This window comes from Rhinolophus hipposideros (assembly GCF_964194185.1).
Source record: "Rhinolophus hipposideros genome assembly, chromosome: 19".
NCBI lineage: Eukaryota > Metazoa > Chordata > Mammalia > Chiroptera > Rhinolophidae > Rhinolophus > Rhinolophus hipposideros.
In genome coordinates, this window is record NC_138065.1 from 13,811,081 (window position 1) to 13,926,739 (window position 115,659).

Sequence of the window (115,659 nt, forward strand, 5' to 3'; positions counted from 1 at the left end):
GCTCTGAGGGTTGTAGGCAAATCCAATCAGAGCAGATGACACGCACTCCTGCAGAAATCATCCTAACACTAAGAGGGGTTAAGATGGAGAGCTGGAACAGCGGGGCCCTCAATCAGGATCTGCTGAACGTGAAAGATGTGGCCCACAGACCTGAAGGAAGAATGTGGTAACTGGAGAATGGGGGTGGAGAGGGGGTCTAGGGCAGCACAGTCAAAGGGCCAGAACGTCCGTGTCTCCAGCCTTGCCCAGGAGAAAGGGTGTGCACATCAGCTGGCCCCTGGGCAGCTCTCCTCCTGGGGGGGTCCTGGCTTAGCCTAAGCCATAGATCTCACTGTGGGGATTCATATGTGAGCCCCCCTGTCTGGTGGGCTGGTGGGGTGCTTGAGGTAATGGGCACGGAATCCTGGAGAGGGTGCGTCAGCCCAGCCGGTAGCCAGGAGCTGCCCCAGAAACCAAAGCCGTTCTCACAAGGGTCTCAGTACCACCACCCTATGGAAAAGTTGGGAACTGCAAAGGGCTACCTGTCAAGGGGCAAGTGGAAGCAGAAATCCAACCTACACAAAGGAACTCGCCCTGGCATGGCTGCAGCCACCTAGAAGGAAGGACACTCTTTTCTCTATCCGAAGATGTCATCGGTCCCATGAGCTATCGGGACTTGTGTGCTCAGAGGGCCCACCTTTTCCTCACTCACACAAAGGCGGCATGCGGGTGAACATCAGCCCTGGGTCTGTGCATGACCCAGGCATCCAAGCAGCTGGGCAAGGTGTTTGGTGCACAGGGACGGAGTGTGACAGAGAGGGAGGGAGAGCATTCAGACGCCTGGAGGCTTCACAGTGAGGGCTCCACGCCCAAGGCAGACCGTCTCTGGGATCCCTGGGCAGGAACACGTGCACCCCCACAACAGCATTGAGGCACTCAGGCAGCTCTGTGGGCACCGAGCCTGTTCAGCTACAGGACAGGATTGGAGTGGAGCAGGGGTGACTATGGTTTCCTCTGATTTATACGCTCCTGTAAGACGCTGCTGGGAGCTCCCAGATGCAGGAGGCAGGGGCATTGGTGATACTGCGGCTGCTCCTGTACCCTCCAGCTGCGGTGCCCAGGGACCCCAGGGCCAGGCTGCCACCTACATCGAGCAGAGTATGCACTCACAAGAGCCCCTGAGTGACCAGCGACTAAAAGCCAGCCTGCGCTCTGCCCACCAACCTGTGCTCCCCGGCATGAGGCCGTGTCTACCTAAGGGGCCTTTTTCTAAACACACAAGGCGCTCAATGAGCTCGTAGGGCTATGCCCGGGGCACACGGGGGCAGAGGAGAAGGAGGCCCAGGGCCAACACCGGCTGTTCAAAACCCTGCTTCCAATTCATTGCTCACCAAGCCACTGCTGGGGGACTTTTGAAAAACTCCTCTCCCTGGAGTTCTGATTCCCTGATGTAAACTGGTATATATGGAGCTTCCCAGGGCAGGGCGACCACACATCTCCTCTGAGCTGGGTCAGAGCGAGTCAGTTCCTGTGCACTGGACATCTCTGGGCGCCCGGCAGATCGAGGCTATGGCCTGCAGTCACCTCCTTCCCTCGGCAGCCTCTTGAACACCGTCTTCAGCATGACGTCTGCCCCTATGTTTACGCACTGAAGCTCTCCATGAGTACTGCAAAGGAGCCTCCCTTCCCCCCAGCACAGGTCTCTCTCCCAATAAATCTTTCCTGACTCTGATGTGAGGACACAGCAGCATTGGGAATCCATGGTCGGTTGGGGAGAAAGAGGTCGGGGCGGGAGAAGAGATGGAGACAGCAAAGAAGTAACAGGGCCAAGGAGAGCAGGGTCATCCACACCAAGAGGCAAGACATTTTCTCCAAAAAGGAGCAGCAGTTGATCGGCCCCAATGTCTCGCAAATAACAAGGAGACCAATGTGGAGAACTGGCCTTGGAGGGGGACACCAGTGGGGACAGTCTAGGAGAAGTGGCAGGAGCCTAAGGGTGGGTGGGCGCAGGGGGACAAGCTGATAAGGAAGAGGAGGATAGGATGGTGTAGGCTACTTTATTAAAAAGTTGTTCAGATTTACCCCTCACTGGGCGGGTATCGCTACACATAGGTTGGCACTGCCCTCCTAACAGGAAAAAAAAAAGCGGGCTCTGGTCAAGACAGGCCACGCAAAGAAGAGATTACACAGGCTGACTGTTGTTGGTATTGTCTGAGGTGCTCCACTTCCCTTTGACGAGACTGAAGGCCTGGCATCTCAGCGGTATGCTGGCTAGAGGGCACCACGTCTCGGATTTGGAATTCAGTTGCTACAGGTCTTTCAAGATTCTGGTTTGCCAGTCCTCCAGAAACGTACACCTGTGCTTCTCCTTGGACTTTGGAGTCAAATAGACTTGAATTTGAATCCTGGCCCTACACGAAGGCTGGGAATGGATTGGTACTCTCTCCCTTTTGCACAGCAGCCCCAAACCTGGGAAGTCAGCGAGGAGGGGGGACTTGCCCAGCTAATAAATGGAACACTCAGGTTTCACATCTGGGTCAGCTTCTTATCTGCATAATAGAACCAGAAACTCCCGCCACACATGGTCATTGCCCAGATCTAGAGAAGACACCTGTGGCAGGAGTAGGTGCTCTGAATCTGTCCAGCCTCGTTAGGGAGGCAGGCGAGTAAAAGGGCCCAGGCGAGGCCAGAGGCTGAGCTGGTCCCCTGGCCTGGTCTGGAGCCATTCACAGCCCTTTGATGCTGCCTCTGATTCTTGGAGGCCCCACCCTCCTTTTAACAAAAGTTAAAATGCACCCACTCTCCCTCATTAAATATAACACTTCTTGGCTTTCAATGTCAAACGACTTTTATAAATCTGCTTTTGAAATAACTTGATGAGTAACTCATTTAATTTACTATTGGCTATAATTTCTCTTCCATCATCTTGCATAGTCTGGAACGCTTGCCAAAAATCCAATTTACAAATTGTTTTCAAATATAATGACATTTCTGTGGATACCAAACTTAACAAATATTAAAGTTGACATGATGCTTTCGGAAAGCGTTTACACAGTTATCAATTCTGACCTCGTCAGTCTCATACTTTGCAACCCCAAAGTTTTTCTTTTGAGTCTTCACCATATTCCAGGGTTTTGACAGCTGGCCCAGCCCCCTGGATAGAAGGGGTTTGCTCCTAAAGCAGGGCGCTTGGACCTTCCCCACCTAGAGACAAGCCAGCCACCTTCCTGCAGGTACAGCTGCAGGAACGCCCACCCCACACTGTCCAAGCATCCTAATTTGGGCAACTTGATTTTCATTTCGAACACAAAACGCTTTGCCAAACGTGGGGTTCGATGTGCTTTAATGCTTAAGCCTTTATTGGAGTTTCATGTAAATAAATGTATAAATGAGGGAATACTTTGATGGGGCAAATGTGCCGATGCAGGGTTTGGAACTCAGGATCACTGTCATCTCCTAACCAAGCCCTACTACCCGCCTGTGGTCCTGGGGCGCCGCTCTCCCTCTGCTCCTCTCAACGCCCCCAGGAGGGGGCGCCAGCGAGGTGAACCAGGGCAAGGTAGCGTGCGCTGTGGTTGGCCCAGCTCTCCACACCACTCAGCCCCGTGTTTCCTGACAGTCCGCCCGTGGAGACGTCACTCAGAGCCAACCCTACAGGGCGGACTGAACCAGGTGGGTGGTCTTGTTTGCTTGTTTTCTTGCCCTCTGTTTGGGGCCTTTTAAAACAAACCAGTTTTTTTTAATTTCCTCTGCCTCCCACCATCATTCCCTTCCCTTCGCCACTGAAATGCTGAGGCACGGACTCCTTCACAAAGGTGTCACACAACCTCGCAGACAGGTCAGGAGAGGCATGACACGAAGGCAGGAAGTGGAAGGTAGAGAGCAAGGAAAGGACTTCATCCTGTTTACACACTTTGATTCATTTCTATCAAGAAGCAGTAAAAGAAATTCATTATCTTGGACCTGGTCATTTCATTCACGGGCATCTAGACTAGGGGAATAGTCTGTAAAGACTTATATGCAAAGATAGTAATACCTAATAGGTAGTCATTGACCCCTTATACTTAGTGCTTTTTATCCAGAGACTGGATTGACTGAATGAATCCAGAATCAACCCATGAGGAAAGTGCTATTACTACCCCCATGAAGTGGGTGAGGCCCTGGAGCACCGAGAGGGGAAGTAACTTGCCCAAGGTCACACAGCCAATATTCAACCCGTGGTGGTCTGGCTCCAGAGCAAACACTGTCAGCCATGACATTAGGCCATAGTTATTCTTAACCTAGAAGAGCTGTGATGGTAAATTATGGTGAGGCTCACCATTGGGCAGTGAACAGTAATTAAAATTTGTGTTGATATAGTATTTGAATGCAATGTGGGAAGACTGGTTAAAATACTTTAAAACCACAAAATTACACATATACGATCTCAACGCAAAAATGCCTTTTAAGAACTGAAATATGTAAATATATATTTAAAATATATTATCTCAGGCATGCAGATTATTAGCAAAGATTTGTTGCCATTGGTAGATGATGAGCGGGCTTTTTTTCTTCCCAATTTTTCCCTATCTTCCAAATTTCTCTAATGAAACTTATTTTCTTTTCAGACAGAAAAAAGTATGAAGGCCTTCACTTTAAAATGATTTTCTCTCAATAAATGTGTGAAAGAGAAATTTCTGGAAAACAAAAACAAAAACCCAGAAGCAATTTGTTTAAAAAGACAGTGGGAAGGTTGCTAAGAAACTCTTTAAACTGGTAGTATTCTTAGAGCGGGGTCTCAGCGCACACTGAGAAGAATGTACGAGGCATGGAATGAAGGAGGCTAGCACATGACAAATTCAAGGAGTAAATATGGAGTTCTTGCCCTCAAGGAACCTTCTAGAGAAGACACAGCACAGTTTTATTATTAAATGTATATAACTCCTTGAAAATTGCGTTCCTTTCACCCTGGAAAAAGTGTTCCTTGGGCAGACGAGGCCCGGGGGGTTTGGGGGGTCCCTGGATGCTGAGGCCCCCTGGCTTCCCATCCGGGATCTGCCACAGGCCGTTTGCACCTCCTAAGCCTGTTTCCCCAACCAGAAATGAGCCAGAGTTGTACAATTCATCCAGCTCTAACATTCAGTTCTGTGACATGTAAATGGATAGAACCAACAGGCAAGAGAGGCTTTAGAGAGACTGAAGGACCCTGGGTCTTGGCCAGGAGCAAGCCTGGCTAGTGAGCCACAGGACGCAGGGCATCAGGAGAGCTTCTGCTCTGGGGCACTGGGCAAGTGTCACGCAACGCGGGGAGTGAGCTGGTGCAGACGCAGCAGGCGGGGGCTGAGCAGGCTGACAGGAGAGCAGGAGGAAGCCAGCCTCCTGCCCCCTCACCGCACCCTCAATTACACAGGCTCACGCTGTTTTAGGGCTAATTGCTTCTGAAGCAGCCAGCCTGTCATTCTCCCCACAGCAGCAAGAAGCTTCTCTGTCGCCAACCCAGGACCCTGCACAGCACAGGGTACATTCCACTTTCCTTCTTGGAGGTGCTCCAGAAATTGTATATTAAACATGGGACAAAGCCTGGATATTAAATTCCTGAGCCATACCTTCCACCCAGTGAATCAGAATCTGAGGGTAGGACCTGGAAATGGCATTTTAAACAAGCTCCCCAGAAGATCTTGAGGTCCCCAAGGTTTCAGAACCACAGGCCTAGGCCTGCTTGTAAGTACATACCCCCTAATGTTCCAGGCTGTCCCAAGAGGCTGGAAGGGGAGAGGAACTAGAAGGAGAAAAGTATGACGACGGCCTGGGGGCGGCAGATGTGCCCCCGTGGGCCCCTCCTTTCTCCCACATCTTCCTTCGTCAGTTCCCAAGTGCACAAACACACGTCACCAAGCCCAGTCACTCCCCTCAGAATTTGCTTTCCCTCCATCCAAAATGTCCCTGGATCCTCGGCCATCCCCACCTCAGCTCTCCCTCTCCCAATAGAGACCCCACCTGCCTCATTACTTAAATAATCTTTATTTCTCATGCACTAGGAAAGATGGGATTGTATGAAACACTGCATTTCACAGCAAAGGCCTCGGTCCGGAGAACAACATAGGGGACCAGCCAGGATCCAAGTCTGGTCAAAACTCTGGGGACCATACTGGGGATTACCACCCCCAGGGCTGGTGGCAGATCTAGGACCTTCCAGCTGCAGTGGCCCCAGACATGGCACAGGGTGGCTGCCCCCTCCCACAGAGGCACAGGAAGCTGACACCAGAGGAGTATGTGGAGCGGAGGAAGGACGGAGACGGCTGCGAGGCAGCGACGTGGCAGAGGTGGCGGTCTGGCGCCTCCAAGGCCTGAGTCCAGAATGGCAGGGCTACAGTGAGCTCTCAGCTGAGCTCTCGCCGTCGCAGAGCTGCTGGAGCCCCACAAAGCCACCAGCAGCCCTGTGCTCACAGATGTGTTCAGATCCCACCCGACTATCCCTCAGCCATGTAAACAAGACGGGGGGGCCTACACTTAAGCCTTGGCCAAAGCGCAGATCTGCCCAGGCCGGACTCCGAAGGCTAGAGGGGCCAGCCCTCCACAACCATCCCTAGCCCCAGTGGAGAACCAGGCTTCGGGGGATCCTGGGATGGGGCCACCAGCAGGGCAGCCCTCAAACCTGGGCCATTGGGGTGCCACCTGAGCCAAGACAGGTGGAGCAGATCCTGGCACTGCTCTAACTGGGGTGGCACAGAGACAGATACAGGTCAGAAACATGCCGGACAAAGAAGAACGTACGCATGCAGAGACCACAACAGGGTGGGAGGGGTCCGAGGACAAAACATGGTCCAAGTTCTGAGCCGCGGAGGCACCATGTGGGCCAGGCTCACTGAGGCCCCGGACTCATGGTGACACCTGGCTCCTCAGGGATGGTCTCCAGCATCTCACTTTGGACAGCCTGCGTGATGAGCGCCAGCTCCTGGCACAGGGTCTCGTGGCGGTAGCTCACGCGGATGTCCGGCACGTTTGTGCGGCGGATGTCATTGCCCTCAGGACCCTCCTTGGTGTAGTTGGGTCCCAGCCAGTGGCTCTTCACCTGCAGGGTGAGGGAGTAACGGGCAGGGCTGCAGCCTGCGCTGAGGGGCCATGTCCCAGGACCCCTGGGACCTTCCCCAATGCAGAGGAGGGGCGGGAGAGGGGATGCCCAGGTCCAGGCTAGCGGGCGTGGTACCTTGTGGGAGAAGCCACTCATGAGCACACTGTTGCGCGCCAGCTCACACATGTCGCAGGAACTGAGCTTCCACACCTGGGTGGCGATGCTGTACTCTTCCATCAGCGGCTCCTGCACGGGCCAGGTTCCCTTAAGACACGTGCGCCAGGCCGGGTCACCCAGTCCCTCCCCGGGGCACTTGCCAGGCAGCATGCGGCACTCCACCAGCAGGGGGCAGCACCAGCCCTGAGACCCCGGTGTGGGCGGTGTCCTCGTCCCAGAACACCCGCCGGCCTGCTGCCCACCGGGTTCCCACCTTGGTGAAGTGGAATTGCAGAGGGTCATCAGTGGACAGCGAGACCATGAGGCCTCGGGACAGGTACTCAGGCAGCGGGTTCCGGTGGTAGCTGAGGAAGAGGCTGTTGTTGCTGAGCGGCGACATGGCGATGCCGATCTGGGCCAGGTAGTACAGGTACTGCAGGACCGGGGCCTGGGCAGGAGACAGGCAGGGAGGGCCGGTCAGGTGGCCCGGGGGCTGCAGAGCACGCCTGGTTCTGGGGGTGACAGGCCACAGTCGTGGAGGGAGGAGTCCAGGCTGGGCCTGATCTGTGGAGGCTCATGTACGGTCGGAATCCGTGTTGGCCTTTAGCGTGGAGGCCGCGGTTAGAGGGGGCCAGACTGGGGGCTGCGTGAGGAAGGGGATCAGCTGCCACAGGGGCCCAGGTGGGAGGGAGGCTGGGGGTGCAGCCCTGACCTTGCGCAAAAGCAGCCCGTGCGAGATGTTCTCAGCCAGCATGAAGGCCGACACCAGGTGGTGGATGGGCCCAGCCTCCCCGCAGTGCGGCCGCAGCACAAACGTGTGGAAGCCCCTTTGCCTGGGGGACATGGAGACAGCGTCAGCTCTCAGGTCTGGCGCCCTGCCCCAAGACTGTGTGGGCCTGGCACGGGGCAGGGCTAGATTCTTGGCTTCAAGGCGTGAGCCATGCAGCCCCAAGGGCCGAGAACCAACCCATTAGGACCGTGCCCGGGGCAAGAAGTAGGTCAGGGCTCTGGTGGGCCCAGCGCAGGGCAGGCCCAGGGCCAGGCCTGTTGGGCAAGGTGAGAAACAGCAGGGCGAGAGGAGGTGCAGTGTTGGCAGCGTCCACACCTGCGCAGGTGGTTCAGCATGGCCATGTTGGCGAAGGTGTAGTACAGGTAGTAGGCGTAGGGTGGATTGTCCTCTTCCACCCAAGCCTCGGGCAGGGGGCTCTCCAGGTTGAAGACGTGGTTCTCGGGCTTGGACTCATCATCCACGCTGTCAAAGCCATCCACCTGGCACAGGACCTTGGGGTTAGGCCCAGAGCTGCCACCAGGCAGTCCGTCCTCCCCGTGCCCATCCCCAGCCCTGTGCCACCTGCTCACATGCTGCAAGAAGAGGTGCAGCTCCGGGTGGCTGGCGGGGTGCACAGTGGCCTCGAACAGAGGCAGGAAGATGTTCTCCAGCATCTCCTGAAAGTTGGCTAGCTGGCCCTTGGTACGGTACACATCACTGCAGGCAAAACGTAGGCACCCAGGTGCGTGCAGGTCAGGGCCGGTGTGTGAGGACACCAGCAGGCCAGGAAGGGTCAGACCCCAGCCCAACGTCACTTTAACTAACACCTTTGAACCACACTGGGCGGGCCGGGCTAGACAGACCATGGGTGGGGCCAGGAGGGCCCGCCTTTCACTCAGGGGACTCGGTCAGCCAGGCCAGGAGGACAGGAGGCAGCCTCTGGGCCCTTGACCTCTGCCCCCTCGTGTTCCCCCCCACTCCCAGGGACACTCACAAGAGGCGGGGCACCTGCACGAGCCAGCGCACGTTGGGGGAATGCACGCGGTGCATCACGGCCCAGTGTGCCAGCTTGTCCCACTCGTCCCTCGAGCGCCCATAGATGGAGAGCCTCAGCTCCGCATTCTGGTATTTGCTCTCCTCCAGATCGGACATCACCTCCTAGGGACATGCACGAGGCAACTGTCACGCTCAGGCTTCCCAGCAGTCCTCGTCTTTGCACCCACTGCCACGTGTCCTCAGGCAGCCTCCTGCCTCCGACTCACCGTGCTCACCCACCCATGGGCGCCCCTCGTATATCCAGGTTTCCACTCAGGCCAGGGAGCACTGCCCAAGGCCCACGCTGCCCCCGTGCCAGGGTCTTGGCAGCCACGCCTCCTTACCTTGATGATGTGGGCAAAGTACTTCCCAGAAACCTTGTTGTCTGTCTTGATGAAGATCTCTCGGAGGACAGATTCCCCAATAGGGTTGTACTTGGCATTGAACTTGTCAAAGCGATGGAAGGTGTTCCTGTCCTGGGGTAGACAGGCAGGCCCAGGTCACCCCTGACCCCCCAGCCCACGTACGGACCCAGAGTCCCTCAGCCCCCGATGCTGGGACAGACCGCATGCACGTCCAGCGTGTCCACACTCAGGTCATAGGCCGTGAGATTCATGCTCTCGAAGACCTCGCGCAGCGTCTGCTCCCGGCCCTGCTCCACGTGCACGATCTCCTCCAGGTGGCGCTTCATCGCCCGCTTGATGAAGCGCAGTAGGTGCTTCTGGTTCATGCAGGAGGAGGCGTGGATGTGCGTATCCACCTGGGATGGAATGGGGGCTGCTGGGTCCACCAAGGCCAGGGGGAGGGGGGCACGTCGAGGACCTGGGCAGTGGGATGGGAGACGCCTCTCCAATGTGGGTGCTGCGTGGGGGCCCAGGTCTCCTGGGGGAGGCTGGGCAGAGGTGCAGGGCTGGCCAGGTGCGGACCCACCTTGCGGATGTTGTAGAAATCTCGGTGTGGCACCTTCTTCTGGGCGGCCAACTCTTTCATCTCATTGAGCAGCACGTGCATCTGGAACTTGGAGCTCAGGTATTGCAGCCGACGGTAGCAGAACGACTTTCTGGCAGGAGGAGAACAGGTGGGGGCTCAGGGTCTGTGGGGAAGCCCCTGAGGAGCAGAGCAGAGGAGGGGGCGGGAGGGTGCAGGACTGAAGCTGCCCAGGGGGCAGCAGGCTACTAGGACTCGGTGACTGAAGCAGTGAGAGACTGGTGACAGGTGTCTGCAGCAGGGCTGGGGCTGGAGAGTCCGGGCTCGGGGGGAGCTGAGTGTCTGCGACCAGTGGGGACTCACATGGGGCCATTGATAATCAGTGCCATGAGCACGTTGACGTCAGCCACAAACTCCTGCAGGTCCGGGTATGGCAGCTCCACCTCAGAGCAACTGGCACATGGGGGTGAAGGGGGAGCTTGGGTAAGGAGAGCAGGCAGGTCCTGCAGCCCCCAACTTCCCCCCAGCATATCCCATCCCTCTTACTGCAAATCGGGCTCCCTGTGGGTGTAGACGTGCACCACGCCCTGTACCATGCGCAGACCCAGGCCCAGGTCCCCAGGCATGGTGCTGGGCTCCCAGTGCTCATAGGGGTGCTGCTCCAGCGCCGGGGGGTGCACCGGGGCGTCTGCAGGGTGGGGAGGGTGGGGTCAGGGCCAGGGCCATCTGCCCAGCCCAGAGGCCCCGCAGACAGAGAAGGAGCGACGTCAGGCGCCCGCCCCCCGCCTCCATCCCGGAGCCAGGGTGCATGTGGGAAGGGGCAGGCAGTGAGGTTCCTGGGCCCCAAGCTCAGGGAGCCTGGGATGTGAGGGCACTTGCATCAGGGCAGGGACGGGAATCCCACCTGCAGACACAGGGGTGTCGGGGCCCTGCTCATAGGTCCGTGTCTCGAGAGGCTTCTCAGCCAGCTGCTGCAGATACCGGCGGGTGGTGGTGCAGAAGCCCTGCAGTGACAACGCCATGTACTTCTCCCGGATGAAGAGGGCCCGCACCACACTCTTGGCTGCGTCCAGCAGATCTGTGAATGGCACCTGGAGACAAGGACGTGTGGTCACTCTCTTTGGTCTTAGGCCCAGGCCAGGCTCACTCTCAGCTCTTCCTTCAGGCCTTGACCCCAGAAACACTCAGACCATGCACTTCCCAGCACATCAACCAGCTCCCAGACAGACCCTCTGCCCCTCCAGCTTCCAGAAAGAGAAACGCCCTCTCTAGCCCCACCCCCAGTTCCCCAGGCTGGGGGAGCCCACCGGGACCCAGGGCCCTGCCCGCACTCACCCCACACTTCTCATCCCCGGCGATGGTGACCCGCTGAAATTCCCGCTCCAGCACCACGTCACGCTCCCGCAGACCCCGGTCGCCTTGCCCCTCACCCTGCTCCTTGTAGAGCCTACGGGACGCAGGGCACAGGAAAGGGGGTTGGAGCCTATAGTGCGACAGGCCCCAGCCCCGCAGCCCCACGTCCCCTCAGCCCTCTGCCCTCCTCACTGGAAGTCCAAGTCACTGTCCGTCTTCAGGAAATCCTGCTTGGCCCGAAGCAGGATGTCAGGCTCCAGCCTAGAGATGAGGGGGTGAGAGGTCAGGCAGACAACGAGGGACGGCCCTGGCCCCAGACCACTGCCCTGCGGGTGCTGCTCTTGCCCCACTTTGGAGATGAGAAAGCACCTCCAGAAGTTAAGCCTGTGCCCAGGCTACACCGACAGCGCCAGCACCCAGCAGCTTGACACCAAGGCCTGTACTTCACACTACTGCTCCCCCCAAAGGAGGGAACCGATGGGAGAGGGACAGAGACGGGGCTCTGAAGCACCCCATGGAGACAAAGGGACCCTGTGCGCCTCCCCACAACCCCACACTGCCTGTGTCCCACCCCACCCCGCGGCTGCCTGGCTGTGCCCCCCACCTCGCGGATTCCTGGCTGTGCCCCCCACCCCGCGGCTGCCTGGCTGTGCCCCCCACCCCACCCTGCAGCTACCTGGCTGTGCCCCCCACCCCGCGGCTGCCTGGCTGTGCCCCCCACCCCGCGGCTACCTGGCTGTGCCCCCACCCCACCCCGCGGATTCCTGGCTGTGCCCCCCACCCCACCCCGCGGCTGCCTGGCTGTGCCCCCCACCCCACCCCGCGGCTGCCTGGCTGTGCCCCCCACCCCACCCCGCGGCTGCCTGGCTGTGCCCCCCACCCCGCGGCTGCCTGGCTGTGCCCCCCACCCCGCGGCTACCTGGCTGTGCCCCCCACCCCACCCCGCGGCTGCCTGGCTATGCCCCCCACCCCGCGGCTGCCTGGCTGTGCCCCCCACCCCGCGGCTGCCTGGCTGTGCCCCCCACCCCGCGGCTACCTGGCTGTGCCCCCACCCCACCCCGCGGATTCCTGGCTGTGCCCCCACCCCGCGGCTGCCTGGCTGTGCCCCCCACCCCGCGGCTGCTTGGCTGTGCCCCCCACCCCACGGCTGCCTGGCTGTGCCCCCCACCCCACCCCGCGGCTGCCTGGCTGTGCTTCCACCATACACAGCTGTCTGTGCCCCTCACACACAACTGCCTGGCTGCATCCCCGCCGCAACTTGTATGGCTGTACACCACCGACTCCGAGGCTACCTGGCTGTGTCCCCTACCCCCCAACCTACAGCTGCCTGGCTGTGTCCCCCAACACCGGGGCTGCCTGCCGGGTTCTGGGGCCGGGGGCTCACTTGACATCCTGGCTGATCTGCCGCTCCAGGCGCTGCCTCCGCTCCTCCAGCTGCTCGATGGGGCTCTCCTCGGGGAACTCGTAGGGGGCACTGCGGAGCTCACTCTCAGCCAGGGAGCGGCTGAACAGCTCCTGGTGGAGGGAAGGAAGGGTCAGTGTGGCTTAGCCCTCAGCCCCCGGGCCCTCCCGTGCAGAGTCTGGGGAGGGGGGGAGGGCAGCAGGAGCTGGGGGTACCTGGGAGAGGCTAGGGATCAGGGCACAGCCAAGCATGAAGTCAGGGGACAGGGAGCAGAGTCAGGGCATGGGGACAGCATGGAGGGATACAAGGCAAGGTGCCCGGCGATACCTCCGCGATCTCCTTGCATTTGCCATCCATAGACGTGCGTAGGTCAAGCGGGAAGTGCTTGTGGCAGGGGGCAGGGCCTGGCAGGGATCGGGCAGACTGCAGCGGAGGGGCCCCCAGCCCACCCCGGGCCTCTGTGGAGACAGTGATGCCAGGGTCAAAGGGTGGAGGGCAGGATCTGGGTGCAGTGGAAGCCCTGGGCCCCCGCCCGCCCCGGGCCAGCTCCGGGGAGAGGCCAGGGCTTGGAGAGCAGGCCGTCCTTTCTCAGAGGCTGAGGAGGAGGCTGTGTGTGACTCCCAAAGGACCTCACCCTCACAGCTACCACAGGGACCCCTCGCGTATTCCAGGTGTGAGGGTGGGGGTGCTAAGTCTGCCCCTGGAACAAGTGGATTCATTCACTCCAGGAATCAGAATCTGAATCTTGGACTAGGGGCCGCTCCCTCAGGCCTCCCAAACCTCCATGTGAGAACCTCCCACATGCGGCACACGCTCTAGGAAGGCGCCAACAAGGACCTGCGGCCACATCAGCGGTCCCCAGCCCACAGCTTCCAGAGCAGGCAGTCCAGGCTCAGACCTGCCTCTGGACTAGCAGGTCCTCCTCTCAGAGGGCCAGGGCCCTATGTCCTGATGTCCTACAGCTACAGAGCACGGGGAGGCCACGGCTGCCACCCAGCTCTGACCTGGGGACCAGCCCTCAAGGGAAGAGGAAGAGAGAATGTGGAGGACCTCACTGGCAGCGGGAACCCGACTGCCTCCCCAGAGGCCTGCCCTCTCCCCCAGGACCCCAGGGCTGCCAAGCTGTGCCTTGGTCCCAGCCTGTCCCTCCCACTGCTGGCTGCCCCTCCAAAGGGAGCTGCCACAAACAGTCTGCGCCACTCAGAGGCCCCAGAATCTGGGCCGGAGGCCCCAGGGAGGGAAATATCAGAGGCCAGGGTCTCAGCGCGTGGAGGGCAGAACTCAGCAGCACCAGTAGGAGGCTGGCACTAAAAGCCTTGAGGCTGCTAGTCTGGAGGGGGTGCCGTGTTCCCAGCCCACCCTGAAGGACCCTCCTGGGCTCAGCCGCCCCACCCTCCCCAGCAGGAAGCCCTCCACTCCCAAATGGGCTCGCCCAACCAGCTTGGGGGTCCTCCCTTCCAGCACCCTCCTTTCCCCTCTCCACCAGGACTGAGGGACAGACTGGAGGCTGTGCCCAGGTAGAGTGTCTTCCAGTCCCTAGGCCCACTCCCCGGCGCCCCTGAGTCTGATCCCGAGGCTGGACAAAAGGAAGAGGAGGTGCCTGCCCCAGACCCAGGACCCAGCACCCACTTGTCCTCATGCCTGCCTGGGTCCTACCTGCAGAGTTCAGGAAGCGCCAGCCGGCAGCCCAGTGCCCCTTGCCTGCCTGTTTGCTGAGTGGCCGGCAGCCCTGTGCCCCTTGCCTGCCTGTTTGCTGAGTGGAGCTGCAACCAGTCCCCCAGGACAGCTCAGGGGCCGGCACGGGCTGTACCAAGTGCAGCTGCATACAGGGGAGACCCTGGGATGACGGCAAGTAGGGGGCTGGGGGAGCTCAGGAGAGCCCAGAAATCAAGGGAAGGAGCATCAAAGTTCGGAGATGTGAGGAAGCCCAGAACTGAACAGGGCCTTAACCTCTACAGTGCCAGGGCCCAACCCAAAGTGGGGCCCCCAAGGGGCGGGAGCAGGGTAGGCTGATATGGGCAGGTCACGCTAAGCTGGCAGGGAGGGGCCAAGGCTCCTTAAAATGTACTGCCCCAGTGTATAGTGAGTAGGTAGAACCTGGCTGGCCAAGGGATGGGGGAAGAGGAGTACAAAGAAAGAGGGCAAGCAGCCCTGTCTCTATACCCAGCAGCCCCAGACCATCCTCCTCTGCCCAGTGGCCTTGTTTTGCCTGTCCTCTGGGGCCCTGCCTATGGGGTCCCTCGGGAGACACAGGGCCTCTGCCTGGGAGAGGAGCTGGCTGGCAGCCCTGGAAGTGGCTCAGTCCAGGCAGGGACCATGACACCCAGCGACTGGTTCATGGTCCCCTAGACCTCCACCCCCGTTTCAGTTGTGATGGACACACTGCCCAGGAAGAGAGGTTTGGGAGAAGAGGGACTAGAATTTGGGGGACTTGAATCTGACTTTGTTCCCATTTATTAGCAAGTCTCTACCTCCTGGATGATTCAAACCCTGTCTATAAGCGGGTGATAAGTGGGTCCTGTCCTGCCTCGCCACAACTGCCATAAGGCTTACACAGATCTGGCTCCGAGTATCCAGTCAAACACGATAATATGTGATTATGAACTCTTGGGACCCTCCCAACACGTCCCACCCACCGGGGAGGGTGGGAGGTTCTTAGGCCCAGGGCAGGCCAAGGCAACCGAGCAGAGAAAGGCAGCAAAGAGAACAGAACCTAGCAGGGGTGGAGATGGGGGGCGGTGATACTATCTCTTACTTGTAAGAGGGCAGCGAAGGAAGAGGAAGGAAAGATGAGCACCTACTCCACCCCTCAGGATGTAAGACACAGCCTGAGGTCCTTGCTTGCCCAAGAACTCTGATTCTACACAACTCTTCCCCACTCCGAAACCCCTCCGGGGGACGCTGACCACAGACCTCCAAGGGTGGTCTGGAAGGGGTCAGCAGGAGCTGAGACAAAGGCCCTCATCTCAACCCCCTCTCCTATCAGGATGGCCCAGGGCCTCCATAGAAATGCTGGAGTGACCAATACAGGTTCCAGCAGCCAGAGCCATCCCCCCAGCATGCCAGGCCTTTGCACGAGGCTGCTGGGGTTCACTGGAGGTGACAGACAGGCAGTAACCTCCACACTCCCTGAAGCCGGGCCTAGAAAACCCAGCTGCTGCCTGCTGGTCCCTTCTCCCAGGGTCTGTGTCACAGCACCACACACACACACACACACACACACACACACACACACACACACAATCACACGGGGGAGCAAGGGTATAGGTGACCAAAAGCTAGCCACTCCCGCCAACTCCAAGATTCTTGCCATCCCATCTACTCTCTTAACCAGGACTCACTGCCAGGGCTGCCTCAGTAGGCAGCGAGGTGCCCCAGGCTTTGACCCACAAGTATGATGCTCCCACCATGTGACCACCCAAAGGTACAGAACTGGCCCTGGCTGACACACCCTCTGGATGGCACAGACCTGGGCACAGAGAACACAGACCCTCAGGACAGCACGGATCACGCCAGCATCTTCAATGGCATAAGAAAACATAGGAGGTGGGTGGTCAGGCTACAGGCACAGACAGCTGCTGAGGAGGAGACTGGCTTGACCTAGTCACCAAGGAGGGGAGGTGGTGTTTCTTCAGCCACAAGACCTGGGGACAGCAGATGGCAGGGAGATATCCCTTAGAAAGCACAGACGCAGGCAGCCAAGCCCTTAGGGTACTGGTTGTTCCTTAGGGAACAACCGTACCAGGCTGCCTGCTCCAAATGGTGCAGAGATGCCTACTAGAGTGGGAGCCGGAACCAAAGTGTACTGAAGCACTCGCGGGTGGGCAGCAGGCCCAGCCTGAGCCCTGCATGGTCGGGCCCAAGGACACCAATACTCTTGGGGACGCTCACGAGACAGACCAGGAATGAGCACACAGCAAATGATCACAGTTGCGCCCCCGGCCCTGGGATGCCTGGAGTCAATGAGTGTGCCCTAACATCAGAGCCCCGGTGAGGGGTCAGAGATCTGGGGTCCTAAAAAAAGGAACTAGCCATATGAGGACAGCCTGAGCCTGCCTGGAAAGGCACAGTTGCCAGCACTGTGGCCACTCTGCAAACCAGTCAGTCCCACTTGGGCCCCACTCCATTCATACACTCTCCATGCAAACAGCCTTAGCACATCCACACGCTGACACGTGTGCAAACACACCCCTTGCTGTACCCACACCCATGCCCACTCCCCGTTACAAGGACAGCATCCCTGACAAAGAAACCTCCACCCCAGCTCTCTCCCCACACCACCTCCCCAGCCAGCTGTCCCTGGGACCGAGGACCAGGCGCACCACAGCGGTGAGGGTGCAGAACCCCCCACACACACCCCTGCCCTGAGGGGACCAGTGGCTAGGGCCAGAAGTGGTGGAGCAGAGCCAGTGCCTGGGTCAGGACGGACACACTCACCTGCTACTGCAGAGGAGGGCTGCTGGCTGGCACGCTTCTTAAAGGGATATTTGGCCTTGGGTTTGCCCGGGCCGGATGGATAGGATGCCATGGCTCTGGTCGTGGAGATGGCGGGGGAGTCTGAGCCGCACCAGCTGGGCCTGCCTCTGCCACATCCAACCCCTTCCTCCGCCCCGCCCCCAGCGGGAGTGAGGGATGCAGGAAGCAGAGGCCCCGCCAGCGGAAGAGGCCCTGGCCACGATTTCTGTTGTCTAGGCAACCTCCGGGAGGGGCCTCCATCCCCGCCCCTTATCCCTCCCTCGCCCTCCCTCATCCCGGGAGTGACGTGGGCCTGGGGAGGGATGGAGGTGCGAACGAGATAGGAGTCAGCACCCGGCACGCACTAACCCTCGCTGGAGCCCTGGAACCCGCCTCCCTTGCCATGACTCTGGGGCGGGGACTCAAAGTCCAGGCTAGCTGGACTAGCTAGCGTGAGAGAAAAATATGACAATAATCAAGGATCCGGCGTGAGCTCCCCCAGACTCAGAACACGCTCGGCTCAGGGCAGGCGCAGTCCGTGAACACCCCGTCCCTCCGGGGCAGAATCCCCTTTTTCCCTCTCTATCTGAACCCCGGCCCCAGAGCAGCGCAGCCCTGGGAGGATGGAGTAGGACGGAGACTCCCAGCCCGGCAGGGAGTAGCCCGTCTTGGGGAAATTCCACTGTCCAGCAGAGCTACCTTCTAGGAAGGCAGGGAGGCCAGGAGGCAGGGGCTTCTCTGAGGCTCCGGGGGAGACCCGGCGTCTCCCGCCTCCTCCCTGTTCTCCCACACTCGGGCTCTGCTCTCCCGGGCCCTCCTCCGGAGGAGCTGGCCGCCTTCGCTACGTCTGCCGGCTGTGCTCAGTCCGCTACCCTCGTCACCCAGGACGCTGCGCGTCTCGGTCCCGGAGACCCTGCCCCCAACACAGGCACACACACTCACCTGAGGCCATGCTGCCCGGGCCCTTAAAGGGACCGGGGAGGCTGCCCGCCAGGGTCTGCACAGCCGGGAAGCCCGGGTCTCGAGGAAGGGGATGAGGGCTGGGGCCCAGACCCGCGCCGAGTCGCTCCAAGAGCCCCTGCCCCCGCACGGAGACGCGGGAAGCGAGGCAGTCGTTTAAAATTGCCGGATGTCAGGAGGCGGGCCCCCGCCGACCTTGGCCGCAGCGCTGGCCTGCAAGACCCCCCAGCTCCCGCACTCCAGAGGCGAGCAGGCCACGTGCTCCCGGGAGAGCGGGACCCGGAACTCGCCTGGGCTTCTCTCCACTCTCTGGATATTCGGGGTCGGCCTCCTGTAGCTGGACTGTGGGGGAGTCACGCAACAGGTGCGACCCCACCGAAATCCGACCAGTGCGGCCGCGCGTCTCCGGGGGCCCAGGCCCCGCCCCGACCGGACCGCCCGGCCCCGCCCCCGCCATTTTTTTTCCTCATCCCGGCGCCACGTGGTCTTCAGCCACTACGCAGTCGGCACCGTCGGATCGGTGCAAGTTCTGTGCGTCAGCTCCTCAGTAAATGGGATGGGGTAATCGCACTACCTCACTCAAAGGAGTTACTGTGAGGACAAATGTTCACCACCTTTGCGCGGTGCCTGGCACAAAATCAGTGCCCAATGAAAGGTAGCTATTATCATTGCCCCAGGATTCACTTTTAGCAGAAGTCCTACACCAGCATTCTCACTGTGGGTGTCTGTTTCCTCCTGGCAGGCATACACAGGCAGGGTGTGCCTTGCATTCTGGCTCCCCTTCCCACATTTATTTCTATATTTGTTGATTAAGAGCTTAGGCTCTGTAGCCAGAATGCCTGGGTTCAATTCCAGACTCCTCCACCTACTTCCTGACTGACTCTGGGAAAGTTACTTCTTAGCTGAATTTCTATTTCATCTATAAAATGAGTGTAAGAAACCCTGCTTTGTGGTGGTTTTTCGATAAATGAGCTAATATAACTGCTCACAACAGTGCCTGACCTTTTACTATCCAATTAATATTTGTGTATTATTGCTTTGGCCTTGGCTTTGGTTCCCTATTAAAACTCCCAGAGGTGTATTCACCTTATAGCCTATAAAGAAGTGGAGTTGGTCTGTTGTGGGGACTGCAGATACACGGCCCAACCATTATCTCCACTCTCAAGTGGCTGAAAATCATACCTAAAGGGAACTTACAAGGGAAAGTCCCGAAGACTTCTCTGAACATAATTAAGTGTATGAGCAGCAATTAATCTTTTTCCTATTTCTCCATCTTGTGGGAGCCCTTTACCCCCCCACACCCAGTTGCACAAACGCTGCTGATCCAGCCCCTCCTGGTTCTCACCACCCCCATAGCCAAATTCCTTCCCAAACTTTGCCTCTCCCAACTCTCCCCAGGCTGGACCCTGAACCTTATTCTCACCTCCATTGATCCCTGCCTACTGGTCCTAATGCTGGGCAACTCAAAAAACCATAGTCTTCATAAACATGGGGGAGGAAAAGTTCACCTTACAAAGAATCAATAAAATTGAAAAGAGAACAAGGAAATGCCATGTTTACCCATCAAATTAGCAAAGATTAAGGGGGGGAAAAAAGTTCTGGGCAGCCCGGTGGCTGGGGTGGTTGGAGCACCGTGCTCCTAACGCTGACGTCGCTGGGTGGATTCCCACAAGGGCCAGTGAGCTTCGCCCTCTACAGCTAAGACTGTGAACAACAGCTCTCCCTGGAGCTGGGCTGCCGCGAGCAGCTGGAGGTTGGCATAAGCTGCCTGTGGGTTGCTGTGTGCTACCATGGGCTACTGTTTGCCGCCATGAGCGGCCACGGCCAGCATGAGTGGCCAGCAACCATCGTGAGCTGCTGTGGGCTGCTGTGTGCTACTGTGTGCTGCCACCAGCAGCCAGTGGCCATCGTGAGTGGCCGGCAACCAGCCAGAGCTGCCATGAGCTGCTGTGAGAGGCTGACGGACAACCATCAACTGACGACCAGCGACCAGCGACCCACTGCCTCAGCTGGGGGGAGCGCAAGGCTCATAACACCAGCATGGGCCAGGGAGCTGTGTCCTATACGACTAGACTGAGAAACAACGGCTTGAACAGGAGTGGAGAGGGGGAGGTGGAAAAAGGGGGTGGGGAAAGTCCTAATGCAGATAAGGGTGTAGTTAGTGAGCTGGAACATTGGCACAATCTTTCTGAAAGCCATTTAGTAATATATGATCAAGAATCTTTTAAAATTTCATATTATTTGACCCAGTAATTCCACTTCCAGGAAATTAATTCTTCTAAAAAGAGCTGCCAGAGCAACATGCCCAAAGTTTCATCACTACAATGATTATCACACAAAAAGGTTGGCAACTTTAAAGGCCCAATAGGGAAACATTTAAATTATGTCTTATACATACAGTGAAATACAGCTGTTCTTGGAGCATTTCTTACTGAGTAGGAAATGTTTACAATGTAATGCTAGGTGAAACATAAATGGATGTAAAAATCTGTACATACAGTATGGCCCTAATTATGTGACATATATGCATAGAAAATAAACACACCAAGACGTTTACAAATGATTACCTGTGAGAGGCAGAATTGTGGGTTATTATTTATTTTCTTCTTTATACTTATTTGCATTTAAAAATTGTCTACAATGAACATCCATTACTTTTATAATCAAGGGACTGGAAAACAACAAAAGTCGGTAAAAATCTGTAATAGCCTCCACCCCATCCCCAGTAGACCCTCCTGGGTCTTAACCCCAGACTAAATTAATCTTGGGACCCTTAGGAATGTTGAGGCTCCCAACAATGAGTAATAAAATAAATCTGGAAATTAAAAATCCAGCACCAGGTAACCAAGTAGAATGTTAACTATGTTCTAAAAAAATTGCAAATTTTGACAGTTTTAAGCAGTGGTTTCTTGCATCGCGCCAGGTTTCTTCAGGATTCCCCCTTAATCCAGACCTACCTATTTACCTGCCTAACCAGCCCACAGATGGCAAGCCCTGCCCAGGCAAACCGGTTCATTAGTCCCTTCATGCTTCTCCCTAGCCCCACGTGCATCACACCCTTCACCCTGTAACCCTCCCACATTTCCAGGCCACGTGGTATACTGTCCCTGCTGGGAAATCTGCCCTGATTACACCCAGCAGCAATTTCCCCACCTACATAACACCAGCAAGATCTCAGTGGGATTCCATTGTCTGTGTAGAAGAGAGTTTGGGAAATGAAGGAGTGAGTCATTCCCTACAACCTCACGTAGGGGCCTTAATGATGTCTTTGAGCCTCTGGGATCTAAACACAGCTTCTTCCCCTCCTAGTCTATTCATCAGATGGTTCCTTAAATGGCCCTCCCTGAATCACAGGTCCCCACTGACAATGCACTCCTTACTTCTTGCAAGAACTGCTTCTCTTAGCTCTGGCCTGCAGCTCACTTACGATGTCAGCCTCCTACCTACGCCAGACCACTCTCCGCAAATATTAGACTTGGGAGAAAACACCTGCAGCCTTAAAAAGATTCTTGGCCAGAAAAATTTCACAAACTATACCCTATGCCTAGATCCTTCCAGAACCAAGCTGTTCAGCTCGTTTCTCAGGTTGTCCCAGCAGCCAGCACCCCACCCCCAACCCTAGTCACCCAGCAATGTTTATAGCACCATGCAGCTGTATCCATCTGTACTTATTTATAAGTCTTCCATAGGTTTTAGCCAAATCCTTTGTCGTTCAAGGCCCTTCACTGGCTAGCCCCAATTTCCTTTTCCTGTCTTCATCTCCCAGCCCTCCTCTCCATGCAGTGTTCCTTCACTTCCACTCCAGTCCAGTCACATCAAACTTCCCGGTCTTCTCTGAGCACACTTTGTACCTCCTGCCACCATGCCTTTTCTTATGCTCTTTCTGCTCATCAAAATGCGTATCCTCCATTTCTATTGTGTTCTGCTTCTTTGTTGAAAGTCTGTTCATTTTACAATTGTTCCCTCCTTTCTTCCACTATAGAACTTATCAATTTGAGTGTCAGATGTGTGACTCATTCTTGCTGCCCTGGGGTGGAGGCTAGGTTTTAAACAGCTCTGAATTCTCCCAACACTAACTAGCACTGTGTTCCTTTAATTAAATGGTTTCTCTCTGAATTTACCCCACCTCTTGCTTTGGACTGGAAAGTTTGGAAGGCAGCTCCTCATTCTTCATGTCCTCCCACAAGTCCCCACCACTGGGTGTGAGACAGATCCTGAGACCTCCCCGTAACTCAGGAAACAGGACCAAATTTGTTGAAAAATAGTGATTCTTTTTTTCACTCAAAATGATTTGGTTATAAGGGCTGTGAACTAGGACACCTGAGCTCCAGCAGATTCTGATGCTAATTTGTTTATTAATATGAGGATCATCTTTCTGTGCTTCAGATCACTCACGCACCTACCGGCTTAGCCTATTCCACCAGGACACTGAACCCAAATGTGATCATAAAGTAGAAATGCCAGCGGAAAGGCACAGGAGATGGAGACGGGGGCGGGGGGGGGGGGAGATGGGGGGAGCAAGAGATCACTGGCATCAGGATGGTGCATGCGGAGCAGTGGGTCTGTGCAATCAGAGGCCAGGTGAGGGCCAGGAGTTCTCTTACTCAGCCGAGTTTTGGGAACAGGAGCCAGCAAGCTAGGAAACAAGCAGAAGCAGCACAGAAGTTTGCAGAGGTGGTAGTTGAAAAAGGAACAAGCTCAAGCATTTTCCTCCACATGTGAAACAAGTCAGTCGTTCCTTTAACAAAGCTCAAGTGCTGCTGTTACTAAGCTCATGCATTTGCCTGTCTTTTTTGCCCTAGTTGTTCTTTCACTGGCTGCTTATGTGGAGGTAGTAGAAAGAAAGATCAGCTGGTGTGTCTGTGTACTAAGCTCTAAGACCTTGAACGAGTTACTTAACCCTCAAGCCTCAGTTATCCAGGCTGTAAATTGGGGACCAAGCACTTACCCTGAAATCCGTGTGAGAATTAACTGCTATGAGCCACATAAATTGACTAGCATGGTTCCTGGAGGTCCCTTGCTGTGAACAGTGCAGGCTTCAGCACAGCTCTGGCCTAGGTGTAAGTTACCAATATTGCAGGAAGGCTAGGGCAGGTATCATTACTGAAACCTTATAGCCAAGATTCCAAGACACAATTTCAAAGACAAGCTCTAGTTTTCCCTTAAGCCCACAAGCACCTGCCAATTTCTGATTGGGAAAACATGATCACCACGGAAGGCACCTTGGTGGCTGCCTATTTCTCCATCAGCCCTGAGAAGCTGGGCTCCAGGCCCAGTGCTTCGCATACAGATCCCCAGATATGCAGCTGAAAGGAGGGCGATGGTGGGTGGCAGCTCAGGGTTCCTGTAGGTGGGAACCTAGGTTCTACCTCCCCCTTTCTTAGTCCAACGGCCACCAGTGCACTATCCCAACTCTAAAAGGAAAGAGAAAGTTACAGCCTCTGCGTTCAGTGGTTCTCCACCTTGGCTGCACGTTAGAATCACTCGAGGACACTAAAAAATCTCATGCGTGGATGGCACTCCAGACCAATTAGCTCAGGATTTTTTTTTTTTTTTTTTTTTTGTTGAGAGCCCACTGGCCCATGTGGGAATCGAACCGGCAGCCTTCGGAGTTAAGAGCATGGAGCTCTAACCGCCTGAGCCACCAGGCCGGCCCAGCTCAGGATTTTTTAAAAAAGCTCTGTAAGTGAATTCCAATGTACAGCACAAGTTGAGAACCGCTGTTCTCAAGGGTTTTTTAAACTTGGCGGATGATGATAACCACCTATATTAGTTTAAAATTTTCTCAGGCTCTGGAATTGGCACTATTACTGCAACTTACTGATTCTAAGATACAGCCTTTTAATAATGTGCATATTTGAACATCTTTGAAATCAGAGTGATCTAGCATCTAAGTTTTGATGAAATACAAGCAGCCCAGGTGATTCTTATGATTAGGCAAGTTTGAGGAAAAACCAGTTCCCTAGTACTCCCGAGACACTGCTTCCCAACCTTCAACGTACTTGAAGTCGCTTATGATCCTGTTAAAAAAGCAGGTTCTGAATGAGAAAGTCTGGGTGAAGGCCTGAGATTCTGCATTTCTAACAAGCTCCCAGGTGACCCGTGCTGGGCCTTGCACCACGTTTGGGTAGCAAAATTCTAAAGTATCTCCTTCTGAGGAGACTCCCCCAGCAGCACATTTAAGTAAACTGAAAGAATCGGCACAGAGATATATGACCAATGGAGAGTCTTTGATACACGTCTGTGAGGTAGGTGATTGCTAGACTGCATTCCAGCAATTATGAGGCAACACAAACCCCCACACTAAAAATCAGCATAGTTCACTCAGCAAGTGACATTGGGCCTCGGGTGGCTTTAGTGGATAGAGGGGAAGGAGCGCCATTCTCTTTACCATATACTCTTCCTCCCTCCCTCCCTCCCTCCCTCCCTCCCTCCCTCCCTCCCTCCCCAACTTTTATTGAGTTTATGTCCAGTAGTAAACCACAGGTCTGAAGGATTCGAAGATAAGTCCAATTTGGCCCCTGATCTCCAGGGGGAGGGAACTCAGTCTAGGGGAAACCCATTTGTGAAACAAAGGACAATGTGGTAAGTGCTAATGACAGAGGTATGCACAAAGAGATCAGCCAGCATAAAGGAACAATGCTAATAGCTTCCGGGTGCAGCAGTCACTGCAGGAGCTGAAAAAAACATGTCTAATCTTTTCAAGGAAGGGCACCGCCCCAAACCAAAATTCCTTGCCAGGACCGGCCTGCTGTGATGGAGGAGTGTGTATTGATTCCTTGAAGCCTTTGAAACCAAGACCTTAGAATCTGGACTGAGTGGAGCTTGCGATGTTTGGTGCCTCTAATCTCGAGCTCTGAGATGCAAGGGAATTGGAGGAACAGACTTTTAGGGGATCAGCCTTTCAAAAGGATGGGACGGCCATTATCTGATTCCAGAACTCCAGTACCCACATCCTATCTTCCCGTGTCAGAATCCAGCAGATCATTTTCCTAGTCACAGAAACACTTGAGTCTCTGCCCTTTGTCATACTGAGCTCTTAATTGGCTTGGCCCATCACACTGCTAGATATAAAAGCCTCAATCCCCAGACTAAGTAGGTCTCCAGCTGGGGTAGGAGTCTCGGCCAAGACAGGCAGGGACAAGAAGCTGCAGCCTGCTCCCTCACCCAGCCCCTACAGGCCAGCTTTTTAGGAGGCCTGGGAACCTGATACTGGATCCCAATTTACTTTTTCCTTATCTTCCATCTCATTGACAGGAAATCCTAGAAGAGAAGCTTAAGGGCCTGCGAAAGCAGCCCAGGAGGAGACAGCAGAAAGATGGGGAGTGGAATCAGTGCTGAGGACAAAGAACTGGCCAAGAGGTCCAAGGAGCTAGAAAAGAAGTTGCAGGAGGATGCTGAGAAGGAAGCCAAGACCGTCAAGCTGCTTCTGCTGGGTGAGCGAAGGGAAGATGAGCCAGAGAAGGAGAAGGCCCTGCTCCTTTCTGCTTATCCTGGATGGAGGTGGGTTTCAGCCCATCCCACGGGGAGGAGGGAGGGCAGGTCCCTTTTCTCGCCCCATCCAGTCTCAGGCTAGGGGGTCAGGAGCTCCAGGGCAGAGCACGGCCACCCCAGGGAGATGCACAATGCTCATCCTTAAATCAGGATCAGTGCAAGGCCCAGGACTGACCCTCCCGTCTCCAAATCTAACCAAACCTAACACCTCACGGCTTGGCAAATACCAGGAACCCTGGGCTTGCAGACACTGATCCAATCTGCAGGCAGAGACCTGAGTCAAGGACTCAGAAAAGGGCAGTGCATTCCGAAGTCCGACCATACCGTCAGTGTCAGGTAGTCTTAGGGAGAGACCCAACTGCCCAGGATACTGCTCCGTCTCCTTGCTCTCAGTAAAAATTTTAGAAGTAGGAAAGCCCTGAGAAGGGAGGAACGGAGTCTTTGGCTACAGCAGTGCTTTCCTGGCTTTCTATTCAGTAGCTGCCTCTAAAGCCCGTGCCAGATGGGAGCTCATCCACTGGATGAGCTCCTAAGCAGATCAGAGGTCTGGACTGAAAACAGAAAAGCACCTCAGTGGTTGGTCAGAGAAATTGATCATGGCTGTAAATAAAACCAAAACAACAGAATTTGGAACACACGGCTTAGGGGAGAAAACCACCCACCCAATGGTAGTACAGAGGGAGGCAGCTGCTGCAGCAGGCTGGGCGGGCTTTCCAAGCCCCTGAGCTGCCTGGGAACTGGAACCTCCTCCAGAGGCACCTCCTCCCCTCCGCCCCACCCACTGCTGATCGGTGGCACGACCCTAAGGACACACGGAATTGCGTATCTCTGTAAGCTGGACCCAGACTTCAAATTGCCCAGGAGGCTACAGAAGGGGGAAGACATAGCAAGGCCACTGAGAGATCTTTTAAGACTAAGCAGCTTTCTTCTCCATTCAAGACTAAGAGGCTTACAGGAAACACGCAAAGGCTAAGTAGGAAGGGGTTAAAGCATCACGGGTAGTACAGACTGGGGGGAGAGAGCTGAAGGGGTATGTGGGTTTTCATGGAGGAAGAGCAGTGGGAATGAGGATATCAGGGCGTTTTTGTCAATAAAGGGAACAGCATGGTGATGAAAAAAACAAACACAAAACAAACAGTATTTTAGTGAGGTGATCCAGCTCTCCCCAAGTCTGCCCTAAAATCATTCTCCTGAGTAAAAATGGTCAGAGGAGAAACGTGTTCAAGGAATTCTTCTGACTCTATCAGTGATTCTCAATGAGATTTTGCCCGCTCCCCACCACACCAGCCCGACCCCTACTACCATGGAGACATTTTGAGTTGTCACAATGGAAGAGTGGCGTGCTACTGACTTCTAGTGGGTAGAGGCCAGGAATGCTGCTAAACACTCTACAATGCACAGGACAGACCCCCACACAACTGCCATCCAGCCCAAAATGTCAATAGTGCAGAGGCTGGGAAACTCTGCTCTAAATCCAGGTTGAATGGCAGAAATTGAGGGCAGCAAGCATCCCTACACGCTGTCCCCTAACAGCTCCCAGGCAAGCACAGGCCATCTCACTGGAGGGCTGGGGAGAACTGGTGGAAATCTGAAGCACAAGCATTTCTCCCTGCAGGTGCTGGGGAGTCGGGAAAAAGCACTATCGTCAAACAGATGAAGTGAGTAGGAACAAAGCCCTGAAGGATTGAGGGAGGGTGAGGAAGTCAGAGCCAGTGGAGGAATGGAGGAGGGGCTCTTCGGCCTTAAGGAACCCAGATATAAAGGGTATAAAAGACCCAGTGCCCCTCATCTGCACGCCCTTTGCCCCTCCCTCTCCACTTTGGGACAGCAGTAGGAATAGAGCGATTGGGTTCTTATCACCCTATAAGTCCTCCCAGATTCCCAATCCCTTAGGTCTGGTTACTCAGGTCCAGCTAAGGGCAAGATGTGTGCTGCTTGCAGAATCATTCATCAGGATGGCTATTCGCCAGAAGAATGCCTGGAGTACAAGTCCATCATCTACGGGAACGTGCTGCAGTCCATCCTGGCTATCATCCGGGCCATGTCCACACTGGGCATTGACTATGCTGAGCCAAGCTGTGCGGTAGGTGGTTAAGGGTGGATGGAAGGGCTAATGAGAATAGACCAGTGGCCAACAAGCTATGAGGAAACAGGTCAGAAAAGTTTGGTGTAACTAAAATCCCACCTGCTGAGCTCAAATCTTACTTCAGTCCTGAGAAGTATGCAATTCCTAACTTTATGATGAATGTTTGCAAAAATCTGCTCAGCTTCCTTTGCTTTTTTGTCTTATCATTTAAATTGCTCCCCTTGGGCTCTTGGCCCTGGCCATGGAACTTTTATAAGGTCAACGCCTAGTTCCAGCATTGGCCTTTTCCTAAATTCAAGAAAAGTGGTGGGTTCCTGTCTGCCATCTCCTCTATTTCATGGTCAATCTGTTTTTTAACCTTCCAGTCTCCCTGCAACAGAGGACCTATTTTTTGTTGGCGACAGACTTTTGGACTAAGGATGGGAGACGGAAACACCACCGAGGAAGCCCCTGGGACAGACCGCTATCTGCTAGCCACCACAGGACTGGATAGATTTCCACCCTCTGTATCTCAGAAGCCCACTCAAAAATCAATCAGTATGTTTCTTTCAGTAGACTCTTCACTGGACACTGTCTCCACTTCAGGCTTTGGGAGCAATGCAAAATGCTTTCCTTCCAGCAGTATTCCCAGAAGCCTCCTGGAAAGCCCTGACTCCTATGTCGTTCTCAACCAAATTTCTACCTTACAGGAGGATGGACGACAGCTCAACCACCTGGCTGACTCCACTGAGGAGGGCACCATGCCGCCTGAGCTGGTGCAGGTCATCAGGAAGTTGTGGCAGGATGGAGGGGTGCAAGCCTGCTTCGACAGAGCTGCCGAGTACCAGCTCAATGACTCGGCATCTTAGTAAGACTGATTGGGGACGGGGAGGGATGAAGAGCACGCCACATCCTAGGAGAACGTGTACCCAGCCTAAAATCCCAGGCGCTGAAAGCTGCAGGCCCCAGGACTGAATGCAGCCTGTGTACCCGTTTTGTTAGGCTGCAGCAGTGTTTTACTGTGCGTTGAATTTAATGCCTGTAGGAAGGGACAACCGCTAGTTCCCACTCCTCTGTACTGCTTTACAACCAGCTCAGTGAAGCCTACAAAGCTGAAGACCCAAAATTCAACAGAGGTGCCCTGTTTAGCAGCCCTCTTAATTCATACATGCAGCCTCTCCTTTCAGAACCATTAACACTAGGAGTAAACTGCACTTCTGCTACACTCTCTCCCAGGAGGCATGTGATTCATGATGGTCCTCTTAGGGCTCAATTTTCTAACCCAGGCTCAGGCCAATAACCAACAATGGAAGTCTCCTTCACCCACAGCATCTTATGTCAGGGTGCTCGGACATGGGACACAGAAATTGCCAGAGCAAACCGAAGGAAGTTGGTCAGAGAGTAGCGAGAACCATCTTTGCAAAGCTGGTTCCAAAAATGTAAGATACACAGAGTTTATCAATCCTACCTCAAACAGCAAAGTATCACAAATGGGCATAAGCCTCCAACAGACCCAGACTTAGCCCTGGTTCTGTCACCTAACCTTGTAATAAGGTTATTATCTTTGACTGTCCCCAGAGCACTCTCACTCACTCACTGAGGCCCAGGCACTGACACGTCTATCAGGCACACCATCTCGGTGCATTTTAGCAATAAGCCTTCCAGGTAGATAGCACTCTTTATTAGTCCCATTTATGGATGAAAAGCTGAGGTTCAGAGAAGTTAACTAACTTGCCCAGCCATATAGATAAATGGCAGAGGCTGGATTTAAATCCAGGTCTATTTGTCCACAAAGTTGAATGTTGTTTCTTGTTTGTTTGTTTTTACAACATACTGCAATCTTGACAAGTTACTTAACTCTTCTGAATGTTTCCTTCATCCGTAAAATGTGATCTGGTGCTCAGTCTTAGGAGGTTAAATGAGAATTTCAATGTGAAAATGCCTGGCATACCATAGGCACTTATTTTCCTTCTCTTTTTCTCTCAGTCACCTCACTTCACATCTGTCTTCCTCTTGCCTCCACCTTTTTTAAACATTTTTATGGTAACTCAAACTTATACAAAAGTAGAATAATACAAAGAGTCACCTGGCTTCAACTGTTATCAACTCATGACCAGTTTTTATTTCTTCTGCATCTCCCACTGGATTATTTTGAAGTAAATCCCAGATATCCTATCATTGTCCTAAAAATTTCATTATATACCTCTAAAACGAAGGACTCGTAGAAAAGGAACCACAACATAATCATTACACCTAAATACTTAATAATCCCTTAATGTCATCAGATATCCAAGTCAGTGTTCATTCAAGTTTCCCTAATTATCTCAAATGTTTTCCCAACTTGATTCAGGATATAAACAAGGCCCAGGCATTGCAGTGATTCACGTCTTAATGTCTCTCTAGTCTCTTTAATCTACTGCCTCTTCATGGAATTTTTGGCACCCATTTTAGCCACCGAATCTCATTCAAGGGTCTAGAAAACTTTGTAGCCAGGCGAAATGCAAGGAAAAGTTATCTGACTTACGAGTGGAATCCTTGTCTCAATTGGGTTTGGCCCTTGGACCGTCCCACACTTCCTTTTGGAAGGACATATGAGGATTTGAAGGAAAGACTCCTAGATTTAACAATGTGGATTCCAGCCCTGGTTCTACCACTAAGTTAACTGTATGATTTCGGGTAAGACTTTGCCTTTCTTGGCCTGGAGAAAATGGAATGTCATCAGTGCCAATCCCTTTCCTCTAGCTACCTGAACCAATTAGAGCGCATTACAGCCTCAGACTACCTCCCTAATGAGCAAGACGTGCTTCGATCCAGAGTCAAAACCACAGGCATCATTGAAACCAAGTTTTCCATCAAAGACTTGAATTTCAGGTGGGTACATGGTCCTCTGAAGGCACCACGAATACTATATGGTTCCCTGGGGGCACCTATCAAAAAAGGGCATGGGCATGCTTGTTGCCCTTCACTAAAGCCCAATCTGAATTAGTGTCCTACTTCCCCCCTTTTCCCCCCATTTCGCATCTTGCTAACTGGCCCCAAAGTGGCCACCTGTCCAGGGGCAAACACCGAGTGTGTGTGGGCCATAAGCTGGGCATACCTATGACACAGCTATTTCTTCCCTCAGGATGTTTGATGTGGGAGGGCAGAGATCAGAGAGGAAGAAGTGGATCCACTGCTTTGAGGGAGTCACCTGCATCATCTTCTGTGCAGCCCTCAGTGCCTATGACATGGTGCTCGTGGAAGATGACGAAGTGGTGAGTGGCCTTTGCACCAAGCAGCCTTGATACAGTTCCCCCATGACCCTCCTCTGAGCTGTGTGTCACTTCAGTTGGGTGATTTCAGTCAACACTGACCGCCTAGTAGACCAATCCATACCTCAGACGAATGATTCTACAAAAACTTCTTCTGTCGGTCCTAGGTTAGTACTTCAGAGCTCCAGACTGCTGAAGGAGCTTGGTCTCAGATTAGACATCCAAGTATCACATGGACAGCAAAGCTCATAAAATAAACTGATTATTAAAGGAATATGGGATTATCAACTAGGGAAAGCACAGGAGTTACACTTAGTAACCTCCCAGGCTGCCTGTGGAAGTGAAGGATAGGTGAAAATGATAGAGCAGAAAAACCACTGTGTGATGTGTATCTTTACGTAACATGACAGAGGCGCTGAACTGGTAACCTTTCTTGGCAGCCGAACTATCCACTGAGTGACTAAGGAGAGATGGCAAACCAGGTTTCTCACATGCCACTTAAATCGGCAGCTGGAGGATTTCCTGAGGGTGATTCTCTTGAGCCTTGCAGTTTTACAAGACAGGAGCTCTGCAGGACAAGCGTCAGCCCAGCCAGTTACCTTCCGAGTTTGAAACAAGATGTCAAAGGCGTGGATAATGTTAATTTTCCATAAGCACCTGCTCTATAAACGGAGGCCCACAGCTTACTGATAGAAGACAAAGCTTCTATCCTCCTACCCCTTGTTCCAGTTTTTCCCTTCTCCTTAGCCGTTCAAGTTCACATTAGAGCACACAAAGTATTTTCTTAAATGTCTTGCAGAGCCATTCATTTCCCAAAATTTCTTCCATCTTTAACCCAAAAAGTCTAAGAGGTCTTAAAGTGTTTTGCAGGAGTATTAGCAATGAGAAAAGGCTCCATATTAGATTTGTTTTCTTTATTAGTTGAAAAGATTGAGCCCAAGTCAGCTAATAGCATACTTCAAGACCCTAAATGCCTAAAAGCATTGGGCAACCTCTGGACTCTGCAGATAAGTAGCACCATTTCTTACTCTTTCAAAGTGGCAATCAGGAAGGAAATAAGGCCGAAGTGCTTATGGTGCAGCACTAGAAAATTCTCTAGCCCTCACCATTAGGCACCAGGGCCAAAGAATCCCTATGACATTCCTGCCCAAACTGAGATCCGGGACTCTAACAGAAGCCTATCCAAATCATGCTGGAGACACAAATGCTAACTCAGGCGCAGTTTCAACCCTGGATGAGCAGCACACATGAATGTCAAAGTCCTTAGGTGTGCCCTGGCTGCCAAAGATCTGCATAGTATTTACTGTACACCTTGATGCCTCCACGATCACGGCCACTCGACATACCTGACCTCACTTAGCTTTCGTAAGAACACTATGAGGTAGGGAAACTGAGACTCAGAAAAGCTCGGTAATTTTTCCCAAGTCACACAACTATGACAGAGAGAGGATTAGAAGGAAACCAGATTTCTCTGGCTGTACTACTCCAGCACACTAAAAAGAGATAAGCTCCTCCCTATCTTTCCTTCTACATTTGGAGCACTAGTTGCTCCAAGAACAGGAGGTAGACACATATCTTCATAAACCCAATCTGATATCTCTGATGGTATTTCCTCTTAATAGAATCGTATGCATGAGTCGTTGCACCTGTTCAACAGCATATGTAACCACAAGTTCTTTGCGGCTACTTCCATTGTTCTCTTTCTCAACAAGAAGGACCTCTTTGAGGAAAAAATCAAGAAAGTCCATCTCAGCATTTGTTTCCCAGAGTATGACGGTAAGTGTCAAGGGCTTGAGACAATGATAATGCTTTCTTAGTAATAACTGGTGATTGCTTCATTTCTGATACCAAGGAGACAAAAAGGAACTTGTCTCTAAGGAACTAGTGTAACCCCCGTGTTTTGCAGAGGTGATGATCCCTTTTCCCTTTAATACTCATTCCTCTTAGGAGCTTTGTGATGTCCAAGTGATACTCGGATGTCTAATCTGAGAAACTTGGCCATTCAGTTATAGGCTTAAATTCAGATGTCTCTGGAATAGAGCAGACATCAAATGCAGGAGAGCCACTGACTATTAAAATGGTACCTACCAGAAACCAAGGGTGGAGACCTACGAGCAGATACCTCTCTCCTCAATTTCTTTGCTTAAGTGAGAAACACTGAGTGCAACAGAGCTGTCTAACACAGCATTGTGAGAATCAAGTCAGTCACCTAAAAAGTGAGCAACTCAGAAGGGTTAATTTACCCCACTTCTTCACTATTTTTCTGGAAAACCAGGGAACAACTCTTATGAGGATGCAGGGAATTATATCAAGAGTCAGTTCCTTGACCTCAACATGCGAAAAGACGTCAAAGAAATCTACAGTCACATGACCTGTGCTACAGACACCCAAAATGTCAAATTTGTATTTGATGCCGTTACAGACATTATCATCAAAGAAAACCTCAAGGACTGCGGGCTCTTCTAACCCTCATCATTCCTCAAGTATACTGTCTATAAACAGGCTTGGAATCTGGGTAATTGCAAGCAGAAAATTACAGGTCGATATACCATGGCATGGAGAATGCACTCTCCCTTGGAGATGGGAGTATGCATGATTGCACTGTGTCTCACACATTTCTTTCAAAGTGGGATAGCTAGTGCAGTTTAAAGAGCACAAGGCCAGGAGTCAGAGAACCCGGGTTCCAGTACTGGTTCCGCAACTTACTACAAACTGTAAATACTTCATTTCTTGGAGTCTTGAGTCCTCCATTTCTAAAATGAAGATAATTTCTCTACTACTTTACAGGGTTATTCTGATGATCACAAACAAAACTGAAGGGAAGGCACGAAAAGGTCACAGAAAGAAAGCCTATCTAAAAGCTGCCATTTATGAAATCCAACACCAGGTTTTTAGATGAACTATTCCAAGCAAAACAGCAAAACAAACAAACCCAAAGAAAAACAAAACCTCAGTAACCTACCACCCGTTTTACTAACAGATTTCTATATGCCTTAGCTCAGAGATGTGGATCACCAAATAGACGTGAGTTTCTTAGTTTCTAAGGCCCACATCTAAAAACAATCATTTTTATTAAGAATAGATTATTCCTGTGCCCCTAAGCTACCCAAAAGCCTGAGTTTCCTTTATTTCTGTAAGTACCTGTTCCTCAGCTGTACAAGACACTTTCTGATAAACTTGGAGGACATCAACAAACCCCCACTTACCGTACTGAGTTTATTGCTGCCCCTTCTCTATCACAGAATTTAGTGTAAGTGAGCAATCCTACAATTCTCACTTCAACTGCTTCATGTTTCAGGAGAACAAATAAGGTATCTGATCTGGCTTTGGGCAAAAAAAAATCTTTGCAGTTGGGTCCATGTGACGCCTGGCTGTAAACATCTCTTCTAACAGACCAACAAGAAAATTATTCCTTTGAACACCTCTGAGTGGAAATGAAGCTTGTGTTTATCTTGACAGGAGGTGGTGAAGTCAAGTATAGATTTAGCATTTGCAACTACTAGGGAGGAAGGCTCTTGGCATCAAGTTTTCGTATATAACAGTCAATTAAAATGAAAATATGCTCCTCGCCAGAAACACACATTCACACTTAGGCTGCTACTAGCAATATTGATACTAGAAAGCCATATGAGCTTGAAATACACTGAAGAATAAATTTGCAGCTGTTAAAATTGGCTTCATTTAATAGTCTTTCTGATTCCTTGAAAAGAAACCAAGTTGGGAGAATTACTGGAAAAATGAGGGAAACTACTATGCCCACTGCCAATTAAAAAACTTAAGCCAAAGAAAAAACCCCGGGCAATAGTTCTTGCATCCAAGAGCTTTTCAGAGATGATTCTAAACAGCGTGCTCCAACTATCACTAACCTGTTTGCTTTAACTCAACAGACACAGGTTCTGAGTCTATTTTTTGGTATCATGAATCCCTCTGGCAGTCTGGTGAAATCTATGGGCCTCGTCTCAGAGTATTTAAAAACATATAAAATTCAGAGAATTACAAAGAAAACCAACATACTGAATACAGTTCTATCTTTGCTGATCTGAAGCAGCAGGTTAAAAATCCTCACTATACCATGGCCTTGTCTATACAGGCCCTAAATGTAATTTATCCCATTTATTCCATCTTCAAATGGGGTAGCCCCACTTCCCCAAAATCATACCAGATTATTTCTAATTTTCCAATTATGTTTATTTTCAGAGTTGCCTGGCATACCATACGTTCCACTCACTAATTCTTGTGTTGTTTTTTTTTAAATTTACTGAACTAGGTGGAGATATTGTGTTAAACAGAACAAAATGTTTCTACCCTTCACGAGGCCTTTTCTAACATCCTCACTTTGTTCTCTGTTGGACCAAATGGGTTCTTATGCTGTTCCTATATACCTCCATCAGCGTACTCATCACCAGTTGTTTAGTTCCTCAATTAATTAGGCACTCCCCGAAGCCCGTGACCATATTTTGTTATCTTAATGTCCTAATTGTTTATTAACTTTTCCTTGATCTTTGACTCTAGGCAGAAACTGGTTGTGGGCCAAACTATAAAGGCCTAACGCGGGCTCCTTGGTTACCGATGTTCATAGAGAACCCACCCTATAGTACTAGCATGAAAACAGAGCCAGTGGGGTAGGTCTTTTGATAGAACAATCTCTAGCAGAATACACAGGGGTATACTTTAGTTCTCTTTTTCTCTGGTAAACATCCCAATTTTTAACTGGTTTATAAACTTACACATGCCACCTTGTATGAACACTTTGTAAAAAGTGTAGTTTGGAGGCTGGATGGGGAAGAAGCAGTGCCTAAAGCAACCGTGTTCTATAGTTGCTTTACTGAGGTTAGGATCTGGTTATTCATCTTATAATGTTTTCAAGCCAGAACTCTTCTGGCGAGTCTACATGGGATAAAACGTTGGGGCCCTGTCATGTATTCACCTGTACCTAAGAACAGTCAAAATCATTTTCTGAAATTCTTGGCCAACATCAGGCTGTCCTGTGAGTAAAGGAAGAGAATGTCACCTCAAATGCGCTGCACAGGCTTCCAAAAGAGGCATAACTCCTCACCCCAGTGTTTGGCAGGCCCAGGGATGGTTCCCAAACCTTACACTGTTAGAGCTCGAGACAAAGTGCACTGGTTCTTCTACGCAATTGGCTTATTTTTCTTTCATGGACTTTTTGATTAATGTGTGTGAATAGTTCTCTTTGCATAAAATGGCAAGTTAGAAAGCTTAAAACCAAAACTAAGCAATGTACTTACTCTGCTGTTTTTATCTTCTTTTGCTTTATTTTAAATTTACACTAACTATACTGTTGAATTTTATGTACTTTTATAAAAGTCATTAGAAATTCTTTTTTGTAATAAGGTAGGTCAGAAACAAATATTCAACCCTATTTTCATGAACTGCAATCTTAATTCTTAGAATGCTAGAGCTAGGAGAAATTTAAAAACACTCCAGGCCCATCGCTAGCAATTTATAGATAAGAAACTGAGGCCCAATGTGGTGAAGTATCTTTATCAAGATCACACCGCTAGAGAGTTGTAGAACAAGAACTCCAAAACCGGTCTTCTGAATCAAAAGCCATTGGTCTTTGTATATGCACCATGCTACCAACAGTCCACCATACACGATATATAAAGTGAAAGCCAATTTTCTCATTCTCTTAAGCTTCCCCCATTCCCAATCAAATTCCTGGTTATTTTTTAATCATGCCATCTCTAAACCATAATATTTAACAAGATCATCTCCAAACTAAATACAAGTCAGTCTCAAAAATGGCATGTGAAATTAGCATAATAGAACAAAAATAGAAACAGCTTTAAGATATAATTTCCTGTTCACGTACCTTGGTGCACTGCCCTTGCACAGCATGATTAGACACTGATGACAGTAAAACAAATGTAAATTAGGTTTCACCTCATATGTAAATCTGATGAGATTTACTTTTTTCCCCCAACAAAAATATAATATGATTGACACAAAAGGACACATACTGTGTGATTCCACTTATATGAGGTACCTAAAGTAGTCAACTTTATAAAGACAGAAAGTAGAGTGATGGTTACCAGAGGCTGGGAGGAAGAGTTAGTGTTGAATGGGTAGAGTTTCAGTTTGGGAAGATGAAAACAGTTCTGGAGATGGATGGTGGTGATGGTTGTGCCACTGTGTGAATGTAGTTAATACCACTATATACTTTAAAATGATTACAATGATAAATTTTATGCTGTGTATATTTTACCACAATAAAAAAAAATGGAAAAAACAGTATAATTGGAAATGTGCTTTTATGTTTCTGTGGATAAAAGGATCGATGAAAGCAGCACAAAAATTCAGTCTTAAAAGCAATGTAAAAGGACTTGTAACAGTTCCTACTCTGATAAAAAATTTCATTTACACGTACCCCAAAAAGTCCAAATCAGGGTAACCCATCCCCAAGCATTCAAAACCCACTCTATACTCGGAGATGTGCCGTTGACCAAAGTGTGCCGGCCATGCTGGGTGGAGAAGGTGGTGAAGGGTGAAGCGCTCTTACCTCCCACGGCCCTCTCTACCCGGCACAGCCTCTGGAGCACAGATTCCAGCAGGACTTCAGTGTTGGGCCGGGGACCGCAAGTGTGCCAGAGCCTCTGGTGGTCCTGCTAGGTCAAAGTGTGAAGACATTTCTGTGATGCCAGACAGACAGACTGCAAATTGCAAAAGGGAAATATCTGCCCTTTGGCCATGAAAAGGTAAGTACTAGTCTAAATAGAAAATAAAGAACTAGAGTTAAATGCGAAACAAAGACCCTTTCATCCTGCTTCACCAATTTTAGAGCAATTTATAGCTGAACTTCATTTCAGGTCTTCAAAATGAATATGGGAAGTGATGCTGAGAAAAAGACAACCAGCTACAATGAATACATTTGTTGGTATTGATTTAGGAGATTGCTTTTTTTGTAGTGAAGTATGATCTTGAGTATCATAAATATTTACAAAATATTTTTAAATGTCACTCCTATTGGATGAGAACCATAGAATATTATAGCTAGAATAATAATAAAGTCCGTCTTTACTTAATTAATACATGACGGGTTTAGGATTGAAAGATTTCATAGCTAGTTGGAAACAGGAAAAAGACCACAACCCAGCATGCCAAACAACTCTCCAACTTCCTAAGATTCTGAGAGGTCTCGGCCTTTATCCTACATGAGCATATGAATGGTTAGAAAGAACAGGTAATTTCTTGCAATTTGTTATGTCTACTGGGAATCTCTTGTACACATCATAAGCCTCTCGGTCAAAATGTTTGGATAACCCAAAGGAATATGGGCGCAGGCGGGAGGATAGTAGAGGATAGAAGATAGATAAATCAGGTTATACAGATTTTTTATTTTATTTTTGTAATTAAGGAGGAGGGCGCAGCTCACAGTGGCCCATGTGGGGAACAAACTGGCAACCTGGTGTTATCAGCACCATGCTCTAACCAACTGAACTAACCAGTAACCCCCTGGTTATACAGAATTTAATATTCCAACTATCAGAGATCTTAAAGCTTTGAATGCTGAGACACTGAGACTGTGTAACCCAGCAATGTATTTACTAAGATTTGATTATTTCTGCTACCTTGTTGATTCCCACTCAATTTCAGGCAGAGAACACTGGGCACAAAAGCCTTTAATATTTGACTTTTCAATCATTCCCTTTACCTATCCGTCCAAGGCCCTCTCAAAAAGACTTTCATCCCATGGTCTGGACTATCTAGCTTTGCTCTTTCCCCACCAACTGAATGAACAGTCACGTTATCACATATATAGTTACCTCTGTCACAGGACTTTATCTTTACTTCGGTGTACCTTTCAATTTTCACGGCAACAATAAATGCAGTGAAATAAATTAATGTTTGGAAACCCCAAGTTTCTTGTTTTAATTTTATATAAAAACTAAATACTCTGTATCTAAATGTAGGAATGTTCTTTAACCAAACAGTCTTCATACTAATTTTTTTGGAGAAAGGCACTTTAAGTCATGTACAAAAGGTGCTTCTTATTGGCAAATAAAAAACAACTTAGTTTGTTACTAGTGATTTTGAAGTTATCTGTCTACTATTTGTGTTGATCTTTAATATTAGGTCCTATTCAAACGTTCCCTCAAATATCGGCTCAGGTTAGCTGCATTAGAACCACTTGAAGAATTTATTTAAAAACACACACTCCCAGGACCTGCCTTAGACATCTAGACATGTAGTAGTTTAGCCAAGGAATCTCTGTATCTCAATCTTCCATCTCAGGTATCTACTCCTCTATACTTACTATCTTTTATTCCTGAGAAGACTGGAGTCAGGCCACATCTAGGCTCGACACAATATCAGAAATCAACTGTCCTGCCCTGACTTGTTCTGAAGTATGGTCTCCCCAGCAAAAGTAACTCATAAAAGGTTGAGACAACTGGGGGTGGGAGGGTCGTTTAAACCTAAACAAAGGTAAAGAAGCAAAGCTCTCCACCATCCTGGAAGTCAGTCAGTTCTCCAGTGCCTCACTTAATCTTTTACTTCCTGTGAGTTAATAACAAGATCAACTCTCAATTTCAAGTCTCAAAGCAGCCTGGTTTTCTCTTCTGCTTGGATGGCCACGAAGCTATGTGTAGAGCCGTGGCTGGTCCAAAGACGGATCTCTCTGTACTATGAAGCCTGAAGTAGAACACAAAAATCACCTGGCAGTACTGGGGCTTGAGATAACTTTGTTCTTCAAGTCAGTATCACACATGAAAGATTTCACAAGTAGTAAGAGTGAAGGGAATTAGTGTTGTTTTAGGTTTTCATAAATGAGTAAAAGACTGGTTTTGTTTTTAACATCTGGAAGCGAAAAAAAAATCAAAGGCAGGGTTTAACCGGAATGAGACTAACTTTACCTTATATGTAACTGCCAGTACAACAAGGAGCTCTGCAACAGCCAACTCCAAGAACTATGCTACGCTAAATATATGCTAAATATATAAAACTAAATGTATAAAACAATGCTAAATATTTGAAGTAATTAGTTAGGTCAAGCAAGAAATATGCAAAGAAAATCAGAGCTACAAATCGGAGAACAGTGTCCAGGATAGAAGAATATACAGTGGGCAAATGAACCAGCAGTTATTTTTAAATACTCCAAATTGTGCATATAATAAAACACAAATAGAATATATAAGATAAAAAAAATAAAGAGCACAGTTTTTTAAAATTTGATCCATTCTTATAATGCAGCACCTTGTGAAAAATAATCCATCAGTGAAAGTAATAAAATGATACACTGAACCAGATTTAGAAATCAAACTGTCCAAGATGAAAATGTCATCTCAAAATCCACTTACGAATAACAGTAAAAGTTTTTGGAATTTTAATGGCAAGAAGTGAAATCTGTTGTAAGGCTGAATTTTATAAGGTTAGGGAAGACTGGCCATTAGGGAGCAAAATACTTCCTCTTTACATAAAGCCTAACAGATGGCAATTCTACAGCCCAAGGTTTTAATCAGGTGGAGAAGATATGACTGTCAACAAAATAAAGCTATTATTGCAATCCTTCCTGCTAGGGTCTATTTTTTATTTATTAAAATTTAATTTTCTTCCATGTGCTGATTTCTTAGATGGTCCAAAGCCTGGCCACCTGAATTCTGAAACAAGATCCATCACAAATCTCCAGTATTCTCCACAGGCATGACACATGGCAACTTTTGAGTTTCCTTGTTTACAAATATCATTCCTTTTTCTTCAGGCTAGTAGATATGGTGTTTCATCCCCACAATCTGGCTCTGCTATAAGGAAAAAAATCTTTTATTTCAAAATATGATAGTGATATTTGCGAGGCTGATGATCAGAATAACCTTTTTAAAATTATAAACTGCCAGCCCACTGGCCAAAAATCAATCTCTGAGATGGAGCCAGGTGATTTTGACTTGAGGAATATTTGAAAAATCACAGACTTAAATTGTGTCCCTGTATCCTCAAGGAATGTGCATTTAAGTAAGTTATTATTAATATTTGGGATGGTGTGGCAGGAGGTAATCTTCATGTAAATACGGAAAAAGTGTAAATGGTATACAGGCAGAAAAGTGGAGAACTATTTCTCATTAAAAGAAAAGCTAAAAACTGAACAGATCAGACACATGTATTTAAATGAAAATACAAAATGCATTTCAAAATAAAATTCACTTTTTTTGGTAATCTGTTGTTTTGGATTATCAACACCACCATCCCATTAGCCCAGACTACAGAAAGACTACAGTTAAAACACTGGACCAATTCTCATTTCCAGATGATCCCACATTACAGAATACAATAAAGAAAAGATATATTCAAAATGAACAAGAACTATCAACCCTATTTACATTGTGGGCATAAGTCAATCAGTTGCAGATGATAATTTCCTTTCTTTTATATCCAGTTTTCCCAACCCTAAAAAAAAAAATTGTTAGATAATACAGTTTACCATCTGCATAAACTTTTCCAAAAAGGATAAGAAAAAAACTACCAACAAAGGCACTGAACTACTGTGGCTTGCTTTCTGAACCAGCTTTGATGACCACCAAACTTTTTTTTGTTTTAAACTAGTGAAAGGTCACATCTAAATACGACATAGAATCCAATCCTAAAAGATTGGACCCCAAAAGGCACTGCTCAAACTACTGATATGGAATGCTCAAAATGCATTCTCTGCATTGGCCTTCCCCCAATGGAACGTTCAGTATTTCATGACATTTGCTGTACACTGTACAAAAGGACCTGCAGGCTGAAGTGAACATAGCTCTCCACACAACCAAAATGTAAATCTGGAAAATGGATTAGGACTGAATGTCACTTACACAGATAGGACGTAAGACCCTCAGTCTGGCCAAGATTCAACAACACTATTACATCAAAAGACTAGACCTTCAGGGAACCCTTCTACCTAACACCATTCTCAGACAATGGCCAAAGCACACTGAGCAGGGACAAAAAGAAACAGAAGAAAATATTTCCAGAAAGGACTAGTTACAAACAGGAACAAACCTGGACTCTTTACTCACCATTTTAATACTGCTGCCAACTATAACAGATTAAAATCTGTACACACGACAAAAGTAGAAAAGGTCCCAAAAAGCAACAGTTTCGGCAAAAGAAGGTACTAAGGATTACTACAATTAACATTGCTACAATAAAAACAATGGCAAACAGCAATTTGGCACCACATTTACAAAGTAAAAGCATGCGCTGTTAATACACTTTAGATGCTTCCAACAGAAGAGACCATGGAAGATAAAAAAAAAAAAACAAGGGGCATCTTTTACAAAACTCCATATGACCAAGACAAGCAAGCAAGAATCAAAGTGGTCAATTTAGTAGATATGTAGCAGCAAAGTCACTGGTTCTGTTTGAAATTTAACAATTTGCATTTCTAAGTGGCAGATGCCCTGGGTGTGTCTGTATTCAAGAACCTGACTTTATCATACTACAGAAGCATGGTTAACTTTCAACCCTAAGCTTTAAAAAAAAAAGAGCTAGAATCTTATTACAGAGCTCTCCAAAGTAATTACCATTTAGAAACCATAATGGTACTTTTGGCAGGATAGTAACACAAATTTCATCCAAAAAAGCCATATTTATAGCCCCAATAACTATGAAGAATGAAGTAATTATGGAAATATAACATTCTGACCATACCAAGAGTTAAAAACAAAGAGTTCCTACTAAGACGGATATTTTCAAGATGATCTGGTCATACCATGTGCATAGTTAAGACTGTATTTTAATCAAGATTCTTTTGCAAACAAAGAAATAAAATTTAGTAAAGTTATTCTTGATGGGAAAAAAACTTAAAAAATCAACTACTGGTGGTCTGTTAAGAAGGAAAAAAATAAGAGTTAAACTACATATTGAAGTTCTGGAATGCAGCACCTCAATTTCACATCTGCCCTAAACATTTGCGATTATGAAATCCAAGTGATGTCTTGATGAGCGAATCATACTTTACAAATGTTCCAATTCCAATGTCTGACTTTAGCATCTTGTGTCAATTAAGAGTTCCCTAATACAGAATATTGTGCTAAAGAGTGCTAAGATTCTGCATGCTGCTGCCATTCCCTGGTCCCGTTCATGCTTGCAGCTGCCCAATGAGACAGCAAGAGAAGTCTGGTCTCAACACTCCACACTGTAATAACTAGAAAAGAAGAACATTCTACATTAGAGGAAGTTCATACAGTCAAGAGACATCACTATAGCTCTGTAAGTAAACTGCTCCAAGGTTTACCTCTTATTGATATCCACGCTCTTCAATAGAGTCCACATTCCTTTAGGTTGTTTTTAATGATGACATCTGTAACAGCATCAAAAACAAACTGCACATTCTTGGTGTCTGTGGCACAGGTGAAATGAGTGTAGATCTCCTTGGTATCTTTTCTTCTGTTCAGATCTTCAAACTGGCACTGAATGTAAGCAGCTGCTTCTTCATACGTATTGGAACCTGAAGCAGACAACCAATATATTCTCAGTTCAAATCTTAACAGCTGCCTGAATTCAACTAAGTCAGGCCATCACCACATGGGAAGAGATGGAATAGGACCCAACTGAATATAGACAGATTTCTGTATTTCTATAATCTTTACATTTTTCTTGAGAGCAAACTCATATCCTTATAAGTAAAACAAAATCATCACACACAAAGATCCAGGAAACCAAAACTTCAAGTTTCTCCTTTCCCTTTCATTTAGACTTTTCAGCTAAACAACCTAGAAAGTGTGAAAGGAAAACTAGGGAAGTAGGAGGATGAATTTCTAGAACACACTTGCTTAAAAAGTCAGGGAGCCTATGCTCCTTCAAAAGGATAAGCCATACTTCTTTTCAAAATCATTCCACTTTTAGGGGAGCTTAGCCCCAGAGCCTTGCGGCAATAATTTAAACAACCAAAGGTAAACTAATAGATACAAAGGGAAGGGCCCTGAATGACACACTTTTAAGTAGTAAATTTTACGTTATGTGAATTATATCTCAACAAAGCTGTTATTTTTTTTTAAAGGTAGGGGGATCAAAAGTAAATCCCATTTTCAACATGTGTAATTAGCTCTTCGTCACCTGATTCCTACACCATCTTGTCACCTTCGAGCCTGTACAGTAGCCCTAGAAATTGGCTGCAGAGCCGGGTAAACTCAACAAAGACCACCCACAGTTATTCCTGTGAACGAGGGGCTATTTTCAGTAACATTAAGCATGACAAAAAATACCAACAACTAAGCAAATGCCGGGGGAGAAAAAAAATGTATACACATGACTGTATTCACCTTTTGTTACTGGTTTATATTATTACAATTTTAATAGAGTTTTTTTCTTTCTTAAAATGTGTATACCAGGGCGGCCGGTTAGCTCAGTTGGTTAGAATGTGGTGCTAACACCAAGGTTGCCTGTTTGATCCCCACAAGGGCCACTGTGAGCTGTGCTCTCCTTTAACAAAAAAACATTAAAAATGTGTATACAGTTTTTTGGCACCCTCTGTATAAAGACGACTAAATAACAAAGAAAAGCTTAAGAAAGGAGTATTATTTAAACAGAATAAAGAACTGAAGAAAGACAGCTTGGTAGATGCTTGAAATAGGTTTCTTGAAATGTGCAGAACTTTTGTAAATTAAAGGAGACAGATGATTAAAAAATCAATTTTGTCTGGTAGGAACAGGTATTGATATTTGGGAATTCAGGACTGTGAGAATCCTTAAGAATGAAGTGAAGAGAAAATAGTCTTGGAAGTTCACCCCCCCCATACACCCTCCAAAAAAAGGGTGTGCTATTGAGGGGTCTCTGCAATGTGTGAAGATTTCCAGCTGGAATAGTCAATCCTTTCACTTGCCTTAAGTTAAGTCTCTCTCTCCCATGCTAAAACGTGGCTACGTTCTGTATAAATAAATTCACCCAGCTCACTTCCCTCCTCACTCTGAACAGATGAGCACATTTCCAACTTCCTTGAGAAACAAAGGCCATGGGGCTTAAACTACAATCTCAACTTTTTAACCCAACACCTCGCTTAAAAAGTTACCAATAATATCTGCACTTAGTTTTGTACCTCTGACCCTAGAGTGTCTTCCTTCCCCGTTCAAAATTCAATTGCTCTACGGAGACTTTTAAGTTGAGGTAAAATTCACACAACACATAGTAAACCATTTTAAAGTGTACAATACAGTGGTATTTCCTGTACTAACAACGTTGCAACCACCACCTCTCTAGTTTCAAAACTTTTTTTACCGCCCCAGAAGAACACCCCATTCCCATTAAGTAATCACTCCCCATTCCCCCACCGCCCCCTAATCTCCTGGTAGCCATGAACCAATCTGCTTTCTGTCTCTATGAATTTGCCTATTTTCGATGTATCATAAAAAAGGAATCACACAAATGTAACCTTTTGTATTTGGCTTCTTTCACTTAGCATGTTTATGGGGTTCATCCAAGTTGTACCTTCATTCATTTTTATCTCTAAATAACACTCCATTGTCGGATAGACCATTGTTTACCCATTCATCCTTCCTTGACTCGATTCTTCCTTCTCTCACCTGCTTAAAAATCTTGCTCCCTCGATTACATCCACTTTTTATAACTTCCCTTTGCTATAGGATCTTACCCCTAAGCCTATAAACATTCTTAAATCTCTCCTTCCCCCGTAATCCAAGCTGTTCAAGAGAAGGCTTGCACTGCTCTTCATCTCTTCACTTCCCACTCAGTAAGTAACTCACTGTACCTGGCTCTACTCTCAGGCGTCCTGTTGCAATGCGTACCTTACTTTGTTTTTCTGCACACGACATCGTACCGCTCTACACTTTCTAAACTCTCAGTTTTTGATGCTTTGGCTCTCTGGTTCTATACAAACCTTTCCTTCTCTCCTGCTGGCAGTCTCTCATCCATGGTCCTTTTCTCTCCTCATTCTGTGTCATCACCCTAAGTCATTCACTTCGTTGTATTTACACATGATCTCAAGCCAAAATATTTTAACCCCCAAGCTCCAAAGCCATGTATATAACTAACTGCCTATCAGATAGTTCCACCTGGATATTGTAGATACTTCAAAATCAACATTCCTAAATATGAATTTGGATCACAGCACCAGCACCCAATCAGACAGTACTGAGAGAACCTGTGACTGTTTCCACTTCCTTCCCTTCACTACACCCTTTCACTGTATTACAGTGAGCACGTAGTGTCTGCTGGGCAAATAAGTGTTCCCTTTCCCTGGAAACACCCAGCCCTGACCTGTCATCACGGTGCAGCTCTGGCAGTCACGTTGGCGTCCTCACTGTGAGTGACTGACTGAGCTAAGGATTTCTCCCTGATTTCACCTTGCCCAGGATCTCCCTCCTAGGAATCTGAATCTGGGGACAACCGATCCCAGTCTAGCCTGGTCCTTTAAATGGAGAGACACAGAAACTGTGGCAGGGCCATTTTTTATCACAGAAACTGAATAATTGAAAAAGTCGGTAAGGAGAGAGAAGAATAAAGACATGCAAAGAGAAGGTGAGTAAAGAGATGAGGAAAGAAATATTTCTAGGGTTTTTGAGAGCTATTTCCTAATTCTAACTGCATTCATAAGAGATATCTGCATTCTTTCTCTTGGCTTCTATGATATAGATCCCTGTATCTTCACCAAAAGCTTTTATTTACATCCTATGAGAGTCCTTACTAATTCAACTCCCCTACTGTCTCTCTCTATGGCCTTTATTGCATCATCTTTCTAAAGCGCAGTTCCTACTATATCATGTACAATCATTAGTAAAATCCTCCAACAGCTCCCCAATCTCAGCATGAGAAACTATGCCCTCCATGAGCATCCCTGCCCATCTCTCCAACCAGGCCTTCCCACCACTTAAAGCTCCAGCAATACCAAATTCCTTCCAGGTTCCAGAACAAATAATGCCCTTTTCAAATTTAAAAAACCACTTCCATATCTTCACATATGCTATTCCCTCTTCCTACAATGCTTTTATTCTGTCTGCCTGGTGACTGCTAATTCATCCTCTTACTATCTCACTCCAAGTGTCATTTCTTCTTGAAAAAGACTATACCGACCCCAAAGAGAAAACCACTGCTTCTGTTCTATTCAGAACATTTTCTACTACCATGAAATTCTATGAGTGTGTGTGTCTCTCTCTACAGTCAATGTCCGTTTCTTGAGTGCAATGACTGCACCTTTTCCTTGTATTTTCTTGAACATATTTATACCAAATTTTGATTTTTATCTTTCTCTAGATGCCTCAAAAAATGAGGACAGAAATATAAAAATCAACCAGTAAATGAATTATGTCTGGAATAGCACTTTAGACTTAAGGGGTCTGACTCCACGCTTAACGATGTTACCTTTTACCAGTGAGCACTCTAAGGGTACACAGGCATTGCTCAAAACCACAGGGCGTTGCAGGAATGTCACGTAAGTGTTGACCTAAGATGTATACCTCCAACAAAATCTTTCACGACCCCTTACCCGTGTATTCTGGGTAACAGATAGTTAATGGACTTCTCTTTATTTTTTCCTCAAAAAGGTCTTTCTTATTGAGGAAGAGAATGATTGAAGTGTCTGTAAACCATTTGTTGTTACAAATGCTGTCAAATAGTTTCATGCTTTCATGCATTCGGTTCTGAAAAAGAAAACACAGGATGATAGGTCAGCAGCAAAAGATAAAAGTAGATGAATGGTTCATGAAAAAACAGACCAAGGAGTTTTAAAAGTACGCATGTCACCCATGGAATTAAGTCAGACACTGGTAACACAAAAGCTGGGCCAGTCTCATCTTTGTAATTGTTGGAGGTTGGGAGGGGGGAAGGAGCACTGGCTGACAAGAGGACTTAATCCTCCCCACAAAGCAACATGCTGTCGTATCTCTTAAGTGTTACTAGGGCATGGGTTAATATTTTGAAAGTCTAATCTCATTGACAAGGAGAAAAATTAAGGATATTAAGTTTTGGTTCATTGAGCACATGGATGCAGAGTCTTCCTAAAAGTGATTTTCCATTTGCTGGCTGCATTAGACAGGCTTGTTCCCAGAAGCTCCAACATACCATCTCCTCGTCCTCAGCCAGAACAAGGTCATAATCACTGAGGGCCACACAGAAGATAATTGCTGTCACTCCCTCAAAACAGTGAATCCACTTTTTTCGTTCTGATCTTTGGCCACCTACGTCAAACATCCTGAGCAGTGGGGGGGAAAGAACAAATTCAGCAAGGTCACACACATACCGCTCCCTAAATTGAAAGTTAGGGAACTTCATACTATTACTTATTCCAAATCCCATTTATAAGAGAAAAACAAACAAAGGACCCGCTAAAAATGTAGTCAAAACATTAATAATTATCTGTGGTTAAAAGTAAAAGAGAACACGCAAAAATAAAATTTAGGAATAATCAAAATTCTCATTTTAGATATATAGTTGAGCCTCCTATCAGAGCTTATGAGGTGTGCTAAAAAGTCAGCAGAATAAGCACTAAAATAAATTAAAGAGGGGAAAAAGACAGGAAAAATAAAGACCTGAGTAATGCAACTTATAACTAGTATTTTTTAATAAATGTTTACTGAGTGTTTACCATAGTGCCTACCACCACCCTAAAAAAATCTTAAGTACATTAACTCATTTTACCCTCATAATGCTCCTATAAGTACTATTATTATCCCCATTTTACAGATAAAGAAATTGAGGCAGATATGTTAAATAATTTGCCCAAGGGCACACTACCAACAAATGGGAACTGGGGATCTGGACCCAGACGTTCTAACTCCAGCACCCAACTTTTTATTCACACCACCATTCTACCTCTCAAATGGTTTCCGCTTTAGTTGAAAGAGAGCAATGAAAAAATATAAACCCCCCAATTTGCACTGTTTCCATAATCTCTCCTTACTGATTCAAGTTTGTTTTCCTTACTTTTTTCTTAATTAAGATAAAATCTTACTTAAAAGGAAAAAATATTTTAGAGATTAATTATGGAAAAAAGCAAATTGTATTTTATGGTAGGACTCTAAGACCCTAATATAAAAACAAAACCAATGTTTCCCAACTCCAAGTCTTATCTGAACTTAATTAATAGTAACAAAACCTCAATTATTCACACACTTTATGCTCCACTCTGGATTAGTTTTAGTCCACTAATCCCTTCTCGAGGTTTAATATCCAAAGTAAACTGCTGAACTTCTGTCAACAGTGCCTTCCACCTACCTCTTATAGTAAAAGGAACACCCACACAGCTTGGTCCTAATCTGGTACTAGAGTCTGAGGAGGTGTGCATACAAGTGGTTAGATACTCTTAAGATATATGTTTGATGAGAATGATAAAATTTTTAAAGGTTAAACTCTGCCAAGCTCGTTTAGTGTATCAGAGCTATAATGACTAGGGGTCTATTTCCCGAGATTATTTTCCTTCACAGATTAAGAGAAACGAGAGATAGTTGAGTAATTTCTCAATGTCTGTTTGAAAGAGAACAGTCATCTTATCTCTTCATAACCCAACTTTTTCTTTTGATTGATCTTGCATAGTTCTTTTTAACCTTTGTTCATGATACCTGTAATGATGCAATCACAAGTTGGCTTTAATACAGGGTATAAAACATAAAACCTCACATTACAGGTTTTAGGGATGCTAACATCATATATTTTACCAGAGAGGTCTTTCAAGGGGAGACACCACTGGTAGTACACCAATAATTTCAGCTTACTCCTCTATTTTCTTCTATAAAGTCCATAAAACCAGTCAAACACTATGAAGTTCCCAAGGTGGGCTTTTGGTACATATTAACATTTATAATATTATTCACTAACAGATCAACATTTTATAAACATTACCTCATAACTGAGAGGCAAGTAAGCAATTATACAATGCCTTGCATATAGTAGATGCTCAATAAATGTTTGAATAAATGGATAGTGGTTTTGCCTAGAGAGAAGAGGAAAAGGAAGAAATGATAGCACTTCATAACAAGATATCTACATGCCAACAATAAAGTGGGTGCAGCACCTTAATTAGACCTGGTTATTGATCCTGACATAAGACCAGTAGGATTTACCAAACTAATGATCAGTCTAGGACAACATCAACAAGAAAGTTTTCCACACTAACTAAAGGTCAGCATTTCATTATAAATGATTAATAATCTTATATCACACGAAGAGACACCTCATTCTTCTGGTTTCACGGGTGATAATCCATGTGGCCTTTGCTACTCTGGTTAAATAAAGTCATCAGTACTAAAGATAAGTAGTTCTTCTACAAACGAGTGTTTGTAGAAGAGGAACAGCTGAACTGTTCTTTTCCGGTACACCAGGTTTCAAATCTGTTTTGGTGTATCAAGATTTCAAGACCTTAAGAGGAATTTATCAAGTAATATCTAAACTCTGTGTGGATTGCACAAATCTTCTGAAGCAATTGTTTTCAAAGAAAAGAAAACAGAGGATCTGGGCTAGAAATTACATTTGCATAAAAAAATAAAAATAAAAAATGTTAATGATAAAAAAAAGTTACGTGTGTGCAGTAATTCTCAATATCACATTTCTACATACAAGCAAAATGAGGTAGCTAAAAAGAACATCATGTATTGAAGGGGAGAAGAGTTCACTCCTAATCTCAAAAGTCATAAAAACAGAAAACAGGAACCAAAAAGACAGTTCTAATATTTACAAAAGACTATAAACACAGAGATAAGCTGAAGCCTATTTTAGAGTTACTAATGCTGATAAGGAAATCTTTTAAATTACAATGGTAGAATTCTGTCTCTCTAAAACCACCAGTTTATGTCATCATACCTCCCCAAAATGCCTCTATCCCAAGATTGATTTTGCGTCCTGCACTATGTCGGGAACTCAGAGACTGCACACCAAGCAGGCCAGGAGCTGTGAGAACCTCAGCTCCATCCCATTCAGCTTACAGGGAAAGGCACTGCAGTAAGAAAAGACTGACCCTGGTGAGAAAAGCATTTCGGTTTTAACACCAAAATGGCAGAAAAAAGCCACATAACAAAGCCCCAAAACTGATTTTCTATCCTTTTTAGTATTGCTATTACCCTTCTAAACAACAAATATTTTATACCTGTTTTGGTGATTCCAACAAAAAAGCAGCTTTTGAAAAGAATAAAATTAAAAATAAATTGGTAACAGTATGATTACTTTTATTGATAACTAAGTTACAATTTAATTTTGAATTTAAGCTCCTCCAAATGGACAAAAATATTTGACGCTATTTGGAGACAGAAGAAATGTTTGGGCCCCCACAATTAAAACATTCAAATACTGACTGTTGAATACGGTAAGTTTCTAAACCAAGGAATAAAGCCTAGAGAAATTTTACCCTGATTAAGAGAGACTAACTAAAGGGAAGATATTTGCGTTTGGCACATCTAGCAAAAAGGCTAATGACTTACTTGAAGTACAGGTCTTTGAAAGTGAAATGTGTTTCCACAATGCCTGTGGTCTTCACTCTGGTCCGCAGGACATCTTGCTGAGTTGGAATGTAGTTGGTTTGGGATATTCTATCCAAATCATTTAGGTAACTAAATAAAATACACATTCATTTTTACCTGGTGAAGCCAACCATGTGCACAGAGAGTTAACAGATCAAACTAGTTCCTTGCTAAAAGTAGATTCTGAACCTGTCACTAAAGTGGCAGACCAAAATCAGATCTTCATTGTCACAGAAACGATTATTAGAAAAAAAGGAATCTACTAGCATAGGACAATTAAAGCCGGTTCTAAATACAATATACAGACAGCTGTGCATTGCACAGTACAAAAAACAAACCAAAACAAAAGCCCTCCCACATTTAAAGTAAACAGGTGATCTGTATGTTTAAACATTCGATAGGACATTAGAGAATGATGTTTGAATTACTAACATTTTAAAAATCTATGCTCAACGAGTATTTCGTTTTCATTCACGAAAATAGAAAGTTGTGGGTTGTTTTTAAGCCTAAAACAAACTGTAAATACCTTCAAAGAAATTTAATTTGTCAGTGGAATAATTAAGACTGCTTCCAAGCTAAATTAAATTCTTTATAATTTCAAGGTTTCCTAAAGATTTTTTGGCTAAAACAGTGAGGAACAGTGGACATCATTATAAGTGAATCATTAATGATCTTCTATAAAACTAAGTAGTATCACTAATGTTAAGGAATCAGTCAAGCTTAGGTCAACAATTATGAAAAATAAATAATCATGTCTTCAAGGTGTAGTTGGAGGATTCAGAGCTTACTGATGATGGAAAAAATTACAATCTAGCTTTGATGACTACTGGGGAGAATTATTTAAACTAAGTATCTGCAATTAATAAATATTATTAAAAGATGGGCAAGAATCCTGAAATGTTTCTAAAGTCAAATTTTCATTTTTAAAATGTTTTTCAAATATCATTTAATTTCTTCTTATACTAATTTAAGTTAGAACGAGAATGGGAAAAGTAGGAAAATATATTAGAGAAAATACCTTTATGCTTTAAAAGTGTCTTCACTTAGTAAGGAAATGGATACAAGTAACAAGAACTTACCAAGCCCCCAGAATGCATGTTAAAAAAATACATTCTGAATACACGTATAACAAACACGTAAAAGAAGCAAAACAAACAGGTAAAAGAAGCAAAATAGGATAGCATGCTATCGTTTAATGGAAGTGTTAATTCCAAATTTGCTAAAACTACTGGTATGTAACTAACACTCAAGAGAATGTCCTCAACAAATAGATGTTTCAATTTTGTTCCAAGACGCAACATTTTCTTTCTGCATAAAGTCTGCTATTGTGATCTGGCGAAAGATTTATAAGTGGTGGCTAGTACCAGAGAAATCCACAGTCACAGCAAGCTGGATGCATAAAAAGGGATATCACAATTCTGAATTCCCTCCTTAGCTGGCAATCAATGCAAAGCCCTTATACCGAGGGAACTCACTGAGTTGGAAGAGATCCAGGACCCAGCTGCAATAGATTTTTCTCCTGTTTCATTTGCTTATTATAAACTACCATAGAGCTACTTTCATGGTGCCAAGTCTCCCATTGACATTCCCAGAAGAAGCATTTTTCTCTAAGTCATACAAAACAACTAAGGGTTCCATCACCAAACTGAAACAATCTTTGTTAGGGATCCTATGGACTTCTAAACACTTCCTTAAGGATAGGCATTCAACTTTGTCTGGAGTCACCAGGTTATTTTCTGTTAGTTCCCCAGAGAAAAATGACTTACTATGAAGCAGAATCATTGAGCTGATATTCCCTGGATCTGCAGAAGCAGGCCTGCACCCCACCATCTCGCCACAACCGTTTAATCACTCCTGCTAGTTCTGGAGTCATGACTCCTTCTTCAGCGCTGCCAGCTAAAACAAATAATTGCCGGGCATCGTCCTGAAAAAAGAGAGACAGAAGATTCTCCATTTTTTAAAAGACTTGACAAGAGCTTCTTTAAAACACACACACACACACACACACACACACACACACACACACGTTATATTATTTCAATGGAAGGCTAGGGCAGTGTGAGAATTTACAATCAAGTCTTTTCCCCTTCTCACTCCACCAGAGTCAGAAGTGCAGAGCTGAGCTGAGGGATGATTTCACTCCCCCTACCACTTCTCCGCACACCACCATCCCCTGAAAAGATCTCCTCACCGGCCTGTAAATCTCCATCCTGGTTACTCATAATTTTTGACAGAAAAAAAACTGGCCTGTGAGACAGACACATGTAATTCATTCCTATTCTGTTCAAGGAAGCATACAATAAACACAGAAATGAAAAGACTAGCACCTAAGAGGTAGTCTCAACATGTCCAAGGGAGTAAAACAAGTTTAAGGAAAAACTGTTCTCTCCTTCCCCCTGCAGTTCAGATAGAGGAACAGGAAGAAGCAGAGACTGGGACATTTAAGAAGTCTGGAAACCTCGTGGGGGGAATAAATCTCTCAGGGAACATTCAGTCTCTAGACTTCCCCAAAGGAATGACAGTCCTCTAAATAAGACAGGGGAAGAAAGGATGCAGGAGGAAAAGAAAGTTACACAGAGAGACTTATCAAAACTTCATGAATCATAAACACAGCTTTGTAAGTGGTTCCAGTTTTTAAACTTAAAATATGGGTGAGGGAGAGAAGACTGGAAAGAGCCGTGAAACTGACTTGTCTTACCCTTTCCAGCCCTATTTGTCAGGTTGTGTGAAAACGAAAACCCGTCTCATGGGATGATTGCCACACCTCCATTTAATATTCATCTGCTTCAGAAGATTTGAGTAATTATAAAAATGCATATGCTAAAAGCATGTAATGGGTAAAGGAAAAGGAAGGGAGGAAGTGGCGCAATCAATTCTATCACAAGTTGTCATTAGGACAATAAATGAGCAAGCAAAACATTTCAGACCGTAGGGGAAGTGACAACCAAAAAGCAAAGCATAACAAATCTAACGAGAGTGCACGCCAATGAATTCTGCCAAACGCAGGGTCATCAGTCTTAATGACTTTTGCAGAGATAAAGAAACTTTCTCTACCACCTACATTCCCATTCTCTCTTTTCAGAATTTTAAAAAAAAGGAACGAATAACTGAGAAAAGCTGAAAAATTACAGAAACTGGTGAACACACTCAACAGTGAGCACTTCCTCCTACATATATGGCATAATGCTTTATTTAACATTTGACAGTTCTATAGGCCCTTGGTTCTGAAATTTGACCTGTACACTCATGCAGGAATTCAAAAGCCTCAATAAAGCAATTACTTTTTTTTTTAATAACACCATGATTCTAAATTTAGAAACTTTAAAACAGTGAGCTATTGCTACATAATTTTGCTGTTGCAACTTTGTAAACACTGTTTTAGGAGGAAACATTTTGCCTTTATCACTTAATCTCTTCCACTGACCAATCTTGTTTCCCCACTATAAACCTATATATTTATAGGTCTATAAAGAGGCCCCTCTATACAATGAACGTCATACCTTCACCCTACGCAGACATGAAAAGCAACCTATCCCACATCCAGCTCTATGTTTTTCCACTCGCTCTCTAAACAATCATCATAAAACTAGAGAAGGATAAGAGAAGAGCTATAAATATAAATTCTTACATAAGGAAATAAAAAAGAGAAACTTCATAAAATTATATAGGATTGCAGATTAGGATGGGTGGACGCTGGAAAGGTAGATGATACAGGAGGCCTGAGAGGAATTAATGATGTCATCTGCATCTGGTGACACAGGAGTGTTAGGAGCCAAAGATTAATGACACTGATTCGACAAACTAAAGAAAGGAGAGGAGGGATGCTATGGTCTGAGTATGTGTCCTGCCCCGAATTCATGTTGAAATCCTAATGCCCAATGTGATGGTGTTAGGAGGCGGGGCCTTTGGGAGGTACTCAGGTCAGGAGGGCAGGGCTCTCATGAATGGGAATAGTGCCCTCATAAAACAGACCCCACAGATATCACTTCAAGACGTCTGCAACCTGGAAGAACGCCCTCATCCTACCATGCTGGCACTTGATCTTGGACTTCCAGCCTCCAAAAATGTGAGAAATCAATTTCTGATGTTTATAAGCTACTGAGTCTATGGTATTTTGTTATAGCAGCCCAAACAGACTGAAACAGAAAATGTCAACTGCATCTGGTGACAAAAGAGTGTCAGGACCCAAAGATTAATCATAACGAATTTGATAATGGAAATGAAAGGAGGGATGACCAAGAGATACAAAGAGGACAGAGTGTGAGAAATAAACAAAGGAAGAAACTAAGAGACAAAGTAAATAACTAAGATGGAGAAAATGCCAACAAAGAGAGGGAAGAGAATAAATACAGAATTACTGACTGATTATCAGATACAGCAAATAAAACACAGAGGTAGAGCTAGGTATAAGAAATGAGAAAAGGGAGGGAGAAAATAAGAACACAGGAGAGAGTTGGTAGGAAGAGAGGAAAAAGAAGAGAAGCAGGAGGTGAGAGAAGGAATAGAAAGGAGTAAGACAAAAACAAGGCCTGTTCTTGCCTTAGCTATCACATTGTTCCCTGCTCAGAGGCTCAGAAAAATAAAGTCTCTACTTTTTGTGAGTTGGTACCTTTTTACAAAAACAGAAGTCATGCCTCACATCCCTCTTCCATTCTTCTTTTGCTACTTTTACAACCCTTACTCTTGTTCCTCTTCCCTAGGCCATTTCTAAGATTTTCTAGTCTAAATACCACTCAATTATAAACACCCTTGTGTTATTTTTCCCTTCGACAATTTCCCCACTGGTTTATTGAATATTCATTTGCTGAACTGAGAGTTGCTTAAAAGAGTCCCTAAGCTACTTCACAGACACATAGGCGCTGCCTTCCCAGGAAGGCTCCCCAGGCAGCTCCCCAAGTCACTTCCTCTTATTGCCCATAGCACCTAAGTATGACACACTGAATACAGCTGATAACTTAGTTCTAGAGAATCATTCTATACATTCCCAGCCTTCTCTTGGAATTTAGCTGATGATCTAAAAGACCCCCTGCCTTCATTTTGTCCCTCCCCCACTGCATCAAACACCCTAATTCACAAACTAGAACTTTAGGGCCCACTAAATATTATAATTAATCAACATGACTTTTGATTATCTGACATGTGCAAGAATTATATCAGGACATGGTAGAACCAATTCCCTAGTCCATAGTTCAGTGTAGTATTTGAACTACATTCCTGAATATCTGAAAACTGCCTCTAAAATTTAGGCTTAGTATGCATGTCCCTACCAAGTTTATTCTGGGAAACTGGTATTTACCTTTAATCTCTACACCTCAGAAAGCATGGCAACCTCTTTTAGATTATATCGATTTACTATCATTTGCTACTGTACATTAAAAAACAGGGCTGTAAGAGAAGCAAGTGAATGAAACAGTTATCACAGAAACCTACAGCACATCCACAGAATCCCATTTCCTAGAGTCCCCTTGGTGTGGTAATCTAATATCTCCTCAAGCAGATTGCTAACACTTCTCAAATGAGCACCCAGAACTTCGCTACATCTTATCTTGTTACTTAATTCATTTCCCTGAAAGGCGAAACAAATTTTGCTTAACTGCACCTACTGAAAAAGAGCAAGTGAAGAGGAAATGAGAAACACTTACAGCTCGGGCAGCTTCCCCAAAGTCGATTTTCAGTCGTCCCATGGCTCTTATGATTGCAATGATGGACTGTATAGTATTGCTGTAGACAACTACTTTATACTGTTTACATTCTTCTTCTGAATAGCCATCCTCGTGAATGATTCTTTCAAAAGAAGAAAACCACAAATCATTACCATGGACCTAAAATGAAAAGATGCTATGGACTTGTATGTATTATGAGGAAATGTAGTCTTACAAAAAAGGCCATGTTTCAACTTACTTCATCTGTTTCACAATGGTGCTTTTACCAGATTCTCCAGCACCTGAAAGAAAAGAAAACCAGACTTTGAATTCATCTGTAATCAAACACAAAAGCATGAAATCAACACGAATAATTCCAGATTAATGGAAACCACAGGTCCTAGGGAAAAGTCTGGTGAGGCTTTCTATCAGGAAAAACTACTGAGCTTCTTTCTCCATCAGAGTTGTTACGTTCTTTACATAGCTCAGCAAGTAAATATAATTCATGGAGTGTCCGGGGCCTACCTGGGATCCCTTGCGTAAAGCAGGCATTCTGAGGGAGACAAGCCAGCACAAACACCTCTAGGCCCTCATCCTCTACATGAAACACCGTGATACAGACATGAATAGACGCAAAAATGATTAGTTTTTGGCCTATTCACTTTTATCCATTCCTCTATCAATGCCCATGGACCCGAGGAACGACTCAAGAGCAATCCTCCCAGCCATGGACCTAAAGAGTTCAAAACAGGAGCAGAGGAGCCGTTGTCTGTCCCCACCACTTTTTCACTGCATACTCCCCCAAGGCATTTCCCTCCTCGCCAGCCAGTGGGGCATCACTTTAATGACCACAAACGTCAGCCGGACTCTCCGAACTCCTTGACGTTCCACCTGCATTTCTCTAGTCAATTCATTCTCCCACCTCTCAAGATGCCTGCTTCACACTACCGCCTTTCCCTCAAACCTTACAACCCCCTTTCCACTTCTCTCAGCTGATGATCCTGTCCCTCTCTTACTGAAAAAAATTAAAGCACTCAGGAAAAAAAAGAATCTCATTTTCTCATAACAAATCCACCCATCTATCTTCACTTCCACGAATATTCTCTACCATCATTAATGGACAAACCGCCTCTGCCAATGTCTAAGACTAACCCTGCCAACTGTGCACTTACCCACCTCATCGCACCTCCACAAGGTCTCGGCTGCTGCAACTATCTCATGTCACTCAAATAGCAAGTTTTCTCTCCTCACTGGTCACTCTCATCAGTACACAAACTTACTGTACTACCTTCCACCTTAACATCCATACACCCCACTCTTACCTTCCTTGACTCCACACATCTTCCTTTAGCTACCACTCCATTTTCTCTCCTCTTCTTTACAGCCAAACCCCCGAGTTGTCTGTACTCATGTTCTCCAGTTCTGCACCTCCCATTTTCTCCTTAACCCACTCCAATCAGGCATTCATACCCACCACTCCACTGAAACCCCATCAAGGTCTCCAACAACTTCTATCTTAACAAACCCAGTGGTCAATTTTCAGTCTTCATCTTACTCGATCTCTCAAGCAGAATTTGTCCAAGTTGATGGCTTCTCCCCTTGAAAGATTTTCCTCACAATATTTTCTTTCAGACCCCACATCCCCCTGGTTTGACTCCTACCCCACTCCTCAGTTTTCTCCATTCTGTCTCTGAATTCGAAAGCTTGTATTGCTTTCTTGGCCCTTTTCTCTACCTATATTCATTCTCTAGGTCATCTCATCTAATCTCCTGGTTTTAAACACTCAAACTGATAATAATGGTTAACATCTAGCAAGTACTGTGTGCCTGATGCTGTTCTAAGAACTTTGTATTACTTAATATCATTTAATCCTCACAATAACCCTATGAGGTAAATATTATTATCCCCAATTTATAGACGAGGTAAATAAAGCAGAGAGATGTCAAGTTAACTTGTCTACAATTACACATTAAGTGGCAGAGCCGAAATGTGCATTCACAGTCTGGCTCCAAAGTTGTATACTGCCTCTATGCCAACGATTTCCAAGTTTAGACCTCTAATCTTGGCTTCTAACCTTGGCTACAAACTCAAAGATCTGAATCACCTACCTGACATATCTCATTAGATTTCTGCTAGTAGGCATCTCAAACTTAAAACGCCCCAAACTGAGTTACTGCGTCCTCACCTTTACCCCCCAAATCCGGCGCCACCCTGTTTTCTCATCTCAGTAAATGTAAATAACACCAGCATTCACTCAGTTGCTCAGGTTTAAGAAAGGTAAATGACATGTAACTAACATTCAGATCAAATGTGGGTGCCAGTACCAATATGTATAATAAATATTAGTAAAGCTTAATTTTTTAAAGTGAATAGTTCTAACATAGTTCTAACAGCTTCTTCTTGCACAATGGATCAACATGAGCACACTGGAACCCACAGGCCTCCATCAATTTAGCAAAAGCTTCCTAAATAGTCTCGTGCTTCACACCTTCCCTTTCCTGTGGTCAGTTTTCCACTCAGCAGCTGCAACAAACTTTGTAAAATGTAAATCAGATCATATCACAACTCTGCCCCCAAACTCTCCTACGGCCGCCAATTACACTCAAAATCCGTGGGCAGTGAGGCCCAATATGCTCCGGCCCGTCCACCTCTTCCCCCTCTACTATCATTCTCCATTTTGTTCTCTCTGCTCGTCAAACCAGCCTTCTTACTTTTCCTCCAACATACCAAACTGGTTCTCAATGAACTTGAGCCTGACTCATGGTCTTTGCATTTACTATTCCTTCTGCCTGGAATAAGTTTTTGCAAAATTTTCTTCTTCATTTAAGTTTCTGCTTCCCCCCCAGAGAACAACAGCCTTCTCTGATTAATCTATCAAAAAAGTCCTACCCCAATCACCCTCTCTCCCCTTACTCTGGGGGATACTTTATCAAAGTACTTGTCACTTCTTCACATTACGGATTTGTTCATTTCCTGTCTTCTTCACTAAAATATAAGTTCCATGAAGGTTTTTTTGGGGGCAGTGAAGGAAGGGGAACAGGCCTTTATTGGGGGAATAGTGTGTACTTGTCCTTTCAATCGTAGTTGTGGAGGGCGCAGCTCAGGTCCAGGTCCAGTTGCCGTTGTTAGTTGCAGGGGGCGCAGCCCACCATCCCTTGCGGGAGTCGAACCGGCAACCTTGTGACTGGCCCATGTGGCCCACGTGGGAATCGAACCAGCAGCCTTTGGCATTAGGAGCACGGAGCTCCAACAGCCTGAGCCACCGGGCAGGCCTCCATGAAGGTTTATTCATCCCTGTATTCATTCCCAGGGCCTAAAACTGAGCCTGACATAAATCGATTATGCAACTAAAATGTTGCTGATAGATAAACGACTAATGTTTAATAAATATGATTCTTTACTAAATATTTATCAACTCTATCAACCAAAAATGTTAAATAGAAATTCAAATAACTTAAAAATTCCAGACACCCACATTTTTTAAAAATCAAAAGGGATATTTACATATGACTTTATCTCTGTTCTTATCACCTAATCAATAATCAGAGGTAGCACTGAAATAGTTAATATTTAAGTAGCACACAGAGAACTTTCTAATGACACTGTTAAAAAGAAATAATTTCTCCCGTGTATCTGAAAAATAACCTGATTAATTCAGTTCTGGGGAAGAAAATACAAAAGCATGCCAGTTATATTTTAAGTCGTTTAAAACAGAAATTCCAGATAATCCCATGTTAGCAATAGCTACTAAATTAACTAGGAAAACAGAGATTAATGAAGTAATGTGCACCATTCTTTTACGTATTGAAAACAGCATTTCTACCATTTATGTTGGATTATTTTGAGTGAAACAATAAGTTTATTAATATCAGAATCAATTTCTAACCATTGCATTAATTTGTGCCCTGTGAAGGTGCTGATTAAATATATTTATATTTACCTCTCTGTTTTTCCAAGGCTACCTGATAAAACGTCACACTGCCCTTTTCTTTATTACGACTATATATATTCACCCACGCTATTAAGCATCCAGTTCCATCTCTTAAAAGAAGGCACCTCTTACTGACCACAGAATTAAATTAAGGATTTGTTTCAATGGGTGCCAGGGCACTTTACACAAATAAAGAATGAATCGCTTTATACCAAGTCTTTGACCCATTCAGCTTCTAGATCACCATGAAAAATGCCACCATCTTCCTTTTCTTCCAAGTACGAAATCTAAGAATCATCTGGAACCCACTCTCTCTTCTCTCCTTACATCAAGGTGTAACAAAATCTCTCTTCTTATGCATTTCTCAAATTAATCCTTTCTACTCCTTCCATGTCAGAGCCTGACACTGCACCCACTGTATTTTACTGCTGGCATTTTCTCAAACTTCTAGCTCAAAGCCCCTCTTCCTTCTCATAATTTCCAAATGGCACTATTAAAAAAAGCACCAATCTATCTAATAATTATCCAAATTCTTCTAACTTTTCTATAACCCTTTCTTATTAAGTCTGAACTCTCACTTTTACCTCAATCCTTTGTGCTCTATTGCTTCAGTAATCCCCCTGTAATAACATCCCACCCTTAGGTTTTCCACCAAACTGCTTGCCATGTCTCACCTCCCTCTCCCAATTCCTATGTGGTAATTGGAACTTCCTAATTTTACCTACATCTTTTCACCTATCTTCCTTCAAAAGTTTAAGGGGAGATTCATTTGTCCAACTTCAATCTACCAGGGTAGCAATCATTAGGATATAAAAAATGGGATCAACATAAAGGAACTGCAAAGATAAAATCTATGTCTTGGAGAGGGAGAAGCTGACGATAAATCTGGAGGCAGAAGGGATGGGACTGGGCTGAGGACAGGATACGCAGGGGAGAAAAGTCTGAAAGGTGCCAGAGACAGGAGGGAATGGGAAAAGTTTGACTTAGAAGATTTATTCTTAAAACAATATATATCTAAAAGACATCCTATATCAATAAGAAAGGATGAGGGTAAAGCTACAGAGATTTTTGAAAGAAAAAGAGCAAAAGAAGCTAAGCTAGATGGTCTCGTTCTGGATAAAAGCAACGTAATCTGTAGAGAACAAAGGGGTAGAATTTAGAAAATCATCTTCTAAGCAATCAAATAAGAAGTGTGTGTACAGGTTAGCATACATACATCACCAACAATGTCAGATGAAAAACAATTTACCAGTATACACTCTCTTCTAGAATCATTATGTTTACCAAATACGTTCTAAATTTTATTTTTAAGGAGCTCCTTAAGAGCAGGCACCATATAACATGCCCGCCTATTTCTTCCCATGACACATACATTACGGGGATGAAAAATGAGAGATGGTGATTTCTTTGCAAGATTTTTTTTAAAGGCTTGTGAATTGCTAATATAAACAAACCATTATCATATGAGTAAACACCTTCAGCTCACATACACACTGATTTTAAAAATTAACCCTGAAAGATGGCTGACCTTTAAAAAACTCCGCATCACCTGATGCCTTCTCTTTCTTTCATTTTGACTAAACACTTAAAAGCCATTCCACAGAAGGGACCTGAGTATACTATATATACTCTATGTTATATTTCTGTGCCCTCAGTCACAATGAATTTCCTCATCCGTAAAACGGGGGTCGACAGAAGATACTTAGAACAGTACCTGACACATAGGAGATATTCAATAAATGTTAACCAGCTATTATTTGTGAACGCTGTTTTCACTGTTTGGAATACCAACCAGTGATGTTAAGGCCCAAAGAATTTAATTTAATAAAAACTCCTTAGATATTGATGTTGGTTCAAAATCCCAGTAAAAATCGTATTAACTATGTGGGAGCTGTTCCCCAATGATAAAACCCTACATGGAATCTGGATTCACACTCTTAGAAAGCAACTTGTAACCTAAGGGCTACGGCAAACTACGTCAGAGCATGAGTCATTTTCTCCACCCCACCCTGAGGAACAGAAAAGGCTCTCTTCCTGAAATCTATTTTCAACCCTAGATATGCCTGTCTACTACCTGTTCCACACTTCTCACCCATCTGTCCCTATACAGCTCTTCTACCACATGTACTAGTGGTTATTCCAGGGGCACTTGAAACATCTCCTTCTTTTAAATACTTGTTTTCCGTGGAGAAACCCTGGCACTTCTAAAAGCCCAGGATTATACCTAGAGCACAGCCCCCTTTCTGGAGGTCGGCATATTCAGTCCCAATATGGCACTATTGTGGACAACACTCTAACCAGTGCTAGACCAAGGCAGCTCTTGGTCGCTCTTCAGGCCCCCATTACCAGACAGATGGGAGCATATGACTAGGATGGGTGTACACAGCTTCTCTCCACGTAAGGCCGAAAGATTGGCCATCAAATAAATAGGATTTTTCTAACTTATTCTCACCTTTCACATACAACTCAGTCACTTACAAAGATTTTTTTTTAGTCAATGATACCATATAGTAATGAGCTCTCTGAAGAGTAGACTTGAGTCCTAGCTCTGCCATGACTCTGTGACCTCGGGCATGTCACCTAGCTTCACAGTGCCTGTCTCCTTATATATAAAACGTGAAGAGCTTTGGCCTAGATATGCTCTATGGTTACACTCTAATATTCTGTGACTATAATTATTATAAGGCCAAGAGCAGACTAAATCTCTAATTCTGACACACAGAGGCTCAAAAATCAAAGCATGAACCCATATTTTCCTATTAACTCAACCGAGCACAGGAGCTACCAGCATAATCCAGTGACGAGCAGCATATGTTCTCCAATCACATACTCCTGATCAAAAGGGACAAAGAGTAGAAAGAATTAGACAGTGCAGCAACAGTAAGGAAGTAAGGGTTGTCTGACAGTGAACCCCCTATATTCAGGCTCAAGGGTTCTCTGTAATTACAGTTGCAAACTAGCAGACCATTCAAGTTAGATTGCTAGTCTTTAAAAAAAGAAAAAGTGAATATCCATAACTAAAGATCACAGTCCACGCTAGTTGCAATCATAAGATTATTGCTCTCAGTGATTCCTTTTTATTGACAGGCATAAGTAGCTAACAGCAAAAATTCAGATTAAGGTGAAAAATGACACTTTGTTCAAATGCTTTTGAAGGTACTACTCTTAAAAACCAGTTGTTTCCTAATTCAGTAAAAGAAAAGGTTAAGCAGAATTACAGATGAGAAAAATGTCATGGAACAAATAAAAATTGTTACTAAGAAAACAAATTTTGTTAGTCTTTTTTTTTTTAACAACATTTTTTTGTTTGTGTCTGGAACTGCTGGACACTGAGACTTCAAATACAGATAAGCTTAGAAATTTATGGTCTCGTGGGGGAAGTTAGATCTATTTTCTTGTGAAATTGGCAAGTTTCCTTAGCCTAGAATATCAGAATGGTATTTTTTCCCCCAGCCCACAGTGTCTCTAAACATGCCAAGCCTCTGCATATAAACATCCTTGAAAATCCTATTCAGTTCAAACTTCAGCTCTTTGCTGAAGCCTCCCTATTCCTTCGGAACAGCTACTCCCACCAGATGGCTGGCATAGAGTCTTCTTTCCCTTCCAGCATCCGTCCCAGAGGTTAATTTCCACAATTGAGTTCTATACTGTCCTTTCCCAGCCACCTCACCTCATTTTATTTCTAGGCAGCTCTGCTACTGTAAAAAAATCATTTGACTATCTTTCCAGTTCCTACTCTCCTCACTTTTCCTAAGCTGCTAATTAGTTTTCTTGGTTTTAATTAAAATGGTAATGAAAACTCTTTTTGGTGCAACCTGAAACCCCTTCCACACCTGTGTCCTTCTCCCTGAAAGCACTCTGCCTAGGCTCAGCCTGGTCCTACAGGCTCGTGTCAAACACCATAATGTTACTACTTGGTCAAATTACTATAATTATTTGGGTTTGCACTTATATAGGACTCCTCGAAAGCACAAAACAGTGCCTTCTTTTTGTGTCTCTCCCTCCCTTGCCCCCATCTAGAGCATAATCTAGGACAGAGTAGGCACATAATAACTACGGGATGAATGGCTTGAGTTTCTGTGAAATTCATTGGTTACCTAATCACATTTTATAAATGCCAGTTGCAAAGGGTGGAATTTTTTATGTGGGCAGTTAACAGGAACAGATTTCCATTGGTCTGCTGTCTTTACTCAGCCCCACACCCATTCCTGGCTATGCCTTCAACTCTCACCCCACAACTGTACCTGACAATACCGGGGGTGCCAAAAACACGTATACAAGTAGACACTCTGGTCAATGTTGCTCAAGCAGTAGTTCGCTGTAATCAGAAGTGTCTGGACGCTGATGGTAACCACTTTGAGCTCCTCTTGTAATTGCAGAAGTCAAACGTGACTTGTATTCATCTTTTGGTATCAGTACATATTGAGTATTACAATTTTAATAGTTTTCCTTTCTTAAAATGTGTATACATTGTTTTGCCCCCCTCTGGATATTTGGATTCCCTCACAAGTCTCCTATTCTCGCTGCTCCCCTCTAAACCCTACTCTCAAACCCTGTCCCAGCTCCTTTGTACCCCCCATCCACTTCAGTGAAACTGCTACGAATCTGTCCTGTCCAACCTGTGTCCCAACACTTAAAAGAGTGTATGAAACATAGTGAGTACTCATTAAATATCTGTTCAGTGAATAAATGAACAAATATCTTAAGGGTATGAGTTGCGATTAGGACAGAGAAAATGGTCTCTTGTCTGAAAAAGATTTTTCTAGGAAGCAATCACACACCAATCATCAAAAAGGCTTAAAGCGCATATAAGAAATTTCTGATAAAACTTAATCGATATATTAGACAATTTCAGAATATCTCCCTTCCCATAACCCCTTCTAGAGAAATCTCTACTTTGCTTCCTCCGTGGGCAATGGTCTACAGGATCTGGGCCACTCAGGAGTAAATACCTAACACAGGAGTCACCCAGTCACAGGCTGACAAAGGGCCCTGTGCGACTTAGCTCCAAAAGATGAGTAGGACCAGTCAGATTATCTGACGAATCTGCACAAGGAGATACAGAAAAAATTATCCTGTCACAATGTGTGAAAACCTACGCTACCATTATAGGGACTCCATGCTTCATGCACATCAATGTCATAAAGGAAAGGATTCAGGAGAAGTTGGTCTGGAGAGAAAAGAGAATAGACAAATGAACAGACTTCAAGATGCCATGAGAGAGGAGAGAGGGCACACACAAACGAAGAGACAGAGAGTGAGGACACCAAGGAGACAAAAAAGGCAAGACAAAGGAGAACAAGAAAAGACAAGAAAGCAAAAAGAGGCAGAAACAGTGAAGACAATGAGAAAGAGAGAAACAGAAGGAAGGCAGACAGCAGCCTGACCAACGCCGATCTGCCTCAGTTCCTGCAGCCTGATTCCTCCACTCTTGCTGCATTCCCATAAAACCTCTTTGTATTCTAACAATAATTCCCTCCCAAGTCTTTGAGCTGGCTTGAATCAGTTTCCTATTCCTTGTGACCAAAACAAACAAAAAAAATAAATGGAACTGCCTTTAAATTAATTAGAACCATTTATCCTTTTTTGGCCTTTAAGCATTTTAAGTTGGTTTTATTAAATATTGAATACATCAAGGGAATGTTTATGACACATGTACAACAAAAACATCTGTGCACCTATCGCCAAATATTAAACATTACCAGTTATCTTTGAAGTCACTTATGTATCCCTCCCCAATATAAATTCCTTTTTCATTAAATATTTCTAGAAGGTAAATATGCAGTGAGGGAGGAGAGATATTAAAAAAAAAAATCCTAACAACCAAAATATGTCCGGCTTACACAGTAATGTATGGTTTGTTCAGTTTCGCATCTTTCTCCGATTACAGGGACACGAGCCTATCGTTTTAGGAGCCTTATAAAAGCAGAAAGATAATAGTCATTTTCACACTCATAAATCACCTACAGAAGATGTTGGTTTGATTAAGGACGAACAAAAGAGGCAGTTCACTTAGCCAAGTAGCTCTCCTCAAAATGTTATCACTTAAGGATATGAACAGTAACCTGAGTGTGGCTACAGATCATGTGTTCTCTTTGGGCACCCGGCCAATTAAGAGGGAGAAATGGGGTTTCCACCTTACTTTTGCAGGACATAAAGAGATTGCTGAAGGGAGCAGTCATTTGTGAGTTAGGAAGGGGATTAACTTCTGGGGCGGCTGCAGCGTTCTAATTTTGGCCTCTGGTGAGTAAGTCTCCTTTCACTTCTTTGAAAGCAGGTCAACAAAAAGCCATTTTGATGCTAACACTAAATTATATGGTATGTACATATGACATGACCAAAAACTAATTTTGCAAAGGTACATTTCTTACTAGCCCTACCTCAAAATTTTCTTGTGAGATAGAAATGTAAAATACTCAAATCAACACTCTCCAAATCCCCTGCATCTCTTTCCCGTCTTATCTCCTCCACCCCTCCTACACCAACCCTTCATTCCTGGCAAATCTAACTATTCGCTCACTCTTGTTTCTGAGTCTTGGTACATACTATTCCCTCTGTCTGGATTCGCTTCTCTCCAGTCTGCCTTGAGAGTTCCTATTTATCCTTCAAGGTCCATCTCAAATGTCACCTCCTTTGGGAGGACTTCCCTGATATACCTGTTTCTCCTCCTTCCAAAATTTGGCTATCCCTTCTGTAACCACATTCCATATATATTATCATTGTTTACTTGTCTGTCTCCACAGCTTGAATTGCTTAAGAGTTCTATTTCTTATTTATATTTCCAGTCTAGGAAAGTACCTGTGTACATGTAAGAAGTCACATGTAAGACAATCAGACACCTAACCATAAGTAGCTTAACGAATGAGCCTCTTTTGGACAGCATGATAACGAAAACCAAAAGGCAATAAAGAATAGCTTAGGCGAAATGCAATGCAGTGCCCTGGACTGGATCCGGGAGCAGAAAAAGAACATTAGTGGGAAAACTGCTGAAATGCCAATAAAGTGTGAAGTGTAGTTAATATTAATGCATCAGTATTCATCTCTTAGTGTTGACAAATGTACTATATCTGTGTAAGATGTCAACATTAAGGGAAACTTGGTGAAGAATATACAGGAACTCTATGCACTATCTTTGCAGCTTTTCTATAAAAAGCTTATTAAAAAAACATTCAAGTTGTCTAGAAAAAGTTGAAATATTAATGAGGACACGAATGTGGATATTAATTTCAATCATAACAAAAATAAAATAAGAAACATACTTCTCTTAGACATAGAGGAAGGAATGAAACTATTTTTCAACAACCTGAAATGAACCAAAATATGTGATGATTTATTAGTGCTGCAAAATGGTGAAAAAGATTTACATCGTTAAACTGAAGTAGTTCGATTGTTATTTTCCGAAATACACAACTCAGAATTGGAATGGCGTCCACAGAAAGCTTACGGCTGCACCATCATATCCCATATATCAGAACTACGTTATCTATGTAAGTCAGGAGAGTAATGATAGCATTACATCAAGCAAAGCCCCGTTTTGAAATTAATGATTCCCATGTTCTAACTTCAGGAAACAGAGGGGGAAATGTTCTTTTATTAAAGGTATGTCACTCTGAAACAATTCTTTTGTAATTTACAGTAATTTGTAAAATGTAATTTTTAAGGTCCTGGGCACAATCCATTTCCATACAACACAATCCATTTAATAAGAAAATATAAAAACTAGGGATATCAATACATGACTAAAACAGAAATCCAAATACAGTGTTGCATTTCCATAATAAATGCTTAGAATTAAATGGAATACTATTTTAACTTAAAAATCCAAGTATTACAGGTAGACTAATTACAAGATGACAAGAATCAAGCTACCTCAATAATTTCAAAGAAGTCTGATTGGAATGGTCCCTCTAGCAGCAGTGTACTTAAGTGTTAACAGCAGGCCACACGATCCACTCAGAAGATACAAACACAATTTAAACATATAAATAGAGTGTATGTTTTGATCATAGAGAGGACATGCCTGATTCTACCCAGTTGTAGATTTACATGAACAGCAAGAAAAATTCAGAACACTATCTACTTTTAAGTTAAACAAAAATTTTTTGAGACGTAAAATGCTAAAATCATTCGAAAAACTAAGATTTCTGTGTGAATATTAAACATTCACCCATTTGAGAAGTAGACTTGATGACAAAAAGAGGACCATGGCAACAATGAACACAATAATATCTCAGCTAATCCTTAACAACCTGTCTTAAACTTTTAAGTATCTTCCAAGTTGAACTTGGAAATCAAAGGACATTCTTGTCTAAAGCCTACATCCTCCTGAAACTTGTCTCTAAGATCACTAGGCCATTATTCAGGCACAAGTCAAACAAATTTTGGTCTTTTTGGTATCCTCCTTCTTTACTTAAGTTCTTATCAGATATATTCATTTCTGTTACAACTTAAGAGCAAAACATGGAAAATAGGATATTTCATTTACATAGAACACTGTATCAAAACCAGCACAATTAAACAGATCTTAACACAAGGTTATTCAGCTCAAGCAGCTTAAATTACAGAAATGAGCCATATGATTGTAAGCAGGTAACAGGATAGCCTGGATAGATAAAGGCTTAAAGATAACTAACTTGCTAAATACTGAATAAGAATTATACCAAAACGAAGACAGTTAAAACTGGAGGGGAAATCAACTACTAGAACAATTTCCTTTTCTTTACATTCTCTTGAACACTTACATTATGGGCACTTTACGAATCTAAGTCTTTCAGGTTTCTAACTATCTTCCCAAATAGCTTTATTATGTTAAATTAAGTTCAAACTCAAGAATAAGAGAAATAACACAAAAATACGCCTCTTTATAACTTGCTAAAATATTCCATCTGGTTGATAATATTAACTCCAAAGACAAGGGACCCCTGAAATCAGACCTCTTGTGCAGAAAAAGGAAACCAAAGCTCAGAGATTAGGGCTGATCTCCCAATTTTCAGTCTTTTTGCTCTTCGCCCTACATTGCGTGGTGCCTCTTATTCCTGAATTGCGTTACCAGTTCAAAGAGATATACTTTAATAGTCTACCGTATTCTGTTGACCAGAAAACAAATTTTAAAACAAATTTCAGAAATCTGAACAAATTTAGTGTCCACTGTCTAGACGTTTCTTATGAGACCCACAAGTTGTTTGGTCTTTACTGCTAATATACTAGGTCCTGAGTACTTAGAGCATTTTTTACTCTCCACTTCCCCTAAGCCCCACCCCCCCAATACAACAAAACCAAACTAACATAAGGAGAACACAGCATGGATAGCTAAAATCTATGAGCAATCTGCTTTGCCAAATGTTTTTACCTACTCTCTAAAAAAACACCTAAGGAAGGTTATTCACAAGGAGCAAAACCGTCCATTTTATCCTTTCCCTTAGCTTTGGACAATTTTCTGGTACTCATAAAAATGGGGCGGGGGGGGGAGACAGCCAGGAAAAAGCAAGGATGATGAAGCATAGACCCTGTACTGATTATATGCATTTAAAAAAATCAATTCCTGAATTAAAATCGAAGGTAATTAAATGCAGGTGACTAACTATTCTGAGTTGGATGTGTTGATAATGGGGAGTTCAAGACCCTGCACCTTACCTCAAGTTGAATTTAACTACATCTCTCACCCATACAAAATGGCAACTTAATGTTGAGAATTAGCAGGCATATTCTTGTGAACTAATGAAAAACTAAAGCAGTGATATGTTTAGTTCTTCAATAATTCCATCTCATTCCATTAAGTCCAACTTCAATGGAATGAGTGCCTACAAGATGGCAGGCCCTGCCATCTATTAATCGTTAACTCTCTAGCCATGCGTGTTAACAGAGAATCTGACCCACCCAGCCCTTGAAAGGGCGAGCCTTGTGGAACTCACAACACCCCCTCAACCTTGCCCTAGTCCCACTAAGCTGACAAGATTGTGATGGGCACCTGACGAGGCTGGGCCAATCTGATATTCTTTCCCGGGAATCTGGAATGGGGATCTGGGTCAGAAGACATGAAGCACTTAACTACCAGGGCAGACAGTGTGTAAGCCAGAGGAGTCAGAGAAAGCCGGAGCTGAAAACTGGGAGTGAGCAGAGAAAGCTGATCTGGAGAGGTGACTTAACCAATAAAGCGGAGCAAGTGACCATACTGCTGTAGGAGAAACGGGAGCAGGGGCAGGAATCACAATCCACGTGCATACAACCTCTCTGGAGTTCATTTATCTACCTTGGATGTCTGATGCCTATGAAATTGCCTACTGTGCCCTTTCAACAAACCCCTCCTTGACTGGAACAGTATGAGTTTCTATCCTGCAAAAACATTTGTCCTGCAAAACATTTTAGCATTATATTAGGTTCTGCAGCAGATACAAAGACAAGAAATGCGTAGTTCTCAGCCCTCAAGGACCACAGAGTTAAGAGCAGCCAAATATACAAACAACCATAATATCAGGCAGACAGGCTATAAGAGGCATAAAAGTACTATAAGGTTTCAAAGAGAAGGACAGATCATATTCAATTAAGAACATCAAAAAGGTTTTACAAAGGGAACTAAATAGTAATCATAATAGATAGATGATGGTCTGGAATATTTTTAAAATGTATTTATAAGAAAAAGAAAATGTTGGAATGATAGTTCCAACAATAAAAAATAGCTCCAACAATAAAAAAATCACTTTTATTGGTCCATGAATTCCAAAAATCTGGTAACAACTGAGTCATAAAACTTGGCAATTGACTGGTTAAAAAATGAGAGCAAGAGTTAAAAAACAAACAAACAAATCCCATTTTCAGCCTAGGTAATTTTGAGATGATGATGCTGGAACAGAAAATTTCACTGCAAGCAGATTTAGGGGAGAGAAGCGAAGAAGGGAAGCAAGTTTGCTAAAGAGACTGCCCTGAGGTAAGTGGCAGAGAGCAGTTCATTAACTCACTGGGGAAACAGGAGAAAAAGGAGCCATCTGACATACAGAAAACACATTTCTCAAAAATTCCAAGTGAAAAACTGTCCTCTCAAAGAGGAAATAAAAGACTCTTCACAGTGTCTAGATTTTTTCTTTGGCATTCCGAACATTCCTTTTTTGCACAGCTACTGATTGTCCTGGTCCAAGATGAGGGACTTCAAAAAAATGGAAGTTAGGTAGTATTGTGGAAGAACCTGATGAAACACCATGGCCACTCTCGCCAGAAAAATGTATAACATAAATTTGCTAACCATTTTAGAAAGGTCATGGATTTTTTGAAGCACTAAAGGGATATGCATGCCCCAGGTTTGTTTTTTTTTTAAATACAGTAATATTTGATGAACAACTATTATGTGCCAGGACAGACAAGGGCAAGTAAATAGATCTCAACTCAGACTAGCTCGATAGCTTCAGAGTGATGAAGTAAAAATGACTTACATGTACATCAGAAGAGGTATTCTACAGTAAGAAAACTCTTTGTATACTGTGATGGCTATATTTTGCTTATAAAAATAGCAAAGACGACAACTTTAATTTCACATGTGCGTTATGATATGGTTCAAGCAAGAGCATCCGTCTGTGCAATCTATTTGAATTTGTTGACTTAACTTGCTCAAAAATATAAAAAAATCTTACTTAAAGCAATGAAACTGATAAAAATTAAAAGCAAACACTTTAGTAGTTTGATTTTTACTTACTGCTTTTGAAGTTCCCTAAGTCATCATGTGTTTAAATTTTTTTTAATTAAACGTACTATTTATAAAGTCCTGAAGAAAGATTTTTCTAGACATTTGGACAAGTTCTACTTGTCCAAGTGCTGCCTGCCAAATCCTGCCATCTGGAAGAAAGCCTCACCGTTTACAACTATGTTACAATAGGCTAGGTCCTGAGGGGATCTCCTGTGGTCAATGTAAATCAAAACACCCACAGAAGATGAGACCTTAAATTTCATTAATCTAACCGATCAATACAGACAATGCTAATGCCTTGAGCACTGTGGTTTCTATCAAACATAAGAAAGGCCCCGGGAGCAATGGAACATTAATTAGCTGGTTCATGCTGGTTAACAATAAATACCCTTTCCCCAAAAAGAAGACCTAGCCAGACAATCAGCTCTAATGCATCTTTTGGAGCAAAAATTAACATAAGACCCCATCTTATAGTCTTATTTTACTAAGACGGGGTCTTATAGGACATAAGATCCCGTCTTAAAACGGGGTATAATATAATATAATGTAATATAATATAATACCCAGTCTTATTTTACTACAAGACTGGGTCTTTAAAAAAAAAACCAAAAAAAAGCTTTTATTGGGGAAGGGGAACAGAACTTTATTGAGGAACAGTGTGTACTTTCAGGACTTTTTTTCCAAATCAAGTTGTTGTCCTTTCAATCTTAGTTGTGGAGGGCACAGCTCAGCTCCAGGTCCAGTTGCCGTTGCTAGTTGCAGAGGGCGCAGCCCACCATCCCTTGCGGGAGTCAAACTGGCAACCTTGTGGTTGAGAGCCCACTGGCCCATGTGGGAATCAAACCGGCAGCCTTCAGAATTAGGAACATGGAACTCTAACCACTTGAGCCACCGAGCCAGCCCAAGACCAGGTCTTAAAATTATAAGACCCCGTCTTATATTATAATTTTAAGACCCGACCTTATATTAATTTTTGTTCCAAAAGACGCATTAGAGACGATTGTCCAGCTAGGTCTTATTTTGGGGGAAACATGGTATTTAAGAAGCACATACTATGTGCCAAAGACCATGCTCATTCACAAATAATACCTATTATACAGAGACTGGCCATCTAGAAATACAATTTGAATTCACGTGTTCTGAAAGATCAGGCATTCAAACTGAAAGCTCAAGCTCCAATGCCTAACTTTCCCCCTACCTCCAAGAAGCTGTTACCAAGGCTTCTGCAATCTACAAACCACCAAATATGTTAACATGAAGAGACTAGCATGGGCAGCCAGCACACACTGGAGTACAAAATTAGGTTATGGTGCTGCATCCTGTCCTCTCGGGCTTTACATCACGGAAATTTGGCACTTCTCCTAAAGTGACTTCTTTTTCTCAAAATCCATTGTTTTAAAAAGTAAAGTTCTACTGCTTACAAAAACCATCACTCCTACTTATTGTCCAACAGTTCTCTAGAAAATATGTATAATGAAGAAATGTGACTCGATTGATCGGTAAGCTGATGCCAGGGCATTCTATGTGGTTTACTGAACTCTAGAAGCCAGTCTCTCAAAAATGTTAAAACTAATCACGCAGAGTACGATGCATCTGACTGCACATAAATGCCACGTAAAACGTTTATGTCAAGAAAAATGAACAGTAATTCCTGAAGCCGGGAGTTTTAGTTTGAAGAGACCAAAAAGATGAAACATCTCACCAGAAGTTTCCCACAGCCTGTATAGTAAATATGCCCAATTCTGTCATTTATCCCAAGATAATTCCATTCCCACTGCACATCCTCCCTAACAACTATTCAACACCAACGTGTAACCTATTGTTCACTGCATCTTTTGCCACAAACCTCAAATAAAGCCAGTCCTTAAATTTGCTCAGCCCACACCGTCTCCCCTTTATAAAAACAAGCAGTTATAAAACCTTAAGAAAATAAAAACGATCGGAAAAGGTGGGAAATCATATACAGTCTCTGTACTCAGGTATAAAGCTCTTTTCCTTTATACCCGAAAGCTTTGGATTTATCTCAACCACACACGTCCACGTTCAGGGATAACCCAGGGTTCCTCCACCTCAGCAACAGTTCAAAATGCCCACTCTCTGATCAATGACAGGGTCCTTTGGGACCACTCTGTCCTAGCCTCTCTTTCTATTGCTCATAATTATTCAATGATTCAAGCGTTCCAGCTACCTACCCTGCTTGAAAGTGTCACCACGCTCTCACCTCCCAAGCCACTACACGAGCCCACCACACTACCCGTCCTCCTGGCTACCGACACACTGCAACCCCTTTCAAACCCTCCTAATATCCTCCTCTTCCTTTAGGACCTCCTCCCACATGCCTCACACAGTCTAAACGTCCTATTGCCCCAAACTCTTCGCTAAACGCCATTCCAGCACGGTCACACCCTCTCCCGTCTAATTCCTACAACCCCCAAACCCGACCCGTGTGCTTCACGCCCTCCACCCGCTTCGGGGTCCTTTCCCTCAGGGCCCCCAGTGCCGAGGCCCTCCCGACCCCCGCCAGCCCCGCCCCCAGCCCCTCACCGAGCAGCAGCAGCTTCACTTCTTTGGCCGCTTTCTCCCCGTCCTCCCGCAAGTTGCGGTCGATCATCTTGCTCCGCTCCACCGCCGCCTTGTCTTCGGCGCTCAACGTGCAGCCCATGGCGGCGGCGGGAGAGGGGACCGGGCCCGGGCTCACTCACACACCGCGGAGACTGCGATTCGGCCGGCCGAGACAGCGTCTTCTGCTGGGCGGCGGCCCTCTCCGTCAGCTCTCCGAGCGCCCGGACAAACCGGATATCCGGCGTGTACGACACTTCCGGCAACGCCCAGCGGCCGTTCCTGTTTGAGCGCCTCTGGCTGGGGTAGAAAAGGTGCAACCGGAAGCGGAAGTACGGGGAGCAGGAGAAGGAGGGCGAGGCCCGGCTGCGGAACTCACCTTGCGGTGCTCGACGTTAGACTCCTTTCACCCTTTCGGCTGCCTTATTTGGATAAATGTAAAAAAACTGGGGACTAGCTTCTTTACTTCTTGGCGCCCTCCGGAAGTCACACAACCCTGTTTTGGATGGCTGGGTTGGTGGGGGGGATTCCCAAATAAGAGCCCGGAGCCCGCACGGAAATTTCCGCTGGGAATTTCTCCCTGGCCAGAAAGCCCCCTTTGATCTCTGGATTTGGAAACTCGGGTTCCCTGCCTAAGTTAGGGTAGGACGCGTTCTCTGCCGGGGTCGTCTAAGCCAGACGAGAGCAAACTGCAGAGCCGGGGCCCCGCCGCGCTTCACATCCGGTATCTAAGAGCGACCCTGCCTGGGACTTGAGACATCCCTCTCTGCCTCCTCCTCCTCCTCTCGCCTCTCGCCTCCTGCTGTCTGGTCCTCGTGCCGTTAGGTGCGAATTTCGGGCTTGAAAGTTGCCCAGCCGCTAGGTTAGCAAAGGGCCACGTAGTGCATGCTACCTGAAAGGTAAGCGTGTAGTTCCTCCGTGAAATTTCCGTGCAGCCTTTCCCAAAATAAGCCTGTTTTCATCGCTCACATACATGCTGTCCGCGTCAGGGGCTTAGGACGTCCACCAAGGTTACTTCATCTCAGTCCCGCACCCCAAAACAAACCAGTGCATCCTGTGAATCTCCTGAAATTTCCTGTTGTGGTACCACACGAAAAGGGAAGTTGCAGTAAAATTGGCCTCTCAGCTCTAGCATCATGTGAAAATTAATAAATCCCCTATGAAGGCCCCAGATCGATGGTCTTTTTGTCACTCATGACGTTGGGTACTACCGGGAAGGTGACCCTGAATTATCTTTACTGCCAAATAGACCCACAAATACCATGCGTTATAGAGAGGGGAACACTCGTAGCCCCCAAAACCTTTCCCTGTGATTAAAATTACTTCCCTCATAGAATCTGAACCTTAGAATATAAGGTCCCAACGGAAAGGTCTATATAATGATTGAATAATTAGAGGCATTTCTTGAGAGCCACCCTGAACAGCCTCATGCCCCGTAGCTTACTACCAGTTCTCCAAAGTTTGAAGTCTCCTACTCGTGCCCTAATAACTGTTAGAATAAAAGGGACTGCTTTCCCATGGTCAGTACTTACAGGGAGAAAGGGCCAGAGGAAAAGGAAGAAAAACCAGTATTTATTGAGTACCTGTTTGCCAAGTATGGCTAGGTGCTTCCACATGTCTCTTAATCCTCACAACAACCCTGTGAGGTAGGTAATGTTATCCCCATTTTCACAGATGAGGAAGTAGGCTCAGAAATTAAACATCTTTCCCAACTTCACACAGTGAGCAGGTGTATCTGTCTGACTCCAAATGCACCCCTTTACTACTCTGCCACTGTGTTACCTGGGGAAACCTGACGGCAAGGTTTTCATCTAGGATTGAGAGTTACCCCAACACGTCCAGGGTGCAGGATAAAGTAACTGACAGGACGGTTACTGATTCTTCAGTGGATTAGGGAGGTCAAATTGTGTCCAGGAACAACTTGCACAGCTAAAGATTGCACATGGAACTTTACCCAAGTGATCCTTGTGGCTAGAAAACTCTTAGGAGGTTGTCATGGCAGGAAGTGTTGGGAAAGTTCTCAGCATAATAGAAACTTTTATTTCCTTCACGATCTACTCAAAATAAATGGCAAACGAACCAGCATATGTCGAACTCTGTAATAAATGCCAGTGAGATCACAGTGCCAGGAAATGTCAGCCTGAATTAGAGCTATCCTTAAATTTAAATTTTTCTTCTTTGATGTATGGGAAGGAAGGGTTGGAGGGCAAAGTCAAAGGAAAAGGCAAAATAAATTAACAAAATGGCTGCCAGACAATGTTGAGTGTCCTCCCCACTCCCCTTTACCCACTGGCAGGCACCTTTCCTGTTTCCACTGGACACACACTGCCACCTACTGGCAATGCTTAGGGCCTACTAGCAGATCAGTGATGTTTGGAAGAGTTTTCCCCTATCTAGGAATGAGATTCCCCCCTTTTCAGTTTATCTTAAAAGAGAGAAGAGAGGAGAATATGTTTTGCAATCACAAGACTCTCCTCGTTGTATATACTATCTAAGGGATTTCCTCAATATAATAGGCACTAGACTAGAGTAAGTCTAGTGGTAGGAAGACAGAAACCTGATAATTTCCCTAGATCTAAAGGGGGAAAGCGGTTTGCCTAGTTTCATTTAATAAGGTATTTTTTCAAGTAGAGTTTCATTTACAACCCCCACACTTTACGTAGTCTGCAGGAAGCCCCCGTGTAGGTATCTTGCTATAATGGACTGAACTCTCGTAAGTTAGAATCACGAACATATTCTCCAGTGCATTTCTCACACACATTTTCTAGCGCTTCACCAGAGGTAAATGCTCTGTAAAAATGCAAGGTACCTGGTCAAATAAGACTGAACTCCTTGAAGGCAGTGACTCTACATCCCTTATGTGGGTCCCAGAAAATATTGGGTATTCAACTATTATACACTGAATTGAACCGAAGGAGTCAATGTTGATAATCAGTATAACTTTCATAATAAAAATTATTTATTGGCTGTTTAAAGGGGAAACTAAACCACTCCCACTGGGCCATATTCCCTTTCGATGCTCAGTGAGCCAGGAATTTGTTCAAGTACAGACCACACCACCCTCTGGTACTCCCTCGACCTTTTAATGTTACCTGATTCAACTGAGGGAAGTGGATGGACAAGTAGTCCCAGATGGATGTCCTATCCAGTTTGCAATTATTCCCCTTTCCTTGAAAAATACCACCACCGTTAGCAACCAACACAGTTCCTACAGTCTCAGTCAGCGAACAGCTGAGCCCCACTCCTGTGCCCTCTCTCCAACCCAGGGCTGCAGATAGGAGAGAGGTTTAAGTCTTTGTCACTGAAGCTAATTTTGAGAGCGAAGAATGGGAGTAGGGAAGCATTTAATGGACCATGGAAACCCCACCCTACCCGTTCCCAACCTTAGTCTCTGTACCCGATTGTCCAGGGGGCTGGAGGTGGGTCACTGCCACGAGGATAGAGATCAGGGAGGCCAGTCCTAGAAAGAAAAAAATATATTTACAGTATTATTGGTCAGGGTGATTGCCTGGCCTCTCTGTATCCAAACACCTTTGCAATTCAAATGCTAGCCCCTACTTTCAACCATTCAACCCCCAATCTTTCTACTTCTTTATCCTAAAAGACAGGAAGATGGAGCCACCCTGTCTTATTCTTGCCTCTGCTGAGATCAAGCCCCAAGCCTATCTCGCATTGCAGGAGAGAGACAGAGAAACAGAACAGAAGGGCTGTTCCTGGAGGGTGAGAGAGCTGCAGTCAGCTTTCCTGTCTTCTGCTCTCTGTATTTGATTGATACTTCCATTGCTTCTAGATAAACTCAGGAAAGGAATGTACCCTGCAGATCCTCTCACTTTCAGGAAACCTTAGGTCTAAAACTAGGCAAAGATCTATTAATTCAAACGGAAATATTTGGCTGTAATTTAGTTCTTTTAAAGGAATTTAGTTAGTTCTTAGCAAGGAGATGGAAAGACATGGATCATTTTCTTACCTTGCTTGGGCGCAATTAGTGTCCTGGACAATTACACTGAAAAATGAAATCTCCTAAAGTGTCCCCAGAATAACTCCAAACCTGGACTGCTGCCCTGCATCCTCCACCTCCCACCCTTAGCGAGTTTCCCTGCTTCCTGAGGCATGGAAAGTGCACTCACCTTCGTGACCCTTTACTCTCATCACCAGGTTCCCTCCCCCAGTAGTCAAAGATCATAGCCATGTCCAAGGCATTTGCCACATGTCCATCCTGTTGGCTCTGTTCCTGACCCAGGAAACACCAAGCAAAAGCTGTGTGCAGAGACCCCAGCCCCAGCCCCAGTTAGCCGGGCAAAGGTGATCCCACAAGGTGCTCCTTGCAGTCCTAACCACCTCCCAGCCCCGTTTCCCTCCAAGTGTCCAGCGGCCCATCATGATTCAGGTCGAGGGGAGGGGGCAGGACGGAGGTAGCTGTCTGACATGATGATGTCGCTGGTAAGTCGTTGCTCCAGGAACTCAGAGGTCTCCTCAGCTATCTGGCCTGGAATTCGAAAGTCAACAGCAGCTGGCTCCTGCTTGGGGCTGGGTAGGGGTCGGGAAACCCAGGACTCCGTGGGACAGCCAGTCCCTTGAAGGAATTGCAGGAAGTTCTCCTCAATGGACCCCTCCCGGCTAGGTAGCCTCAGCTCTTCCTCTGGAGCCTGCTTGAAGAAGCAGACAAACTGCTTGCTGAGTTCCCCCCGGATCTGCCGATTGAGACACCCATAGAAGAAAGGGTTGGAAGTGAAGCAGAAGTAGCCGATCCAAGTCACCACATTCTCCACCTGCCCAGTCGAAATGGGCTGAGCACTTAGGGCAACGTAGAGGTGAAAAGAAAAGTAGGGCAACCAACAGAGCAGGAACTGTCCCCCCACAGCCAGGAGGACCACTGCCGCCTTCCCTCCCCCAAACGTCCGGTGCGGGGTGGTCTGGTGGGCCCCCGAGCTGGTGACCATGGTGGAGCGGCTGCTGAGAGACTCAGAGCGTTGCCGGGGCGTCTCCATCCACGTGGGGAGCGGTCCGTGCTGCATGGCGGCCACACGGGCCACTCGGAACATGCTGCAGTAGACCACGAGGATGAGGAGCAGGGGCACCAGGAAGTAAAGGACAGCGAAGGCCACCACGAAGAGCTGGCAGGAGGCGCTGTGGCTCCATTGGAGCGAGCAGCCCGGGGGGATGCTGGGAGCTCCTTCCTCCCTGGAGACCCTTCCGAGCACTGGCACCGAAGCCATGGCCACGGCCTTCACCCACACCCCCACCAGCACAGAGGCCACCAGCCCCAGCGTCATGCGCACCTCGTAGCGCATAGGGTGGACCACATAATAGTAGCGCTCCACATTGATGGCCGACACCGAGAGAATGGCCAGGCTGACAAAGCACACACTCAGAAACAAGTAGAGGCGGCAGGTGACCTCCCCAAAGAGGTCATGGTCAAAGAGGGCAGAGCTGGAAAGCATGGCCAGCGGCATGAGGGTCAGTGCAGCCAGGAGGTCCACCAGGCAGAGGTGGAAGACGAAGACAAACTTTCGGAGAGCGGGTGTCTTGGCGATAACAGCCATCACAGCAGCATTGCCAGCCACAGCGGTCAAGTCCAGCAGGAGCATAAAGAAGAGGGCCACAGATTCTGACGCCACGTCCCGCAGCCCCACCTCCGGGACCCCACTGGCAGTAGAGGGACCTGGGGTTTGAGGGAGCCTCCCCAGAGTGGAAGAGTTCCCTGATGACGGGGGGATGGGTGAGGACTCCATGGGGCCGAAAGAGGACACCCAGGACACCTCCTGTCACAGGCCCATCCCCCATCCTAGTCCAGTGACCCTGGGATGGCAAGCCCAGGCCCAGGCTTCCCAATGCTGTGTGGGGATGGGGGTGTGGGGAGAGGGTGCCTCCTGCTGGAGTCTGTCTCTCAGGCAGGCTCTTATTGCCAGCCTTCGAGGCTGGGCTGCTGGTACGGAGTGCCAGCCCAGTAACTGAGGGCTCAGGAGCTCATCTCTCTGAGAGGAGGTAGTTCCAGGTCTGCGTTGGTGACTGAGAAGACGCAGGATGACGGAGCCTTGGCTCCTTCTTTCCCACTTCCTTTCCTCTGTTGTCCATACCCTCCCCCCCCTTTCAAGGACTGTTATCCAGAGATTCTATGTCCTCTGTTCCCCTTTCCCAGGGTCCTGCTGAGCTCTGGGACAGTGCCCCAGTTTTAAGGTTGCTTATGTAAATTTCCTGATTTCTTGTCTCCTCAGAATGGTAGGAACTATTGGGGATAGCAGAAGGAGCACAAGATTTGGCTTCCAGTCCCAGGTCTGGGAATTACTAACTCAGTGACTCTTCTGAAGTTCAGTTTCCTCATAAAGGCATCTGTAAAATAAAGGGAATGATACCTACTTCACAATCGTGCTTAGAGGATACTGTGAGATTTATAAATAATAATACTAATAATAAGCAGTGACATCCACATGCCAGGCCCTGTTCTAAGCACTCTGTGTATACTAATTCATTTTCATCTTCATGCAACCCTGTTGGGTACATATTATTCTTATCCCCAATTTGCAATTGATGAAACTGAAGCCTAGAGAGGTTAAGTAACTTACCGAAGGTCACAAACCTAGTAAGTGGCTAGGTCCGGGTACAGCCCCAGGCGGTCTGGCTCCAGGGCCAGTACTCTTCCAGCCCACCACGCCATGCCTCACTTGGTGGTACCCTTCCACAGTGGCTGGAACATAATCGGCATTCAGTAAATAGTAGTTGAATTTAAACCATCTCTAAAAATGTCTCTCCCTGCTCGGGGACTACCACTGAGAAGAGATTCCCCTGAAAAGGGGAAGGATTGTGCTTTAGTCTGACACCACCACCCCTAAGACAAAGAGCTGACACTTTAGGAGTCTTAAGAAGGAGCAGTCAAAAGAAAATGTCCCAGCTAGAAGGAAACTGGGAGTTCAGCTCATTCAGCCTCCACTGCTCCCAAAGCCAGAAGGGCATACGTCACTTGAAACATGGCCCTCTCCACCCACTCATTGACTTCTCAAGGCCATTATGCCCCTGCAGGTGGTAGAGGAGCTGGCCCTAACCTCCCACTCCCCAGGGCCCCAGACCTCTGCTCATTGGAGCTGACCACCTGAGGACCCCTGGCCCAAAGCCCTCTTGTTCCAGGACTGTTACCATGTCACAGAATGGGAAGGGAGAAGCAGGCATCTATGTAAGACAGGGGTACACCTGAGAGTGGGTACATGACTGCGACTGTGGAAGTGGGTGAGCATGAAGCAGAAAAGAAAACTGGAAGAAACTGGGAGATGAAGAAGCCTGGGGTTTCAGCATCTCTCATTTCTCCAGATCACATGGCAGATCAAATATGTTTTATATGACTCATTGTCCAGGCTGAGTTTGTATATAATTGGATTAAACTGCCCAACTTTAAATTTTAGAATTTTGAATTTTTTTAATTTCCATATACTATTCCTGCAGTCCAGATTCCCTCGGTATAGTGTGCTAAGGTATGCAAATGAGAGACAAACTATGGAGATGCCAAGATGGGTTTTCTGTAGATGAGTCACATGTTTTCTGGGTCCCATTTTCCTCGTCTGTAAAATGGGAGGGTTGGACTGGACCACCTCCAAGCTTCCTATATATGACAATATTTGATGGCTCTGTGAGTGCCTGGGCTACAGAGGGCCTGGCAGTTGCTCAATTAAAAAAACCCATCATTTCTCTGACTGCAACGCGGAGGACCACGTGGGGCAGATGGGCCCCCATCCTCCTCCATAGTTACAACCTACAATCACCCTTGGTTTTAGCATTGCCACCAACCTTGCACTTATTTAACTTCTAGCATGCCAGGCAGGCAATAGGTACTCAACACAATTTTATGAATTGAATCAAACTCAAATTGATCAGTTGAATGTCTGCTGCCAATACATACTCCAAGAACACTCAGTCAGTCAGCTGTGTGCCAGCCAGGAGCCGCTCTCCTGGAAAGAGTAACCTGGGCTCCCATACTCGAGGCAGCCCTAACTTTGGACAACCTCCTAGAAACGTGCCTTTCTCCCTAGGGATAACGGAAAACTCATGTCACTGTTAAAATGGCCACATAGATTCAGGGGCTGCAGAAAAGACAAAGAGAGAGACCCAAAGTGAAGATATCAGCTTCTCATAAGACAGTCTACCAGAGAAAAATGCAGAAAGAAATACCAGGGAGGCATCCTGGCCCTTTACTCCCCATGTCATGACTCCCTCATCCCTTCTATTGGGCCCCAAGAGTGGGGTCCAAGAGACATGGCTCGGAGGCCCTGGGAGCTGAAAGAGTAAAGGCCCACCTGCATGGACCTGCATGGACATCAAGAGTCTGCCAGCAGGGCCTACCAGGGTCCCAGACTGAGGGAAGCAGACACGCTTTCCACGTGGAGATGGCGGGAGTGCTGAGCAGCCATAATGGAGCCCTAAGCAAGAGAGCTTTGGATATTTCTCTTTTCCACAGCTCCCTTGGCCTTGCCGGTATCTCCACACTGACACCTAAATTCCAGGATTCCAATTGACCTCCTAACAGGTAGACCGATATACCTGCTCCCCGGCCCTCCCTCATTGCTGGGCTGGGGTTGAGGAGGAGAGGGCTGTGGTGTGAGAGTGTCATCGGGGAAGCCCGGGAGCCTCAGTCCCTTCTAGCTCATATCATCATGCCTTCTCAGATGCTCCTCTCCTTCCATTGCTTCCTTCCAGCTACACCTCCCCCGCCCCCACCCACCCTCACCTCCAGGACCTCTCAGTAGCTGAAGGCTTTGCCACCCTAGGGACTGAGGTTTGGGCCTCTAGCAGGGACCTGGTCAAGTTACAAATATCCTCGTTTCAAGATACAAGCTGCATATCGATGTCCAGCCAAAGGCCACCGAGGGTCAGTGGGCTTCATGCACCTGTTTCCCAGATACGGAGCTGCCACCCCAAGGACCCGAGCCTGGCCTTTCTTCAGACAAGAGCAAGCCCTTCCTAAGGCAGGGGACGTTTCCAGGGGGCTGCGGCACCTCTCTCTGGCAGAGTTGCCCACACCCAGGACACAGAGTTACCCAGAGGCCTGGGTGCCAAAGGACCCATTCGTAGGACGTAGGGGACTCATCTCGATGACATGGAGCAAGACAGATGGAGAAGCCTGTCTGTCTGCGGGATGTGGGTACTCCTGCTGGCAGGAGATCAACCCCATCTCTAGGCTTCAGAGATGCCCACACCCCAGTACTGCCTTCGGGATACCTGGGAGCCATCCTTGGCATAACTGCCCACCATAAGGTAGGGTGGGCTGGTCCCCGGGAGGCAGAGCAACCCTTCTGTAGGGAACCTCAGCACCCCGCACCAGGCCCCGGTCTTGCCCCCATCCCTGGCCTAGTCGGCAACTCCTACCTTTGCTGAGCAGCTCCCGGTTCCCATGTGATAGCTCCTCTCAGCTGATGTTTCTCCAAGGCTGCTGAAGCCGGAGCCACTGCAGTGAGCGTGAGAGGCAGCCGGCAGAGCAGGAAGCGCCGAGAGCTTCTGGGTCCTAATGGCCTCCTACTTCCCACCCAGCCCCTTGGAGCCCCTTCAGGCACCCATGCCCTCAGGTGAGGCCCCCAGAGTCAGCCCCTGCCCCTCCCACTGCCCTTAGGCTGCTTGAGTGGCATCTCCAAAGCCTAGTGGGGCCAGGTGATGGGAGGCAGGGGAGACCCTCCTGGTCAGCCAGATGTAGTCAAAAGAACACTCGCAGTCAGAACACCCAGGTTTAAGGCCTGGCTCTGGCACTTACTAGCTGTGTGACCTTGAGCAAGTCACTTCCCTCTTCTGACCTTGTTTTCTTATCTGTTCAAAGAGGATATAGGATAGATGATATCTGAGGTTCCTGACAGTCCTGACATTGCATGGTTCTAGGTGACCTGCGAACCAAGGTGCTTTGTAGCAGGCCAGTCAGTGCAGACACAGAGCCCCGGGGGTAGGCCTGGCAGAGGCTAAGGCCCCAGAACTGGCCCAAAGTCTGGCTCCTTGGAAGCTGCTGAATGTGTATGGAGGACAAGTTTCAGAGTGACAGTCATGTTTGAAGGGGTGCTAAAGGCCTTGTCCTAACCCTGCACATGTCCCTCAGAAAGCACATTATTATTGTTTCCTTAGATTGTATGTTTACTTGGTATGGGGCTATGAGCGCTGATGGAAATGGGGGTATCTATTAATACCAGCCCTGGGCCATTTGTGTGATCACCATAACCTGCTCCCTGAAGGCAGAGTGGGAGCCAGGTACTCTGGAAGCCTCCGATTGGTCTGTAGGACTGGACAGAGCTGGGGAACATCAAGTATGGAGGGTCCAAAGCCACGCAGTGAACCTTTGGTGGTGAGAGGAAGGGTCATGGCTTCCCACGAGCTATGAAGAAAACGATTAGTGTCCCTAGGTAGAGGACTGACACCCAAGGATAGGACCCTAACATGGTAGAGCTGAAAGACATCCTATAGGCCAAAGCACCCACGTTTCTGAGGCCCAGAGAGGTGAAGAGCTTGTCCAGAACCACACAAGGCAGAGCCATGAGCCTAGACAAGGAAATCAGACATGATCCCTACTCCAAAGCCCTCTGCCCTGAGACGTGCCCATCCAGAAACTCCTTCTGTCTCTAAAAGGGAAGATAGGAAATTCTGGAATTGTTTACCAAACCCAACCCAAAGAGCCATAAGAACAATGAATTACGTACCGAGGGAACTCAAGAAGGGTAAGGTGGCTGCCCCAGGTCAACAACAAAGAGGCCGCTGACTAGCCCAGACCCAACTCAGTAATCTCTACTATCCCCAGCCACCCTTTCTTGAGCCCTTATGAGTGCCAGGCACTTAACATACAGTCCCTTTAATCCTCATACCAGTTCTATGAGGCAGCCATTATTTACCTTAGTTTACAGAGAAGGAAATGGGTGCCAGAGAGTACGTGACTTTCCCCAGATCACACAGTGAGTAGGTTCCGGAGCCAGTATTTGAACCCAGGTCGGTTTGAAGCCAAAGCATTTACTCCTTCCCCCAGTTCCCCATGGCCTCTCTGGAGGCCTGAAATGGGACTCTGGGCGGAAGCTCCAAAGCGAGTCCATGGAAGCAGCTAATGTCTTCCAGGAAACAGCTTACGACAAAACGAGATATACCTGAGTACAGGGAAATCAAATTAAAATATTACATTAAACCTTGTAGACAGAAAAGTGATTTTTATCAAACCCTGTGCTGTCGTATTGGCAAGATCATCTTGGCGTCAATCAAATCCTCTGGGATCAGGTAAATCCACCCCTGATTAACACCTACTTCCTTCCCGCAAGGGCCCAGCCCAGACTGACATGGCCCCCTTCCAAATGTTCAGCAGAACCAGAGCAGACTCAAGTTTATTAGAACAGGATTAGAGAAAACACTAGATTGGTCAGAAAACATTGGTTCTAATCAAGCTCTCCTTTGTTGATTGGTGGTAAGAATTGACCATCTGTGCCTTAGTTTTCCTATCTGTAAAATGGGCAAAATATTTCACTCCCCAGCTAATCTATTAAGGATAGGGAGCCTGCAATACAAACATAGCCTTAGGGGAGCTAATACAGTAGCAGGCAAAGTCTCCAGGTCCTGAGGCCCCTCCCAGAGAGCTGCTGGGAAAGGTGGTGCTAAGGAGGCAGTGGACCTAGAGCATCCTCTCAGTTACTGGAAGCTGTCTTGGCTCGGGAGTGGGGCAGGGGGAGCTGCTTATCCTGGCCTGGAGGCAGCTGCTGATGATGTGATGACAAAAAGAAGCATAATGATGATGATGGTGTGAGTTCTTGAGGACCCAGTCTGGGGATGCTGGGGAGGCACTTCTTATGCTCCATCTCATGAAATGATCTCAGTCAGGGTTTGGAATAGCTATTGATATTACATCCCCTACCCACCCTGCCAATCCTTCCTTTTAGGGCCTAGCATAAGAGAGGAGATAGGAAAGACCAAGGTGGAGAAACTAGGGGTGGTTCCATGAATCACAGCCGAGATCCATGTCCCCCAGGCTGTATGCACACCCAGGACGGGGCTCCGGTTACAGGTCTGGGCCAGTGACACCCCTCCCCTCAGTACTGCGGTAGGCCCCTTGGTGCTGAGACCTGATTTCTCCATCCCAGACTAGTTCCTTGGTGCAGCCCGGCCCACCCTTGCTACCAGTACCTCTTGACAAGGCTGTGTCTACCCCTCATCCACCCTTTCCTGCCCCCTCCGATAAGACCTTGAAGTAGACCAAGTTCATCTTTTATTCATCTATCTGTTTATTCAATAAGTATCTGTCAAATGCGTTTTATATGCCCACAGCCCCCTCCCTGGAGCTTTTACCTGCTTAGTGGCACCTCCTGCCCCCCTTCTCTGCTATCTCTGCCTCTGTCAGAACCTGCTCTCAAAAAAGAGGCTGATAAGTCCATTCGCACCGAGAGCAGCTTAACGCGTTCTCTCTCCTAGGAACATTAACAGTTTAACAGGGAACAGAGAGGAGAAGCTGAATGTTGAGATTCCAGCACCGACCAGGGGTGTCCCTGAGATCCCACACCATAGACTATCTGTTCCACCGCCCACTCCCCAACCTGGCCTCGCCCCCCAGGGCGCCAATATCACATCCTCCCTGCAGCCATCTCCATCTTCATGGATACCCAACCCTCTCCTCCCCCAGGACAGTAGGCTCAGAGCTGGGACCTTCCCCCATAGCTGCTCCCCATATTCAGAGCCCCCTGTGCCTACTCCCCAGGACCCTGCCCCCCTGCCCACCATCTAGGAGCCAGGCTGAGGGACTGAGGAGGGAGGCAGAAGAAAGCAGAGGTGAGAGTCTTTCCATTTCCTTTATTCCCCCACAGTCTGGCCTATACCCCCTGCCAGGAGCCAAGATCCAACGGTATATTCAGCCTGCAGCTGCCACTGGTCATGTGAGCCCATTGCTAGGTTACAGGGACCCAAAAATAAATCCTTCCCAACCAGATTAGAAACTGGGGGCCTCGGATGAACCGAGCTCAAAAGAGTGGCAGGAACACCCACAGTGCATGTGCAGGCCAGGCCTGCTATGAGACCAGGGAGCCTTCCCCATGCTGCCCACCCCCATCCATCACCTGGGGCTCAGTGCTGGACCCTCAAAAAAATTCCCAGAGAGTTCCTGGGTCTTTGAGAACTACACAATAAATACATCTGCAGGCAGAATGGCCCTTCCTCACTAGCAGTCGGGGACTGCTTGGATGATACCCTGCTGACTGACTTCGCATCCAGCCTCCCCCTCTATCGGCCTGCCCTTCTGAATGCACCTGCAAAGCACCATTAACCATTTACCCTGTGGCCTATGGAGCAACCGGTACCAATTGTCCTCTTTCCGACTCAGGAAGCAAGATCTACCAGTAGGCACAGTCAGGGTGCTTGCATGAGTGGTTTCATAACACTCTTCTGAGTTAGTGTCAATAACTCCATTTACTGATGTGGAAACTGAGGCTCAGAGAGGTTAAGTGGCTTTCTCAGAGCCACACAGTTGGGATTCAAATCCCAGACCTATATTTACTGAGTCTGGGGATGGGGCAAGAAAGTGGACAGGGAAGCACAGAAAGGAAGGGGGAACCCCTGAGAAGCCTTCCCTAGGGCCTGATAACTGGGCACTTTACCTGCTCTGAAATGGGCAAGTTGTCTCGCCCTGCCTCCCACCTCCATATCCTCCGAGCCAGCCCATCTGCCTCCTTCATGGCTTAGGACTCTGTCATCTTCTCTGGTCCAGGTCCTAGGGGGTCATTCCTGGTGCTCAAGCCTCTGTGTGTGTGGGAGGGGGAGGGATGGCGTGGCTCATGTACAAATCCCCATTGAGCTTTACCACTCTACTTCAGAACCTCGACATGGAATAGAATAGCAGAACTGAAAGGGTCCTAGGAGGTCAGGTACCTAGTTTACAGACGAATAGCCCCAAAGAGGGGAAGTAATTCGCCTAAGGCTATGCGGCTAGAAGATGAAGGAGATGTGAGCAGAATCCAAGCCTCAGACTCCTACCCCTTTTTTTGCCGTCACTAAGAATGCAGACAGTTGGGGGTCCATCATACCTGGCGCTGGAGCTGATCTATAGTTTCCCCAACATCTGGGGTCCTTTCTCAACCCACCACATCTCCAGCAGCCACTTCTCTTCAGCAAAGTACTTCTCCTCACTGGCAAGATTCTGAGGAGGCCCAGACTCCCTACTCACCTCACTGTATAGGTCCTTGCCTCCCCGTTCTGAGAACACTCCTCCTGTTTCCTGAAGCCTTGGAGCACCCCATTCCCACCTCCTTCAGTTCCCAGCAGCCTGGACTGCAGGCTTTATTTCACTTAATTCCTGGTATGTTTATTGAGCACCTACTATATGCAACACTCTGGATAGGGGGGCAAGAGAAAGGGATACACAGATGAAACACGTACGGACCTTGCCCTTTGGGTGCTTAGAATCTAGAATAGAGATGAAGCAGGTTATAACTTCAAAGGGGAGTCAAAGTGCTGTGGAGATTCAAAGGATAAAGTGAACACACTCCCTCGGGAAATCTGGGAAGGCTTCCTGAAGAAATTGGCATGGGTCTTAAAACAGGGGTAGGATTTTAAGTGGGAGTAATGGAAGGAGGAGAGGAGGCGAGTAGTCCAGATGGAAGATGCAGGCCTAGCAAGAACATGGGGACAGGCCAGTTTACAGAATATCAGGACGCAGCGAGTTGTCCAGTTTGACTGAAAAATAATCTGCCTGTGAGAATAGAGAGGTAAGTTGGCTGGAATTTGGAAGGCCTGGTAAGCCAGATGGAAGAATCAGCACAGTAAAATGTTTTGAGCAAGGAAACATAGGGCCGCAGAGCTGCCCCCCTCCTGTCTTCCAGTGAGTCATTCGGTATGTACCTACTGAACTTACAAGTTCCAGAGCAAGGCGGTGAACTCAAGGCTGGGACTTCAGGCCCAGAGGGAAGAGAAAAAAAAGCATATGGGTTATCAAGGCGTTAGTGTCTGTGAATACACCACAGGGTGAACTCAGAGGAAAGAGGGGTTAGAGAAGGAGGCAGGCAGAGATCAAATGATACTCATGTTTCCCAGGTGGGCTCTCAGAGCGCCTGCCCACGTCCCCGGAAGTGACCTGCACGTCCATTCTGTGGGGAGGAGACCAAGTGTGGAGTGGTAATTCGAGTCCCTGCAAATTCTCCCCTCTAGATTCATGGCGTCATAAGAAGCTGCCCAGCCTGACGTGCAGGGACAGGGCACTCTGGACCATCCAGCTGCTCGTTCTAGCTGTAGCCACTCAGCTCAGGCCAGATCCGCAGCTCTAGCCTATGAACTGATGAGCTGGGCTGGGTTTCTCAATTTGGGAACTCTCAGCAGTGCCTGGTCTCTGACTCTGGGGGGCGCCCCTGTTCTACGTCTCTGGGCAGTCCCCCCTAAGTGACCGGTCCTCAGTCCCTTCCGCCCCACTGAGCCTTGGGGCAGCCTGACCCTTCCTTCTGCAGACTGGGCACCGCTGCTGCGTACAGGGATATGGGCTCTGGGACCTCTTTCCCAGACATTTTCTTTTCCTCCAAAGTGCTCACCCTGCATTCTTGACCCTCCAAAAGCCAGGACCCCCCCTTCAGCTCTCATGTCCCTTTGTCCAAAGAAGCACCCGACTCTCAGACCTAGGACTCCTTAGGGACGTCTTGTGAGTAGTCCTGCAGAGGGTGAGAGTAGTCAGCCCTTGCTCACCTACCCACCTGAGGACCCTATCAGAGAACGGTGAGTAAAGCTCGGCCTCTTGGATGGTCTAGTCTGGAAGGGTAGCCCTGGGGGTCTACATCAGCCCTGCACTGGGGCACGGGTCCTTGGATGGTGAGGATCTGGATGGGGAAAGAGGAACCAACGGCTCGGTTTCAGGGCCCCAGGCCGCCCTGTCAGCCAGCAGCCACAGGAGGGCAGTGTTGGCCACAGAGCTGTAAAGCGTCAACTGCAATCTGAGGGTGTGTGGAAAGAGGCTTCTCCTTCCAAACCCACCGGCTTTGTCCCTCCTGGGGAACTTGCTATGCTGTGGGCCCCGACTTTTCACCTTTTGACCTCCTACAATTTCGACGGGGAGGGCCAGGCAAGAGGGCCAAGGCCCCCAAGAGAAAAATCCCTCCTATTCCTCCTAGGAGGTGGTTAGGAAGAGATGGGCAGGCTGGGATCCTGGAAGGAGCAGTGAGCTCAGAGTCCAGACATTGCATCGATATAAGTGAGCAGTACACTGGGGGCTACTCTTCTAGCTTCTCGGAGCCTCAGCTTCAAATGAGGGGTTGGACTACGCCTGTGGACGCTCTCAAAGGTCCTCTGCAGCTCTAGATTTGGAGTCTGAGACAGCAGCTGCTGTCCTTGAGTGGCTTCTCTCTCTAGGGCCCTGAGGGCATGAAAGAGTCAGGCCCTGGGGCAGGGGGTAGGTGCAGGAAATAGCAGTGGGTGCCTCTGCTCTCCACAAACCAGGTCATTCCTCTGGGAATCACATTCAGACGGAAATTCAGTCCTGGGACTGGGAAGTTGCCCGGGGCCGATGACCAGGGTCCACTGGGCCCCAGAAAGACCTTTCTACTGGGCTCCATCTGATTGGTTTGTGTGCAACTGTGTGAATGGTATGATGCTGGAGGCTGGCTGAAGACTGTCCCTTCCTGGCCCAAGCAACCCCAAAAACCACAGGGCCAGACTGGGCTACCCTAAAGTGGAAGCTGCAGAAAGCCTAGACCTCTTCCTCCAGCCTGTGTACCCCAGAGCCCCCAACGGTCACCTTCTCTCCTCCCTACATGGCTCTGAGTCCTGCTTCCAGCTCCCTGTCTACACCCGCACCCCTCAGAAAGCAGAGCCCACAACCTTGACTCTAGGGGAGGGCTCCTGCCTGGCCTTCCCTGTCTCTGGTCTCTGGACTCCCCACCCCCCACCCCCACCTTCCCTCTAGACCAGCTCTGTTCCCTGTGCTTCTTTGACCCCAAGCATTCCCTCCCGTAACTTCACACCAGGCCCCTGGACAGTCTGCCCAGCACCTCAGCGTCCCCATGGGGCTTCTGATCTGGCACTTGGGGCCTGACCCCACCCAGCATAGGGTGTCTCCTGCTCCTTGCATTCCGTCTCCTCTTTCTTCCCTGATGGCTCCATTTCTCACTTTTTCTGTCTCTTATTTGGCTTCCCTCTTTTGATCTCTCTCATCTGCTCTCCATATCCTGGTCTCAAAGCTCTCCAAGTCTTGGCCTCTTTGCCATGGGCCTCTGCTCCCCCACCTCTATGTCTCTTTGCCTCAGTGTACACCTTTCCCTTTCCATCTCTCTCTCCACCCTCACTTCCTCCTCCGCGTGGAGAACATTGAGAATCTGATCCATCCCTCCCTGGACTGAGGGTATAAATAGCAGAGGGAGGCTGGGTTAGGAGCCAAACTTGCTACCAGCCTCTTCCTTGCAGCCCCAGGCTGGGGAAAGTCCTGGGCAGGGTCTCAGGGGCAGGGAGGTGGAAGGTTGGGATTGAAGGCCACTACACAGAGTGACAGACCAGGCAGAGAGGGGGATGTGACAGTGAGCTGGGAGTCCAAAGCTTCACATGCAGGCTGCGTTCTCCCCACCAGCTGGTCCACGCCCACCTAACGTGGTGTCCCTGCTTCTGTAGCTAGAGAAGGAGCTCTGGGTCAGAAGACTCCCCAGGGCCACTCTATGGCCCTGCCCCCTCCTCCAGGGTACAGATGCGTGGGCCCAGGTGGCTGCCAGCAGACAGCAGCTGGGGACTGGAGTGGAAGTGGTGCCCTCAGGAAACAGGCCGCACTCTCACCCCAGCCAGCTCCCTGGCCTAATTAGAGACCAGAACGGTCATTGATCGTCCCTGAGCTCATTATGTCACAGCTGGGGAACAGCTGGCCAGTTTTTTCCAGGCCATTAGCTGTGCCATGAAGTGGAGAGAGGGAGGGGGTGCACGCACAGGATCAATACTCTGTCTGTCTGCAGGGGAAGCGGCCTGGTGGCTGCCTTCTTTGGCACTCTGGGCTGTGCTTCTCTCTGGGGCTGCCCTATGCCGAGCTCCTTCCAGCCTGGAGTCTGGACAGCCAGACTCTGACTCGTGACTTCTGGCTGGCCCTGACCTGGCCCACGCAGACCCTCTGAGTCTTCTCTCTCAGGGGATTAGAAAGGCAGGAAAGAGGTTCAGGTTACCCACTCTGGTCTCAGAGGAGACCTTAAAAGTCCAGCTACCCCCTCCCCCACAGCAAAATGACACGTAAGGCAGCTGTTTCTGCTGGCCCCAGGCCCACCTCTCTGTGCCCCTGTGCTTAGCTGGGTTTGGTTTCCTGTGGGTGGGGAGATGGTAGGGGTTGCTCTGACCCTTGGGGAATGGCAAGTGGTGGAAGAAGGGAGGGAAGAGTTGATAGTTCTCAGTCTCTCTCCCTCTCCCAGGTAGCGGGTCAGCTGGGAGGCACCCAAGGCAGGAGGAAAACTGTCCACTATGCCCGACCCCAAGAGGGGAGCTCAGCATTATTTAATGAACTGGCTTTTTACTTTGGGAGTTATAAAGTGTCAAGGCTGGAGGAGACCTCCAAAGTATCCTGAGCCGCGCCCCTTGTTTTACGGAGGGAGAAAACAAGCTTGGATAGGCCTGGCTGACTATTGTCAAGTGCTTTGTTTTAGTTCACTCTGTTTATCTCCGGTTCCATATTGAGAGATGATATAGTCCCAGGGTCCCTCAGGCATATGTTCTCGGGCTGCTGGTGCAGACTTCACTCACCAGTAGAGTTGTGGGGTCTGTTGGGCCCCCCCTCCCTCCTGCCTCCACTTTCCACCCCCCCAACACCACATGGAAAACACCACCAACTGCTGGAAGTCCTGTTGGGTTCAGCTACTGGGTTCCTGGGCAGTTGCCCCACCCTGCAGAACAGAGACCAGGCTGTGCACAGTGCCCTTTGCTCCCCAAACACCCCACCACAGCCTCCGCTCCCGGAATCAGCAGTGAACAGAGCACAGGAATCCAAAGGCCTGAATCTCAGACTTGAGTTCTTTTCAGTCCCAGCTCCAGCCCTCAAGAGCTGGCCGAAGGATATAGCCGGAAGTACATAAAGGCCAGAGGGGCCCTTAGCATTGATTCCTGATGTTACAGATGAGGAAACTGTGTCCCAGGGAGGAGAAGGGATTTGCTCAAGGACACCCAGCTGGCTGGAAGCACAGTTGAGAGTAGGTCTGCCAACTCCCAGGTGACCAGTGTTGGTTCTGTTCCACCACAGAGCCTTGGCTCCAAGGTCCAAAAGCCACTGATTGAAATCTAGTGGATCACCCTTGACCCTTCCAGCATGTCCCAATAAACCGATCCCTCGTTCTCAGGACTCTTGGAACAGACAGGGGAACCTGGGGCCAATCAGAATGCACGCTGGTCACACCACTACTACCACAAGTAGCCCTTCTCCTGTGAGCCTGTCAGGTCAGGAGCAGCTGCTTCCCGAGTGGCTGGGCTCTGCTATCAGACGTCGATCTGTCTGTCTGTCTCTCTGGATCCCAGAGGAGCGTAGGGTAAAGGAAACCTAGTAATAACCTGGCACTGCTGCAGCTTTCTCCCTGCTGCTTCACAGGGATGAAGTGAATTAGAAGGAATTAAGTATTGCTCCTTAGGCTAGTGTTGCGATGACACAGGCACGGGCCGGAGAATCAAAGAGGCACATAAATGAATTCCGGGGCCAGCTTCCCAAGGCCACTGGCAGGATACTCTTATTCTCATTTTCTTCTCTCTTGGCTCCAGCCTTAAGTTGCAGGGGCTAAGAAGGCAAACCCCTGTGGTTCTAGATGGAATGTGGGGGGGGGGTGACCAGACAGCCTGGAGAGGGAACCCTAGCATAGGGCACTTCTGGGCAGGGATCCTTGTGGCAGAAGAGCGCTGAGAAGCCAAGGGCACAGGAAGCAGCACGGCATCGGGGCAAGAAAGGGACTGAGAGAGGTGCCAATGACATCAGAGTGTCTGTGGTGAAGGGGGTCATTGTTCAAGTCCTGGCTTGATATCTCATTGACGCCGTTTCTTAGCCCTGTCCACTGGGAGAGTCCTGATCTCTCTGACTGATAGTCTGTTGTGACCTGTGAAAAGATGCTGAGAGCATTGTTTGCCTCACAGGTCACTGCAGCTTTAAGGCTCACAGGAGGGAATGTTGGAGAGGTGAGTGGCTTTGACAAGTGTATAAAACAGGAATGATGGTTTTTATTACTGCACGCTGCTATCTACCAGCTCACCTGTGGTACGTGGCGTTAGGACCCTGATTCCTAAGTTGCCGGAGAACGGTTTGTATCATTACACTGTGTGCACAAAAGCAAAGGGGTTTCCTTCTAGAAGGGGACTACCCAGGCCACGCCAGCCGATGTTTATGAATTTATCACAGCATTCATCCGTCCTCACAGGGTCTCTGCTCACAGAGAAGGCGCCTAGAATTGAGGCTTCCAGGACCCCCGTGCATGCACACACAGGTGCACACACACACACACACACACACACACACAAACGCACCAGGGCAATCCCCGGCGGCTTTGCCATCAACCCTCCCTCTTCCCAGGTGCTGGGGCTCCTCAGTTCTCAGTCCATAAAGGGAGTCATCTCTCTGAGAATAACAAGCTTGTGTTGGTAACTGCATAAAGCACTAAAAGGGATGTCGGCTGAAGGGACAGTTTTACCTTCATTAGTTACCGTTTTCTGGAAGAAAGAAGATGCTACGAATGATTTAGACTCAGTATCTGGTTGTGTGACTTACAAAGGGCTGTCACATATACTATTATTTAAGCCGCATGGCACTCTTATGAGACGCATACTAACGTCTAGGAGGCTCAGAGAGCGGAAGTGCCTTTTTCCAGATCACCCAGATGGTAGGTGACCAGCTCAGGACCCAATCTAGGTCATTTATCCCAAACCCTGTTTGCTTTCTCTACTGCTTCTCACCTCTTACCTTCCAACTCTCACCAATTGTCTCTCCTGCTTGAGTCCAAAGGCACAGATGTTCTGTATGCTATACATTCTAGGAGCTTTTAAAATGTTTTATTTTGAAATAATTTCAGATTTACTGAAAAGTCGCAAGAAACGTACGACGCACTCCTGTATACCTTTTATTCAGTTCCTCAATGTGTTTCACGTTTTGAATTTTACCCTACTTGCCTCATTGTGCATATGTCCCCTCCCTCCCTCGCTTCCCCCTCATATATACCTACATATGTCATTTCTGATCCATTTAGGAGTGATGCCCCATTAGCCCTTAACACTCCAGTGTGTATTTCCTAAAAGCAAGGAAACATAACCACAGTACAACATCAGAGTCAGGAAACCAACACTGATACAAAACCACCATTTAATCCCGGGACCCTATTCAAATTTTACTGATTGTCCTAATAACATTGTTTATACGCCTGGGACCAAATCCAGGTTCCGTTCAGTTGTCTTTTTAGTCCCCTTCAATCTGGAATAGTTCCTCAGTCTTTCCTTGTCTTTTGTGGTCTTGATATTTTTGAGGATTACAGTCCTGTTACTTTGTAGAATGTCCCTCAACTGGGGTTTGGCTGATGTTTCCTGATGAGTGGATTCAGATTGTGTGTTCTGTCAGGAATGGTACAGAAGTGACATTGTGTGCTCAGTTCCTCTCCACAAGGGGCACACAATGATTTGTCGTGCTTCAGGGAAGTTAATTTTTATCACTTGGTTAAGATGATGTCAACCAAGTTTCTCCACTGTAAAGTCAATTAATAAGTATCGTGTACTAAATCTAAAAGTATTTTGGGGGAGAAACTTTGAAATTGTGCAATAATGTTCCTCATCAAACGTTCACCCACAAGTTTCTGCACCCATCAATGATTCTTGCCTAAATCATTTATTACTATTATGGTTACCAAATGGTAATTTTCTAATTTCATCTTTTTCCCCCTGTATTTATCAATTGGCATTCTAACATAAGGTAGTGCCTTCCCGTCTCCCTATTTATTTATTTATTTATTTATTAACTCATTTATGTCTATTTTATTTAATGAGGTATCATATTAAATACTAATACTAAAATTTATTTTGATGTCTAATTTGTCCCAGACTTGGCCTGTGGGGGCCCCTTCAAGCAGGATCATGTGTCCTTTTGACATGTTCCTATTATTCTCTGAGCACTTCTTTACTTTCTAGGACAACAAGATGCTCTAGGCTCATCTAGTTATTTCATTGCAGATCAGTCCTGGTTCTTTTTAGTGGAACATGGTATTTAGGAGCTGCGATCTGGGTGATTGGTGGGCTCACTGCTGTTGGGGTATCATCGCTTCTAGGACCCTTCAGCAAACAGAGCTAGAAATATATACGTACACACACAGACACACACACACATTGACATCTATTTACCTATGTTAAAAACATGAGTTCAAACTAATTATCCCAATTTTGATCTAATACCACAGGCTTCTTTCCTTTCTATAAATGTAACTCCTTTCATTAACCATGAGAAATACAATTCCCCTTATCCTCAATATACTTCCTATTTTCTCCATTCCTCTACTTGCAATCAATCTCCAAACCACACACACCGTCTTCTCTGTCCCCGACTCACCAAATACGCTGGTTAGACTGGCCCAATTTTGGCCCCAGGATTGCTGACCACATCAGCCGTGCTGGCTGAATCCTCCAACCAAATCAAAGGGAAAGGGGAGAGGAAGGGCACAGTCTATCTGAGGTGTGATCAAACAAAATGGTGAATATTTAAATAAAAAGAAACGTATTACAGTAAAAAAGACATTGCCATTAATCCCCCTCAAAATACTCCCCCTCACTTCAAACACACTTATCCCATTGTCTTACCACTTTCTGAAGCAGCTCTGGAGGTCCTCTTTCGTGTCTTTAATTGCGCTGTCGAGGCTGCCTCAGTGTCATGAATCATTTTGACTTTGGGAAAGAGCCAGAAGTCGCAAGGTACCAAAACCAGTGAATAAGGGAGAGGAGGACACACAGTAACGTTTTTATTTGACAGAAATTGCCCGTTTACCAGAAGTGTTTTGTGACACAGAACGTTGTCATGATACAGAGGATTTATGTCACACTTCAAAACACACTTTCTCCCAACCGTAGCTCACACCCAACTGACTGTACCCAACGAGTTGAAACTTGTCACACTCTGTTACTAAGGTTCAATGCACAGCTTCCCATATTGAAGATCCCTGTCTTTCCGTTGGATGGCACTCGGCAGCAGCATTCACTATATTTTCTGATTACAATGGAAAGGTTTCATGTCACATATCGCTTCTGGTACAGCAATTTCTGTCAAATAAAAACATTATGGTGTGTCCTCATCCACCTTCTTCACCAGATCTGGTAGTGTGCGACTTCTGGGTCTTTCCCAAAGTCAAAATGACCACAAAAGGTAAACGTTTTGAATCAAGTTAGGACATCGAGGCAGCCACGACAGCACAACTAAAGATATTCATGAAAGAGGACTTCCAGAACTGCTTCAGAAAGTGGCAAGAGGGATGGAATAAGTGTATTTGAAACGGGGGGTAATTTGAGGGAGATTAATGGCAATGTGTCTTTCACTGTATTTTTATCACGTTATAATCTTTTAAAATGATTGGATTTATTAAAGAACTCATCTTTATCACATGTTGAAATCACAGTCATTCAGACACTTGTCACATAACCCATGATATCTGTCCTAATAACAGCACTTCTAATTAATATTTCCAATAGAGTAAGAGCCAGTGTTTTTGAAGTTATTTCTAAATTAATCTGAAAAGCAGATTATACTATGTGTATATTCTTCATTCTGCATTTTTAAAGCTCTTTCTTAATCTGTTTTCTTATTTTATATTCATGCTAACTTTGTGAAGAAGATAAAGTAGAGGCCCTTTGCCCTACTGATAAATTCAGAAATGAAATTTCTAAGCAGGTATGTCAGAGACTGATTAGTTGTTTACCAAACCATTTCCTTTCACCTCCTAGGTGCATAGCTTGACTATATTTCCCAGCCTCCCCCACAGCCACATGTGGTCATATGACTGAGCTCTGACCAGTGGATTGTGGGCACAGTATTGAATGCCACTTCCAGACCTGACCCATGAAACCTGCCACACAATTCTGCATGTTCCCTGTCTCTTCCCCCATCTGCTGACTGAATACAGAGGATCCAGTAGAAGATTCCAAAGCCTGTAGCAGTTTGCAGAGCCACAAAATGGACAGTGCTGGGTCCCTGAACCACCCGTGGAAGGCCATCAACCAAACATCTGCATTGGACTGCCATGTGCGTGAGATGTCACCTTCTGTTGTGATACACCACTGAGATTTGGGTGTTATTAGTCACATCATTTAGCTCACCCTAACTAATACAGAAAGGAAATGAATTGTCCAAGTTTACCCTTTAGAAGTGATAAAGCATAATGTTGAAAGGGACCTTCTGACCCCTACCTGAGGGCTCTTCTCATCAAATCAGACCAGGTCACAGGCACTTGGTACTTCCAGAGGCTGAAAGCCTATCTTTCACTATCCTAAATGTGACAGTTTCCTCCTTAGCCCAAGTACATCGCAACCTCACCTTTTCTCCCTTCCCTTTCCCCAAGGAGACCGTGGCCTGGGTTTGCTCTTTCACGGGTTCATCTTCATCCGATGAAAACATCTAGTTTATCTAACACCTGACCTCTGCCATAGGAAGACTTACCCACCCTGCAGAGGTGAGTTTCTCCAGTAAAAGGAGACAGCCCTCCAATTTCCCACCATGGACTCTGTGGTTGATGTGGAAATGGTGACAGGGCCCGTAGCCTGGGAACAGGCCAAATGCCTGGGAGTGAGGATGGGGGCAAGTTGATTTCTTCCTCTGAACACAGGAGGTCCGCAGCAGTTACTAGTCACCTCCACACCCTGGCTTTTCATAGGCTGATAACTACTGGTTCTAAGTTAGCACAGCCCAGGCTGCTAGAAACTTAAAATCTTTGTGAAGAAGCTGTTCTTCCCCTTTTTCCTCCAGGAAAGGCAAGTTTTTAAGACTGAGAGAGAAGTCACAAAAAGGAAGAAGGGAATGCAATTATATGGGGAAAAGGAAAACTTAGCCTAAGATGTGGACCCAAGAGGCCTGGGGAGCTTTCCTCCTATCACAGTCTAAATTTCAGAGTTAGAGGCATAAAGTCATATTTCTAGAGGTAGGCAAAGCCCACGGTTTCCCTAACCTTCATTTCATAGAAATGCCTCCCCATTTCATAGGACCAGCGTGACTAAGGAGTGTGGCACTAGAACCTAGCCCTCTTGGGTCCTGTACCAGTGCTCTCTGCACTTTTCTCCTCTGCTTGCAGGTCTGACAGCAACCACTCAGTTCAAGCAGTTGGAGTAGCAGATGTAATTAGGATACTAAGTGCTAGAGAGCGTGGTCCCTAAGGACCCATCTCTTCACGACCTTCGGCAACCCCTAAACCTCCCTGAAGGCCTTCCTGTGCTCCTACAAGAAGCCGGCTCCCAACACCCATTATGGTCTGACACAAACAGTCTCTCAATTCCAAGGTGAAGCTGGAGTGGGAACATCTCCACTCCAGAGCATCAGCGAAGGGAAAGTGTCTCCAGACTGGAAAGGCATGGAAATTTCCCTGAACCCAGAAGCATGCTTGGAATAGTATCAACGGTGGCATCACCACTCCAGCCTGGCCTTGTTAGTGAGGCAAACCTCAATCGGGAGATAATTAGCTTGCTGTTATTTATTCCCTGCACTAATCAGCAGCCCACGGTGGAGAGGGCTCCCACCCCCAGAGTGGTGAGCGTTGTTGGGGACCTTTAGTTGCCAGCCAGGAAACAAGTAGCAGAAGACAAAGGGCTGGGAGAGGGAAAGAGGGTGGAGGAGACCCGACCCTAGGACCCAGATGCTGCAGGCTTTTGCACAGTGCACAGGTCCCCCAGGAGAGGCGGTGGGATCACCGGGAGCCCCAGGCAGTGCTACACTCCTCTGTGTTTTGTTCTTGGGGTTGGGTTCTGGTCGATAAAGGGCGGCTGGTGTTCAGCTCCCTGTTCTGCCTCACTGCAGTCAAATTGCCTTTTTCCACGGCGACTTTCAAAAAAAGATGACATTTATCAAAACCTGCTGAGTGGTGACCTTGGTGGGAGGGAGAGAGGACGGCTGTACTGTCTGTGGAAGCAGGCAAAGAAAATGAGGAAAACCTGGAGGGAAGAAATGCTTTCCTACCTCAAAGTTGTGGGAACAATCCTGGGGAGATGGCTCTCAGTTTGAGGACGTGCTGACTGCACTCCTTCCTGCCCCCTTCCTCATCCTCACCAGCACATTCTCACGGGCAGTCCCTACCTCTCCAGCCAAAACAGTAGACTGATGAGGCCCCATTCAAATAACGATCTCTAGGAAGGGGTCAGACCTGTGACTTGATAACCTTTGCAAAACATAGAACTTTAGCATCAGTAGCAATTCCAGAAGTTCTATGTAGAACAAACTAAGAGGCTACCATTTGGTTGGAAGGCAGGGAGCGAGGGGAGCAGGAAAACTTGTCCTGGAGCTGTGTTTGCATAGCAAGTACATTGGGGTTTTTTGTTTAGTTTTCTGACTATTGTACCTGTATTTGGAGCAGTGTGGATAAAGCCCTCCCAAGTCACTTGTCGGCCCCAGCACTGCACAGAATACCAGAGTTGGAAGGGATTACGGTCATCTGGTCAACCCCTGGCCCTACATAAGACTCCTGCACAAACTTGCTCCCTTCTCTTCTCTGCCTTCCTAAGCCCTTTACACAAGGGCTCTTATATCACCTGCCACCATGCATTGTGACCATCTGTGTCTCCTTTTCCGTCACCGAACCATGGCACTTGAGAACAGAGACAGTTTCTTATGTGTCTATCTTTGTATTTCACTTTCCTACTCCTAAATACTCACAGAAGTTCTTGTTATGTGTGAATGGGGGTGTGTGTGCGATAGAATGAATGAGCAGACAAATGAAGGGACATCTGTGCAAAATAGTCATCCAGCCCCTGCTTCAGTGCTTCCTGTGATGGTGAATGCATTATGTCAAGATGCGAAAGATCCATTATTGGGCAGTTGAAATGTCAGAAGATGTTTCTGTACATGGAATGGAAATCTGCCTCTCTGATACTTCTACCCAGTAGGACAGCTCTTCCCTTTAGAGACCCAGAAGAACAAAGGTCTTCAATCTAGGATTCCGTGGAGAAACCTTATGAAGACCCCTAGCCCCAAGAAATGTGTGCAATATGATGTGTGTCTGCCCAGGTGCTTAGGAAGATGGAATCCATTGGTTTCACAAAGGAGTCTATATTACTCTATATTACCAAATTTTAGAGCCACGCTTCATTTGCTTACTCCCTCTTCCTCGTGAAAATGTATACTAGACAAACCAAGAGGCCTCAAACTGCTTACTCTCTTAGATTTTTCCCTCCTTACTTTTCCAAAGAAAGCAGATCCCAAGTTGTTACGTATCTTGAGCAAAACTAACGCTGCTACTTTAACCACAGATGATTAGATGGGGATTAATTCACATACCAAAGTTAAGTATGGATGGGTTGGGGCACACAGAAGGCCAAAGGAAAGGGCTTCATAGGAATTTTGCTCAAAAAGGTGTTCCATATTGGACAGTGATAATTAGATTCATTCAAAGCCTCTTATTGGGGAAGTAAACATCCTGGTGGTAGCCACAGTAGGTGGGTAACTTTTGGTTTGCAAGCCTCTTTCTGCCATTTCAAACCGTTTCAATTCTCCAAGTCTTGGAAGTAGTGGGCTTAGAGTGACCACAGCTAACATGGCAACATCCTAGCTACAATAAACTACGAATAAAACCTCTCTTCCTGAAACCTATTAGGTATGACTCTTGGCAGTTCAAACATTCTGACTAATACACAGCCACTCAACTTTTCAGAAGTAGTTATTATGACTTCCTCCCAAAGTGAAATTTTCTCATTGCTAAGCCATCCTTCATATATGAGCTACCAAAGTATTCACGTACATTCTCATTTAATCGTTAGAAAAATCCTATAATAGTGGTTCTCAGATTTGGGGCATAAAGAATCACCTGGTCTCACCTTAAGTACAGATTCTCAAGCCCCCATGTCCAGAGGTTCTAAGCAAGTCTGGAGTGGGCCTTGAAATCCTCTTTTGAAACAAGTTCCTTAGAGACTCTGAGGTCGGCAGCCTAAGGCCCACACAAGGAGAACATTGTCCTGCTGATCAAAATGCTTCCCGTACTCCTTCCATGAAAATTCTGATTCAGTGGATCAGGGGCTCCGGAATTTAGACTTTTAATAGGGCAAGTATCATAACTTCCATTTTGTATATGAGAAAACTGAGGCCTAGAGGGACTTATCCACAGTGATTCAGCTAGTTGATAATCGGGGTGAGACTAGAATCCAGCTCTCTAGATATTCAGCCCAGTGCTCTTTCCTTTGGGCCACGGAGGCCATACATACACCCACACAGAGTCCTGAACATACCAGGCAATTGATAGAAAGTTACACTGAGTAGAATCCACATGCTTACTTTCTAGGTCCTAGAGAGAAGAAACGATTTCTACAGCAAATCTGCATTCCACTCCACCCAACCTCACCCCAAGACAGATAACACAGTGGTCTACCGTAGGGGCATAACAGATGTTTGTGAGACAGTCCATTATGGTATGATTACTGGACTGTTTACTGCTTCGTCAACAACCTCTGGCTGTACTCCAGACTGTAAATGAGCTGCCCAGAACTGAACTTGATGCTCTAGCTATGGTCTGACCCAAACTGAGTGCAGCAAGAACTCCCGTCCCCGTGGTTTTAAGGATTGCTGCCTGTTCTGGGGAACTGGACCTTGCCCTTCCTGCTAACAGGAACTGACTGCTCTCTTCCTCACGCTGGGCTCATCTCACTCCTCAGCCTTCACTGTGGCCTCCTAATCCCAGCCTCCCATTCATCACCAACAACACTTAGAACTCTGCTCTGCCCATAACCTGGGCCTGGAAGCCCTGGAGAGCACAGGCCACAGATCACGGTTTTCTCCCAGTTCTCTCTGCTTTGCACTATCCCTGGAAATGGCATGGTGCATTCAAAAGATGTCCTAAACAGGGATGAAGGACACAGTCCACTCCTACCTCCCCACATTTATAGAGCACCTACTGTGTGTCAGAGACTTTGCGAGGTACATGAACTCATTAAATCCTCACAACATAGGTATGCTTAGTATGCCCATTTTACAGGTTAAGTAACTGGCTCAAGTCACAAAGTGAGTGAGTGGCACAACTAGGATTTGATCCCAACTAGCCTGGCTCCAGAGACAGTGCTCTCAACCACAAAGCTACACTCCCTCTCCAGGTTAACTCAGCTCTGCCATGAACCAGGTATGAACTTAGGTATCACTGCTTACGTATCTGTCAGCACTGGTAGTCTAAACTTCTCTCATTGTAGGTAAGGACCAGACCAATGAACATGATTAGCTTGAGAACCGGGGAAGAACAGTAAGTTGTTGAAGAGTAGAAACTTCAAACATAAATGAATAGGTAAAAACTTAAAGAGTTAGTCAAATGGCCTTAAAGAAGAAAAATCCTTAACTATAAGCTTAATATTTAGTTTAACTATATACAACCCTTCCCCAAATCATAAAAGCATTGACTTCCTCCTAAACTGGAATATTATTAACTTTCGAAATATACTACCAACTAGTCAACGATTCATATCATTTGAATTAGCTGTGAGGTCTCACATTAGTTAGAATTTTAGATATAACGCCTTTAGAAATCAAAAGAGAAGGTTACATGTACAGGAAAAGAGAGTATTTTCAGACTTATGATAAAACTTAATGAGAAAACTTACTGAGCTCCTTTTGGAGGGCCTCCTGGTTCTCCAGACGCACATGGCACGACCTCCAAGATTGTCTTGTTACAATGCCTTAGAACCAGTCTTCCACCTCTGGGAGGGTCTGGTCAGCTGCAGGCTGACCTCAGCCCTAAAGGCTGAAATAACATTTTGAACCATGAATTTATTTGTCAGCAATATTTCCAACGCACATCTATCTGATGACTCAGTGCAGGACTATTTTGAGATGACCATATGTGGGTGTCAAAAGTCAAGAAAGTGCTCATTATTTAGCCATCAGGAATGATCACCTCAATGGAAGCAGAATAATAACCCTGATCATGAGCATGAGCTATAGATTAAACAAGGTGCCTTTGGATTTATTTGACAAACCTGAGAAGCCCAGGACACTGAAAGGTGTTTATAGCACCCATCCACCTACACCAGTCATCCCTCTTCTGCTCCCTAGTTAATATCCACATCCTTGCGGTTTCTGCAACTCAAGTGTAGCCCCTGGAAAGTGTGTGGGGTTGAGGTGGAGAAGGGTAAGAAGTAGCAAAAGGGAAGTCAGATGTCAGTTGTCCAAAAAGAGGAACTATATGCCTCCTGATCAGTAAATAATGGGTAAGCATGCTAAAGGGCAAGTTAAAAGGGTCAGTGAAATGAGCGAGGGCTTCTGAAGGTGGGAGTGGGGGGTGGCAACAGGAATCCTCCAGATTGAGCACCTTCAGGGGAAACCAGAAATGGAAACACAGGTGAACTGCTAGATTTAGAAAGGGCTCAACCCCATGGTAAGGGCTTAAATTCCAGTGCTTTAAGCAATACTTAACAAAGGACTCACCTTTATTGCCACCCCTCCCAGATAGCTTCATTTTAGACTCCCCTCGTTTTAGAGATGCCCCACGAACTATAAAAAACTGTGCTGATACTAGTAACACTACTGGGTTCTCCAGAAAATGCAAATTAAAAAAAAAAATTAAATATTTTTTAACATTGACAAAATTTTTTAATTTAAATTTTTATTTAAAATTTGTAAATAGTTTGAAATTGTAAAAGATTGTTAAGCCAGAGAGGAAGAGCTTGAAAATATGAATGAATGCTCCAAACAGACAATAAATACCCTAGAATGTGGGAACAAGGCAGACAATTGCACAAGGTAAACTGTATATATGTTGACAATAAGACCAGCGGCCTCTCTTAACTCTCATGGAGAAAACTACAATGTTTAAAAAGGTAATATTTATAAATGATAGAACACTTGCCCAGCTGTTAGTTCAATTGATCCCCCAAAATATTCCTGTGACATAAGGTCAGGTTCTATTCTTGTTCCCTTTTTACAGATAGTGGAACGAGATTTGAAAGAACAAAGTGAAATACCCAAAGTCACAGAGCCAGTATACAGCTGTGACTTCTCCAAGCCCAACTCCTCTACTCCATCCTTATTCTTACACCAGCCATTGAGACTAACATATAATAAACATACTAACGTAATGCAATTATTAAATCATAAATTAATTCAACATATTTTGAATGCCTATTAGGAGCCAGACCTAGGGCAAATCACTGCTCTCAAGGAGCTTGCAGCCTAATGAAGAAGCAGATATGTGAACAGACAAAATAGTAGTTCTATAAGGACATATGTATACAATGTGAAATGGAATCACAGAAAAGAACACCTAACTGTGCCCAGAAAATTAGACTACATTGTCCTAAAGAATGGTGGCCAGCTGCATAGTCTTTAAAAAGGAGTCAAAATGTAGCTTCTTAATAGGTATCTTCCTCCAGTATTCTCCAGTTCTGATTCTGATGGCCAGTACTAGTTATTGAGAAAGAAAAAAATACTTCTAGTATAGAGAAAAGTAATTCATCCAGTCTCGTAACATGGTAGACATATCCAACCTCTTTTGCTCAAATGCTGAGCTGACCAAACAACCTTCCAAACTGTATTTAAGAACACTGGGTTGATGATTCATTCCAGCAAAAGGAAATAAATACTCATTATTTATATAGTTGCTATTTATACTGCCAAGGTCCTCTTTTTGTTTTGAATTAATAGACAGTTGTTCTGGTCTAAAAGGCAGTTGTGGGAAAGGTATCATGAGTTAATTCTCTATACCAGTGCCATCCAGTGGAATGGAACTTTCCGGGATTATGTTCAATGGGGTAGCTAGTCACATGTGGCTATTGAACATTTGAAACGTGGCTAAGGAAACCAAGGAAATGATTCATAATGTGGTTTAATTTTAATTAATTTAAATAGCCACATGGAGTTAGTGGCTATGGCTTCGGCCAGCACACCTCTAGACCCTTGCTATTCAAAGGGTGGCTTGTGGAACACCAGCGTCTGAGTCACCTTATTAGCTTGTTAGAAATGCAGAATCTCAGGCCCCACCCTAGACCTAATGATTCAGAACCCTCATGTTAACAAGATCCCCAGGTGGACTATATACACATTAAAATTTGAAAAGGGCATAGTTACCTCTGAATGAGCTGAGAAAAGGGGGGAGGGACAACTGAGCACTGTATCTGCGGTGACCTCTCTAAACTACAGACACCCACACTTAAATCTGGTGTCCAGCATAAGGGGCCTTCTTGTTTCTTTGTATCTGTCTCTTTTCCATCCCTTAAACATAGCAGAAAGAGGGGAAGTGGGAGAGAGAGAGAGAGAGAGAGAGAGAGAGAGAGAGAGAGAGAGAGAGAGAGAGAGAGATATCTAGGGCAAGCGCCTGGAACACTGGGTCTAAGGAAAGTTAGTGAAAGATATGGGGATGGGGGGGTGAGGTGGCAAGGGCATGTGTTTCTTAGGGACAATTTACAAAATAAAATGATAGAATTTCCTTGATAATTATTGAATATGGATGATGGGCATATGGGAGTTCATTGTATTATTTTCTCTACTTTTGTGTATGTTTGAAAATTTTCAAAACGACCAAACAGATGTGATTTCAGAGCTGATGTGTGTATGTGATAGCTAGACTCCCAGGTGGTCCCTGCCCGTGATCCTTTGCTTACTCTCCTTCCATATTGAATCAGGACTGGTCCATGTGACCAAAGTGGAAGTAACAGGGGTGACCTCACAGAGCTAAGTCATTGTAACGTTTGTATTGCTCTCTTCGATCTCTTGCTCTGCTTAGAAGTCAGCTACCATGCTGTGAGGACACTCAAGCAGTCTGGTGGAGAGGTCTTTATGGAGAGGAGCCAAGGCCTACTGCTAACAGCCAGTCACAGGAGTGAGCCACTTAAGTGAGTTTCTGTAGAAGTTGATTCTCCCGCCCCAGTCAAGCCTTCCAATGACTGTAGCTCATTTGACGTGTGATTGAAACCTATAAGGCACCTCCAAGCCAGAATGTCCTGCCAAAATGCTCCTGAATCTCTGACCAAAAGAAACTGTGAAAGACAATAAATGTACATCATTGTATGAAGCCACTGAATTTGGGGTAATTTGTTATGAATCGATAGAGGACTGATGCAATGTCATTTCAGGATTTCTCCCTCTCTGACATCCTCCCCACTCTATCACAGGTGCCTGAGATGAACAAGAAAAAGATCTCTGCACACTATGTATAAGGTAAACATGCTAATACCCCTTTAAGAGATTATGCATTCACTTAAATTCATGGCAAAACATGTGACAGATATAAATTCTTTTTAAAATTCTTAGCAGGCTAATGTATTAAGACATTAATTTCAGTCTTGCTCTTGCTGTTGTAAGAAACCAGAAAGAATAAAAAGGTAATTTCTCGCTCAGGGTCTACCATCCCAAAACTCAAGTCTTGAATCGTAAGGTCTGGGCTCTTCTGCCATCCACCTCACCCCATGCCCAACCCCCAACACACTATGAACATCTTCTTGGTGTTTCAAGGGCCACCCTAAAGAAGACCCCCACCCCTTCATTTTGAGGATTAGGTAATAGAGGAACTATGCCGGAATTGCTCCAAAAGGGGAGGGGAATGAGCTGGCACTGGTTCAGGAAGAGAAAAAGCGGCCCAGGCCCAAGGCTTGAATGACTTCCCCAGGCTGGAAAGGGTTTTGAAGTTTCCAGGAATGGAAACCTGTTCCCGGCTTCTACGCAGCCCGTGTATGTATGTGTTAGGGGCGTAATGAGGATTGCTGAATGGGGTCGGAAGAAGTGGGATCCCTGGGACCTGGGCAAGCACCAAAGACCCCTCCTTATCCCCACCCCCCATTCCTGCCTATCTGGCTTGCAGACTGTGGAGCTGTGCTCTTCACTGGTACCTCAAGGGTGGTGGTATAATGGCATCAAGACTGAAAAAACAAAAAGTCCTTCCCTAAGTCTTTCCCTAAAATTGTGGGACTTCATAGTCCTACAGAGAGGGGAGCAGGAACCTCCGATGGTGACTAATAAATTTCCCGCCAACATTGACAGGCGGGAGCTGAGCCAGATTTCTTTAATTTGTAAAATTAAAAGACGTGTTACGCTTCTTGCCCCGGAGTCAGTTGCAGCAAATTCACGTCAGTGAGAGCCCCTTTTCCTGAGAGTGGTTTTGGTAAGTGGGCGGGGGTTGGGGGGGAAGGGGATGCAAGAGGTAATAGAGCAGTCAAGGGGCCACATCCCCCTTCCTTACAGTTTCGGTCCCCAAGTCCCGACCCCCGACCCACTCCGAGAGAGACTGACCCTGCGCGCTGCCGCGGGCCGGCCTCCGACACAAACACACGCACGTGCGCCCCGCCCCCGCGCGCGCACGCGCCCCGAGGCTCCGGCAGCGGCGACGGGCACGCGCGCGGTGCTGCTGCCCCCACGCCGCTCCCTCCGCTGGGATCGCGGCGCCTCTGTCTCCCTGCACCACTCCACGCGGGACCCGCGGCCCCGGAGGCGGCGGCCGTGGTCGGTGGACTCCGGGGGGCGCAGCAGTTCAGGCGGCGGCGCCGGGAGGGGGGCGCAGCGGAGCTCGGCGAGTCCCCGGGAGGCGATGTCGCCGGGCGCGGGCCCCTGCGTAAGCCGGGCGCCGCGACAGGCCGGCCGGTGAGGCGCCGCCAGGGGAGGTCGTGACGGAGCGCCCGCACCCGCCATGGGCTGAGACACGTCTTCGCCGAGCAGGTGCAGTGACCAGAGGTCCCCGGGGGAGCCCGCCCCGACAGGCCCAGGGGACCAGGAACCCTGTTGGGACGCCCCTAGCCAGCCGGTGCCCTGTTGACCTTCCTTCAGCAGCTCCCCGAAGGCCCTGCTGACCCCGCCTCCAAACCGGCCCGAGCAACCCCTGTGAAACCAACAGTTTCTGACATCCCGGGCATGCCTCCATCCTACACTCCCGGGGCCCGGCCCAGCAGGCCCTGTGCCCACCTCCTCTGGCCCAGTATTTTGAGTCCACTGCCTGCACAGTGCCTGGGACTACCCGGCACTTCTTTCTCTTCTAGCCCAAAGGGGGGGGGTGCGGGAGTGTCAGGGTGATGGGGAGGAAGATGGAGGAAGACCGAGGGCCAGTCCTTTCCTCCAGCTGCCCTGGTGACCATAAACTCATCTTCTCAAGCCTGTAGTGACAGTGACTCTTCTTACCCCGCCAGAACATGCCCGGGTGACTCCCTCCCAGAGCTTCCTAGTGGCCTTCCTCGCCCTCCCCAGTGACACTATGCAACCCCAGCGTGACCTGCGAGGCCTCCGGCTCCTGCTGCTGTCCTGGTTCCTGCTCCTCTTTGAGGTGGCCAGAGCTGGCCGACTGGTGGTTAGCTGTCCTGCCGCCTGCCTGTGCGCCAGCAACATCCTCAGTTGCTCCAAGCAGCAGCTGCCCAACGTGCCCCACACCCTGCCCAGCTACACCGCGCTGTTAGACCTCAGCCACAACAACCTGAGCCGCCTGCGGGCCGAGTGGACCCCCACACGCCTGCCCCACCTGCATTCCCTGCTGCTGAGCCACAACCACCTGAACTTCATCTCCTCTGAGGCCTTCTCCCCAGTACCCAACCTGCGCTACCTGGACCTCTCCTCCAATCAGCTGCGGACACTGGACGAGTCCCTGTTCAGTGGACTACAGGTACTGGAGGTGCTGCTGCTTTACAATAACCATATCATGGCGGTGGACCGCTCGGCCTTCGAGGACGTGGTCCAGCTGCAGAAACTCTACTTGAGCCAGAACCACATCTCCCGCTTCCCGGTGGAACTGTGTGGGCTCCCCAAACTGACGCTCCTGGACCTCTCCTCCAACAGGCTGAAGAACTTACCGTTGTCCAACCTGCAGAAGCTGCCCGCGTGGTTCAAGAATGGGCTGTACCTACATAACAACCCTCTGCACTGCAACTGCGAGCTCTACCAGCTCTTTTCACACTGGCAGTACCGGCAGCTGAGCTCCGTCGTGGACTTTCAGGAGGACCTGTACTGCATGAGCTCCAAGCAGCTGCACAATGTCTTCAACCTCAACTGCAGTGAGTACAAGGAGCGCGCCTGGGAGGCCCACCTGGGAGAGACCTTGACCATCCATTGTGACACCAAGCAGCAGGGGATGACTAAGGTGTGGGTGACACCAAGTAATGAACGGGTGCTCGATGTGGTGGTCAACAGCACAGTGACAGTGTTTGAGAATGGCAGTCTTCAGATCAAGGGGGTGCAGGTTGAGGACGGGGGTGTGTATACCTGCTATGCCATGGGGGAGGCTTTCAATGAGACACTGTCTGTGGAGTTGAAAGTATACAATTTCACCTTGCACGGACACCACGACACCCTCAACACGGCCTATACCACCCTCGTGGGCTGTATCCTCAGTGTGGTCCTGGTCCTCATATACCTGTACCTCACCCCGTGTCGCTGCTGGTGTCGGGGTGTCGAGAAGCCTTCCAGCCACCAAGGAGACAGCCTCAGCTCTTCTATGCTTAGTACCACACCCAACCACGATCCTATGGCCGGCGGGGACAAGGATGATGGTTTTGACCGGCGGGTGGCCTTCCTGGAACCTGGTGGACCCGGGCAGGGTCAAAACGGCAAGCTCAAGCCAGGCAACACCCTACCAGTGCCTGAGGCGACAGGCAAGGGCCAGCGGAGGATGTCAGATCCAGAATCAGTCAGCTCGGTCTTCTCTGATACGCCCATTGTGGTGTGAGCAGGAGGGGTTGGTGGGGAGATTCTGCCCCAGGAGAGGTAATGCACCCCTGAAGGATTTGAGGGGAAGAGAGGGCTGGCTGCCCAAGGGAGTGGGTTCCCCCTGACCTTAAGGGAATTGGTCACGGTTACAACAGCAGGCAAGATCCCAAGCAGGGTGTGGCTGCCGTGATTTTCAAATATGGATATATGAATCCTCAGGCAGATGTTACACCCCTACCCAAAGCCCTGGCATTGGTGGAGGAAGAGGGGCGTGTCGGAGTTGGGCGAGAATGAGGAAGGGGTGGGGGGAAGAGCAGATTCCCTAAACTTTTTCGAGGTCATCCCTAGCTCCTCCAGAGAAAATCATTTTAGGGAGAAAACCACTTTTTTTTCTATCTTTGCCCACCCACACCCGTGATGGAGGTGTGTTGGGGGAGCTTCCACAGGAGCTACATTGGGGAAAAGCTGTAGTATCTTCTCTGGCCAGGAAGTCACACTTCACAGCTGGGGACATTGGAGACCTTTAGAAAAATGAGTCAGGAAAAGGCTGAGACCTCAATCAATAACACTCCCCAAAGCTGCTGTGACACTTTCCACTAATGCCTTCCTTTTTCCCGATGGCTCTGGGCGGATGGATCCTTGCAGGAGCCTGGACTGTTGCCTGTCAGGATGGCAGTGCTAATGAGATGTGGTATCTGTGCCTCGTCCTGGGACCAGTGGCACAGAGGGGTACGACATGAACTGAGGAGTCCGTGTCACAGCATAGGTAGCAGCACAAAACTTGTAGATGGGGGATATACTCCAGATTGGTTAATTTTCTGGTTGGCGAAACCCTTGGCTAGCATTTGGTCCCAGGACCTGTGTGTCAGACTGGGGTGAGGGGTACTGAAGGCAGAGCTATTATGGATGCCTGCCAGACAAGGGACGTGGGGCCACTTCACACCAGGAGGGTAAACCAGCCTCTCTTATGTAGCATCCAGCTGGACCTACCTGGCTTTCTGCGTATGCCATCTCTTCATTCAGGCTCCTTAGCAAGCTCAGGTGGGATTCTGAGTTTTCCCTAATGCTGCCCTGCAGAGGGTAGAGTCCTGGAAATTCTGGTCCCAGCTGGGTTAGACTGAGCTTGGGGATGGAGAGGACCAGGTGTGTATCTCCTCTGTGTTGGCAAAGCTGCCTTGCTCCTCTCAGAGATCTCACATCTGCCACAAAGCCAGAGCATGGGATTCCATCATCCAGGAGGGTGGAATTGGATGCTATTTGCCCTAGAATGGCATTCTGGAATGTGGCTTAGAGTCCTGCCTCTCCACAAGGTTCCAGGCAGTCTTGTAACGGAGACAATCAGTGGTACTGAACTTTCAGAAGGGAAGCTCTGCCACCTCCATCCCTTTCAGCCAGAGGTCTGTGCAGTTATGGTCATCAGGCCAAAGGAACTTAAGAATGGGCCCAACATTCCACTCCATCCAAGGTTACGGAATACTTTGGGTCTGGAGATGGCTGCTCCCTTTTAACTTCTCCCTTTGACTAGACTCTAGGTCTTGGGAGATGGCTGCTCTGAGCTTTGTCAAGGGAACGAGCAGGGCAGAGGTGAAGGTGTTCTCTGATGTTGGTCTTTTTCAGTCTCTCCCCTCTCACCAAGTTCCTTGTCCAGTGGAAGTTCTCCAGATCTTGTGTATTGAACTGCTCCTTAGATTCTAAGAGGTATCATTTATCTGCGGGGCAGGGCTGCTTGCGAGGAGGGCCTGACTCCTGCTGCCTAGTAAGATTGGGGAAGGGGGCTGGAGCTCAACATCTTCCCCTCGTCTGCTCCTGGGAGGTCAAGACTGCTGTCCATCCCTTATTAGTAACCGCGTTTTGTTGAGACGTGCAGCATTTCCCTCAAGTACTTGCATGCTCATAGGTACGCATGCTCATAGGTATGCATGCACACCAGCGCCTTGCCTCCCACCAGGACAGTGATTCTTTAGTCCCACTAATGTCCATTTTCAGAATGGCCTCCACCTATGTGCACAACTCCATGCACCCAACTTTAGGAGAGACAGTGATCACGCCAGGCTCCCCAAATACAAACTCTTAAGACTTTTGATTTCTGAACTCTCTGAAGCTTCACCCACATCTCCACGGTACTGAATAACTTCTCTGCAAAGCTTGGACTTAGGAGAACCACAGGTCGAGGACCTTGGGAGAAGGGATGATGAGGGGCTAGCCCATCCTTCAGCCTCCTCAGAAACCTTCCTTGGATTAAAAACAGTACCTATGAGAAATAAAAGTACAGCTAGGTCAATGAAGGACCCAGAAGGAACCTGGCAGAGGACCAAGCAGCTTTAAGTTGCTCTTCCTGTTAACTACCCTAGTGAGACAGGCAGGAGGGAAAAGTTGTCTGGTTAAATTCCAGAGATTTCTGAAGATTTTGTTACTGAAGCTGTAAGAACCAGGACTCCCTCCTCAGACTTACAAGGGAGTCTGGGAAAATGTCACCACCATGCTGCAGTATCCTCTCCAGGAGCCATGTAGGGCTCTGAAAAATCTTCCAAGTGAATGTCAAAGGAAGCAGGCCTTCTGGGGCATTCTAGCTGCGTGCTTGAGGACCAGGAGGGCCATTTTCTTCAGAAGTCCCACCCAGTTAGGGACTAAGAAAAGGCCCTGATGCTCCAACTCCCCCAATTTCCACTAGTTTGGCCCTAGTTGGAGAGACTGGAAGATGTGCCTGGCTGATCCACCACGACACTGAACTGATGAGCCTCTTCCATGGTTTCAGGTGATAGAACCCAAAGGTAGCTTTCTCCTTGGAGGACTTGGTACTCAGCATATGTAAGCTCGCAAGAACCCTGTGTAGGAAACTGCCATATCTGGTTACAAGAAAAGGCGGAGAGATCATCCTTCCCCTCTTCCCACCCACACCCATAAACCAGACGTGTCTCTCAGGAAGCAGGTGTCCCTGGAGACAGAGTACGACAATCTGTCCATGGGACTATTTGTGACCTTTTATCTTTGCCTGTATTTATGGGTCTCCTAGGAAGGGCCCAGGAGAGGGAACACCCCAGCTGGAGAGAGGCAAAGCCAAACTGATTCGTTTTTCTGTGTGTTCTTACCTCTGTACTACCAAGTAGTCCTGCTGGTGAAGCAAGTTGGCTTCCCCGGGTCCAGGACGCTATTCCTCCCCCGTGTGTATACCCAGGCTGGCAAACCTTGGAGCCTCTGGGCTCTGAAAACTAGACAATGATCATTAAACCTGGCTTGAGTCTCTGTTCTGGCATAGTCTGTGACTGATTTCTCTTTTCAGCCTGTGGATGTGAGGGTTCAGTGCCTCAGAGAGGTGTGACCTGTGTAAGGAGAGAATATTGAAATGCTGTTACAAGGGCAGGGGTAGAATCCATATCTAGGCATTAAGATAGACGAAGCGTCGGCAAACTTGTTCTGTAAAGAGCCAGAGAGTAAGTATTTAGGCTTTGCAGGCCACACAGTCTCTGTGACAACTAGCTGTGCCGATGTGGCAGGAAGGCGGCCCCAGACAGTACATAAATGAATGAGTGTGGTACTGGTCCAATCAAATTGTATTTATGGACATTGAAATTTGAATTTCATGTAATTTTCACGTCATTTTGAGTTTTTTCAACTATTTAAAACGTAAAAAACTTATTAGCTTACAGACCATACCAAACCAGGCAGCAGGCAGTTTGGGCCAGCAGACCTTAATTTACCAACCCAATAGATAGATTCTCAAAAGAAATGTCACTGACACTTTTGTAGGAGTTTAGAAATTCCATGACTTGGGGCAAGAGCTTGTAGATAATGAAGGCTTCCTGAATCCCTGGGGAGGTGGGTGGCCTCCCTGCAGAGTTCTCTTAAAAGTCTGGCTC

At 46.9% G+C, this 115,659-nt stretch overlaps 5 protein-coding genes across 14 annotated transcripts; 2 read left to right on the forward strand and 3 right to left on the reverse strand.

Annotated features, from left to right (window-relative positions):
- Nucleotides 1-5,957: 5,957 nt before the first annotated feature.
- Nucleotides 5,958-18,512, reverse strand: AMPD2 (adenosine monophosphate deaminase 2). Of its 9 annotated transcripts, none has more exons than XM_081024802.1 (19): nt 18,070-18,493; nt 17,110-17,204; nt 13,000-13,130; nt 12,655-12,785; nt 11,463-11,531; nt 11,253-11,364; nt 10,822-11,008; nt 10,464-10,605; nt 10,281-10,370; nt 9,921-10,050; nt 9,556-9,750; nt 9,335-9,466; nt 8,950-9,113; nt 8,546-8,672; nt 8,292-8,455; nt 7,899-8,019; nt 7,461-7,634; nt 7,166-7,276; nt 5,958-7,030 (listed from the first exon to the last, which is right to left on the reverse strand). In XM_081024802.1, exons 2-19 carry the CDS (start codon nt 17,198-17,200, stop codon nt 6,821-6,823), a joined length of 2,481 nt encoding a protein of 826 aa, XP_080880928.1. In that variant the 5' UTR covers nt 17,201-17,204; nt 18,070-18,493; the 3' UTR covers nt 5,958-6,820. The 9 variants fall into 9 exon arrangements, with proteins under 9 accessions (XP_080880928.1, XP_080880933.1, XP_080880929.1 ...); XM_081024807.1 differs by lacking the exon at nt 18,070-18,493 and adding an exon at nt 16,142-16,316 and having other exon boundaries at nt 17,110-17,228; XM_081024803.1 differs by lacking the exon at nt 17,110-17,204 and having other exon boundaries at nt 18,070-18,512.
- Nucleotides 18,513-25,287: 6,775 nt separating this feature from the next.
- Nucleotides 25,288-33,363, forward strand: GNAT2 (G protein subunit alpha transducin 2; the record flags this gene model as incomplete). The annotated part of the gene is made up of 8 exons (XM_081025053.1): nt 25,288-25,523; nt 27,197-27,239; nt 27,523-27,664; nt 28,357-28,514; nt 30,389-30,517; nt 30,771-30,900; nt 32,520-32,673; nt 33,173-33,363. Exons 1-8 carry the CDS (start codon nt 25,406-25,408, stop codon nt 33,361-33,363), a joined length of 1,065 nt encoding a protein of 354 aa, XP_080881179.1. The 5' UTR covers nt 25,288-25,405.
- Nucleotides 33,364-40,993: 7,630 nt separating this feature from the next.
- GNAI3 (G protein subunit alpha i3) lies at nt 40,994-75,506 on the reverse strand. The gene is made up of 9 exons (XM_081025052.1): nt 75,085-75,506; nt 57,195-57,237; nt 56,936-57,077; nt 53,060-53,217; nt 51,255-51,383; nt 47,908-48,037; nt 47,333-47,486; nt 43,130-43,342; nt 40,994-43,039 (listed from the first exon to the last, which is right to left on the reverse strand). Exons 1-8 carry the CDS (start codon nt 75,200-75,202, stop codon nt 43,152-43,154), a joined length of 1,065 nt encoding a protein of 354 aa, XP_080881178.1. The 5' UTR covers nt 75,203-75,506; the 3' UTR covers nt 40,994-43,039; nt 43,130-43,151.
- Nucleotides 75,507-76,690: 1,184 nt separating this feature from the next.
- GPR61 (G protein-coupled receptor 61) lies at nt 76,691-84,583 on the reverse strand. Of its 2 annotated transcripts, XR_013991702.1 has the most exons (4): nt 84,451-84,583; nt 81,663-81,784; nt 79,227-81,429; nt 76,691-78,559 (listed from the first exon to the last, which is right to left on the reverse strand). XR_013991702.1 is itself a non-coding variant. In XM_081025690.1 (3 exons), exon 3 carries the CDS (start codon nt 80,829-80,831, stop codon nt 79,476-79,478), a length of 1,356 nt encoding a protein of 451 aa, XP_080881816.1. In that variant the 5' UTR covers nt 80,832-81,429; nt 81,663-81,784; nt 84,451-84,583; the 3' UTR covers nt 76,691-79,475. The 2 variants fall into 2 exon arrangements, 1 of the variants encoding a protein (XP_080881816.1); XM_081025690.1 differs by having other exon boundaries at nt 76,691-81,429.
- A 24,925-nt stretch (nt 84,584-109,508) lies between these two features.
- On the forward strand, nt 109,509-115,052 carry AMIGO1 (adhesion molecule with Ig like domain 1). Its single transcript, XM_081025813.1, has 2 exons — nt 109,509-109,831; nt 110,296-115,052. Exon 2 carries the CDS (start codon nt 110,361-110,363, stop codon nt 111,819-111,821), a length of 1,461 nt encoding a protein of 486 aa, XP_080881939.1. The 5' UTR covers nt 109,509-109,831; nt 110,296-110,360; the 3' UTR covers nt 111,822-115,052.
- Nucleotides 115,053-115,659: the final 607 nt, after the last annotated feature.

Excerpts from the sequence above, each read along its gene's own strand:
- GNAI3 (XM_081025052.1), bottom strand. The coding sequence starts at position 75,202 with ATGGGCTGCACGTTGAGCGCCGAAGACAAGGCGGCGGTGGAGCGGAGC. Across the intron at positions 51,384-53,059 it reads CTCAATGATTCTGCTTCATA|TTACCTAAATGATTTGGATA; the intron begins GTAAGTCATTTT and ends TATTTTATTTAG. Across the intron at positions 43,343-47,332 it reads CTGTTACCCAGAATACACGG|GTTCCAATACGTATGAAGAA; the intron begins GTAAGGGGTCGT and ends TGTCTGCTTCAG.
- AMPD2 (XM_081024801.1), bottom strand. The coding sequence starts at position 14,497 with ATGCAGCTGCACTTGGTACAGCCCGTGCCGGCCCCTGAGCTGTCCTGG. Across the intron at positions 11,365-11,462 it reads GACAGTGACTTGGACTTCCA|GCTCTACAAGGAGCAGGGTG; the intron begins GTGAGGAGGGCA and ends TGCGTCCCGTAG. Across the intron at positions 7,635-7,898 it reads ACGGGCTGCTTTTGCGCAAG|GCCCCGGTCCTGCAGTACCT; the intron begins GTCAGGGCTGCA and ends TCTCCTGCCCAG.
- GPR61 (XM_081025690.1), bottom strand. The coding sequence starts at position 80,831 with ATGGAGTCCTCACCCATCCCCCCGTCATCAGGGAACTCTTCCACTCTG.
- AMIGO1 (XM_081025813.1), top strand. The coding sequence starts at position 110,361 with ATGCAACCCCAGCGTGACCTGCGAGGCCTCCGGCTCCTGCTGCTGTCC.